The 144,179-nt window shown below is 41.8% G+C and overlaps 5 protein-coding genes across 10 annotated transcripts; all 5 read left to right on the plus strand.

Annotated features, from left to right (window-relative positions):
- Nucleotides 1-39,959: 39,959 nt before the first annotated feature.
- Nucleotides 39,960-88,515, plus strand: LOC128869592 (transcription initiation factor TFIID subunit 3-like). 6 transcript variants are annotated; one of them, XM_054112163.1, is made up of 11 exons: nt 39,987-40,115; nt 40,235-40,308; nt 40,369-40,594; nt 81,300-81,917; nt 81,969-82,157; nt 82,236-84,104; nt 84,247-85,436; nt 87,287-87,632; nt 87,689-88,071; nt 88,133-88,233; nt 88,290-88,515. In XM_054112163.1, exons 3-11 carry the CDS (start codon nt 40,429-40,431, stop codon nt 88,411-88,413), a joined length of 4,986 nt encoding a protein of 1,661 aa, XP_053968138.1. In that variant the 5' UTR covers nt 39,987-40,115; nt 40,235-40,308; nt 40,369-40,428; the 3' UTR covers nt 88,414-88,515. The 6 variants fall into 6 exon arrangements, with proteins under 6 accessions (XP_053968140.1, XP_053968138.1, XP_053968135.1 ...); XM_054112160.1 differs by having other exon boundaries at nt 81,969-84,104; XM_054112162.1 differs by having other exon boundaries at nt 39,988-40,115; nt 81,975-84,104.
- A 103-nt stretch (nt 88,516-88,618) lies between these two features.
- On the plus strand, nt 88,619-90,802 carry LOC128869593 (ATP-dependent DNA helicase pif1-like). Its single transcript, XM_054112166.1, has 2 exons — nt 88,619-88,975; nt 89,051-90,802. Exon 2 carries the CDS (start codon nt 90,063-90,065, stop codon nt 90,774-90,776), a length of 714 nt encoding a protein of 237 aa, XP_053968141.1. The 5' UTR covers nt 88,619-88,975; nt 89,051-90,062; the 3' UTR covers nt 90,777-90,802.
- An 11,551-nt stretch (nt 90,803-102,353) lies between these two features.
- Nucleotides 102,354-112,258, plus strand: LOC128870292 (uncharacterized). Its single transcript, XM_054112896.1, has 4 exons — nt 102,354-102,429; nt 107,302-107,923; nt 108,442-108,620; nt 112,245-112,258. Exons 1-4 carry the CDS (start codon nt 102,354-102,356, stop codon nt 112,256-112,258), a joined length of 891 nt encoding a protein of 296 aa, XP_053968871.1.
- Nucleotides 112,259-118,166: 5,908 nt separating this feature from the next.
- Nucleotides 118,167-119,583, plus strand: LOC128869385 (uncharacterized). Its single transcript, XM_054111934.1, has 2 exons — nt 118,167-119,070; nt 119,147-119,583. The coding sequence occupies exons 1-2, from the start codon at nt 118,740-118,742 to the stop codon at nt 119,305-119,307; spliced, it is 492 nt and encodes a 163-aa protein (XP_053967909.1). The 5' UTR covers nt 118,167-118,739; the 3' UTR covers nt 119,308-119,583.
- A 9,323-nt stretch (nt 119,584-128,906) lies between these two features.
- Nucleotides 128,907-130,583, plus strand: LOC128869566 (uncharacterized). Its single transcript, XM_054112143.1, has one exon. The coding sequence runs from the start codon at nt 129,249-129,251 to the stop codon at nt 130,581-130,583; it is 1,335 nt and encodes a 444-aa protein (XP_053968118.1). The 5' UTR covers nt 128,907-129,248.
- Nucleotides 130,584-144,179: the final 13,596 nt, after the last annotated feature.

Raw genomic sequence — 144,179 nt, forward strand, 5'->3', positions numbered from 1 at the left:
TCTATGGATGGAGGACTTGCCCATAGGGTATTCATTAGTATTGTGCCCCAAAGCCTCAATAGTAGCTTCAATTATAAAGACAGAATCCCTCACGCGTCCTTTCCTCTTTGTTTGATACTTTTTTGTCCACTCCGGCCGGACCGACCTGGTTCTCTTTGGCGCTGCAAGAAGATCTTATCTTCATTTATTTTAATCAATTGAAGAGCATCGGCATGTGCGATGTCAAATAAATTGTTTAAGTCTGAAACAAACTCCTGTCGACGCTGTTCAAACACTTCTTGAGTTTTTTTCGCATTTTTTTGCAATTCTCTCCAAACTTGGTATAAGTTAACTAGTTTCTAAACACAGTTAGGTATCGATCGGGTTGGTATACGTGCCTTTTTTCAATAAATAATACACTCACGAATTGTGAGATTTGCACTTTCATTGACACTTAAATTCAGTACACGAATATTATAGAACAAAATTGCCAGTACTTGCCCGTTAGAGGGAAGTTTAGAACCGGTAATTATGATGTTTTACGTCCCCAATTAAAAATATCTCCTTTTTGGAACCTCGTAACTCCATTGACATGTTGACTACACGAAAAAAACGCGATTACTAATAAAACAAATAAGTAATTACACGCAATCAATCCGACAGTTCGCGCGCGCAGTACTATACAAGTACCGTTAGGTTTCCGCGTAACTCGCGGATTTTTAGATGTTTTGAGACCATTCAAACAAAATAAGAGGGTATGCGTTAAAAAAAAAACACTTTAATTTTTTTGGGACACTCTATTGTATACTCTTACTGTGAACGAAAACACCCCTATCTTATTCATTACCATAAAAGAACTCAAAAGAGAAATAAAGCAATTAAAAGAAAAAAAAGCGCCCAGATTCGATTTAATTATAGCTGAGTTGTTAAAAAAATTACCTTATTTAAGTTTGGTTAATTTAGTAAAGTTATTTAATCATTCAATTCATCTACATTATATTCCAACCCTGTAGAAAGTTGCAGAAATGATAATGATTTTAAAACTGGGAAAAGATTTACATCTTGTTTCCTCATACGGACCAATCTCGTTGCTGCCTGCTAAGCTATTTGAAAATCCCATCCTCAATCGATTGACGCCAATTATCGGGTGTAAAAACTTGTTACCTTCGCATCAATTTGGCTTTCGCAGTAAGCACTCTACCATCGATCAGGTGCACAGAACCAGCTGAAATCGTAAACTTTTTTGAACAGAATAACGTGTGTTCAGCAGTATTCCTGGACGTCGCACAAGGTTTGGCATGTCGGTTTAAATAACAAACTAAATACCTGCATTCCAAATGATTATTACGCCCTCCTAAAGTCGTAGCTGAGCGAACGCTACTTTCGCGTTAAACAAGGAAACGAATACTCTAACCTTGAAGAAATAAATGCTTTTGTGCCGCAAGGAAGCATTCTTGGTCCGCTCTTATACCTTCTATATACCAGCCACTTGCCGATACACCCGAATAGCTTGTTTGCCACTTTTGCCGACAACACTGCCATTTTAGCAATTGGAAAAATCGCTGAAGAAGCTGCAGCCAAACTTCAAATTGCAACAAACGCTATTGAAGAATAGACGAAGATTTAGCGCATAAAATTGAACAATGGCAAGTCAGTTCATGTAAACTTCACCAACAAGAAAGTGAATCAGTATCCAGTAGTACTGCGAAATACCTTGGTATAACGATCGATGCTAATCTTCGATGGAAGGAGCATTAAACGGCTTGAAATCCATTTGAAGATAATAAATATGAAATGGCTTATTGGACGAAGATCAAAGCTATTCATATATAACAAAAAATTCAAATATAAATAAATTATAAAGACTGTGTTGTCCTATGGCGCGCAACTATGTCGCTGAAGAAATAAAAAAAAACAAGCAGAGGCCCACTCTCTCAGGTTTCAAAGGCACGTGAATGAGGAAGCTAACAAACTCCTCAACACCTCAGGCCTAATCCGACGACTCCATCGAATCAAGCCACATCATCTGGCATAATAGGTGTTAACTTAATAAAGGGACTGTGATAATCTCTTCACAAAATTCTCTTTATGTTATCACTGGTTGCAGTGTCAACAACCAGTGTTATATATTTTATATTGTATCTAGGTTTGTATTAAAAAAAACCATATCACACTGCTATTGAAAGAGTGCTTTAGGTATTTTCTACGACCCCCATAAAAAGCATTTAAGCGGTACCCGGATTACCGTTCTTTAAAGACAACATGGAGGACAGTATCTGCAAACTTTACCCAAAGCTCACCCTCGGCACCAATTTGACGCTTCGTACCGCATTCTACTCAGCTACTTCTCGTAACCGCCTTCCGAAATTACAATCGTCTATCTACAAATGCGCCATATTCGCCAATGAAAAATAATTTCCCACTAAAAACTTCTCACTGACGTAAACCTCGTAACCGACCGTAGCTGGTTTTGTAATCGTCATTTATAGATCAGTTATCACTCCTGCCCAAATCCAGCACTCCTAACGCAGTCTACAACGCTATGTTCCGCGAAACCAGTAGGTACATACTACTTACGCAGTCATAAGCGAGAAAAACGAACTAATTTCATACGGCCTACTTTTCCCCTTCTGCTCCATCTTTATGACTGAAGCTACTGTATTATCCACGCTGGCCAAAGCGCTACTAAAAATACAGGAAAATAAATAATTTGTACCGATAGCCAATCCTGTTTTCACTCCATCAATAATTACAATAACACCAATAGTCTCATCAGCTGCATTAGAGATACTGTGGGTACCAAGCCACACCGGTATCGACGGCAATACCTACGCAGACAAAATAGCCAAAGACACCACTTTCATCCCGACAGTCACATCCAGCCTCTTCATCAAAAGACGCACTAAATTGGCCCTTACTTGGAGAGACTACTACCATCATTACTCCAGAATCAACCCTGCAACACATGCTCACACCTCTTATACGGCTCCGAATCGCACACACCATACTCAGACATGCTCATCTTCTAGTTGGTCCGACCAACCTATGCCCCTTTCGGAATGCTGCAACAAGCATTCTTCATCTAGTTGCTTTCTGCCCAGGACTCGATGCCAAAAGACAACAGAATTTCGTTGGAACTGACCCCACCTCACTTCTTATGAACCCATCTGAACATAAGAATAATGTATAGATTCCTATAAGACGTTGATACTTTCCGGACAGCTGATAACCTCCGATGCTAGTGCTGCAAGGCAAAAGTGTATATAATAGTTATTAGCATTGTATAAGCTTAATTAAAATAAAAATTAAATAAAAATAATTTCTTAACTGATATACCAATTTTACTATACTGCTCATGAATCTCCTGTTACTTTTGCTTATTTCAGATATTGGCGAGACAAAAGACAAGCAGCCGAATCTGATTAACAATAAATCCCCAAAAATAATCTAGCCGTTTACATATGGCAGATTAGCTGCAAAATTAAGTCGTCAAGACTGTTTTGAAAGGTTGTTCTTAATGATAATTGGTTTGGTGGAATGTTTTATTGTTTTTAGTTTGTTTAATTACTATTATACTAACGATATGAAGAAAAGGCAAATTGAAGCCACGGTTAATTTAATTGCGCAATTTGCAGACAGTTGGAGGAGAATCCGTAAACGACTTTTACTGAAGTTGCCAAAATTATGGCAGGAATACGCATGACAAATTCGATATTACATTTTATAATTAGCAATAACAGGGCAAAACGTCTATAGACCCACTCTGTTTTTCTATAATTATGATTACAAACCTCTTTTCTTTGCCAGAAACCATTTTTATTAGTTTTTACTTTTACATTTCTCCTTAAATTAAATAAATAATTAATTGGTGTGTACACGAACCTATAGTTTTAAGCCGACTCAGAATAGCAAATTTTTTTCATAAGAAGCTTTTATACTGCAGAAATAAACTCGTTTAAAACTGTTTCATGCACGGAAATTCGAACCTACGCACTCCCGAATGGTAATCATGCACCGAAGCGCTAATAGCCACCGCTGACGCACATTCCCGTGGAGACACAACCCTTAAAAGCGCCACAGAAGTGGTTCGCTTCAAACAAGCGTGTAATAAAGCGATGCCGACTCTGACAAAGAAAAAACATAAAAGCTCTGGTTATTGGTGGGCAGAGGAAATAGCCGAATTGAGACGTGATTGTCTTTGCCTCAGACGGAAATACACTCGAGTAGCTAAAGGCCGCTATTGCAAATAGCAAGAAAGAAAAATGGGAGGAACTTCGAGCAGATTTAAATTAGGGACCCTTGGGGACTTGGGTACGAAATTGTTGTGAAGAAACTGGGAGCCAGAATACCTACACCGGAACTAAGCTCGAGTGCTATGGACTCCATTGTAAAATAACTCTTTCCCAGTCACGAATTCAGAGAAAGAATTAAGCGTCAAATAAACCTTACACAAGAGCCTCCGATATTCACTAATGAACAACTCCAGTCAACCCCAAGCAAGCACAAAAACAACAAGGCACCAGAACCGGATGGAGTACCCGCAGAAGCCCTCAAGGAGATCCCAAAAATGCGACCACAAGTCTTACTAGACATGTATAACGCCTATCTAAGAGAAGGAACTTTCTCAGAAATCTGGAAGAAACCTCTGCTCGAGCTTATAAGTAAGGAGAAAGGCAACCCGAACCTCCCATCAGCATATCGGTCATTATGGATGCTCGACAGAGCAGGAAAGCTCCTTGGAAAAATTATCAAGCCTCGGCTGGCCGCAGCCATATATAACGCCGGAGGACTATCAGCAATACATCACGGCTTTAGACGCGAAAAGTCTACAATAGGGACAATTGAAACTGTCATAAACAGCGTAGAAGCAGCGCAACAGGGCAACATACAATCCAGAGGTATAGTTTTCCTTGCCACCTTAGATGTAAGGAACACTTTCAATAGCGTAAGAGGCGCGGACGTTCTGGACGCCTTAGAGCTAAGGTTCAAAATCCCGGCATACCTACAGCGCATAATGAGGAATTACTTACGAGGCCGCAAACTCGTCCATCAAACCCCAGAGGGTTCTCATTGTGTAGACGTCACATGCGGAGGGGCAAGGATCTATTCTAGGTCCCAACTTGTGGAACATTAGTTATCGCGAAATATTCAACATAGAAATGCCCGACAGTACCTTCCTAATCGGATACGCAAATGATAACTCAGCAGTCATCACAGCACGAAACTTTGAAGAAGCTCGTAGAAAACTTAACCAAGCTATGATACGCATACAAACGTGGATAGATTCACGTGGCTTCAAATTAGCCTCAGGGAAAATGGAGCTCATATTTCTAACCAAGAAACACACCCCGTTAGAAATTAGCATGCAAACTTGCTAAAACACGCTAACCACAAAAAAGTTTCTTAAGTACCTAGGCATAAGACTGGGCTCTAGACTTCTCGACTTAAATAAAGCACGTAGCAAAGAAAGCCGCAAAGATGACATACCTACTCAATAGACTCATGACAAACATATGGGATCCAACCCAAACGAAACGGAAAATTATGATGGCTACCACGCACTCCGTTCTTTATATGGAGCTGAACTGTGGACAAATGCGCTTAAGGTAAAGCACCGATGTAAGCTTTTAACATCGGTACAATGAACGGTAGCCCTGAAAGTTGTGTCCGCCTACCACACAGTATCAGGGCCAGCTGTTTAAGCAATAAGCGGTTTAATACCGATAGACTTACTAGACTTTGAGAGGAAAAAGTTTTGGGCTTTAAAGAAGGAGGAATGGAAAAAAGTGTTAGCAAACCTGTAGCGCGCGAAATAAGAGATGAAACGCTAAGGATATGGCAAGACCGCTGGACTGATGAAACACGCGGCAGATGACCGGCTAGGCTTATAAAAGACGTCGCCACATGGAACAGCAGGAACCTCGGTGAAGTCAATTTTTACACAACCCAAATGCTTTCGTGGCACGGATATTTCCAGAAATACCTGTTCAAAATAGGGAAATGCGAACATCGCACTTGCATATACGGGGAAGCCGCCGAAGATGACGCTGAACACACATTCTCCAAAGCATGCGCTGGGAACAAGACAATATGCTAAGTAGCGAGGAAACGTAGGAGATCATCAGTGGTTTTGCGTAAAGAATTCTCCGGATAAAAAAGCGGGACCTGAACGCAGGCACCTAGACAAAGACCTTTGTAATGATTGCGAAAGCGGTTCCAGAGTGGACGACGGTTCAAAACGAGGGGGAGTTTTTTAGTCTCCGGACATACCATTGCTGCGACGGCAGCTTTGATGATGCATTAATCATTTCCCACCCCCTAACAACCATTCGGCTACGGCGGCCGCCATTCACCTAAAACTTGTAATAATAATTATCTATATCACAGAAAATAATGGGATTACTTTATATCTCTAGATTTCGGGAAGGAAATTTTGAATTGGTAAACTCGCTTTTTAATTACGGATTACGAGTTATAATAGTGCTGAAAAGGCTGCTAACAATTGTTTTCTGGGGTGGGATTGTTGAATAAAGTCCCAAGAGCAGGATCATTAAGTACTGAAAATACGACAGAGTTACAAGTACGGATAATCGACGCTATGGAGGCAGAGGGCATCGACGTAGACGATTACGTGCAGCAGACTTCATTGAGAAGATAAAGTGCCAGGCATTCATAAAAGGTGTAAGAGATCCGGACACGAAAAGGGCAGCATAGTCAACCCCGAAAGGGACGTGGACGGAAACAGTGTCATTTGTGGTGACACAGGAAAAAGCACCACTCTTGAGCAAGCCAGTGCACAAAGTTCATCGGTTTGAGGTGGAAAAGTCTACCTCTCTGGAAGGAACAATAAGGAGAATAATACTCGGTCCTCTTCTCAAATGCCACTACGCAGTAATTCGAGTGTTACAACTGCGTAATTGCAGTATATCACGCAACCAACCGCAGACGAATCCAGGAGTAAAGAAGCGAAGCGCAGATACTGACAATGGCGCACCCGAGACACAGCCGTGGTTAAACTAAAACGAACCAGCTCTAAGGTGTGAGAACTGGTTCCCACAATTGTTCAGAAAAGTAACAACTTGACGATAAGGTGAACTGTAAATGGTCGATTTCAGGTACGTAAATTGGCCACGATAAAGAAATGTGCATGAAGTGCGAAGTTTCCTATGACTGTGCACGTATTACTGCCGCTTTGTTCCAAGATTCACAAATGTTGCCCGGAATCTCCACGATCTCAATAAGAAGAATTACGCGTTTGTGTGGGACAAGAATAGGAGGAAGCGTTCCAGCAATTGAAAGAGCTTGTTTGTACTGCGCCTATGTTCGAGTATCTGGTCGCGGGTGAAAAGCTCGTTTTGGATACGAATGCTAGCGCATACGGAATAGATGGAGTACTCTAACAGATCATCAATGGGCAAGAAAAAGTGATCGCATACCAAAACAGAGTCCTCGGAAAGCCAGAGAAGAATTACCGCGGGACCAGATGAGAATTGTTCGCTTTTGTTGAGTGCGTAAAACATTTCATAAAGACTTGTACAGTCAGCGAGCCCAGTAAGGAACCGCCCATGCGGCATTGAGATTGTTACTCCAGGTCAAGTATCCGGAAGGGCAAACTGCGAAAAGCTGCAAAATTACGACTTCGAGATCGAGCATCGAAAATGGGAACAACATGGAAAGGCTGATGCACAATCTCGGCGACCATGTGCTATAGAGTGTAAGCATTGTTCTAAAGTCGAGAGATCTGAAGGGATAGTTGATATCAGACTAATGCAGTTGCATTGCCCGATGATGTTGCTATGCTAAGCTAAAACTTCTAAAGACGTAAAAAGGCCACACAGAAGTGGCCAAAAACAGTTTTTCTGGGTTCATAGTCACGCCACAGAAGATTGGCTGTCTAAAGAAAGTGTCCAAATCTAAATTTATTGGATATTTAGAGAGTATTAAAGAATCTTTGGTTCGAGCAGCGATGTCAATATCCATGGAAACTGTGCGTGCTGCAATAGCTGCATGGCTTATCGTTTAAAATTTTGTGTAAAAGCAAATGTTGACAATTTCCAATAATTTTTTTTTTTAATATTTACTTGATTAAATAAACTAACTTCTTTAAAAAAGTATTATAATGTCATACCTATACAGAACTTAACTTGTAAAAGATCTAATGGGAGGACTAAGAAATAAGGTAATGAACACGAAAATCTTAAGAATAAATATACACATAAAATATTGCAATTCGTTAATACAACATAAAAAGTGGGTATCAAAAGAAGAAATTTCGAAGCAAATAACAGAATATGTTAAAGCAGATAACCTTTAATTTTTTATAACTTAAAATTAGTTTAGAAAGGTATGTTTGTAACATATCTCAAACTCAAACCTTTTTTTTTTTTTGTAAGGAGGTTGCACTCCAAATGTCAGAAACATCTCAAAGGTGCCGTCAAACCAATGGTATGTGGGGCACGCTCCCACTAATACTATAACAATCCGCCACCTCGGCTATTTCAACCCTGGGACCACAAAAGTTTAACTTCTGGGTAGAGCCGCGTTTATGTCCGAAGACACAACAGGTACCTGCATCCAGGTTCCTCTCCTGTAGGCGTATGAAGGCTATACACCGTCGATAGTCTCAATTACTCCGACTTTATAGGTGGTCCAAAGTAAAGGAGGCATCGGAAAGCTTGCAGTAGTGTTATCTTAATTCACTACCGTCTTGTCTTCTGTATGATACTGTATTGAGTGTTTCACTCAGACGTCTGTGCTTGTTGTCGGTTCGTCAGAGACTGTCCGCCTTCTCTGTTGCTGAAACGCTTTGCGTTTCCAATCAATATGGCGAAGTCGCGTCATAATCTTACCTGCAAACGTTTGCGTTGCCTCCCACTTACCGCTGGTTGCGCACATATCTCGTATGAGGGGGCTGGAGGATGGTTGATGACCCAGGGCTTGCTCCAGTATAGCTCGTTCTTCTCTAAAGCGGTCGCAATAAAACATGACGTGTTCTGCGTTTTCGTCTGTATTCGGGCAGTTTTGACAGAAATGGCTGTCTGCTAGCTTAAAACGGTGCAGGTATTCCTGAAAACAGCCATGTCCGCTGAGCAACTGTGAAAGGTGATAGTTGGTGTCTCCATGTTTTTTTCATTAACCACTCATCAACACGTGGTATGAGCTTGTAGGTCCAACGTCCGCTTTGTGACTCATCCCACCGCTGCTGCCACCGGCCTATTGTCAGCAGTCGCTCCTCTGCTTTTTCTCCAGGTGTGGGCCGCGTTCCCTGTCTGTCATAGAGCCGAAACATTTCATCTGCCAAGAGGTTTAGGTGTATTTTTCTCCCTATTACGCAGATTGATCATCAGACACCGTTCTATACGCGCAAGCTACACGCAGCGCGCCTTGCCTGTATGTCTGGGTGACTTCCCGTAGATTAGACTGTTTGGTCCCCGCCCAGATAAGTGCTACATACGAATTATAGAGTCAGCATCCAATGACAGCAGCCGTCTGCGATTTCCCTGGGGCCCTCCTATATTAGAAGTCGCGTTAGGGCACCATTAATAGAAGCCGCCTTGGAACTTACATTTATTAAATGCTGCCTGAAATAAAGTCTTGTGTCGATCCAGACCCATACGGTGTGTACCTATGTTCAGCTCAAAGGACTTTCGCCCTCCAGCACTTATTAGAACTGCCTTGGTTTTGTTACCGGCTAAATCTAACTTAGCCTCGTTAAGCCATCGTTGCACTCTCGCTGCAGCATCGTTGCACTTTTCCTTTAAGTGGTCAAGTTTCCTATCAACTACCACCAGGGCAATATCATCGGCGTATCCCACAATTTCGGCGTTTGACGGGAGCTTCACCTTCAGGACTGCATCGTACATGAATTTACCACAAAGTTGGTCCCAGCACTGAACCTTGTGGTACACCACCTGAGGCCTTGTACATTTTTTGTCCATTTTCAGTTTCATATCGCGGAATGCGGTCACTTAGATAACTGCTGATAATGCGGACAAGGTAGGCTGGTACATTGAAACCTCTGAGGGCCGTGATGATGCTAGGCCAGTTTGCCGAGTTAAAAGCATTTCTCACATCTAGGGTGAACTTAGAACTTTCTTGCCGATCTTCCCGAACTTATAGCCCTGTGTGTTATTTCCACCACCGTTCTTATTGCATCCACCGTAGATCTATCTTTCCGGAAGCCGAATTGGTTGACTGAGAGACCTGTAGAGCCTTCCAGATGCTCCTGAAGTCGTTCGCAGATAACACTAGCTTACACCAAAGATGGTCCTCGACCAAAAGGCGTTTTTTAAACTAATTTGAGGTCGCTGAAACCTAAAATGAATTTTATTTTTTTTTCAAACAACGGTTTCTGAGATATTCCCAAAAAACCTGCTTTTTTGGGCAATAGTGCAGTTATTACCTGCAATCTCAAAAATTGCAAATTTCAAAAGGCACATACATAACCTACATGGCAATACATAATTCGTGTCAATGGAAGTCGTAGTTTTCGCAAAACAGCTGTTGAACGTTGAAAAAAATTCATTTTTGACGTTTTTTACTAAATTATCAAAGTTTATTAACTTTTTTCTGGAACAAAAAATTTTTTATATCGACATAAGATAGGTTTTCTGAAAGACAATTTTCTTACCTTCATTTGAAGTCTAAGTTTGTCTGAATCGACGAAAATTTGTAGAAGTTATGACCCATAAAGTCAACACGTGTGATTTTGCAGCTTTTGACTTGGCTATGTTTGAGGTCGTTGAGGGCTATGTTTATGTTGCACGGAATCTTCACGAAGCTGCATCCTCATAACGCTTTTCAATCGTAGCAATATCTTGATGAAATCGCTCGCCTTGTTCATCACTTTCAGCCCCCAAATTCGGAGGAAAAAAATCCAAATGACTGTGAAGTAGGTGCATTTTTAACGGCATGCGAGCACCTGTTAACAAAAATAAAGTTAATTGTAAATTTTCCAATAATTTTCCAATCAATTTATATGATAAATATATTTTGGAGTATGTACGTTTTACAATACTAACCAATAGTTTTAAAGTATTTCATTATTGTATGAATCAATTGACGGTCGTTGTTGCTCTTTTTGTTTCCCAAGAATCCATGAACAACTTTTTGGAAAGCTTTCCAAGCTTTAGCTTCGGAACTGTCAAGCCATTGTTGAAATTCTGTGTCCGTAAACAATTTCTTTATCTGTGGACCGACGAATATACCCGCTTTGATTTTGTCTGTTGATAATCTTGGGAACTTGCTTTTCAAGTATTTAAGGGCTGTGTTTTCCGGTTTTTTTGTCAAAGCTTTCACAAAATTCTTCATTAGCCCAAGTTTTATATGCAAAGGGGGGAAAATAACTTTTTTTTTCTCAACAAGTGCTTTTTTGGTAACGTTGTTTTTTCCCACGACATGCTCCATACGCTTCGGCCAAACTTGTTGAGTGAAATGTTTGTCATCCGCTCTGCTATTCCAAAGACACAAAAAACAACTGTATTTGGTATAGCCACCCTGCAGACCAGTCAGTACAGCGACAACTTTCAAGTCACAGCATATTTTCCAGTTATACCAACTGTAGTCAATTAATTGAAGTAGCTCTTTCATTGTCTCATAAGTTTCTTTGACATTCGTAGAATGAGCAACGGGGATCGATGGTTTCTTGTTGCCTTTGTGCAGTAAGACAGCCTTAACACTATACTTGCTACCATCAATGAATAGACGCCACTCATTTGGATCATGAGTTTCTCCAAGTGCCGCAAACAACTTATTAATATTATTGCTGTAGCAAAAATTTTCGGTTTTTAAGAAATACTGTTCGAAATTTTTATTGCGGTTTCGGTAATACGTTACGTTAGTACCTGATTTCAAATAACCGCGTTCCTGTAGACGTGAAGCTTGGAGTTCTGAATTTTCTTTCGATAAGTTGAGATCACGACATAAATCGTTTAATGCGCTCTGATTAATTGGCTCTGCCTTCTGACTCGATGTGCTTGGGGAACTGCCGACACTCGAAATCGAAGCTGTTATTCCTTGAGAACTGAGGGACTCTGCTTTTGGTGTTGGTGGTTCACGTTTTGGATATTGGGTAGAATGTGGTGCGGTTTTTGTCACTGATGACACTTCGGGATACGTAGCTTTGCTATATTTTCCTCCTCGAAGTTTAGTCAGGCAAAAATAGCAATCACTCACATGATCAATAGGATTCCTCCACTCAAATGGCTTACCAAAAGATAAGTATGACCGTGAGCCTTTGGTAAATTCGTTCAAACGTGCAGAACACGTAACGCAGACAGAGTTTGGAGTCCACGTTTTGTCCATATCTTTTGCTCGTAAACCAAAATATTGCTCGTAAGCTGCTAATAAATGCGTGGTCAGCTTTTTTCGAGCACTTTCTTTGAAGATATATAAACCACAAATAAAACAGAATTTATCTGGTGCGTGCTTGCACATTTCAGTGTATTTTCTTATAACACAGATATAAACAAAGAAAAACAAAGTAAGTTCTGCTCTAGTGCAAGGCGCAATCTCAACTGCCCGACCGCCTGACGGACTTACGAAAGGAGCCTGTATAATTTCATCATCTCATTATTCTATTGCTCTCTTTCTTTCACTTATGTATTCCGCGCCTTACGACCTGACCTTACTCGACAACAGAGTCCATCTCTTTTCCTCTGTCGTCGTGCACAAATTTATACTTGCAGCAATATGGCGCCACCGAAAATTGTATACAGACGTACAATGGTCATACCTACAAGGTCATGCCTCTTATTTAGCTAGAATTGGTACAATGGGCAAATAAGCCTATTCTGCGACATATATATATATATCTATTTGTATGAAACAAATATTGTTTTTAATTATAGTGAGCCTAAGAACAGTTATTTTGCGTGACTCAATACGCAGGCTGGCATGATTTACTTTTGTTCGAAACCGTATTGTATACATCAGTGGTCGCTAACCCGTCGATCACGAGCTACCGGTAGCTCGCAAAGGCAATTCTGGTCGCTCGCGCTGCTCACGTTGCAAAAAATCCAAAAGTCTGCAAATCATATCAGTATTAGCAAATTTCAGAAATTTTCATAATAAATAGATAAACAGCGGCAACACTGCGGTAAGCGATTTCGTGCCGACAAACACGATGCGAAGTCGCGTCTCCGTTCTAGGATCGGCTGGAACCGATTAGCGTGTTCGAGAATTTTTTGGCTTTATATATACGCAATGCACGTCGACATTGCGCTCAGTTTAATACCGTAGATGACTAGATGTGAAACTCATTTTCTCGTGAGAGCGCTGAAAAATGTGAATTTTTTATAACATTTTCCAATATTGTCACACCGGTAGAAACATGAATTGGGTATTTTTGAACCAAAGGTCTGGAATTTTTAGTTTCCACACCACCATTGAGGTTTAGTGTGCGGTTGCCCAATAGCTATATCACTCGTAAACACCTACATATACTAAAAATAAGCACAATCCGTATGAAATATGTACATAAATATGCAAAAAATTTAAAAATTCATATGCAAATGAAATTATTTAAAACTGAAATACAAAAGTAATTCAATAATAATTAAGTAATAAACGCTTTTCAACAATAGAATATTTACGTATATACAAATTTACATAAACCAACACACAGTTTTCAATAAAATGACATTATGTACATAAGACTAATTAAAAGTAGAAGTCGAAAAGGATATAACGAGCTTTGGATTCTACAAACTCACTTAAATTCAAATTATTACATTTCAATTTAATTAATTTTAAGACAAATAATTATAAACATTTTAACACGTCATTTCTCCATTAAGCAAAAACGAACTGTTTTCGTCTGTTATTTTTGGTGCGTTTCTTCTGGCAGTCTGCCATTTCGCCTATCAGCTGTTCAAAATCCCATAAGGGGGCGTCCATAAATTACGTGAGATGTCTAAGGAGGGGAGGGGGTCGAGTCAAATCTCATCTAATCTTACGTTGGAGAGAGGGGGGGTCTCGGCAAATATCACGCAATTTTTGAAGTGAAACTTCTTTAGGCGCGTCTGGGGCCCCAAGGCAGATTGAAAATAGGCGAGTGAAACGGTAAGTTCGGAGCGTTACCGAAATCCGTCAAATGGGCGGGGCCAAGGAGCAGCTGCTCCTTCCCACTCTCGCCTATTCGCTCTCTCTGTCGCTCTCTCGCATCGCAAGCGCTGAACGATGTGAGGGAGCCACCGAGACACACCGAAAAGTATATAGCACACAAGTAAGCATTGAAGTAGACTGGCGACATGCAGACAACCGACAATCGACAACCGACAACGGGTATTATAGATAGCCATAGCCCGTGCAAACGAGTGCTGTGTGTGAGTATCAGATAAAGCGCCGATTGAATGTGTGTAAGCGGGAAAGCAATAAGAAACTGCTGTGAAGTAAATAGATGGTAGGTATGGAGGAGACGAAGCGATACAATGAGTGCGTTTGCCAAACGAGTGACGATAGTTGTTTATACTTCAGCGAAATGACAGATACTGATAAACAAAGCCTAGGGATGAGGCTTTGTCATGAATATATATTCAGTATTGCCAACGCGATAAAGTGATAAATAGCGCCATCTGTGTGTCACCTTTAAAACTAATTCAACCTCCCAATAGAAGGTTGTAAAATGACATTTCAACCGTTTCGGTGATCAAAGCAAATTGATTAACGCGCCAAAAGTAGGCAAAAAATACCATTGGAAGTGCAAAGAAATGTCAGCGTCAAGTGCAACACTGCACCCAAGTGTCAAATTTGAAGCTAATAAGGACAAAAATAAATAGTACAAATTTATGTGGAGTGATATAGAAAAAAAAATATGAAAACCTGAATTTAACACGAGAGAGGGGGGAGAGATCTAAACCGGGGATCCCATGCATGGAACAACCAACTTAGATTTTTCACTTCTACCGTGCGTGAGTCTGACAGACCCTAGTTTTTTTTCTGATTGAAAGAAAAAAATTGTACATGCTTAAGATTTAATCTCAAGCGTAATCGTAGTATGATTAAGATCATTCACTAATTCGTTCGAAAGAAAATAATTTCATTCATACTTCGACGTTATACATTACTACTGTCAAACCACCATATTTGTTTTATACCAAATAGCTCAATTTAATCTGAATTTGCGGTACAGTGTAGCCCGTCGGTTGTTTTCGCGCCACTATGAGCCGAACGCCCTATCACTCAGGTTGACGTTTGACAATTCCGGACTTTAAAGAACATGACGGAAAATCATTTGCTCCATTTCTAATACGCGTACCGATTCAACCGCTGAATGCCTTCATCAGCACGCCTATTGATCTCTATTGCCCAAGTATACGTGATGATTTAGAGAAAATATGCTGCAGTACATGCGGTATTTACTTCGCATCTATCACAAGAGCTGCAGAGCACAGGAGAGCAGCTCACATTGCACCAGCTAAGCAAGCGCGTATGTTCCGCAAAGTGCGACCCTCACGGATTGTCACAAGACGAGCTAATGAGTTACTGTGCGCAAGCGTCAACGGCTTAGAGTGGCTAGATTAGAACGAAGTTGAAGGAGCACATGATTTTACTGAAAATCATATGGACATGTTGGTCCCAATAGTCTCTCGTGAAACCGCGCATGATTCTCCATGGACTGAATTAGAGTAGATATTCTTTTTTTAATCGCAGTAGTTACGATTTAAGTCTTCTATTGTTAAATTTTTATTACACTTATAACTCTCAGCAATATTGATTACTAGTCTTAACTAGTCGTAAATAAAAGCACGAAGCAAATTGTTTTTCTTTTTACAATAACAATCCAACGCGTTTACATAAGAAACCCACATTTTGAAAAATCTCACGTGATATTGGGGGATGGGGGAGGGGGTTGAATAAAATCTCACGACATCTCACCAGGGGGGGAGGGAGGGTCAGAAAATTAAAAAAAACACCTCACGTAATTTATGGACGCCCCCTAATGCGTGAGTGCTGCCTAGTTTTGAAACGTCCTCATGGGCGCGCTCTCTCTCAAAATGAATAAGTTTCACATCTAGTTATCTATGTTTAATACTGAACGGCATTATCAACGTTCTGCGTGCAGCGGTTGGGTTAGAGGTCGAAACATTATGGCAAGCAGTAGTAAGAAGACGAAGACATACCATTTCCATTCGCAATGGGAAGAACAATACTTCTTCACAGAAGTTAAAGGCAAAAGTGTTTGTTTGTTATGTAATACATCTGTGTCAGTTCCTAAAAAAGGAAATATTGAGAGGCATCATAAAACTGTATATTCGAATTTTGAGAAGGCATTCCCGTTAAATTCTGCCACCAGAAAAGAAAAACTGAAACATTTAAAAATCCAGTTAATTGGACAACAGTCAATATTTTTGAAAACAATCGACAAAAATAAGGCTGCAACTGAAGCATCTTATCGTGTTTCCCAGATAATTGCACAAAAGAAAAAACCTTATGAAGACGGGGAAATCATAAAACAAGCATTTTTGGAAGCTGCAGATTCTTTATTCGCCAACTTTAGAAATAAAGACGAAATAGTGTCTGCTATAAAATCTATGCAACTTTCTGCTAATACAGTGATGAGGTGAGTAGAAGTAATGATATTTTTTTACAGTTAAGAAGGGACTTAGATAACTGTATTTATTTTTCACTGCAACTGGATGAATCAACAGATGTAGTTGACACCTCACAGATGGCAATATTTGTCAGGATGGCTTTTAGTGATTTTACAATTAAAGAAGATCTTTTGAAGTTTATTCCACTCAAAGGACATACTACTGGGCTAGAGCTGTTTTCTCATTTAAAAAATCTCATCCCTTCTGAGAAAATTCCAATATCAAAAATGGTAGGCCTGACAACTGACGGTGCTCCAGCTATGGTGGGTTGTGATAAGGGGCTCGTGGCGCTATGTCATAAGGATGAAAGTTTTCCACAATTTCTTAGTTACCACTGTATTATACATCAGCAAGCATTATGTGGAAATTTTCTAAACTTGAACAACGTTATGAAACTGGTGGTGAAAATTGTGAACAAGATTAGAGCTCAAGCGTTACAAAGAAGATTATTTAAAACCTTGGCTGATGAAATTGACTGTCAATACGGAGATCTACTTCTTCACTCTGAAGTGCGATGGTTAAGCAGAGGACGAGTGCTCAAACGTTTCAATGATGTCCTGCCTGCTATACTCCAACTTTTCAAAGAACGCGATGAACCGATTCCTGAACTGGAAAATTCGACTTAGCACAGAGATTTTGGTTTTCTTGTGGACATTACAGAGAAATTAAATGAGCTTAACTTGCAGCTTCAAGGCAGGGATAAAAAATTAGCGGAAATGATTTCTGATATAAATGCATTTATTACAAAACTTCAATTTTGGGAACAAACCCTAAAAAACCGCGATACTAAGCATTTTCCTATTCCTTCCGAAAAGATATCCAAAAATCTATTAGAGCCCTATGACAGTAAATATCATATGGAAATAGTTTCTAACTTGAAGGAAAAGTCGTTTCAAGGATTTCAAAAAAATTGCTTTAGTGACGCAATTTGTTGTTTCACCCTTCATGGACATTGATATACAACAGTTTGCAACTTGTGTTATGAACAACTTTGGCGAAGACATTGCTGTGACAGAAATGGAACTGATTGCTTTTCAAAGTGACTTGACTTTAAAATCTTTAGGTTCAAATACAAAATGTATGTGGACTTTAGTAAGTAAAGATAAGTATTCAGTTTTATGTCGTTTTGCGTTGAAAGTGAAAGCGTTATTCAGTTCAACTTATTTGTGTGAATCTTCTTTTTCCAATATGAAATTTATTAAAAATAAATACCGCAATTGGCTTACAGATATACATTTGGATAACTGTATTCGAATGACTGTATCAAATTATACTGCAAATATTAAAAAAATTATCGATGAGTCAGAATGTCAACCTTCTCATTAAATATGCTCTTTTTATCTGCCCATAATTTATTTATATAATAATGTACTATTACTGTTTTGTTGTTTTTTTAAGTCGCTTGTGATCTGCCATTATGACTGCAAAAAATTTTGTTACGATTGATAGGTGTGAACATGGATGTAGTTATGCATAAGTATAAGCACTATAAGTCATAAATTTATTATATAATATATAGAACGTATATTAGTAAAATAAATACATGTATTGTATGTCGAATATAACTGTGTATTATTTAATTTATGTTGGCTTGTGCAAGTAGCTCGCTGTTTATTTCAAAATCTTGAAAGTAGCTCAATACATTGAAAAGGTTGGCGACCACTGGTATACATCAAAAGGATATATTATATGAAAGACGATGAAATTGTCTTCATTCATATAATATGTTATAACTTCTACAATTTTTCGTCGATTCAGACAAACTTAGGCGTCAAATGTAGGTGAGAAAATTGTCTTTCAGAAAACTTATCTTATGTCGATATAAAAAAATTGTTTGTTCCAGAAAAAAGTTAATAAACTTTGATAATTTAGTAAAAAACGACAAAAATGCCTTTTTTTTACTTTCAACAGCAGTTTTGCGAAAACTACGACTTCCATTGACTCGAATTATGTATTGCCATGTAGGTTATGTATGTGCCTTTGCATATTTATGCACTTCAAAGAAATGGCGTGCACTGTTTTCGAGATTGCAGGTAATAACTGCACTATTGCACAGATTTTTTGGGAATATCTCGGAAACCGTTCTTTGAAAAAAAAAATAAAATTCATTTTTGGTTTCAGCGACCTCAAGTTGGTTTAAAAAACGCCTTTTGGTCGAGGACCATTTTTGAAAGTGAAAAATTGTAAACTAGTGTTATGCGTTTCAGTACCTGCAGACATAGGGGTCTGTAGGACAGAGGCAGATCGGTTTATTTACCCGGTTTAAGCAGGAGAAACAGATGTTGGTTTGCTGAAGATGTATGTGTCTGCCCATACTTGTCCAAAAGTCATTGCGTTAAAATCTTTTTGTTTCCATCTTTTCTTGACTGTCTTAGATGCAGTCCTCGGCATTACAGTGCATACGTCCATTACAATGGCCAGGTGGAGCTGGGATCATAGAGAGCCCTCTAGTGCAATCAAATGTATATACCCCGGGAGTGTATACAAGGTATACAATACAAGGTCCATTGCTGCAAACGTTTCTTCTACAATTTTCCCTCTTGCGTTTGTATACGTGCTGCCCGAACCTCTAGACCATGCGTTGAAATCACCTGCAATTAGAATAGGTCGCTTACCCCTAAACTCTAGCTCTAGTGCCGCCATCATCGAAGTAAAGTTTTCAATTGACCATCGTGGAGGTGCATAACAGCTCACAAAGAGAATGTCGTCCAACTTCATCCACGTAAGCCCCTTACAAGGTGTGGACATCCTGCTCTGAGGAACTTTGTCGTTTACCGCCCAGATTACTGCTTGTTCTTCGGTGTCTGCTATCCAGCTGTGAGAGCTCATCATTTGGAAAGGCTCCGAAAGCATTGCGATGTCTACTTTCTTTCCGATGACTGTTTGCCCGAGTAAGTCCTGCGCAGCTCTGCAGTGGTGGGTGTTAAGTTGCAGGATTCTCATCGCTTGATTTTACGTACCGCTTCTTGGTAGCGCGGGCATTTTGTGCTGCCAGCCTTGTGTGCTCCATCGCATAGTGCGCATTTTTCTGCATTTCTACAGCTCGCTGCCATGTGGCCGTCCTCCCCAAAACGACGGCAGAGTTTCGTGCGATCAGATGATTTACATACGGTCGCTACATGATCGTATGACCAGCATCTATAACATCTCTTTGGAGATATGACCTCTGATACCAGGCAGCGTACCCATCCCACCTTAAGGGAACCAAGCGCCAGAACCTTTTTGGCTTCCACAGCGTGCAACGAAATGTGAGCTGATTGGGTACCGCCGTACGTGGCATGCATACTTTTGATGGCGGATTTATCTGAGCTTGCTCTGCTATCGCGTCCAGCAACTCTTCCTCCGTAGCATGCATACTTTTGATGGCGGATTTATCTGGCCTCTTTATCTGAGCTTGCTCTGCTATCGCGTCCAGCAACTCTTCCTCCGAATTCAGTTCCGTTATAAGGCCCTTGCATTGCAGCGTGATGCAATGGGTTTTTAGGTTGACTGTTGCAATACCGACCAGGGCTTTTTTGACAGGAGATTGACAACTAGATGATTCGCTGTCCTTGTTTATTTTCAGCTCTATCAATAGCCCTCCTTTTTGCGTAGGTCTCATTGTCCTAACTTTATCGCCGAATCCGCTTGGCATAGCGTTCGATTTGATAGCGCGAAGCATGTCCGCGTATGTTGTACCTTCCTCCTTTCTTTCGATAATGATCACATCGGAACGTGGGCGAAGTGAGGCGCTGGTCTTCCTATTGTTTGCCGGCTTCTTTTTGCTTTGCACTTTCTGCCATTTTTCTCTATGATCCTTGGGGGGTAAGTTCTGTGGAGATTTCGACCTTCTCCTCTTGGTGTCTGGCGATATTTCTCTTTCGTGGACTGCATTAGGACTAGTTTTAGTTCTATCTCTTTTTGCGGATAGAGTTGCAGTGTTTTCAGCCGTCGTTGTTTTCCTTGTATGCGCTGGTGCAGACCTAGCACCGGTGGTGCGCTCATCGATTTTCTGCTATATTGCTACCTCTGTGTGTACACGTTTTATAATGCTACACATTTTCCTGATGTCACCATGTACATTTCGATGGGATTCAACGTACTGTAAAAGGCCGTCGATATCCTTTCCCATGCGCTCTATCAACTCCGCTAACACCCCTGTTTTGGGCGCAGGGTTACTAATTGTCAGAGTTCGCTGTCCATTGCTCACCTTTGGGGTGAACACTAGCTGCACCGACCGTGGGCAATTGTATGTGCAACCATTTTTGTTTGCCCGTCGTTGGCTGGCCTCCAGGTTTGCTGGACTACTCTCCGCTGTTACTGCCACCGGTGTATTACTTGTGGTTGCTGCTTTTTCTGGGGGTGTCCTGCTTATGCCAGAGCTCCTCCTGAAGGGCGGTGCAACTTCGACCTTGTCCTTGTAATTTATATTACTGCTGTTTTTTTCAATTATTTTTTTATTATTATCCATGCTATAGGGCCCAAACTTACAGCCGCTATCGCCGCGCGTGTATGTAGTACCCGTAAGTCCTATGGTTATCTATGAAAACAGGGAGGCCATACTAGGGTTGACACAGGTCCTTATGGGTACCTGTGTTCAGAGCCAGACTTCGATCCGGGACTAATGGGGAGTTATCTCAACGCAACCTACATAGTCAATTAAGATTACGCGCCTTGAGCGCTCTGTAAGAACTGCCAGGTTTTAATAGGGCGGAAAAGTAGAGAACCCTTCTGTAAGTCGTTTCAGCAAGATTTCACTCCGCTAATTGGATAACAGAGGTTCACTGCTCCAGATTGCCCGTTTGCAATCTGCTTCCACTCCAGTATGCCATAATCAGGATCTTACTGGAATCGGTCCTGATGGCCCTCAGGCCACGCTATTGTTTTGTAATCAGCCGCTCCTAACTTGGAGAACAGACGCCGACCAGGATAACCGCTCATTCTGAGTCCGACGCTCCTGGATTTTTTTTTTTTGGCTTGTTTTGGTCCACGAGTGGTATTTTATTTCCCACCTACCCTGCATATCTGCCGAGCATTCCCCAATCCCCCACCTGGGGACGCACCCGATGGGAGACAAGCAACTCCGCATGGGCTTGTTTGTGTCCGCGAGTGGTATTTTATTTCCCACCTACCCTGCATATCGGCCGAGCATTCCCCGATCCGCCACCTGGGGACGCGTCCGATGGGAGACAAGCAGCTCCACACGGAAAACTCAAGCCTATGCTTCTCAACTATAACATATTTACGGATATAAAAATTTACAAACAGACATGAACCAACAGCCAGATTTTAATAAAATTATTATTATTCGTACACTCACACTTTGTAAACGGATACACCTGAGACCTAGCACGATGTATACAAACGAACAAAATGTTGATATATTCGTAAAGAATAACATATTTAGTCAATATTTCAGGAACAAAAACTTTCAATTTCATTTCTGGAATTAGAGAACTTAAGGTAATAACGAAATAGGGAAGCTATAGATTTGATTGACGTCGCAATATTCTTTCTTTTGTTTTAGTTTCAGAACGAGTTAAGGAATGATTTCATTCACAAATCATCGATAATATAAAAATGAATCGCAAACTGTGTTGGTAAGCCCATAACTCAACAACGCATGGACCAATCCTAACAATTCTTTTTTTAAATGTTCCTTGAAGTCCAAGGATGGTTTTTACGGCGAGAAAAAATCGAATAATTTCCGGGAAAACCCTAAAACAGCCGTTTTCTTTTCCCGATACAAATATTGCGCGTTCATGTGTGTGCGTGTGCTTTTTTTTATGGAGGTGGCTCAAAGCATTGAAAGCCGAAAAGTGTGAGACTTGCCTCTTCATGATGATCTGCGCTGTTGTTCAGCGCGACGCAGTTTGGAGATTACTATTTTTGCCATATTACATACAGCAGACCAATGTTCTTCTGACTCTAACATAATATCCACTAGGTTATCAGCCGAAATTGGCTTCCCCCCCTAGTGCTTAATTCCTCCCTTTCGAACACAAATCTCGGACAGACAAAGAAAACATGTTCTGCGTCTTCTACAGCAGGTGCACAATGAGAACAGTACGGGTCGTCTTCGTGCTTAAACCTATATAAGTAGGACTTAAAGCACCCATGTCCCGTCAGTATTTGGGTCAGATAGTAATCTAACTGTCCATGTTCGCGGTTAACCCATTTAAAAATTGTGAGAATCAAACGGTACGTCCAGCGTCCGTTGGGGGACAAGCTCTATTTCTCCTGCCATGAACGCAGGCTACGCTCTCTTGCTATCTTGCGTATTGTCACCCGTTCTGAAGTAGCTTTTTTTTGTATATTTCAGCATACTCTGTTGCCATTAGGTTGATTGGGAGTAGTCCTCCTATAACCATAATGGCGTCTTCCGATACCGTGCGAGAAGCGCAGCACATTCTGAGGGCACTTAATCGGTGCACTGATTTCATGCACTTCACATATGAGGTGCAGTTTGTGGCTTCCGCCCATGCTGGAGCTGCATACAGCATAATCGATGAGACAACAGAGATGAGTAGTCTCCTACAGTTTTGCCTAGGGCCTCTTATGTTCATCATTATTCGCGTTAGTGCAGTTACTGCTTCTGCTGCCCTGCTGCTCGCGTACGCCAAGTGCTCTTTAAAATTAAGCCTTCGGTCGATTATTACTCCCAGGTACTTAATGAATGGCTTCGATCCTATGCCATGATCGCCCACCATTATGTTGGCCGACTCCACAATCTTCCTGCTGCTAATTAATACTACTTCGGTTTTATGGTCCGCAAGAGTTAGACCACTGTTGCACAACCATTCCTTTACCATGCCAACAGATTAAGTGCACACTTCTTCGGCTTGATGGAGTGATTTAGCCACGACCACAACAGCTATGTCGTCAGCAAATCCTACAATTTGTGACCCTAGAGGTAAATTGAGACGCAGAACTCCATCGTACATAACGTTCTATAACAAAGGACCGAGGAGTGAGCCTTGTGGTACACAGCCAGTTATTTTGTACTCTTTTACACCAGCATCGGTTTTATAACGCAAGGTTCTGTCAGAAAGGTAACTGGCGACCATCCTACGAATGTACATTGGAATGTGGAAACTATCCAGCGCGACTAGAATTTTGCTCCGATTCGCCGTATTGAAGGCATTCTTAACGTCCAGCGTCGCAATTAGGCAGTATTCCGTACTACCGTATAGCCATCGAGTACCTTCAATCGTCTTCTGTGCAATGGTTTTGACTGCAGATACAGCATCTGTGGTTGAACGGGCTTTCCGGAATCCGAATTGTCGGGATGATAGACCGCCTACATCTTCTATAGCAGCCTCTAGACGATTTGCGATCAGGCGTTCCTGGATTTTCCTGCGGTGTCGAGCATGCACAGGGGGCAGTAGCCTGAAGGATCTTCCGCAGGCTTAGATCCTTTTGGAATTAAAACCAGTTTCTGCAGCTTCCACTGGGTTGGAAATGTACCTTCCTTTAGACATGTATTGTAGAGATCTACAAAAATGTCGGTACGACTTTGGATTGCTACTTTTAAGGGCTCGTTGGGGACTCCATCCGGGCCTGGAGCTTTATTATTTTTTAACCGTTTTATGCTCATCAGGAGTTCTTCTTTGTTTGTTAACTACACATTTTGGTCGCCTTCACCGACCGAGTCTTACCAATTCGTAGTCTCGTATAGTCTCTTGCACGGGGAACAGTGTTTCTACTACATGGCGTAGAGTAGGTGGGCATGTTGTTGGAAGTGGCTTAAATACTTTAAGTTTTTTCATAACAAGCCTGTATCCAAGGCCCCAAGGATCATTATCGGAATCGTCGCATAGCTGGAGGAAACACCGGCGTTTACTGTTTTTAATTGCCTTTTTAGCGCTTTTCTTCTTTGCTTATATTGGAGCTGGTTTTCTTGGAAACTGTCCCTACCCCTGGATCTGTGGTAGGCTCGCCTGGCTCTTTTACATTCGCTGCGCAATTCTGCAATGTCTGCTGTCCACCAGTAGACAGGTTCGCTGTTGTCCCTGTTGGGCCTAGCTTCGGAAATGGCTGCATCGCATGCTTCCGTTAAGTGTTTCATGGCTTGCGTAGTCTTTTCAGATGCATCCCCCGTAAGAGTTACATCTGCGAGCATGATTTCAATAACCTCAACCTCCATTGTTTTGACTTTGTACCTCGTCTCGTAGTTATTTGGGAACCTTTCTTCGCCATGCCGCCTTATTTCACAGATTATTGCGAGGTGATCGCTCCGGGTGTAAGGCTGGCTGAGGAGCCATTTCGTGTAGTGAACAAGACTAGAACTCACGAACGTAAGGTCGATTATAGATCCCACTCCCGCTTTTTGGTACGTCTGTTGATTTCCTGTATTCATCAAGACTATATCTAGCATGGAAAACGCTTCTAGAAAGGCTTGACCTCTAGGGTTTGTCCGTGGGCATCCCAAGTTAACAGCCCAAGCGTTGAAATCACGGGCTACGATGACAGGTCTATACTCTCTTACATCCTGGGCGAGATTCTCTAGGATACCTGTTGCTTCCAGCAGGGTTAGGCTGAGAGGTAGATAGCAGCTGTACATGTATGTACCTTCAACGCGCGCACGTACAAATCCGCGGGCTCCCTTCACGCTCATCAGTTTGGATCTATTTGTGCAGATCGCTGATTTGCCTATTGTGTCAGAGGCCCAGCTGTTGCTTTTTTTGTGTTTATAGGGCTCACTAAGTATAGCAACATCTATTTTCTGTTCCAGTATAGTCTGCTCGAGAAGGTTCTGACCGCTTTCGCAATGGTTCAATTTTAGTTGCAAGATCTTCATTTCTGCCGGATTTCTTTAAGAGCTCTCAGATATTGAGGGCACTTGCTGCTGGTCATCGCATGTGCTGTATCACTTGCCTTTACCTTCATGCACATTATATAGCTTGCTGTTTGCGTGCAGTTTTTGGCCTGGTGGTCCTTATTGCCACATTTGAAGCAGGTGTTTGTAAGGTCAGCTGTGCTTTTACAGCTTACTGCCACATGCCCATATTCCATGCATTTAAAGCAGCTCGATCTTCTCCCGCATGCGACAAATTACGAATTTCCACCTGCCTCAGCTCCGTAAGTGCCCGGACATCTACAGTTTCCCCTAGGGTCGCCTTAACAGCTTCATGAGCCTTCGAGGTATTTGGGTCTGATGATTTTTCCAGCAGCAGCAGTAACTCTCCTTTGGCTGTTTTTTTGACTCCTTGTATATTATTACTAAGCTCCTTAAGACTTGGCTCTGTCTTAACGCGCTTCAAGATTTCGGCTTATGAGATGCTACCAGCGCTTTTGACTACGATAGCGGCTTTACGTGGTGGTCTTCTCCGTCTTCGATTGTTTTTGGCGTCGTTATTTTCCGTTTTCTTATCCTCTCGCTTAAGAGTATTCTGCGTAGACCCCTTTTGGTTCTTCTTCGATTTAACCAATTGCCATTTTTCTGTGCTTGTTTGCTCATTCGTTGTAACCGACATATTCCTCAAGACTTCAACCCGGCTAGTTTTACTTCTTTTGGCTGAGCTTGCGGCGGCGTTAACAATTGCCCCCTTTGGCGTGCAATCCGTGGTGCGCTTGATCAGAGGTGATGTTTGGGTACCTTTGTCTTGAATAACAGGATCCGCCTCATTCGTCCCTCTTGGTGCCTGGTTCATCGGAGTAAAGACAGATCTTCCTAGTTTTTTATGGAGATTCGTTATACTCGCTATCAGATCCCTCATTGGCTGATTGATGTTTCGCTTCGGAAGCTCCATCATTTCCGCTAACTCCTTGACTTTATCGCCGATTGCTTGGTGCATTTCTTCAGCCGTCATCGCCTTTACGAAATCGAAGTGCTGCATACACGGTGACGCCGATCTAGTCCTTTCCGTGTCTAGTGGTGAGTGCGTCAGCCTTGAACTCCTTTGGAAAGGGTTTTTAATTAGGTCCCCGCAGCCATTATTGCCATCTGCAATAGCTGTTGTGATTTTTGCTGTTACTTCAGCCTCTTCTGTAGTTTGTAGTTTCGTTCGTGTGTGTGTGTGTTCACACAAAAGCGATAATATCGTGAACCCGACCAAATTGAAAAGTCAAAAAATGTAAGAGCTATAGATTTGATTGGCCTAAGGAATGATTTCATTCTCAAATCTTAAACTGAATCGCAAAATGTGTTGGTTAGCGCATAATTGGTAAGCGAAATCTTAACAATTTTTTTTTTTTAAATGTTCCTTGAAGTCCAAGGATGAATTTTACGACGAGAAAAATTCGAATAATTTGCGGGCAACCCCTTTTCTTTTTCCCATACAAATATTTTCTAACTAAATGTAAAATCAATTTGAACTTTATTGCTATTAAATTACAAGCACTCATTGTTGTCTAAGCAATGTAGGTGTGTTCGAAGAGTCAATTTGAGCTTTATTGTCGCTGCACAAATTCAAATTGAATCAAACGTATGTGTGTGCGCGTTCGTGTGTGTGCGTGTTTGCGTTGGAGGATCTAATGCGTTCACACAAAAGTGATAATATCGTGAACCGGACCAAACTGAAAAGTAAAAAAGGCAAGAGCTATAGATTTGATTGGCCTCGCAATAATCTTTCTTTTGTTTTAGTTTCAGAATGCCACATAAATTACATCAGTTTTCATGTCGCTGCATCTGTCATATAAACCGCGCTAAAAAGCGTTTATTATCTTTAATGTCAATAATAATAATATTAAATAATTAATTATCTCTATGTTTTGTCATTGAAGAACCCACTCTATAAATATTTGTCACCTTTAGGTTCCCACTATCCCTTTACATTATTTTTCAATCAGGTTTGAACCTTAAGTTCCCCTCTTTGTTTGAAGCCCTCTGACAGACATCCCATTCGGAGTTTTTAGTGGGTCCCAAACGGGTGGGCAAAGTTCGTGGAAGCGAAGATACTAAGGTCACCCGAGCTGACCCTTTTCTTTAATTCTCCTGAACAGAACCGTCACCATGATGATAGAGCGGTGTGTGAGGTTCAGCAGAGTAAAAACGTCTTAAGGTCGAAATATAAGCTGCCACATTCAAAATCTATTTGACAGAACGAAGTCTGTTGGTTCCGCTATTAAGCAATATTTTATAAAAAAGAAGTGCGTGTAGCGTAGTACACATAACACAAGTGAAACTTGCAAGGCAGACAAAGAAAGAGGGGGAGACCCGAGAGAGAACGAGAGAGAGAGAGGGAAAGAATATGTATACCTAATTAAATTCACAACATTTTCAGAGAATTCTAATAGACAAAATTTACAAAAAACGGAGAAGGGTCGTCCGGTGTAGGTAAACGCCGGACACAAACCGTATCAAACGGCTCGGAGAGGTCCTTCTCAATTCCGACGGCGCTGCTGGTGTTAAGCAACGTCATCTTACATAGCCGTATTAGTTTTGCGGGGATACCAAATTCAGACATCGCGGCATACAGGTAACTCCTTTCCGTACTGTCGAATCCAGCTTTGAAGTCGACGAAAAGATGGGGTGTGTCGATTCTCCTTTCATGGGTCTTTTCCAAGATTTGACATATTGTGAATATTTGGTCGATGGTAGACTTTCCAGGTCTGAAGCCACACTGATAAGGTCCAATCAGTTGATTGACGGCGGGCTTCAGCCTTTCACACAATACGCTCGCTAGAACCTTATAGGCGATATTTAGAAGACTAATCCCGCGGTAATCAGCACAGGTTGCAGGATCGCCCTTCTTATGGATTGGGCAGAGCACACTTCAATTCCAATCGGCAGGCATGCTTTCATCCGACCATATTTTGCATAGGAGCTGATGCATGCACCTGACCAGCTCCTCACCGCCATGTTTGAATAGCTCAGCCGTCAGTCCGTCGGCGCCCGCGGCTTTGTTTTTCTTTAGCCGCGTTATCGCTATTCTCACCTCGTCATGATCGAGTAGCGGAACGAGGATTCCGTCATCAACGATTGGAGTACCGGGATCTTCACATTCTCGGCGGCATGCGCAGCTGTCACTGTTTAATAGGTTCGAGAAGTGTTCCCTCCATAATTTAAGATTGCTCTGTACGTCAGTCACCAGATCGCCGTCCTTGTTCCCCGGTCTTAAAACCTTCTGTAAGCCGCCGAACTTTCTGGTAGAATTTTCGGGCGTTGTTCCTATTGGCCAGCATCTCAAACTCCTCGCTCTCACGTATTTCGGCCTCTCGTTTCTTCTGTCGGATAATACGCCTCTCTTCCTTTTTCAGCTTTTTCAGCTTCTTCTTCAGCGGCGGTACGTAGGGAACGAGAAATGTTGCTCCATTGTTCGTGCATGCCGGTTTGTTGGTCAGTACTCTCTGAGAGCAGGAGTGAGAGTCGAGTGGCGAATCTTCTGGCTGTATGTTGTGATTGCAGCTTTTCGATGTCGAACATTCTTTGCGTTTTTTGCTGCACAGAGGCGTGTGTGCAGTTTGGCTGCAACAAGGTAGTGATCCGAGTCGATATTGGGTCCTCGGATCGTACGTACATCTAATACACTAGAAGCGTGTCTTCCATCTATCAACACATGATCGATCTGGTTTCGTGTCTTTCGATCAGGAGACAGCCAATCTTCTTATGCTGGAATCTGGTTCTGCAGACTACCATGTTTCGGGCCCCGGCGAAGTCGACCAGCCTCTGTCCGTTACCGGAGGTTTCGTTGTGCAGGCTGAATTTTCCGACTGAGGGACCAAAAATTCCCTCCTTGCCCACCCTGGCGTTGAAGTCGCCAAGCACGATTTTTATGTCGTGGCGGGGGCAGCGCTCATAGGAACGTTCCAGGCGCTCATAGAAGGAATCTTTGGTCGCATCGTCCTTCTCTTCCGTCTGGGCGTGGGCGCAAATTAGCGATATGTTAAAAAAACGGGCTTTGATGCGGATTGTTGCGAGACGCTCGTCCACCGGAGTGAACGACAGTACTTGGCGACGACGTCTCTCTCCCACAACAAATCCAACACCGAATTTACGCTCCTTTACATGACAGCTGTAGTAAACGTCACAAGGTCCTACTCTTTTCTTGCCTTGTCCCGTCCATCGCATCTCTTGAATGGCAGTGATGTCAGCCTTTACTCTCACGAGGACATCAACCAGCCGGGCAGTGACACCTTCCCCATTAAGGGACCGGACATTCCAGGTGCATGCCCTCAAATCGTAATCCTTATTTCATTTGCAGTGGTCGTCATCAGTATAGGGAGGTCTCATCCGAGGCTTTTTTAAACTTTTCATTGGGGGGGATTTTTAAGTGGCGGGTCCCATACCCAACGCACAACCAGCTATCCTGGAATGTTTCGCCTTCTCACGTTAGCTCACTCCCGAACGGGTGTTCGGAAGCTACCCAGAGGATACGTGGGCTAATCCCGGCCGTTGTGAGCTGCTTGAACCATATGCAGAAGAATCGTCCTGGCCACAATTTTTATCACTACCTTGTTCCTACCTTCCACAATTTTTATCACTAGCTTGTTTTCATTGGCTGCAATTTTCTCCCACTCAACACTTAAAGGAATCTTTAATGACGCCTTTGATGTTATTTCTGATTCTCCTTTATAAGAGCTCCTAGACATGCTCAATTGGGTTCAGATCCGGTGATTGAGGTGAATATTTAAGCACGAGATAAGATGCGTGTTTTAGGTCATTGTCATGTTGAAACAAGAGCCCTCTAGCATTCAGTCCAAGTTTAACGGCCCTATCATGCAAATTATTTTCCAAATTTTTAAATACAGATATTTGTCCATTTTGTCATCAATAAAAACCATTTTTCCTACTCCAGATGCAACTATGCACCCCTAAACCATTGCATTTGCTCCTCCATGCTTACCGATAGGAGTTCGATTTTTTTCATTATGATCTGTATTTTCTTTTCACCAAACTTTTGGAGGCCCATCTGATCCGGGAACATCAAATTTCGACTTATTACTCAATATGACGTTTTCCCAAAAAGAATCTGGCTCATTTATATAGCGTTTGGCGAACTTCACTCTTCTTTCTGTTAATATCTGAAATGTGGGGCTTGCGGGTAGCCAGCGTTTTGCATACAACTACGAACTGTTTATAGGCTTACTTTTTGATGCAAAGGCTCTAGAATATTTCTACATAGTTGGAGATTCATTCCTTTTTCTCCGGTTGTTTACAACTGTGACATTATGTGTTGCGAGGGATGCCCGACAGACCCAGAGCCAGTTATGACTGCCGTTAGTCTCCAGGCGACCCCTCGTTTCATGTTTAACAATGTTGATGATTGTTTGAGGTTGTAGGTGGGGCATAACGTTCTGCTAATTTTGCATTTCGTCTGGTCTCTCCATCTACAATCCGCGATTCGGAGGTATTTTAGGGAAATTGTACTCTTGACTGTGGTTAATGGTGTGAATACCGTATGTGCAAGGCGTTATTCATGGCAGATCACCCTCTTGCCAGATGTACAATGTATTCATATATATTTGCAGAAGTAATTAAAACTAGAAACTGAAAGGGACATAAGAGCTTTTGAAAAATCTGAAGGTACACTCGTATTTAAATTATTACGTTTCAATTGAATGTTGTTAAAAACAATTAAATGTAAACATTTAAATCGCTAATTTATCGAATCGCTTATCGAATATTTTCGCCAGTTATTTTGGTGACTTTTACTGGCAACCCTCCATTTCGACTATCAGCGGTTCATCAGCTCTGGAAGTGGCAATGCTGACAAGTACGGACACGAGCTCACACGAAAAGAAAAAGTTTCGCACCTAATTATCCATAATTGAATGCAAAAATTATAGAGAAGAAGGTTGCGTCTTCCGAATTCAGCGTATCGGAATAGACCATTAATAAACAAACCAAAGAATTAGAAAAGATAACAAAGAAAATAACTACTTGTTTGGAAAGAAGAGTAGGCGAAAGCAATGGAAACAGCCAAACACAAGAATTTATATGTACACACAAATAACGGCATTCGGAGACTTTATACTAATTTGTGCTTTAACAATTTAACACGCGGCTCTTCGTTTGCATTAGTTTGTTTAGTTTTAATCTCACAAATCAACATATTACTAAGTCATTCACTGCATTTTTACAAGATGCAATTTCTGTTACTTTTGTTCGTTTGTTTTGTTTTGGGAAGGGAGCTGACGTCAGATTAAAGTAACTGTTGTTTAACGGCTTTACCTTCAGTACTCAATTCGCCTCGGATTGTAGGTATAAAATTCTGCATTATGGACAAGTATGATAGAGAAACACATTACGCCTTTCCAATTCGGCGTGTCGTTAGAGCGGATGAATAAACAGGCAAAAAGAAGAGGAATTACTTTTTTGTGAAGAAGAAGAGTAGGCGACAGCAATTGAAACAACCAGACACAAAAAATTATACGCACACATATACATTCCAGCCATGGCGTTTTCCGCATTAAAAATGCAAACAAACTGGGTTTGGAGGCTTTATTTTAATTTATGCTTTCACAATTTAAAACACCGTACTTCGTTTTCATTAGTTTATATCTCACACATCACAATAATTACAAGCCATTTACTGAATTTTCACAAACAAGTAATTTCTCCTACTTTTGTTTGTTTTGTTCGTTTTTTTTGTATTGCGAAAGGAACTGACGTCAGAACTGTTAGAATCGCCAAAAATAAACTAACTCTGTTTTAATGGCGCCACCTGAGTCATGCTGAAAACAATGAACACCGCACGGAATCCCTTACCGCAGTCCCTTACCGTGCACAAAAACTCACCCCCGAGAACAACTGCGATCTTTTAATTACATATTTACACAATACATCGGTTTGTGAGTGTATGTGTTTGGTTGTATCAACACAATGTTGCCATTGATATTTTTGCTTACACACTTTTTCACACATTCGCGTTATCAGTTACAATTTTTCATTGTTTAATAAACCAAAGCCAGAAACCAAAAAATGCAAATAGTTCATTTATCTATATTTAACACTAGCAAACCCGGCCCGCTTCGCTGGGCACACTAAAATAGAATAGATATGGTTTAGAACAGAAAAGATATGGTTTTCATATTATTTATTTCTTTATGCTTTATTCAAGCGCTTTGGTATAAACATTATTTTTTGTTTTTCTATTTGCTTTTGAGTAAATATATAATGTTGTTGGCTTCCCAACACGTGAACAGCCAACGTATAGTTGACCATGGGTGAATACTGGTTCTTCTAAATTCATCCCGCATATTTCTAAAGTTCACCCTTGTGATTTATTGATAGTTATTGCAAATGCTAAACGAATGGGCAGTTGCAAACGCTTGAATTCAAATGGCAATTCAGGTGGAATCATTGGAATTCTGGGTATTAGAACGTCTTCATTCTTGAATTTGCCAATTAAAATAGTTGCTTGGATAGCATTATTCATCAATCGTTTGACTACTTCATTTTGTTCTTGACGTTCTTCAGATGTCGCGTTATTCCGGGCATTTCTCATGCGCCTATTATTATTTGTCGAACGACCAATATGATTACGTGATTGTCTTTGTACTGTAATAAACATGATTGTAATTATGGTATTCTGAGATTTTAAAACATGTTTTTTTTCAATTTTGTGGATTATATTTTCGATGCATATGTGTTTAAAAGCCCAAGTCCACATGGTCAGGATTATTTTATTTTGTTGTGATTTTCTTAAATCATCTCTTTGCTTCTGAAAATTGGTGACAATTTGCATGATAAGACTATTGATTTTTTCATCAAAGTTACGCTTTTTTCGTGCTCTTCTCTTGCATCCTTTAACAATTTCTTTTGTTTTTTAATTTTTTTTTTCCTTTTTTTCACTCATGGTGTATCGTAGCTTATCGCAAATGAACCGAAAAAATAAATCCACAAAACATAATTTCATTTGAACATTCGGATTTCACATTAAACTCTCAAATTTCGTAAGAAATTATTCACTGTTCCAAAATCCACTCCAAAAAAATTCACAAAAAATGTTTACACTTTGCACTTACGTCTTCTCCTTATGGCGTCCAAATCTGAAAGAAATATTGACACATTGTAACTCACACTGTCAATTTGACAGTTCAGTTCCGCCCCAAGCGTTAAAAAAGTAAACGACATTATGGCTGGTTCAAAGAACGCTGTACGCGTTGCCGGTGTTCCGAATTACAACCAAACTTTACGAAACCCATTTTCAATACTTACTTAACAATGTGCGTAAGTTTGGTTTAATTCGGTGCAAAGACACGGCGGGTCCACGTTTTGGCATATATTTCCAGACCCTAGTCATCAATAGGTATGAAAATTACCCCGTACTAAAGCACTTATCAACAGCTTTCATTCGATACCCATATTGTACATACACAACCAAAGGTTACGCGGGTCCACGTTTTGACCTATATCTCGAGACCCCAGTCACGGAGCGGCATGAAAAATACTCTGTACTAAAGCAATCACCAACAGCTTCAATTTGATACCCATATTGTACATACACGTCCGAAGGTTACCCGGGTCCACGTTTTGACCTATATCTCGAGACAGTATCTACCAATAGGTATCCAAACTATACGGAAACCATCTTCAATACCTCCTTAACAATGTGTGTAAGTTTGGTTTAATTCGGTTCAAAGTCACGGCGGGTCCACGTTTTGGCATATATTTAGAGACCTTAGTGATCAATAGGTATGAAAATGACCCCGTATTAAAGTACTTATCAACAGCTTTCATTTGATACCCATATTGTACATACACAACCAAAGGTTACCCGGGTCCACGTTTTGACCTATATCTCGAGACCCCAGTCACAGAGCGGCATGAAAAATACTCTGTACTAAAGCAATCACCAACAGCTTCAATTTGATACCCATATTGTACATACACGTCCGAAGGTTACCTGAGTCCACGTTTTGACCTATATCTCGAGACCCCTGTCACGGAGCGGCATGAAAAATACTCTGAACTAAAGCATTCACCAACAGCTTCAATTTGATATCCATATTGTACAAACAAATTCTAGGCTCCATGTTTTGGTCTCTATCTCGAGACCCTAGTCACGGAGCGGCATGAAAAGTACTCTGAACTAAAGCATTCACTAACAGCTTCCATTTGATACCCATATTGTACATACACATCCGAAGGTTACCCGGGTCCACGTTTTGACCTATATCTCGAGACCCTAGTCACGGAGCGGCATGAAAAATACACTGCACTAAAGCATTCACCAACAGCTTCCAATTGATATCCATATTGTACAAACACATTCTAGGGTCCACGTGTTGGTCTCTATCTCGAGGCCCTAGTCACGGAGCGGCATGAAAACTACTCTGTACTAAAGCTTTCACCAACAGCTTCCATTTGATACCCATATTGTAAATACACATCCGAAGGTTACCCGGGTCCACGTGTTGGTCTCTATCTCGAGGCCCTAGACACGGAGCGGCACGAAAACTACTCTGTACTAAAGCTTTCACCAACAGCTTCTATTTGATACCCATATTGTATATACACATCCGAAGGTTACCCGGGTCCACGTTTTGACCTATCTCTCGAGACCCTAGTCACGGAGCGGCATGAAAAATACTCTGTACTAAAGCATTCACCAACAGCTTCGAATTGATATCCATATTGTACAAACACATTCTAGGGTCCACGTGTTGGTCTCTATCTCGAGGCCCTAGTCACGGAGCGGCATGAAAAATACTCTGAACTAAAGCATTCACCAACAGCTTCCAATTGATTTCCATATTGTACAAACACATTCTAGGGTCCAAGTGTGGGTCTCTATCTCGAGGCCCTAGTCACGGAGCGGCATGAAAAATACTCTGAACTAAAGCATTCACCAACAGCTTCCAATTGATATCCATATTGTACAAACACATTCTAGGGTCCACGTGTTGGTCTCTATCTCGAGGCCCTAGTCACGGAACGGCATGGAAAGTACTCTGAACTAAAGCATTCACCAACAGCTTCAATTTGATATCCATATTGTACAAACACATTCTAGGCTCCACGTTTTGGTCTCTATCTCGAGGCCCTAGTCACGGAGCGGCATGAAAAATACTCTGAACTAAAGCATTCACCAACAGCTTCCAATTGATATCCATATTGTACAAACACATTCTAGGGTCCAAGTGTTGGTCTCTATCTCGAGGCCCTAGTCACGGAGCGGCATGAAAAATACTCTGAACTAAAGCATTCACCAACAGCTTCCAATTGATATCCATATTGTACAAACACATTCTAGGGTCCACGTGTTGGTCTCTATCTCGAGGTCCTAGTCACGGAGCGGCATGGAAAATACTCTGAACTAAAGCATTCACCAACAGCTTCTATTTGATATCCATATTGTACATACACATTCTAGGCTCCACGTTTTGGTCTCTATCTCGAGGCCCTAGTCACGGAGCGGCATGAAAAATACTCTGAACTAAAGCATTCACCAACAGCTTCCAACTGATATCCATATTGTACAAACACATTCTAGGCTCCACGTTTTGGTCTCTATCTCGAGGCACTAGTCACGGAACGGTATGAAAAATACTCTATACTATAGAAATCATCAACAGCTTCCATTTGCTACCCATATTGTACATATACGTCCGAAGGTTACCCGGGTCCACGTTTTGACCTATATCTCGAGACCCTATTTACCAATAGGTATTCAAACTATACGGAAACCATCTTCAATACCTACTTAACAATGTGTGTAAGTTTGGTTTAATTCGGTTTAAAGACACGGCGGGTCCACGTTTTGGCATATATTTCGAGACCCTAGTCATCAATAGGTATGAAAATTACCCCACATTAAAGCACTTATCGACAGCTTTCATTTGATGCCCATATTGCACATCCACAACCAAAGGTTACCCGGGCCCACGTTTTGACCTATATCTCGAGACCCCAGTCACGGAGCGGCATGAGAAATACTCTGTACTAAAGTATTCACCAACAGCTTTCAATTGATATCCATATTGTACAAACACATTCTAGGGTCCACGTGTTGGTCTCTATCTCGGGACCCTAGTCACGGAGCGGCATGAAAAATACTCTGAACTAAAGCATTCACCAACAGCTTCCATTTGATACCCATATTGTATATACACATCCGAAGGTTACCCGGGTCCACGTTTTGACCTATATCTCGAGACCCCAGTCACGGAGCGGCATGAGAAATACTCTGTACTAAAGCATTCACCAACAGCTTCCAATTGATATCCATATTGTACAAACACATTCTAGGGTCCACGTGTTGGTCTCTATCTCGGGACCCTAGTCACGGAGCCGCATGAAAAATACTCTGAACTAAAGCATTCACCAACAGCTTCCATTTGATACCCATATTGTATATACACATCCGAAGGTTACCCGGGCCCACGTTTTGACCTATATCTCGAGACCCCAGTCTCGGAGCGGCATGAAAAATACTCTGTACTAAAGCATTCACCAACAGCTTCAATTTGATATTCATATTGTACAAACACATTCTAGGGTCCACGTTTTGGTCTCTATCTCGAGACCCTAGTCACGGAGCGGCATGAAAAATACTCTGAAATAAAGCATTCACCAACAGCTTTCATTTGATACCCATATTGTATATACACATCCGAAGGTTACCCGGGTCCACGTTTTGACCATTTTCCCGGCAATTATTCGAATTTTTCTCACCTTTTAAACCTTCCCTAGACCTCCACGAATAATTCAAGACCAAGATAAGATAAATCCGTTCAGCCATTCTCGAGTTATAAGCGAACATAGGGACAGATTTTCACATTTATATATATAGATTATTCAACAGTATTTTTAAGCTATTTTAACAAAAATTATCATTTTTCTAAGTTTATTTTGTAAATGATTTCGAAATGTACTGCTTGGCAACACTGTGTGGTGAGAGAGCAATCAGCTGGGTCGGTATTACGGGATTTTTTTTTAAATCGTGAAATAAAATCTACGGTACTACGATACGGAAGGAAGGAACTTTTTGTTTACATGGGGTTCTCATAAGTTTGATCGAAACAGCTGCGTCGGGATTGCGGTTACGGAATCCCTTATCGCATGCCCTTACCGTGCACAAAAACTCAGCCCCGAGAACAACTGCGTTCTTTTAATTACATATTTACACAATACATCGGTTTGTGGTTGTATGTGTTTGGTTGTATCTACACAATGTTGCCATTGATACCTATATTTGCTTACACACTTTTTCACACATCCGCGTTATCAGCTAAAATTTTTCATTGTTCAATAAACCAAAGCCAAAAACCAACAAATGCAAATAGTTCATTTATCTATAATTGACATTATTCAACAGTATTTTTAAGCTATTTTGATAAAAATTATCATTTTTCTAAGTTTATTTTGTAAATGATTTCGAAATGTACTGCTTGGCAACACTGTGTGGAATTTTTTTAATAATCGTTAAATAAAATCTACGGTACTATGATACGGAAGGAAGGAACTTTTCGTTTACATGGGTTCTCATTAGGGCTGGAATTTAGAACAATGCCGATCTTGGAATTTCTGGCAAACTATAATGTTTTTTTTAATGAAACTTGGTGGAGATGTTAGTGAGGTGTTAAGGAACACTCTTTATAACTTTAAATTAATCGGGAAATAATAATTTTTTAATTATTTACATTCAAAATGCCCTTGGGAACATCAGTATAATTTGCCACATTACACTCTATATTTTTTAACATTTCACTAAAATTCACCAAATATACACTCCCACGCGTGTTTTTACCGATTTGTATGCTAATATTCTAATTATATCTATTAAAATTAAATGCAAATTCATTTGCCTATGCAATCACATTCCAATTTTAAGCGCGAACAAGAAGAAGATTGGAATTACAACAGTATGGTGTTGCCGGATGCCTGCAAATGAAAACAAAAATTAAGTATTTGAGTTTAGTGTTAATGATGGGAATGGGGGTTATTGTGCCTGCTTACTACATACACGCATATGACGTTTTAATTTTGGGTTCAATGGTTTTAACACGGAAAGGAGTTTTACGCAAAAATACTGAGCATTGCGTAGCCGGAGTTGGACTGATGAGGGTAATTTTTTTGAAGCGCGGCCGAAGGCCGCCCACGCGAAAAGGAGTTCTACGCAAAAATACTGTGCATTGCGTAGCCGGAGTTGGACTGATGAGGGTTATTTTTTTGAAGCGCGGCCGAAGGCCGCCCACGCGAAAAGGAGTTCTACGCAAAAATACGGTGGATTGCGTAGCCGGAGTTGGACTGATGAGGGTTATTTTTTTGAAGCGCGGCCGAAGGCCGCCCACGCGAAAAGGAGTTCTACGCAAAAATACGGTGGTTGCGTAGCCGGAGTTGGACTGGTGAGGGTTATTTTTTTGAAGTGCGGCCGAAGGCCGCCCACTCGAAAAGGAGTTGTACGCAAAAATACTGTGGATTGCGTAGCCGGAGTTGGACTGATGAGGGCTATTTTTTTGAAGCGCGGCCGAAGGCCGGCCACGCGAAAAGGAGTTCTACGCAAAAATACTGTGGATTGCGTAGCCGGAGTTGGACTGATGAGGGTTATTTTTTTGAAGCGCGTCCGAAGGCCGCCCACGCGAAAAGGAGTTCTACGCAAAAATACGGTGGTTGCGTAGCCGGAGTTGGACTGATGAGGGTTATTTTTTTGAAGTGCGGCCGAAGGCCGCCCACTCGAAAAGGAGTTCTACGCAAAAATACTGTGGATTGCGTAGCCGGAGTTGGACTGATGAGGGTTATTTTTTTGAAGCGCGGCCGAAGGCCGCCCACGCGAAAAGGAGTTCTACGCAAAAATACGGTGGTTGCGTAGCCGGAGTTGGACTGATGAGGGTTATTTTTTTGAAGTGCGGCCGAAGGCCGCCCACTCGAAAAGGAGTTCTACGCAAAAATACTGTGGATTGCGTAGCCGGAGTTGGACTGATGAGGGTTATTTTTTTGAAGCGCGGCCGAAGGCCGGCCACGCGAAAAGGAGTTCTACGCAAAAATACTGTGGATTGCGTAGCCGGAGTAGGACTGATGAGGGTTATTTTTTTGAAGCGCGGCCGAAGGCCGCCTACGCGATAAAGAGTTCCACGCAAAAATATTGTGTTAATTAATTTAATTTAATTTTAATTACTTTATTATTTTTTGTGATACGCTTAATATCATTGTTTTTAAGTTTAAATGAGTTGTATGTTTTTATTTTCAAATTCATTTCTCAACTTTAAATTACAGCAAAAAATACTGCAGTTTTACAATGAACCTTCCACTGAACATCCCTGCGTGCGAACTTCGTTTTCATTTCAGGTGTATGGCAACACCAACTTTTCGCTAAATTATAGAACTTTAACATTAAATTACTTAAAAACTATAAGCCTCCGGCAGGTTCTGTTTTCAGTTTTAAGATGGGGATACACCCCTCTATCACCCCCCTTTTTACCGTTTTTTTCCAAAGCGATCGGCATTATACTAAATTCTAGCCCTCATTAGTTTGATGGAACAGCTGAGTCGGAATTGCGTTTACGGGCTTCACTGTTTTCAGCATTACTCAATTTGCCATGGAATATGGAAATATTTCTCTTCAAAAGTGCACTTAGTTATCGAGTATTCTTATTATCGATGATCTTTTCCACTATCCGGTAAAAATTGTTGGTTCACATTTTGTGAAGGACGCGGTGTAGGGTTTTTGAAATAAGGTATGTGAACAAGCTATTGGTCGATTGGTTTTGAGCTTTTATGTAATACATCTTGCAAATGTAAGAAATTTCTGTAATTCTGGTGTGTAAATTAAGCCATGATTTGGTTTTTTTGCAAGTGCATTATTTGTAGTTCATTTGTGGTTGGATACTCTGTGGGTGGAAAAGTATTCGTATAATTGACTTGAGCGAGGTAAGTGGAAATTGATATAACATCTTAGTTGTTCGAACTACCTCAAAGTTTCTACCTCAGTATCCACCGAAAGAAGAGATTTATGCAAGAACTATTTGTCGTCAGCAAAAACAAGCAATAATGGCTGATCAATATATGCGTGAACTTTTGCGGATAGCTGTCGCACAAATTTGCCAAACTATTGGCTATCATGTCATACAAGCAACACCGTTGGAGCTCCTTCAAGACACCTTGCATAAATTCCTACACGAATTTTCACGAGAGCTAAGACGTCAGGTAGAGCACTGTAAGTACAGATCTTTTAGTTCATCAGTCAATTTTCAAACTAAAACAAAAAAAGGTTGCGATTTATTATTAATATTTTTCATTTTGTGGTGTTGATTAATTCCTGGAGTTATATATAGGTCAAACCAAACAATTAAGGTTGATTTTCCATTGCTACCACGAAAAAGTTGCTTATAATATCTAAGTGTACGGACCAAATATAAAAATTATAACACACAAATGTTGATAACATATATCAGCCTTTTGTTTTATAGTGCTTTTTATAAACTACCATTAAGACGCGTATGTTACTTAAATACAAACACAGAAAAGTAACAATATTCCCTTTTAAACAGTGTTTATTAATTCAAGATTTGATTTAAAGCTATTTTGACTCAATAATACTATGAATTTTATTAAAATTCTATGTTCTAATCGTTTGTAAGGCAAAACTTTCGCTAGAATTTAGTATAATGTATATCGCTTTGGAAAAAACGGTAAAAAGGGGGTGATAGAGGGGTGTATCCCCATCTTAAAACTGAAAACAGAACCTGCCGGAGGCTTATAGTTTTTAAGTAATTTAATGTTAAAGTTCTATAATTTAGCGAAAAGTTGGTGTTGCCATACACCTGAAATGAAAACGAAGTTCGCACGCAGGGATGTTCAGTGGAAGGTTCATTGTAAAACTGCAGTATTTTTTGCTGTAATTTAAAGTTGAGAAATAATTTTTAAAATAAAAACATACAACTCATTTAAACTTAAAAACAATGATATTAACCGTATCACAAAAAATAATAAAGTAATTAAAATTAAATTAAATTAATTAACACAGTATTTTTGCGTGGAACTCCTTATCGCGTAGGCGGCCTTCGGCCGCGCTTCAAAAAAATAACCCTCATCAGTCCAACTCCGGCTACGCAATCCACCGTATTTTTGCGTAGAACTCCTTTTCGCGTGGGCGGCCTTCGGCCGCGCTTCAAAAAAATAACCCTCATCAGTCCAACTCCGGCTACGCAATCCACCGTATTTTTGCGTAGAACTCCTTTTCGCGTGGGCGGCCTTCGGCCGCGCTTCAAAAAAATAACCCTCATCAGTCCAACTCCGGCTACGCAATCCACAGTATTTTTGCGTAGAACTCCTTTTCGCGTGGCCGGCCTTCGGCCGCGCTTCAAAAAAATAACCCTCATCAGTCCAACTCCGGCTACGCAATCCACCGTATTTTTGCGTACAACTCCTTTTCGCGTGGGCGGCCTTCGGCCGCGCTTCAAAAAAATAACCCTCATCAGTCCAACTCCGGCTACGCAATGCACAGTATTTTTGCGTAGAACTCCTTTTCGCGTGGGCGGCCTTCGGCCGCGCTTCAAAAAAATTACCCTCATCAGTCCAACTCCGGCTACGCAATGCTCAGTATTTTTGCGTAAAACTCCTTTCCGTGTTAAAACCATTGAACCCAAAATTAAAACGTCATATGCGTGTATGTAGTAAGCAGGCACAATAACCCCCATTCCCATCATTAACACTAAACTCAAGTACTTAATTTTTGTTTTCATTTGCAGGCATCCGGCAACACCATACTGTTGTAATTCCAATCTTCTTCTTGTTCGCGCTTAAAATTGGAATGTGATTGCATAGGCAAATGAATTTGCATTTAATTTTAATAGATATAATTAGAATATTAGCATACAAATCGGTAAAAACACGCGTGGGAGTGTATATTTGGTGAATTTTAGTGAAATGTTAAAAAATATAGAGTGTAATGTGGCAAATTATAGTGAAGTTCCCGAGGGCATTTTGAATGTAAATAATTAAAAAATTATTATTTCCCGAATAATTTAAAGTTATAAAGAGTGTTCCTTAACACCTCACTAACATCTCCACTAAGTTTCATTAAAAAAAACATTATAGTTTGCCAGAAATTCCAAAATATACATTGTTCTAAATTCCAGCCAAAACTTTCCATTACTACCAGGATATATCTGTATAGGGGGCGGAGGGGGAGGGGGCGTTTTACCACGCCCATTAGAAAGAGCAGGGTCACACGATTATAACTGTGAAAGTCCTAACCTCCAAGGGGCCCTATAGAACCCCCAGGAGAAGTTTAAAAATGAGGTTTTTTCCGACCGCATGTGCAGTTTGTACAGTTGAAAAGAAGTGTATACAGCAGTCATCAACCCAGCAAGCATTTAACTTTGGTTTTATAATTCATAGCACTTTTATCGTAAAAGTTATGAGTGCCGCCGGCGAAAATTTTGGGCTACAAATTGTCCGATTTTGCACTGTTTCACTATTTATAAAAATTTTTTTGTGTAACACGTATGTATGTATATTTGAAATCAAAAAAGCGCCGCAGTCAAAAATTTGGACTAAAAATTGCGCGATTTTTATTCCAAATTTTCAGTATTTGTAAAAATATTTGTTTCTGTAACATGTTTGTATATTTGAAAGTAGAAAAGCGCCGCAGGCGTAAATTTGGACTAAAAATCGCGCCATTTTTATTCCAAATTTTCAGTATTTGTAAAATATTTGTTTTTGTAACATGTATATATATTTGGAAACAAAAAACCGCCCCTATAAATAATAAAAATAATAAAGGAATGGCTCGCTTTTGGTTCACTGGGTTTTTCTTATTTCGCTTTGTTCTTCTCTCTCTCATCGTTCGTTTGACAGTTCGCTCCTCACATTTATTCTGCACGGTATTAAAAACGTTTAGAAGAACATTTGTAATAATAGAATTTTAATAGACTTTGGAGTATTGTTTAGTAATAATAGCTTTAAGTCGAATATTCATTTAATAAATAATGTTTATAAGTGAATATTGTTACTTTTCTGTGTTTGTATTTAAGTGAAATAAGCGTCTGAAATAGGTAATTTTTTGAAGCTTATGCAAAAAAGAAGTATAATATTTCTAACGCTAAATATTCCTATTAATTCTTAATTGGGCTGGAATTTAGAATAATGTCTATTGGGCAATTTTGGCAAACTACAGTGCACTCGCGATAACTCGAACTAATTAAAACAGGCGCTGTTCGATTTATCGAATTTGTTCGACTTATCAATTGAGTGTGCTATGTTAAAAAAACAGTCATCGATATCGATTTTTCGATCGATTGTTGAAAATGGAAGCCAGTAGAAAATTTCTGTGGTATAGTTTCGTTATACGAATTACATTTTGGTCCATTGGCTGGATCAATGGTGTCACATTCGGCGGCATAAACATAGTTAAAATTAAACCATCCTCGGACTTTAATTCGATTTCGTTGGGATGTGATGGGGCATTATCAATTAGAAGAAGAGCCTTCTCAGGTAATCCCCATCTTTCAAATTTTTTCTTACCTAAATATTAAAGTCATTTAACTTGGTTAAAAAAATTGTTTTAATGAATCTGGATTTTACCTGCGGCACGAACGAATTATGAAACCAGTCTTTGAAAATCGCCGAAGTCATCCAGGCTGATTTGGAATTTTCGTACTCCACCGGACAGTTAAAATTTTTGAAAACACGAGGATTTCTTGCTTTGTCAATAACGAGAAGTTTAAGCTTATGGTTGCCGGTAGCGTTAGTGCAAGCCATAAATTGCCTTATCTTTCTTTTTTATAAGACTTATGGTGGACTTGGCTACCCCATATTCCTTCGCTAGAGAAGTAACACTACGTCCACGTTTAATTTTGTTAAGGACTTCAGCCCTCTCTTTTAATGTTAAACACTTCAACCTTTTACGATCAATTACTCACGTGCACTGATATACTACAAATGACAAATTTAAAGCAATTTGGTCAATGCAAAATGTTGTTCCCAGAAAACTAACGGGATATTAACGCCGAAATATTCATATGGACAATACACTAGTATACATATAATTTATATACATATACTAATATATTACATATGTATCTATGTACAAAATGTACATGTTTGAAAAGAATGTGTGTACAAATAAATTTGTTTTTTTGTTCGAGTTATAGCACTTTTTTATTGTTCGAGTTACAAAGAAGTCAATAGGGGAAAAAATGTGTTCGAGTTAGCACGTCGTTCGACTTAGCGGCTATTCGAGTTACCGCGAGTGCACTGTATAATGTCTTTATTAATGAAACGTGGGGGAGATGCTAGTGAGGTGTTAAGAAACACTCTTTATAACTCCAAATTATTCGGGAAATAATATTGTAATTTCGTAATTATTTGTCTTCAAAATGCCCTCGGGAACTTCACTATAATTTGCCACATTACACTATATATTTTTTAACACTTCACTAAAATTCACCAAATATACACTCACACGCCTGTTTTTACTTCTTTTTATCCTTATATTCGAATTATTTTTATTAAAATTAAATGCAAATGCATTTGTCTATACAATCACTTTCCAATTTTAAACGCGAATAAGAAGAAGATTGGAATGACAACAGTATGGTGTAAGCAATCGAGTTCTTTAATAAAGATAACTACGACCACCCCATTTGGTTTGCAGACATGATAATCGAATTTTTGTGGAGAAAATCTGTTTATAAAAGGCATTAGGACCCCTTTGTAAAACTGATCGAAGCAATACAATACACTTATAAACCGTAATTTTTGGCTTTTAATTACTTTATTATCTTTTTTGATACGCTTAATATAATTGTTTTAAGTTTCGTTGAGTTGTATGTTTTAATTTTCAAAAATATTTCTCAATTTTAAATTACAGCAAAAAATACTGCAGTTTTACAATGAACCTTCCACTGAACATCCCTGCATATGAACTTCGTTTTTATTTCAGGTGTATGGCAACACCAATTTTTCTTTAACATTAAATTACTTTAAAACTTAAGCCTCCGGCACGTTCGGTTTTCAGTTTTAAGATGGGGATACACCCCTCTATAAACCCCCCCTGCGTTGCAGCAGGAAATTTAAAATAAAAACAATGCTATTGTCTGTATTATGTTATGCAAGTATCAGGTCAGTCCATAAGTTCGTGCGAATATTACCCATAGTTTCACTTCTGTACGATTTTTGCATACAAAAAATTATTCGCGGAATGTAACGGAACTATTTATATTTTCTTTGATATATTGTTTATTCAACAAGTGATTTTAATCGCGGATAGAAGCACGAATAGAAGGATGAAAGTGGTAAAAATGCAACAACTGCTGCTGCAGAAATAAACGCTGTTCACGGAGAGGATACCGTGAATGTAAGACTGCGCAAAAATGGTTTTCAAAATTCCGAAGTGGTAACTGCGACGTGGAGGATGCCCCGCGCGCTGGTCGTCCTGAAGTCTTAAACTCCAACGCCTTGCTCGAACTCGTGGAAGCTGAGCCAAATTTGACAGTCGATATGATAGCTCAGAGGTTAAATCCTTAACAATAATCCTGTACGCAAACCCCAATGGTTAGATAAAGATGAAACACCAGAACCGACCCCTAGAGATGGCCTTCACCCCAAGAAGATTCTCCTGTCTATTTGGTGGGATATGACCGGTATTGTTTAATATGCCTTTCTGGAACCAAACCAGACGTATATATACCCCCTGTCACCGGCTGCCCGGCAGGATATCACCCTGATATAGGTGCGCTCATCAGAGGTGAAAACCGATTGGTTGTAGGTGACTTCAATGCGTATCACGATCTTTGGCATTCAAGCCTGCCAAATGATCGTAGGGGACAGCAACTGGCAGAGCAGATAGACGATTCGACATTCAGCACAGTGAACGACGACGCCCCCACCAGGGTAGTGGGCAATTGTAGCATCTCGCCTGACCTAACTATAGCTAGCGCGGGTCTGATAAATAGCATAACGTGGCAAACTATGCTATCGCTTGCATCAGACCATTTGCCCATTATCGTCTCGATTGAGAGACCTGCCGACTTTGTTTCCGCGAATCACCGGTCCTATTTTATTTTTAGAAAAGCTAATTGGGCCGGCTTCACGGGTAGGCGAACGCGCATTCCGCAAGGTGCTCACAGCTGCTGCGGCTCGCTTCATTCCAGCTGGAAACTATAAGGACATCCGTCCTCATTTCCTAACCGAAGCAGCCAGTTTAGCAAACGAGCGTGACCACCTACGCCAGGCCGATCCCGGGGATCCCCGCATAAGGGATCGCAATTCGGAGATCCGGCAACTGGTAAACCAGCATAAGCGGACTAAATGGGTTGAGCACCTGAAGACCTGCAACCTCGCCTCTGGGGTGAGTGAGATCTGGTCCACCGTTAGGTCCCTGTCAAACCCGACGAAGCACAACGACAAGGTGGCTATCACCTTCAACGGTTGTACTTCGTCGGACCCGAAGAGATGCGCGAGCTATTTCAGCCGGCTTTTCATATTGCATCCTCCGTGCGACAGAACCAAACGTCGTGCTACCAGAAGGCTGCACAAAGTGACGAACGACAGTGCGCCACTTACTTTCTCCGGTGATGAGGTTCAGGGGGCCATCAACAAGTCGAAATCATCGAAAGCCATTGGCCCTGACGGATTAAACGCGCTGATGCTGAAGCATCTGGGACCCCTGGGAGTAGGATTCCTCACAAGGGTCTTCAATTTGTCCCTGACCACTCTCATCATCCCTGACAAGTGGAAAGCAGGGAGAGTGGTCCCACTACTGAAGCCTGGGAAACCCAATAACCTAGGGGAGTCTTATCGGCCTCCTTTCCCCAGTAGTGAAGACACTTGAAGCCCTCCTACTCCCTCTCTACACGAAACACCTGGCCTCAGCCCCACATCAGCACGGTTTCCGACGAGTGCACAGCACCACCACTGCACTCACCGCCATAAACGCCCGGGTAAATCGCGGGCAACCAAAACCGCCCCTGCGAGAGGACTGTCCTAGTAGCGTTGGACTTGAAGAAGGCTTTCGATACAGTCAGCCACTCCACGCTACTAGATGACATTTATCAGTCGACACTCCCGCCAGGACTGAAGAGGTGGTCCGCGAACTATCTGAGCGGTCGGCACTCGTCAGTGATATTTCGCGATCAAACGTCAAAGCAGAGAAAGATTAAGCAAGGTGTACCGCAGGGTGGTGTCCTTTCTCCCTTGCTGTTCAACTCCTACATCTCGAAGCTCCCCTAACCACCAGAGGGAGTCTCCCTGGTCTCCTACGCCGACGACTGCACGATAATGGCGTCGGGCAATGACATCGATGGCCTGTGTTCCAAAGTGAACAACTACCTCACCGACCTTTCTCGCTTTTTCACTGCGAGGAATCTCCAACTTTCCCCCACCAAGTCCACGGCGACCCTTTTCACCACCTGGACAAAGGAGGTCAAGCTATCCCTTAAGGTAAAAGTCGATGATACACCAATTCCGACGGTAAATAACCCCAAAATTTCGGGTGTAACCTTTGACAGCTTGCTCTCCTTCTCTGCGCATACAACCGCAATTGCCACAAAAGTCCAAAATCGCAACAAGGTCCTCAAATCGCTGGCCGGCAGAACTTGGGGCAAAGACAAAGAACTGTTGCTTTCGACATTTAAGGCAATTGGTCGGCCGGTTCTAAACTATGCAGCGCCTGTCTGGTCGCCTGGAACTAGTGATTCTCATTGGACAAAGCTTCAGACTTGTCAAAATACCGCTATTCGGACAGCGACCGGTTGCCTCCTGATGTCACCCATCCAATACCTACATAACGAGGCACAAATGCTCCCAGTAGTGGAACACAACAAACTGCTCAGCAAGCAGTTCCTGCTTGGATGTTACCGTAGGTTTCATCCCTGCAGACACTTGCTTGAGCCTGAGCCGCCTCCCAAGCACGTCAGGAGACATCTCCTAGACTACGCTGACGAAATCCAGGACAAAACTGACCGCAACCTACTGGACCGGACAATATTTAGACAGTCAAAAACAACAACGGGAGACCATTACCACCTTCATGAACTCCCGTCCTGTGAATGCCGTAATCGGAGTCCAACCACCACCTATTGCAGATGAAGAGCTCCAGCTTCCCCGTGAGACTCGTGTAACACTGGCACAACGACGTTCTGGATACTGTAGCAGGTTAAACTCCTACATATCGAGAGTCGACCCCGACATAGCGAACACATGTCCGGCATGTGAAGGTACCCCGCACGACACTAACCACCTCTTCACATGCCCCCTTAAACCGACTCATCTAACCCCCCTCTCCCTCTGGACCCAACCTGTCGAAACAGCATGTTTCCTAGGCCTACCCCTAGATGAGCTAGACGAAGACGAACGATGATATGCCTACACTGACAGGGCTACCTATGCTGTTAAAACAACAACAACAACATAACTGCTGATTATTACTCCCATCAGCCCTCAAACCTGAATGAGGCACTTAAAAAAATCGACCGTCTTTAGTGAATAGACGCAAAGTTTTGTTTCACCGCGACAACGCAAGATCTCGTACCGCAAGGCAAACATTAGGCAAGATGAACGAGCTCCTACTGGAGCTTATGCCTCATCCACCATACTCTCCGGATATTGCACCTTGTGATTATCACCTTTTCCGTGGACTTCAAAACCATATGAGTAACAAGAACTACTCCTCAAAAGAAGCTATACAAAGGGATATCGAAGCGTATTTTGGTTCCAACGACAAAAAATTTTTTGAGCAGGGAATTAAAAATTTGCCTAAACGTTGGGAAGACATTGTAAATAATGAAGGAAAATATATTATTAATTAATAAATACTTTAAACATCTTTTTTTTAAATTTTAAAACCACCTTTAAAAGACCCTCGAACTTATGGACTGACCTGATACTTCATTGTTGTTCATATTTTTGTGTTCATTTGCAGGCATCCGGCAACACTATACTGTTGGCAGCCGGTTCTACGTTACCGGACTGACTCGGGCTTTTCCTGACCAAGGGCTGCCGCCCCAGTAAACTAGCCCTGTCTAGTGTACCTTATCCCACCCCTAATCTTTCGTCACAGGAGCAACTCATTGCAGCAAGTTTTCTCCCCGTACCAGAAGTATTTTGCTGCTGCATTTGCCACAAACGGCCCCACCCGAACTCCACCTCGGTTAGGTGTAATAGGAGCAACGGGTGGGCCACGTTTTGCTCCCGCTCACAGGCGGCCCCTCAGTGCCGACACGTCACACTGCCGCCACCAACAACACCTCAACGGTAAGGAGCCCCCACGAGCAACACAACTCCCCCTCTGACCCACAACCCTCCTGCTCCTACCCCAGTGCGGGGACAAACCAGCAGCTCTTGGTCCCCCGCACAGTCTGTTCCGTGTGTCAGACCGTAGTTCCTCGGAACTTGACAACTGTCCAGTGCAATTCTTGCAGTGACTGGTGCCATTTTCGGAGGTGCTCCGGCCTGCGCACCTCCCGTGAGTGGACACGCGACTTCGTTGCCCCCTGCTGCAGAGCTCTGCACCCGCAAGGAAAAATTGAAGGACAAAGAGGAATTGGTATGAAGAAAATGGCGTGGCTAGACAATATCAAAGAGGGGACAGGTCTCAAAACAATCGGTGAACTAACAGGGACAGCGAGAAACAGACAAAAATATAATGACATCATTAATAATATGACCTGACAACCGGACGACTAAGATCAGAATGATGTTATGTAATCGCGAACAACCAGTATGGATACGCCGATTAAGAAGAATGATTTATTTAATGAAACTTGGTGGAGATGTTAAGGAGTAGTTCAGAAACAATCTTTATAACTCATAATATTCTGAAAATAATAGTTTTGCAATTATTTGCGTTCAAAGTGCCTTCGGGAACTTCACTATAGTTCACATTATAATATATATTTTTCTAAACTTCAATTCATAAAATATATCGTCACTTGGATTTTTTATTTGTTTTCATTTCAAATATTTCAATGAAACTTAAATGCAAACGCATCAACTGCTAGTAATAAACAGTTGGAGGAAATCCGTAAACGACGTTTACTGAGGTTTCAAAAAACTATGGTAGCAATAAGCATGCGAATTTCGGTATTATATTTTATAATAAGTAAAAAGAGGACAAAGCGTTTATGAACACACGTTTTTGTTTTTAATATGAATGCATAATTAATAATATTTAACAAAAATTGTATTAGAATTATGTCTACAAACCTGTTTTCTTTACCGGCGTCCATTTTATATAGTTTTTACTTTGACGTTTCACTTTACATTCGTTTTTCCAGCGACGCTTTTTTCCATAAAAAACTAAAGCAAAACAAACTGCAGATTTACAAACATCCGTGCAGTGATCGTCTCTGCATACGGACTTTGTTCTTATTTGAAGTGTATGGCAACATCATCTTTTCGCTAAATTGCACAATTTTAACAGAAAAATACTTAAAAACTAAAAGCCCCTGAGGGTGCTCTACATGCCGCTTTCCATACTTTTTTCAAAGCGTGTTGCATTATACTAATTATTTCCCTAATTGCCTACAAATCTATTGATATACCATTTAATTGCTAATTTCTTCGCCCTTGTCTCTTCGTAGCTTAGTTGTTGTTGTTGTTAACAGCATAGGTAGCCCTGTCAGTGTAGGCATATCATCGTTCGTCTTCGTCTAGCTCATATAAGGGTAGGCCCAGGAAACATGCTGACATGTGAAGAGGTGGTTAGTGCCGTGCGGGGTACCTTCACATGCCGGACATGTGTTTGGTATGTTGGGGTCGATTCTGGATATGTAGGAGTTTAACCTGCTACAGTATCCAGAACGTCGTTGTGCCAGTGTTACACGAGTCTCACGGGGAAGCTGGAGCTCTTCATCTGCAATAGGTGGTGGTTGGACTCCGATTACGGCATTCACAGGACGGGAGTTCAAGAAGGTGGTAACGGTCTCCCGGTGAATGTCGTTTATTGACTGTCTAAATATTGTCCGGTCCAGTAGGTTACGGTCAGTTTTGTCCTGGATTTCGTCAGCGTAGTCTAGGAGATGTCTCCTGACGTGCCTGGAGGCGGCTCAGGCTCAAGCAGGTGTCTGCAGGGATGAGACCTGCGGTAGCATCCAAGCAGGAACTGCTTGCTGAGCAATTTGTTGTGCTCCAGTACTGGGAGCATTTGTGCCTCGTTATGAAGGTGTTGGGTGGGTGACATCAGGAGGCCCCCGGTCGCTGTCCGAATAGCGGTATTTTGACAAGTCTGTAGCTTAGTCCACTGCGAATCACTAGTTCCAGGCGACCAGACAGGCGCAGCATAGTTAAGAACCGGCCGACCAATTCCCTTAAATGTCGAAAGCAACAATTCTTTGTCTTTGCCTCAAGTGCTGCCGGCCAGCGATTTGAGGACCTTGTTGCGATTTTGGACTTTTGTGGCAATTGCGGTTGTATGCGCAGAGAAGGAGAGCAAGCTGTCAAAGGTTACACCCGAAATTTTGGGTTTATTTACCGTCGGAATTGGTGTATCATCGACTTTTACCTTAAGGGATAGCTTGACCTCCTTTGTCCAGGTGGTGAAAAGGGTCGCCGTGGACTTGGTGGGGGAAAGTTGGAGATTCCTCGCAGTAAAAGAGCGAGAAAGGTCGGTGAGGTAGTTGTTCACTTTGGAACACAGGCCATCGATGTCATTGCCCGACGCCTTTATCGTGCAGTCGTCAGCGTATGAGATCAGGGAAACTACCGCTGGTGCTTGGGGGAGCTTCGAGAGGTAGAAATTGAACAGCAAGGGAGAAAGGACACCACCCTGCGGTACGCCTTGCTTAATCTTTCTCTGCTTTGAACTTTGATGGTGAGTGCTGTTTATGGCGGTGAGTGCAGTGGTGGTGCTGTGTACTAGTCGGAAACCGTGCTGATGTGGGGCTGGGGCCAGGTGTTTCGTGTAGAGTGGGAGTAGGAGGGCTTCAACTGTCTTCACTACTGGGGAAAGGAGAGTTATCGGCCGATAAGACTCCCCTTGGTTGGCGGGTTTCCCGGGATTCAGTAGTGGGACCACTCTCCCTGCTTTCCACTTGTCAGGGATGATGAGAGTGGTCAGGGACAAATTGAAGACCCTTGTGAGGAATCCTACTCCCAGGGGTCCCAGATGCTTCAGCATCAGCGCGTTTAATCCGTCAGGGCCAATGGCTTTCGATGATTTCGACTTGTTGATGGCCCCCTGAACCTCATCACCGGAGAAAGTAAGTGGCGCACTGTCGTTCGTCAGTTTGTGCAGCCTTCTGGTAACACGACGTTTGGTTCTGTCGCCCGGAGGATGCAATATGAAAAGCCGGCTAAAATAGCTCGCGCATCTCTTCGGGTCCGACGAAGTGCAACCCATTTAGTCCGCTTATGCTGGTTTACCAGTTGCCGGATCTCCAAATTGCGATCCCTTATGCGGGGATCCCCGGGATCGGCCTGGCGTAGGTGGTCACGCTCGTTTGCTAAACTGGCTGCTTCGGCTGGGAAATGAGGACGGATGTCCTTATAACTTCCAGCTGGAATGAAGCGAGCCGCAGCAGCTTTGAGCCCCTTGCGGAATGCGCGTTCGCCTACGCGCACATCAGTGGGGATGGGAAGATCGGCGAAGGTGTCCTCGGTGAATTCCGTGAAGCCGGCCCAATTAGCTTTTTTAAAGTTAAAGTAGGACCGGTGATTCGCGGAAACAAAGTCCGCAGGTCTCTCAATCGAGACGATAATGGGCAGATGGTCTGATGCAAGCGATAGCATAGGTCGCCACGTTATGCTATTTATCAGACCCGCGCTAGCTAAAGTTAGGTGAGGCGAGCTGCTGCAATTGCCCACTACCCTGGTGGGGGCGTCGTCGTTCACTGTGCCGAATGTCGAATGGTCTATCTGCTCTGCCAGTTGCTGTCCCCTACCATCATATTTCAGGTTTGAATGCCAAAGATCGTGATACGCATTGAAGTCACCTACAACCAATCGGTTTTCACCTCTGATGAGCGCACCTATATCAGGGTGACATCCTGCCGGGCAGCAGGTGACAGGGGGTATATATATGTTAAATATTTCGAGCTCGGAATCGCCTGACCGGACAGCTATGCCTTGACATTCTAAGGTGCTGTCCCTGCGGTCGATTCCTTCATCGATAAGACGATACTGCACAGTGTGGCGGACTATAAACGCTAGGCCACCACCATTGTCTCGCTCGCGATCGTGTCTGTGCACGTTATAGCCATCCCTGGTGATCAGAGATGACCTAGCGTGCAGCTTTGTTTCTTGGACCGCAGCTATCTTGATACTGTGCCGGCTCATAAAGTCGACTATCTCGTAGACCTTACTCGTAAGTCCGTTAGAGTTGAATTGGCTTCTACAATGCAACTGTAACGGATTCACGAGTAAGGTCGACGAGATAGTTGACTTCATGAGCCGGCACAGTATCAAAATAGCTGCGGTCAAGGAAACCAAGCTGCACGCTAGGTCCTCTCTGATCACCAGGCATAGGTCGCCAGGTTATGTTATTTATCCAACCGGCGCTAGCAATTGTGATGTCAGGCGAGCTGCTGCAATTGCCCACTACCCTAGTGGGGGCATCGAATCGTCTATCTGCTCTGCCACTTGATGTCCCCTACGATTATTGGGTAGGCTTGAATGGCAAAGGACGTGATGCTCCTTGAAGTCACCTACTACCAATCCGTTTTCACTCTGATATGTATTAAAAATTTCGAACTCGGCATCGCCTGACCGGACAGCTATACCTTGACATTCTAAGGTGCTGTCCCTGCGGTCCCTGCGGATGTGCTTCGCCCACAGAAAGTGGCCAGGTGTTTCGTGTAGAGTGGGAGTAGGAGGGCTTCAACTGTCTTCACTACTGGGGAAAGGAGAGTTATCGGCCGATAAGACTCCCCTTGGTTGGCGGGTTTCCCGGGATTCAGTAGTGGGACCACTCTCCCTGCTTTCCACTTGTCAGGGATGATGAGAGTGGTCAGGGACAAATTGAAGACCCTTGTGAGGAATCCTACTCCCAGGGGTCCCAGATGCTTCAGCATCAGCGCGTTTAATCCGTCAGGGCCAATGGCTTTCGATGATTTCGACTTGTTGATGGCCCCCTGAACCTCATCACCGGAGAAAGTAAGTGGCGCACTGTCGTTCGTCAGTTTGTGCAGCCTTCTGGTAACACGACGTTTGGTTCTGTCGCCCGGAGGATGCAATATGAAAAGCCGGCTAAAATAGCTCGCGCATCTCTTCGGGTCCGACGAAGTGCAACCCATTTAGTCCGCTTATGCTGGTTTACCAGTTGCCGGATCTCCAAATTGCGATCCCTTATGCGGGGATCCCCGGGATCGGCCTGGCGTAGGTGGTCACGCTCGTTTGCTAAACTGGCTGCTTCGGCTGGGAAATGAGGACGGATGTCCTTATAACTTCCAGCTGGAATGAAGCGAGCCGCAGCAGCTTTGAGCCCCTTGCGGAATGCGCGTTCGCCTACGCGCACATCAGTGGGGATGGGAAGATCGGCGAAGGTGTCCTCGGTGAATTCCGTGAAGCCGGCCCAATTAGCTTTTTTAAAGTTAAAGTAGGACCGGTGATTCGCGGAAACAAAGTCCGCAGGTCTCTCAATCGAGACGATAATGGGCAGATGGTCTGATGCAAGCGATAGCATAGGTCGCCACGTTATGCTATTTATCAGACCCGCGCTAGCTAAAGTTAGGTGAGGCGAGCTGCTGCAATTGCCCACTACCCTGGTGGGGGCGTCGTCGTTCACTGTGCCGAATGTCGAATGGTCTATCTGCTCTGCCAGTTGCTGTCCCCTACCATCATATTTCAGGTTTGAATGCCAAAGATCGTGATACGCATTGAAGTCACCTACAACCAATCGGTTTTCACCTCTGATGAGCGCACCTATATCAGGGTGACATCCTGCCGGGCAGCAGGTGACAGGGGGTATATATATGTTAAATATTTCGAGCTCGGAATCGCCTGACCGGACAGCTATGCCTTGACATTCTAAGGTGCTGTCCCTGCGGTCGATTCCTTCATCGATAAGACGATACTGCACAGTGTGGCGGACTATAAACGCTAGGCCACCACCATTGTCTCGCTCGCGATCGTGTCTGTGCACGTTATAGCCATCCCTGGTGATCAGAGATGACCTAGCGTGCAGCTTTGTTTCTTGGACCGCAGCTATCTTGATACTGTGCCGGCTCATAAAGTCGACTATCTCGTAGACCTTACTCGTAAGTCCGTTAGAGTTGAATTGGAGAAGCTTGAAGCTTCTCGGTGAGGTCAGTGTAATTCGGGGGGTGAGGGACGCGTGGTGTTGTCTACGTTGGACCTGCTGCGCAATCCACTGTGGTTGTTGCGGCCTGATGGTGGTGGGTGGTCGCGCCTCCGGGGGCGGTAGTGGGTTCAGAGCTCTGCAGCAGGGGGCAACGTAGGCAGTTGTCCACTCACGGGTGGTGCGCAGGCCGGAACATCTCCGAAAGTGGCACGAGCCATTGCAAGAATTGCACTGGACTGATACCAGATTCCGACGTATTACGGCCTGGCACACGGAACAGACTGTGCGGGGGACCAGGAGCTGCTGGTTTGTCCACGCACTGGGGTTGGAGCAGGAAGGAAGGGGAGGGGTTGAAGGGGAGTTGTATTGCTCCGATAGGCTCCTCACCGTGGAGGTGTGGGTAGTGGTGGCGGTTGGTAGTGCTGGCCTATCAGGGGGTGTATTAGCCGTGGAGGCATCAGACGCCTGCTGGCGGGAGCAACACGTGGCCACATACCGTGTGGACCACTCCCTATGTGACTTAAGACCCGAGCAGGTCTTAAGGTGGCTCCACCCGTTGCACTTGTTTTACCTAACCGAGGTGGAGTTCGGGTGAAGCCGTTTGTGGCAGACGCAGCAGTAGAATACTTCTGGCCCAGGGTTGGATTCGATTCCAGCTCTGAGGAGAAGTATTTGGAGCAGGATTGCTGCGAGAGTTTGCTCCTGTGACGTAAGGGGTGGGATGATATGGGTTTCACTAGACAGGGCTAATATACTGGGGCGGCAGCCCTTGATCGGGAAAAACCCGAGTCATTCCGGTACGTAGAACCGGCTGCCATGGGAATGCATTCGTAGCTTAGTATTGTTGGATGGTTTTTTAGTTATTGATACATAAGCATTACTTATAAAATTTTGGAGAAATCTGCGTAGTGATATTTTTACTACCTTGAGAACTTAGACTGGTTGTTGTTATTATATTATTGTATTTACTTATTGCATCCCAAAAAGGGGGTAATTTACATAACTGGGCGGCAGCTTACCTGCAAGCTCTGTACAAAATATTACAACTAGAAATGTAAAATAATTAACAACTTTACAAACAATAAAACGTTTACTGTAAAAAGCTTCGAACTATAGACAAGAATTAAGTAAAGCTGCTTTATGTATATCGAAAAATGAGAGATTGTGGGTGTTCAATTGTTTTAACGTTGTCTGCAAAATGTATATGCAGTAGTCCATGAGCTGAGATGATAATTGGCAATAGCTTCCGCTTTCGTTTCACATCGACATCTAGTTTAGAATATTTAGATATCTTTTCTGCATATGTTTTTTGCATGTTCTTGTTAAGGTGAACCGCAACATCAATTATATAAGCAATATTATTAGATTTATCAATCAGAAATATGACTGGCCCATTATGGGCTCTGTTGTTCTAGCAGTATACTTAAGCCTGTCAGTGTAGTGTAGATTATCGGTCGTCTTCGGCTAGGTTATCTAACCGTAGGCCCAGGAGACTTGCTGTTTCGACAGGTTGAGCCCAGAGAGAGAGGGGTGTTAGATGCGCAGGTTTGATGGGGATATATGTTGAGTATGTCGAGGTCAATTCTGGATAGGTAGCTATAGTATCCGGAACGTAATTGTGCCAAGGTTACGCAGGTCTCTCGGGGTAGCTAGAGCTCTTCATCTGCTATGGCTGGTGGTTGGGCTCCGGTTACGGCATTCGGGTTGCTAAGTGTTTTCCGGTTAATGTCGTTGATTGTCTATATACTGTCTGGTCCAGTAGTGGTCGAACTGTTGTGTCGTGGATCTCGTCGGACATTCGTATTTAAACAAGTGTGTCTGCACGTGCCTGGGTGGCTGCTCTGGTTCAAGCAGGTGTGTACATGGGTGAAACCTACGGCAGCACCCTAGTAGTAACTTTTTGCTGAATAACTGTTGTGCTTCTTCATAGGGTCATCTGTGCCTCGTTATGTAGGTGTTGTAGTGGGGGCATAGTCGTGTTTTGGCATGTCTGAAGTTTTGTCCACTGTGTATCACTAGTTCCAGGTTACCAGACAGGCGCAGCGTAGTTTAGAACCGGCCGGCCTTAAATTTCGCCAGCAACATTTCTTTGTCTTTGCCCCATATACGGCCGGCTAACGCTTTTAGGAACTTGTTGCGATTTTGGACTTGCGGAAAGTTGCGGTTGTATGCGCAGAGAAGGGAGCAAACTGTCGAAGGTTACTCCACAAATTTTGAGATCGTTTACAGTAGATATCGGCGGAGACTTCCTCTGGTGGAAGGGGGAGCTTCGATATATAGAAGTTGACGAGTGCCGACCACTCAGACAGTTCGCGGACCACTTCTTCAGCCCTGGCGGGAGTGTCGACGGTTAAATGTCATGTACAGGGTGAACTATATAAACTATTCCAAACACCATAACTTTTTTGTGTGAAATTAGTTTTTACAGATTTCAAAGACAAAATTGTTCAAAAATGATTACAATTTTAACATATATTCACTTTAGCTCGATATGACACCCTTTTGCCTTGACGGTCAAAAAATTAGTTGCATGCTGCACGAATGTGATCTTGAGGTATTTTGGCCCATTCTCGTATAATCGCTGTTTTCAGCGCATCCATACTGGCATATTTTTTAGTCCTCACCTTGCTATCCGAAATGGACCAGATGGAATAGGATTTGCGTCTGACGAATACGAAAGCCATTGTGTGGACGAAATGAAGTGTGGAACACGATTTTTTAAATATTCTTGGTTACAGGAGCTTTATGAGACGGTGCCGAGTCCTGTTGGAACGTCCATGGTCTACGACCGAAATGTTTGCGTGTCCACGGCTCTAAAGCAACTTCTAAAACATTTTCCCGATTATAAGTCGCATTCACTTTGACACCAGGCTCGATAAAAACGATTGGAGAGAGTCCATCAGCGGTCACTCCGGCCCAAACTATTACTTGCGATGGAAAATTGCTTCATTCCCATGGCAGGCGGTTCTACGTTACCGGAATGACTCGGGTTTTTCCCGACCAAGGGCTGCCGCCCCAGTAAACTATCCCTGTCTAGTGAACAGCACATCACCCCACCCCTTACGTCACACAAGTAACTCCTCGCAGCAACCTTGCTCCAAATGCTTTTCCTCAGGGCTGGAATTGAATCCAACCCTTTGCCAGAAGTGTTCTTTGGCTGCGTCTGCCATAAACGGCTTCATCCAAACTCCACCTCGGTTAGGTGTAACAAGTGCAACGGGTGGAGCCACCTTAAGCCCTGTTCAGGCCTTAAGACCCATAGGGAGTGGTCCACACGGTATGTGGCCAGGTATTGCTCCCGCCAGCAGGCGTCCAATGTCTCCACGGCTACTACTCCCCCTGGAATGTTCCGGCCTGCGCACCACCCGTGAGAGGACAACTGACTACGTTGCCCCCCTGCTGCAGAGCTCTGAACCCACTACCGCCCCCGGAGGCGCGGCCGCCCACCACCATCAGGCCGCAACAACCACAGTGGATTGCGCAGCAGGCCCAACGTAGGCAACCCCACGCGACCCTCGGCCCCCGTGTACAACGACCATACCTAGAAGCTTCAAGCTTCTACAATGCAACTGTAACGGATTCACGAGTAAGGTCGACGAGATAGTTGACTTCATGAGCCGGCACAGTATCAAAATAGCTGCGGTCCAGGAAACCAAGCTGCACGCTAGGTCCTCTCTGATCACCAGGCATAGGTCGCCAGGTTATGTTATTTATCCAACCGGCGCTAGCAATTGTGATGTCAGGCGAGCTGCTGCAATTGCCCACTACCCTAGTGGGGGCATCGAATCGTCTATCTGCTCTGCCACTTGATGTCCCCTACGATTATTGGGTAGGCTTGAATGGCAAAGGACGTGATGCTCCTTGAAGTCACCTACTACCAATCCGTTTTCACTCTGATATGTATTAAAAATTTCGAACTCGGCATCGCCTGACCGGACAGCTATACCTTGACATTCTAAGGTGCTGTCCCTGCGGTCCCTGCGGATGTGCTTCGCCCACAGAAAGTGGCCCGTCATCAGTCCAACCAGCTGTCTGCACTTCCTTCTGCTCAATGACGGAGGGTTTGCTACAGTCGATTGGACATGACAGGTAACATCAGTTAAGGCCATCTGCAGCCTCTCTCAGCCTACCAAGCTCGCTTGTGGGTTGTAGTAACCCATTTGCTAACCTTGACTTTGATGGCCGCAGAAGGGAGTGGCAAAAGAGGCTCCGGGCCAAAGAACTTATCCTCAGAGCCCATCTTAGCTAAGGAGTCAGAGGTCTCGTATCCCACGATACCCACGTATCACGGAACCCATGTTACCATCGGGCTGTTATGTCTACCGACATAGTTCCGCCTAGATTTACAAGACTCGACTACTCCTGATGTGGTTGGGGGGCGGTCTATGGCCATGAGCGCAGCTTGGCTGTCGCTGCAGACACATATAAATCTGCCTCTCCATCCGTTTTCCACAACAAAGTTCATCCCTTCTTCAAGCGCATACACCTCCGCTTGAAACACAGATGCATGCATTCCAAGAGCAAAGAGCAGTTTTGTCCTGCTGGATTCCACGGAGTCCATGGATTCAAGAATGGAGAAAATCGTTGGATCGAAGTCCATGCCTTCTCTGTTTTGCAATGCCAAACAGGGGCCATACCAGTTCCCATTGTGTTCCAGCCTGCAGATGGTCTTCCAGGCCTCTCCTTGGATGAAAGCATCAAGTGGTGGAAAACCAATCAGAGCATCTACTGCTGGGCCTGAAGTAGTCGGAAAAGCTCCGGTGCAACAGATGGCCACAGTACGTTGTAGTCTCGATAAAGTCCTCCTGACTCCCACGAGAGAGTCCAGACCACTGATGCATCGTTCATAATAGGTCTTATCATAGCCGTGTAGATCCATAGAACCTTGCTAAGAGAAAGACCCCACGTTTTCCCAAAGACACGTTTGCACTGCCAAAAAGCTGTCAGTGCTTTGGATGTCTTTGTTTCAACGTGTGACTTCCAAAGAAGTTTACTATCGAGGATTACTCCAAGATATTTGAATGCTTTGGATAGCTGGATTGTGACTCCTTTTAGCTTAGGCAAAACGAGTCCATCAAGTTTTGGTGGGGTTTGCCGATAGCCCTTGCGCACAGCACCAAGTGTCAATCATATCCAGAGTTTTCTGTACTTTTGTACTGATGTTCATAAGAGCAATGGAGACAGCACACCACCTTGGGCACAGCCTCTATTAACCCCGGACGACACTAGCAGATCCTCCTCCGCCGGCACCGTGACGATTCTTTGGGCTAGCATGGAATGAATCCAATTCACCCGCACCCGGTCTACACCATGTCTGCTGGCAGAGCTGCACATATTGTCGAAAGTGGCATTATCAAAAGCCCCCTCTATATCCAAAAAGATGCCCAAAGCGTAGTCTCTTCTGTCGATGGCCCGCTCTGCCCTAGCAACAAGGTTTTGCAGTGCCGACTCGCAGGATTTACCGCTTTGATAGGCATGCTGAAATGGAGGGAGCGGGTGAACCTTCAGCGACTTCTGACGCATGTGCAACTCCACTAGCCGTTCGAGACTTTTCAGCATGAAAGAGGTCATGCGTTAAAGCCCCGCAACGCCCCCCAAACTTCTATGAGTTTGTTTTTCTGGGGTTTCTAGAGGGCAATGGCATTGGTGCCTCCTCGCCACACTGAAACTCAATATACCTTTGGTCTGAGCACGAATCTTTGGCAAGGATTCTCCAGCTCTTGATTGACCATTCAAGTTTTTAAATTGATAGGGTAAGATCAATCACCTCCTACCTTCCAACAGTAACAAACATAGGCTGTCTGCCGTTGTTGTGTATATCTAGGCAAGAGGAAGCGATAGACTCGAACAGCCGAGAGCCCCGTCCATTGCACTTGCTGCTGCCCCAGATTGTATGCTGGGCATTAGCATCGCAACATAGGATGAGGCCCAAATTGCGCCGATCACAGAATCTCACGAGACTAGTGGCCTTCCCGGGTGGTGGCCCTTGCAGAGCTTCGTAAGGAAAATAAGCAGATGCAATCACACACTTCGTCCATCCGCGTCTACCTCTGTAACACACCTCAGCCGCTACCAGGTTTTGGCAACAGAATTGCTCAAGTCCCGTCACAGTGAGATGAGATGATACTATAAGACCGGTCCTAGGTCTACTTGAACTCCTGTCACATAATAACGTGGCCCCTTTCAACGCGCTTAAGCCACAGAGGCGGTCCCTAAAGACCCAGAGCTCTTGCACTGTTATATGGGGTAATGGGTGCAGCTAGGTAGGCCTTCTACCGTGAGGTCAACACTGACCTCATCCAGTCGCACCACAAGAAACTACTCTTGGTGTGCGAGAGGGTCGCCAAAGCCTCGTATTTATGCCCGGATTCTGGTCACGCAGGATTCAGGGCAGGATATCCGCTGTGGACAGATCGGAATCCGAAATCCAGCAGATGGCTTTCCTGAAGGATACACTCTCCTCGCTGTAGACCGCGAAGCGTGTGGTCCCCATAGGGGGCACGTTATTGACAGCGGTCCTGATCCTCTCAAAGTTGGCCAGAGACGCGCACGTCACCCTTATGGTGCCGTCCTTTGTTTCATAGCCCTTCGCGTTGGCTTTAGGACCGGAGGCAACAACCCAACGCTCCAGCCGGCTTTTGCAGAATTTAATTTCTGCATCAGTCAGCTGTTGGTCATGCCCCAGTTTTCCGATCACAGCCACAGGTCGTGGGCCAGCAGCCTTCTCGCTATAAGATGGCTTGGCCACACCCTTGGATGTGCTCGGGCGAAGATCCAGTTCGCCATCCTCCGCTGACGAAATTTTCGCCGGGCAGACAGCTGGGTTGGACTTGTTGTCGAGGCGGCGGTTAGACCGCGTCCCAGCAGAAGCATCGCCCGCCACACACGCTCATACCTGGGGGTTTCGTGGCGCGGATATCAGCCTCAGGGCAGGGAGGTGTGCTGCTTTCAGCCACCGTCTTCCTCCGCTTACGTATAGAGCAAAACAATTTATGAGCGCCAGTGCCCACCGAGGACCCGTTGGCCTCTGTTGGTGTGACTTCCGCCGATCGAGGCCTTTTGGAGGACACAGGCGCCGAAGGGCCGACAGAGCCGCATGAGGATTTCTCCCGCATGAGCCTTGCCCGCCGCTCTCTCCTTTCCCCTCTTGCCACGCTCTTCGATTTCCCGGTATCTTTGGGAGGTCAAGCCGCCACCGAAGCCGCCTCGCAACTCAGGCCCTCCGAAACCGGGAAGTGTTTTTCCGTCTCTGAAGAAGAGGGCATTGCGATAGCAATCCCCGTCTCCTCCAGGATGCGCTTTCGCTGATAGAGCTGAGAGACTTGGGTAATGGTTGGGGCCTCCAGAGCCCATTCCCCTGCCGCCGAAGCGGGTGGATCGCCACTTGTGTGAATTCCACCTGGAGTAATTAATCCATCGTTTTCCATTACCTTTTCGGACTCCTCCCTAGCCAGTTTGGTTCGTGGATGGCGCCCTGATTCTATGCCAACTTTGAGTCATCACACGAGTGGTGGAACCTAACCCAGCTGGGAAGGCCACTATTATTATGCCAGGGCTTCCCTATCCACCACCTCTGTCGCGCCCGATGGGAAATCAGGCAACTCCACACGGGCATGAGCTCGTTACAGTTGAGTTGGAGGAGCTTGAAACTCCTCGGGGAGTATAGTCGTTACACGGGCGGTGCGCAGGCCAGAGCACCTCTAAAAGTGGCACCAGCCATTGCAAGAACTGCATTTGACTGTTGTCAAGGGGTTGGAGCAGGAGGGAAAGGGAGCAATAGAATACCTCTGGCCCAGGGTTGGATTCATTCAGCCTGTGCGATTTGTGAAACTTTTAAACGCACTAAGGAATGTTGACGCTAATAGGTCGCCAACAAATTCGACGTGCATCGCGACAGTTTAAACGAGCAGATGTAACCCTTGTTGGCCTTAGTTTCTCTTTCTTGGGTGAACTTGTACAGGTGAGGTCCCGCGAAATTGATAGCGGTACGAGTAAAGCATCGTGCGTAGGTTGCGCGAGTCACAGGTGGTTCAAATAAGCGCACTTCTCTCTAACTCGAAGGTTGGTAAAAAAATGTAGTACGTAGGAGATGGCTCGGAATACGATGAGAATTTCATCATCATAGACCAGTGATCGCTAGAATTAGTCACATGGGCACGAATGATACTTTGAATGCCCAGCTCTGTCGCATGTTCCTTTGATGACTTCTGCTTCTACAATTTTTCAGTGCTTCTCAAGAAAATAGGACCAAGAAAATAGACTACAGTTGATAACGTAATAATTCGGGAGGGGTTATACCTCTTGAAACGCAGTCTGCAGGATTCTGTTCAGAACGTACGTGGTTCCAACACTCGGAGGGCATTTCTTCCTGAATGTCAACGACGTGGTGGTCATCCATCTGCTGGGTGAGCTTGAAGCCATGCCAATATTCTAGTAGAGTCAGTCCAAGCGTAAAGCGAGTAGCGGAGATCAGACAAGCAGTGCAGCACGATTCGCTTATCGGCATGATGCGCGGCGCACAGTTTAAGACGTGACAACCTTGTTGATTTAAGCGCTGCCACCTTGGTCTTCGATGAAATTAGCAACATACTAATGTTACCTTCGCTTTGCGTATAGAACTGTGCCGTAAGCGCACTTGGGCGCGTCAGTGAACACGTGCAATTGTGTAAATGACCTAGCTACCTCCACACCAAGCTAACCATTCACCTTCAAGTGTGCCAGCTGCTACAGTTCTTTGAGCTGTTCAAACCACTGCGTTGGAGTATACTCAGGGATGATATCATCCCAACCTCCTTTAGTGCGCAATACGTCTTGTAACCACATCCTTAAGTTTATAGTTTTTTTTTTTATTATTCCTACATTAATCATACATCTGTCATACAGACATCTAGTACATTTTTTAGCAATTAGTTAGGAAAATTATTAAATATATTTCATCATGGCCAGTGCCAAGACGAATACAGCGATTACTTTTTAGGAAAAGAATTACATTTTATATAGAACAGTTATTTTAGCATACGAGAATTAATATTTAATTTAATAGGTCAATTGGTCGGTTTCTCTTCAGACGTCGTAAAGTTCTTCTTTCAAGTTGTGAGAGCGTATTGACTTCTCTATTTTTGTGCTGGTTTATTTCGTTAAAATACCTTGTTGATATCGCTTTTATTTCTTCGTCGATTAATGGTATATTGAACGTAATATGGATGTCATCATTTTTTGTGTACCTGTCGGACATTGTTATTATACGGAAGATTTTTTATTGTTGTCACTGTACTTTGTTTATGTGAGTTCTTTTTTCAGTTCCCCACACTTGAAATCCGTAGGTCCAGATTGGTTTAATGACCGCCTTGTATACTAAAAGTTTGTTGGAAATATTGAGCTTAGAATTTTTGCCTATTAGCCAATGCAATTGTCGAAATTTTTCCTTTATTTGTTTTATTTTCTTTTTGATATGATCTTTCCAAGTTAGTTTTGAGTCCAGATGGATTCCAAGATATTTTGCAGATGTTTCAATTTGTATATTTTTATTGTTGAGCTTAATCGGCATAGCAGCATTCTCTGTTCTTGTCGTAAATATTACTTGTACAGATTTGTCCTCGTTTACTTTTAAACTCCATTTGCCAAACCACTTCTTTACATTGTTGGTGTACATCTGTAATTTTGTTGTTGCGGTTGAGCGGTTTTTGTCAGATGACAATAAAATTGTGTCGTCTGCGAATGTTGCTACAGTAGAATTAGTTTCGTCTGGTAGTGGTATGTCAGAGGTGAATAAGACATATAACAGTGGTCCTAGAACGCTGCCTTGAGGAACTCCTGCTGTTATTGGATGTATATGTGAGTATTTGTCATTGTATTTAATGTAGAAGCATCGGTCAGTAAGGTAGCTCTTGATAATTAAATAATAGTCGAGTGATAATACTGTCCTAATTTTATACAAGAGGCCTTTGTGCCAAACTTGGTCAAAAGCTTTTGCGACGTCCAAAAATACAGCAACGCAGTTTCGTTTATTTTCCATGTCTGAAATTATTTTTTGTGTAACTCGATGTATTTGTTGGATAGTTGAGTGTTTTTTTCGAAAACCGAATTGATGATTTGGAATGATGTTGTTCGTGTCAAGTATTGGGGTAATTCTGTCATGTAAAAGTTTTTCTGCAATTTTAGATATAATCGGAAGTAGACTTATAGGTCGATATGAAGTTAAGGCTGTTGGGTTTTTACCCGGTTTTGGTAGCGCAATGACTTCATACTTTTGGGAAGTATTGTAAGCGAAACATTGCATTAAATACATTTCTAAGAAATAGGTAAGCCTCAATTGGTAGCTCCGTAAGTGCTTTGCCTGTCAGCATATCATATCCGGGTGCTTTTTTATGTTTAATTCGAGTTTTGATGCATACTATCACTTCTTGTGTGCTTGTTTTTCTTATTTTTGTGATGGTATCAGTATTAACATTACTAATCGTGTCAATTTGTTTATGTTCATCGTTCGATAGGACATTTTCAAAATAATCTCCCAATGTCGCTGCTTTTTCATCATTTGTAAAAGCCCATGTGTTGTCATCTTTTCTTAGTGGGGGTTGATGCTTTATCTGGTTTTTAAGTTTTTTTGTATATTTCCACAAGAAATAATTTGTGTCATGTGTAGGAGTTAAATTTTTTAGATATTTTTCAATTTCCTTATTTTTATGTCACATAAACAAGCCTTCAAATGTTTTGTAGCTAAGTTTAACCTCTGTTTGTCTGCAGGAGATCTGGTTGTTTGCCATCTTTTGCTCAATTTTCTTTTTTCCTTGATTTGCTTCTTAATAGAAATGTCATTTGAAGTGTTTTGTGCGCTATATTTTTGCTGCGGTGTGAATCTGAATCCTGCGTCAATAACTATGTCGTTAAAATGTATGATGCTACGCTCAAGGTCAAGTGGTGTTTTCAAAGGTGTACTTAGAATGAGTTTTTGGGAGATGAGTTTTCGATACTCATCCCAGTCAGTCCTCTTTGTAAATATTTGGGGTGTTATCTCTATAGGGTCAATTTTTGATGTATATTAAGTATTATCGGCGAATGGTCAGAAGATAGTTCATAACTTGGTTTAAGCTTGAGAAGTCAATTAAATCTTATAAACCTGCAATTTTTTTTATGGATTGCGTAAATTAAATATATACCTTTTTTATTAGTCAACCTTGAACCCCAGTCAGGAATCTGTTGTCTAATGTGTTAAAGTAATCATTATATTGATCAGTCTTTATCAAGTGTCGTGGTGGACAGTAGATAGAAGATATTGATATGGGCCCATTGTTGTCAACAATTTGTATAGACGTTGCTTGGATGTGAGGTGACACATAGGGCAGTCGTTCAGTATGCTTTATGTTTGTTTTGATGATAATGGCTGTTCCTCCATAAGCTTTTCCATCGGGATGATTAGTTGCATATAATTTGTATCCGGGAAATGTTAAATAACTTTTGTCTGTGAAATGTGTTTCTGCAATTAACGCAATATCAATTTTTCTGTCAATTAAAAACCGCTTCAGCTCTAAATATTGCCGAGTTAGTCCATTTGCATTCCAGATAAGAATTTTTGTGTTATCATTTTCGTCCATTCGAGCTATTTATTACCATTGTAATTATGTTCATCATATTAGTCATTTGGGTGATTAAAGTTTTTATCATGTCTTTGAGTTCATCAATATCTTTGTTGTTTTGAGGTTTAATAGTTAGTTCTGGTTCTATTACCTGTGGATTTGGTGAGGCTATTGCATCAGCAAAACTTATACCTGGTATTACTGTGGATTTTGTGATGTTTGTGTTTTGGTTTCTTATGACTCTCTTTTTGCGTAATGGGAATCGTTGAATTTTTATGGCTCGAATTTCGCAGCCTTTGTAATTGGCGGTATGATTACCTCCACACAGTGCGCATTTCACTTGAATGGTTGGATTGTTGCATTCACTTGTTAAATGTTTTCCTGTACATTTTACACATACTGAGTCTCTTGTGCAATAATTCTTTGTATGCCCATACTTCTGACATTTCGTGCATTGTGCAATTATCCGTTTATGATGTGGCGCCTCAAACGATACGATGCAGTGCATTAATTTGTCTATGTTGTAAATGTCTTTGTTATTAGTATTTGTTTCCAGTTGAATAAAAAATAGTGGTAATGGTTTTTTTGTTGTTCTTTGTGTTATATTAAATATATTTGTGACTTTATGACCTTTTTCTCTTAATTCACTCTTTATTTCTTCCTGGTCCACAGAAGGATGTATGTTGCGTAATAATACTTTAAACCCCCTCTCATTTTTTGGTTTGAAAGTATGCAGTTTTGTTCCTTTTTGTTTTAGCATTTGATGTATTTGAGTGTACGTTCCTAAGTCATTTGCTTGTACTCGTACTTCATTATTTCTTAGGATTTTTAGGACAAAATTGCTGTTTGCTATTGCACTTAAATCTTTTTTTATGGTCTTGATGCATTCCACACCTTGCACATATTGTATATTGGTGGTGGTTTATTATTAATATTTTTATTTTTATCACTATTTAAATTTTGAGCATTAGAAACAGAGTTCTGGCCACTGTTCGCTTGTGTATTTGTTTCGCTGTTTTCATTTTCGTCCTCAATAGCAAGAGTTGCAAATTTGTTTGTGGTCTTTGTATCGCCGCTCAGCCAGTAGTTTGGTAATTTGCTTTTTCTTAAGTTCGTTGTTATTTTTTGTTTATTGTTGGTGGTTGACAAAGTTGAGGACTTTATAGGTGAGTTTCGTGATCTCTTTATGGGAGGCTGCTCATTTAAAGCGTGAGGTTGTACATAAGAAGGTGGGGAGATGGCAAGCAATGGTTTGTTTGATACGGTTGTTGTTGCAGTACTAGTGTACAGAATTGATGTCGTTGTTGATGATGAGTTAGTTGTGGTTGTTGTTGGCATTCCGTTTGTGCTCACGCACGTTGTGAAGCTGCCATTAAACGGCTGAGCTTGAAGGTTGACGCTCCCTACGCTTTGCGGTAATCCTGCAGCGTTAATAGAGAGGGCTGTTTCTATTTCGTTTGTTTTCTTTTGCATTGAGTTCGCGCGCGTAATTGCCGGAGTACTCACAGTTTCAAAAGTTATTGTTTTTGTTACAGGCTCACTCGCGGGTTGCTTTCCTCTCCGCGTGGGAGAGTGCCGCACACTCATCTTGCCTTCTGATAATTTGCTTGTACACTTTGTTTTTATTTATTTTTTTTATTTTTATTTCTTAGTTTGTTTATTAGCAAGAAATAGTTTGTAGTTATGTTTGTAACACTTGCAATTGCTATGGGTGAGTCTCTGTCTCTTTTAAGCAGTATTGCATACAAAACACAGTAGAAAAGCTATTATTAATACGGATCGAAATTAAAACACGTCCGAATCAACGCACAGCTGGTACTACAAGTTTATAGTTGCGGTAGTAAGGAGCCCCAGAGGATAGAAGAGCGTACTTGCGTTCGATAGAAATGTGAGCTTGGTCAAATGTACATGTAGTTTCCTCACATTAATGGGGAGCGTGAAATAGTCTTTCTCTCTGTTTCAGGAAAGACCTAAAGCATGAACATCCTTATCGTCGATAATATTATGTTGTTGTAACAGTTGATATTATATAATGCACTTTTGAAGTTGAAACTCCGATTTCCTCACTATTTCGGAGACCATTTGCTGCACCAATCGAAGTTCTTTACTATATACAATAGTAAGCAGATGATCCATGTAGAAGTCCTGGAACGTGCCATTAACGCTCCTAGTTCAACCTTTCAACAAATGTCTTGCGTTCCCACTATAGTCACTTCTACGTAATCGGAACGACCCGGATTTATATTCGGCCAAGGACAGTCACTTCACCAACATTTCCCTCATATGTATGGCAAATGTTTATGTTGCTACAACGAATACCTTGCCGTCTGTTGAAGCAATCGGACAGCCAGATGAGATGCAGCTGCCACTCCGTACGTCACGCAAACCATGCGAAAATCTTGGATCTGTTGGAGTTCGGCATGCTTTGAGGATACGCAGACGAAGCAAGCTTGTGTAAAAGTCTTGCTGCAGTTGAGGTCCTACAGATAATATGTCATTCAGCGAGTAACGCGTACGCGTTGCATACTACCCTCAGTTTGGTCGTGAAACTATTCTGCTTAAAAATGGGATTGTGGGGCAAGTTACGTTTAATTCACAGAGTGCATATGGTTCATGTCTAAGAGTTCATTCATGAATTCGTTGTAGTGTAAGCGTAGTCGTAGTCGTAGCGTTGTAGTCCTGGGGCTACATCGGCCAGCGGCAACTCGACGAAGAACCGTCCATTAGGTTCCCTTCGGTTCGTTGTTTCAAAGTGGCGCTTCCTCTAACTCCTACAACCTTATCAACGGTCGATCTAGTTGAATATCATAGTACAGCGACTGTAAGCGTGGCATAGCAGGCTCAGATCCATTCACGCTTCGAAACAGAGTCCACTTATGTCCACGGTCATGTGGGTGTCAAATGGACACTTGCGAAATTTTGTACAGATAAGTTGATCCAAACCAACCACTATGTCGATACGCCCAGGTTCCATAAACCGTGAATCATCTAAAAGCAAGCCTTGGATTTGCGACAAAGTATCGTCTTGACAGTGAAGTATTGATTGATCTCGTCCTCCTTGCGCTGCCCCATTCCAGTGATATGCGAAGTGTACATCATCGTACACTTCGGATGATATTCGCGGCAGGCCCAAGCGGTACACACGCGCCTCGGTCATAAAATAGCGTGCGATCATATCGCAGCAATCGATTGCCTTCACTAATGCGGTAGATAACAGCACAACTTCTACTGAGACGGGTGGATTGGAGCTGGAGTTTAATCATGAAGATACGCGTGCAGTGGCGGCGCTCGCTCGAGATTCAAAGACGTTTGCGTTAACCTGACGTGCTATGTCAGCAGCGAAGAACGGACGGAACGCTTTCCTGACGTAATGACTCACTGTGGTAACAGTCGTTACAGGCACAGTACCGTGCAAAGGCTGTGATGACATTGTTTGCACACGCGGCAAGTCTAAGTACTGTTACACCGGTCTTTAGGTATAGTGAACTGAGCTTCATCAGTTTAAACATATACGTGCCTGTCTCACGAACTGCGATTTTGCTGCGTATAAGTCCTCTTCTTCTGTATTACTCATTCGTTTACGAATGTACAGCGATCATACAGTGTTTTATTGCTTTTTGCTTCTTAACTATCTTAACATTATTCAAAACTTATTAATTTATATTATTTACAAATTTTTTATAAATATCTCTATTTTTAGCTGCATCCCATTATTCTGCAATATTGTATATGCCCGTCCATTGCCTTGTACTTCGTAACCATGATAACTGCTTCCGGCCAACGCATCGTTTCCCTTCAATTTTTCTTTCGAGTATTAATTGCAACATGTGGTATTTGGTGTTTGTCATGATATGTTCAAGATAAGCTGTCTTCCGACGTTTTATTGTTTGTAGAAGGTCACGTTCTCCATTAATTCGTCGTAGAACCTCTAAGTTAGAAACCAGATCGGTCCACATTTCGAAGGCCCCGAGTCTGTTCATGTCAGAAACCTTGAGTGTCCAACATTACGTGCCATATAAGAGCACAGACCACACATAACACTTCACAAAACGAATTTTAAGATTCATATTAAAGTCATGGCAGCTTAGGTTAGGTTAGGTTAGTCTGGTTGGCAATAAGCCACGCATAGACCTTTTGGTCCCAGCGATACCAGATGGACACCGACCTCTATGAATACCTAAAGTAGATATCATGTAGGATGTCAGCGCTTTTGGCGAATCTAAGTAGGGCTGGGAGCTCCGCTTTTGAGACGTCTTCCAGACCCTCAAACAGTGGGGCTCTCAGGCATCTTAGTCCCCTTTTTAATAATGCCGGACAAACGCACATAAGGTGTTCTAAAGTCTCCTCAACATCCTCTCTGCATTTTCTGCATTTGTCCGTGTTAGCAATCCCTATCTTGTACGCGTGTGCAGCCAATAGATTGTGACCTGTTAGCATACCTATGATAGTTCTGCATTTCTTTCGCGAGAGCTAAGTACGAATCTAGTAAGTTTTTTGTCGTTAGTTCTACACATGACTTTTGCTGTTTTGCATGTGGTCAAGTTAGTCCACCTAGCTTCCACTTGCCTTTTCATGTGGTCGTCCATTTCGTTGTATATTGTGTTTAGCGGTTTTGGTATGTCGTTCTCTTGTTCAAATTGTAGTCTCACAGCACTTTTTGCTATCTCATCTATTATTTCGTTCCCCATAATGCCTTTGTGACCAGGTACCCAATAGATATGCCGCCTACTGTTTCCGGCTAGCCTTTCTATGGCCTCCCTGCTCCGTCGAACATTTTTGGACTTAATACAATATGAGCTTATTGCTCTTATTGCTGCTTGACTATCCACGTATATATTAATTGTTGAGTTCTTTCTTGTTCTAGTGTAGGCTAGCTCCGCGGCCTTCCCCACAGCAAAAACTTCCACTTGGAAAATACTGCTGTGGTCTGGCAGCTTGATAGGCTGCCTTATTCCTAGTTTTGAGCAGTAAATACCCGCTCCCACTCCGTCTGGAGTTTTCGAGCCGTCTGTATAGATGTGAAAAGTTCTATGGCCAGGCTTCATGCCTTTGTACCATCCCTCCTCTTCGATTGTAGTGCGAAACCTTCTTTCCCAATTGAAGTACGGAGTCATGTAGTCCGTGCCACCTGAGCTCCACTTTCCTATTGAGCTGTGACCAAAGGTTCTGCAGGTGAATACCCCCGCAACCATTAGCCTCCTCGCGGATTTCGCAGCCAGGATTTCCGCCATGAGGTCAATAGGTGGCATGCTGAGTATCATTTCCAGCGCCGCCGTTGGAGTGGTCTTCATCGCTCCTGTTATGCACAGAGCAGCGAGTCGTTGAATCCTTTCCAGTGGCATTGAGTATGTCCGTTTTCTTGTCGCAGTCCACCATACTAAGGTTCCATTCAGCAATATCGGTCTGACCACTGCTGTGTAGCACCAATGCATCAGAGAGGGTGATAGACCCCAAGTAACGCCCAGCATTCTTTTACATGCGTACAACGCATTACTGGCCTTTTTCACCCTCTCCTCAACGTTGTGCTTCCACAGCAATTTGCTGTCCAGTATTACTCCGAGGTACCTCGCATAATCTTTGAGAAGTAGTTCGTTGTTGCCTAGCTTCGGGAGGTTCCACGCCGGAACTTTGTACTTCCTGGTAAAAAGTACCATGTCCGTTTTTCCCGCGTTTATCCCTAGCCCTGCGCGAGATGCCCATTGGTGTATCGTTTTGAGAGTGCTGTTCATCACATTACTGATGGTGTCCAGGTACTTTCCCGTAACTACTATAGCTATGTCATCGGCATATGCCACTAGTTTAGGTGCCCCTCTGTCAAGTTTCTTAAGAATTTCATTTGCTACTAGTAACCATAATAGCGGCGATAGTACCCCACCTTGCGGAGTACCTCTGCATGCATATTTGGTGACGCTCGCATCGTTCCACTCCGCTCTTATCTTTCTGCTAGTTAATAGCTGCCTTATCCATAGATGAACCGCGGGTTGCACATTAAGTGACTCTATGCTATTTAAAATAGCATCTTTTGTCACGTTGTTAAAGGCCCCTGATATACCTAGAAATACTCCTGGAGCATACTCCTTATACTCTAACGCCTTTTCTATGTTTAGTACAAGTGAGTGAAGTGCAGTTTCAGTAGATCTGCCTTTAGTGTAAGCATGCTGCGCCTTGGATAATTCATCCGGCGCAATTGTGTCTCTAATGTATGTATCTAGAATCTTCTCTAACGTTTTCAGGAGAAATGAGGTCAGACTAATGGGCCTGTATTCCTTTGAGTATAGAGGGTTGCTTTTTCCTGCTTTTGGAATAAACACAACTCTCGCTTCTCTCCACAATACAGGAACGTAGCTGAACCTCAGGCATCCCCTGAATATCGTTCATAACCATAGTACCACAAGATGGTTTACCTTTTGGAGCATGGCTGGGAAGATTCCATCCAGTCATGGCAGCTTAAGATCTTTTTAAATTTGCAAAATGTAGATCTATTCAAGTCTAGATCGCATAAGTCCAACTCTCGAAATTTTCTTCTTCTTCTTAATTGGCGCTATAACCGCTTACGCGATTTTGGCCGAGTTTAACAAAGCGCGCCAGTCGTTTCTTTCTCGTGCTAAGAGGCACCACTGCTACCACCAGTTGGTACCGCATCAAATACTTTCAAAGCCGGAGCGCTTATATCCATTAGGACAGCATGACCCAGCCAACGTAGCCGCTGGATCCTTATTCGCTGCGCTATGTCTATGTCGTCGTAAAGCTCATACAGCTCATCGTTCCATCGTCTGCGATATTCGCCATTGCCAACGTGCAAAGGTCCAAAAATCTTACGCAGAATCTTTCTCTCGAACACTCCAAGCGTCGCTTCATCGGATGTTGTCATCGTCCACGCTTCTGCGCCATACGTTAGGACGGGCATGATGAGAGTCTTGTTGAGTGTTAGTTTTGTTCGTCGAGAGAGGACTTTACTGCTCAGTTGCCTACTTAGTCCAAAGTAGCACTTGTTGGCAAGAGAGATTCTACGTTGGATTTCAAGGCTGACATTGTTATCGGTGTTAATGCTGGTTCCTAAATAGACGAAGTCTTTTACAACCTCGAAATTATAACTGTCTACAGTGACGTGGGTGCCGATACGCGAGTGCGCCGACTGTTTGTTTGAAGACAGGAGGTACTTCGTTTTGTCCTCGTTCACCACCAGACCCATTCGCTTTGCCTCTTTGTCCAGTTTGGAGAAGGCAGAACTAACAGCGCGGTTGTTAAGGCCGATCATGTCAATATCATCGGCATACGCCAACAATTGTACGCTCTTATAAAAAATTGTGCCTGAGCGATTAAGTTCTGCGGCTCGTACGATGCTCTCCAACATCAGGTTAAAGAAGTCACACGACAGCGAGTCACCCTGTCTGAAACCTCGTTTGGTATCAAACAGCTCGGAGAGGTCCTTCCCAATTCTGACGGCGCTGCTGGTGTTGAGCAACGTCATCTTACATAGCCGTATTAGTTTTGCGGGGATACCAAATTCAGACATCGCGGCATACAGGTAACTCCTTTCCGTACTGTCGAATGCAGCTTTGAAGTCGACGAAAAGATGGTGTGTGTCGATTCTCCTTTCATGGGTCTTTTCCAAGATTTGGCGTATTGAGAATATTTGGTCGATGGTAGACCTTCCAGGTCTGAAGCCACACTGATAAGGCCCAATCAGTTGGTTGACGGTGGGCTTCAGCCTTTCACACAATACGCTCGCTAGAACCTTATAGGCGATATTTAGAAGACTAATCCCGCGGTAATTGGCACAAATTGCAGGATCGCCCTTCTTATGGATTGGGCAGAGTACACTTAAATTCCAATCGACAGGCATGCTTTCATCCGACCATATTTTGCATAGAAGCTGATGCATGCACCTTACCAGCTCCTCGCCGCCATGTTTGAATAGCTCTCCCGGCAGTCCGTCGGCGCCCGCGGCTTTGTTGTTCTTTAGCCGCGTTATCGCTATTCTCACCTCGTCATGATCGGGCAGCGGAACGACAATTCCGTCGTCAACGATTGGGGTATCGGGATCTTCACTTTCTCGGTGACATGCGCAGCTGTCACTGTTTAATAAGTTCGAGAAGTGTTCCCTCCATAATTTAAGATTGCTCTGTACGTCAGTCACCAGTTCGCCGTCTTTGTTCTTACAGGAAAACGCCCCGATCTTAAAACCTTCTGTAAGCCGCCAAACTTTCTGGTAGAATTTTCGGGCGTTGTTCCTGTTGGCCAGCATCTCAAGCTCTTCGCACTCACGTATTTCGGCCTCTCGTTTCTTCTTTCGGATAATACGTCTCTCTTCCTTTTTCAGCTCTCTGTAGCGATCCCACATGGCTCGCGTTGCACCCGATCGCAGCGTGGCTCTATAGGCGGCATCCTTTCTTTCTGCGGCAGCATGACATTCCTCGTCGTACCAATTGTTTTTTCGGGCTCGCCGGAATCCGATTTCTTCTTCGGCGGCGGTACGTAGGGAACGAGAGATGTTGCTCCATTGCTCGCGCATGCCGGTTTGTTGGGCAGTGCTCTCCGAGAGCAGGAGTGAGAGTCGAGTGGCGAATCTTCTGGCTGTCTGTTGTGATTGCAGCTTTTCGATGTCGAACATTCTTTGCGTAGGTAGATGCACGTTTTTTGCTGCACAGAGGCGTGTGCGCAGTTTGGCTGCAACAAGGTAGTGATCCGAGTCGATGTTGGGTCCTCGGATCGTACGTACATCTAATACAGACAGCCAGGTGGCTTGGTGAATCTTCTTATGCTGGAATCTGATGCTGCAGACTACCATGTTTCGGGCCCCGGCGAAGTCGATCAGCCTCTGTCCGTTACCGGATGTTTCGTTGTGCAGGCTGAATTTTCCGACTGTGGGACCAAAAATTCCCTCCTTGCCCACCCTGGCGTTGAAGTCGCCAAGCACGATTTTTATGTCGTGGCGGGGGCAGCGCTCATAGGAGCGTTCCAGGCGCTCATAGAAAGAATCTTTGGTCGCATCGTCCTTCTCTTCCGTCGGGGCGTGGGCGCAAATTAGCGATATGTTAAAAAAACGGGCTTTGATGCGGATTGTTGCGAGACGCTCGTCCACCGGAGTGAACGACAGTACTTGGCGACGAAGTCTCTCTCCCACAACAAATCCGACACCGAATTTGCGCTCCTTTACATGGCAGCTGTAGTAGACGTCGCAAGGTCCTATGGTTTTCTTACCTTGCCCCGTCCATCGCATCTCTTGGATGGCAGTGATGTCAGCCTTTACTCTCACGAGGACATCAACCAGCCGGGCAGAGGCACCTTCCCCATTAAGGGACCGGACATTCCAGGTGCATGCCCTCAAATCATATTCCTTATTTCGTTTGCAGGGGTCGTCATCAGTATAGGGAGGTCTCATCCGAGGCTTTTTCAAACTTTTCATTGGGGGGGGATTTTTAAGTGGCGGGTCCCAAACCCAACGCACAACCAGCTATCCTGGAATGTTTCGCCTTCTCACGTTAGCTCACTCCCGAACGGGTGTTCGGAAGCTAACCAGAGGATACGTGGGCTAATCCCGGCCGTTGTGAGCTGCTTGAACCATATGCAGAAGAATCGTCCTGGCCATTCCCAAGTGAATGGCGATCAGTAACTTTCCCCCACTTGCGTGGACTTCTACACATGGAACCATCCTCCAATCCTCTCGAAATTTTCACTACCGTAAATTTTGTACCTATGGAACACAATTGTCAAGCAAGTCGACTGATGTAGTTTTGACCTTAATTGTTTCGGATAGAAGAATGCATCGATAGCAACCTACATTTTATATCTAAAAATGTGGTTCACAGTTCAAAGGATGGAAGTTCATCACTAACGAGGGAAGAGTCCCTATGCTTACGCGTTTCGAATGCCAATTTACTGACCACCTCATGCACCAACCAATCGTCTTAGTGGTGCTTGAGCTTCCACAATTACGCGAATAACCTTATACCGTAAACTGTAGGAACGGCTGTACAAATACACGCGCGATTTAATGCACCAATTGCAGGTTACTGGTAATTGTAACCTTATTGAAATCAAGTACGAGTTTCAACCTTTTGCAGTTGGTTCCACGTTACCAGGACAGTCCCTTCTACCTTACCGGAAGGACGCGGGTTTATATTCGGCCAAAGGCTGTCACTCCAGCAGCATTACCCCAAATGTATGGGTAATGTTTATGCTGCTAAAACAGCAACAACATCCACTGATATATTCCTTCCCTAACCGGCTGGGCTAACATGCACAGAAGCGAAACCGCAAACGGACTGCAGACACGGACATTATTATAATCAGTGAGCAATATAAATATATATAGATTTATATTTATAAAAAAACAAAGATAAACATAAAGGAACACCCGGTGCGAATACAAGTGAAGGTGGTATCTGCAAGTGGAACGTGTCAATGCTCAACCGCGAAGTGCTAATAGCTACCGTTGATGCATATTGGCTTCGGAAACACAACCCGAAAAAGCGGCGCAGAAGTGGTGAGAGCAGAAACGCTTTGCATTAAACAAGCCTGCAGTGAAGCATTGCCGACTCCGAGAAACACCGAGAAGAGGTAAACAAGGACCTCTCGAGACCGGGATACGGGATTGTGAGGAAGAAACTGGGTGCAAGAGTATCTACACGGGAATTTATTTCGAGCACGATGGATTATATCGTAAAAGAGCATTTTTCAAGCCACGGAATCGAAAAAGGCACTTAAGATCAAAAAACGTGGCCAAGAGCCTCCACTATTCACCAGAGAAGAACTTTAAGCTGCCATCACACTTAATAACAATAACGGACCAGGACCGAGTATAGTACCTATAGAAGTCCTCAAGGAAATCGCAAAAATGCGACTACAGACTGATTAAACCTCGACTGGCCGCTGATAATTCTGAAGGACTATCCACAAGAGAGTATGACTTTAGTCGCAAAGAGTCTACAACAATTGAAACCGACAAAACCAACATAGGAGCAGCGCAACAGGGCAGCATTCAATCCAGAAGCATAGTGCTGCATGCCACTTTACATGTAAGAAACGCTTTCAACATATGATATATATAATATATGTATGAGTTCCGAATTGCGGGATATTTACATCACATCATGAGGAATTACTTGCGAGATCGCAAACTCGTTTATCAAACCCCAGACGGCTTTTGATGTACAGCCGTCTCATCCGAAGCGGCACAAGATTGAATTCTCGGTCCCGACTTTTGGAACATTAAAGCGCCTTATATTCGAAACTTCTCTGCTCGCTATCTCTATACTCAATTAACTTGACAAAAAATTTGCATGTGAAAGCAACAAAAAAGTTCTCGAGTAAGATTCGCCGCTAGCGAGTACGGTTACACCTCATTAAACTGGTATAACTCATTATCTTACAAACACATGTAATTTAAGGCAACGGAAACGCTTGTCGAAAAAAAGAGGTCTTTAGTTATAACGAGATACTCAGTGTAGAAAAGCCCAGCAGTACTTTTCTAATCGGATATGCAAACGATATCGCCGCAGTCATCACAGTACCAAACACTGATGATAATCGCAGAAAACTTAACAAAGTTGTGATATGGACAAAAAACGTGGCTAGATTCACGTGGCCTCAAATTGGCCACAGAGAAAACGGAGCTAATACTCTTAACTAAGAAGAGCATCCCACAAGAAATTGGTATGGTAACCTGTTCAAATATATATATATATAATTGGCGCGTACACCCTCTTTGGGTATTTGGCCGAGCTCCCTCTCCTATTTGTGGTGTGCATCTTGATGTTGTTCCACAAATGGAGGGACCTACGGTTTTAAGCCGACTCCGAACGGCAGATATTTTTTATGATGAGCATTTTCATGGCAGAAATACAGTCGGAGGTTTGCCACTGCCTGCCGAGGGGCGACAGCTATTAGAAAAATATTTTTCTTAATTTTGGGGTTTCACCGAGATTCGAACCTACGTTCTCTCTGTGAATTCCGAAAGGTATTCACTCACCAACCCATTCGGCTACGGCGGCGGCAAATACAAATACGCTTTGTTTCTATTCGGACAGTATGGCCAAGCCAACGAAGCCGCTGGATCTTTATTCGCTACGCTGTATCTATGTTGTCGTAAAACTCATGCAGCTTATTGTCTCATTGTGTACGATACTCGCCATCCCGTTCGGACGGTCATGATGGGAGCCTTATACAGTTTTAGTTTTGTTCGTCGAGAGATTACTTTACTACCCAATGGCCTAGCGTTTGCTTTTTGAACCACATATTTTTTTGAGAATGGTAACACAAATGACATGTCAAATGTGTTCATAATTTACTTAAAGGTTTGACATTTACGAAATGGGACACTATACGCTTGAACGAAATTGGGAAATATTGAAAACTATTTCCAAAGTGGTGAGTCTTCTACTCAAACTGTGAGAAATTTGAAAAAAAAAATCCATTTCACATCGGTGGCTACGTCAATAAGCAAAATTGTCGGATTTGGGGCTCAGAAAATCTACACGTTACTGTAGAGAAGCAAATGCAGCCACAACGAATCACTGTTTGGTGCGGTTTTTGGTCTGGCGGCATCATCGGGCCATTTTTTTCGAAAATGAGCGAGGAGCTGCGGTTACAGTAAATAACGAGCGTTACCATGACATGCCCAACGAGTTGTTTTCAAAAATTGAAGAGGATGACATGGACGACATTTGGTTTCAACAGGACGGTGCAACTTGTCTCACTGCCAAAGTTACACTCGAACTTTTGGCTACCGTTTTTGAAAACCGAATAATCAGCCGAAATTCCGATACCAATTGGCCACCTCGGAGCTGTGATTTAAGCCCGTTGGATTATTTTTTGTGGGGGCCATTAAGGACAAATGATATTAGAACCATCCAGAGACGAATGTTTTAAAACACGAAATCGAAGTTGCCATTCATGCAATTGGAGCCCAAACAATCGAAAATGTGCTTAAAAATTGGGTTGATCGAATGGCCTACTGTAAAGCCAGTCGTGGCAGTCATTTGAACGATATTATTTTTCATTCATAAATGACAATGTTCAATCTCTAAAATAAAAAAAAAGTTTGAAAAAATATTGATTAGTTTTTTTTTATAGCCGATTCAAAAAGCAAATTTTATATGGCCCACCCTATAGTACTTTGAAAGAAGCCAGAATCTCCGTTGCACTTCAAGGCTGACATTGTTAACGGCGTATTGTGAATATCTGGTGGATATTGTAAGCAGCGAGGAAATGTGTGAAAGCGGTTTGGGGAAAATATACTTCCGATGAAAAAACAGAAAATTTGATCGCCACTCTGAAGTAATCCGCAATCGGTTTCAAGGAGTCTATGCAAGCTGGTATGTACAGTATGTACTGCAGCGACAGCTGCAAAAAAAATTGTTATTATTATTGTTGTCATTACTGTTATCATTATTATTATTATTATCAATGTTATCATTTTTATTATTGTTGTGGCAGTTCGTCTTCTGTAGGTAGGCCCAGCAAACCTGCTATTTCAACGAGCTGTGTCCAAAGGGAGAGAGGTATTAGATTAGTGGTTTTAAGAGGGTACCATGCGGAGTACCTTCCCATGCCGGACATATATTGAGTGTGTCGGGGTCAATTCTGGATAAACAGGATTTCATCCTGGTACAATATCCAGAATATAATTGAGCCAAAGGTACGCGTGTCTCACGAGGCAGCTGAAGCTTTTCAGTAGCGAAGGGTAACGGCGCATCATGCAAATTAGAAGCCGTTGCGGCTAGGTGAGCGTGATGGTAATCTGTACAAACCGCGTGGTCCACTCCATGCCCTCCTAATGCAAACGCAGCAGAAATAAACTTCGAGTACAGGGTGGGGCTCAATGCCAGCCTTAAAAGCAGTATTAGGAGAAGACTAACGCTCCTACTCGGAGCTGCTATAATTACGATAGAGGAGGGATGAGGTTCAGTCAATTTAGGCAGCCCTTGATCGGGAAAACCCCGAATCATTCCGTATCGTTGGAACAGGCTGCTATAGAAAAATATTAAGAGAAGAGGAAATTATAATAGACTGTGTGTGTAAAATTGTGGCTTATTTTATGTGCTTCTAAAACATAAAAAAAGTTTTTGTATTGTGATTTATCAGATTGCGTATTTATTTTTCAGATAATCGGACTGAAGCAAATTTTAGTGACATATATCTCGCATTAAACAATTTAAATATTAATGTGCACGAGTTATTAGATTATGTTAATTGTGTTCAGCCAGTGTCTTTAGCTGTAGAAATTCCAAAATTTCCAGCCCATAAAAACACAAATTTGAATTTTTTAAAACCTGGAAGTACAGAAGTTCTTACTCGCCCGGTGCATATATATGAATATCTTCCACCCATGTTACCTTCAGATTCTGGCAGTCTGCTATCTGCACATTATATGCAATCATACTCTTCATTTTCCTATCGTCACGATAAATATTGGGAAAATGCTGGAACAATTACGGACATTAATCAAAAAGTTTACACTAAACCTGATCAGTATCTAACTGGCTGTGGGTATACGGTAGCAACTGCTTCTGGTTCAATAAAACGGCTTGGTGAGCTTAAAGAGAGTGTGCCTTCTGAGCCCTCGCCAATCTGCTTGAAGACAACAATAAGTTCATGTCATTCATATGACGAGGAAGGACGTCCCACTAGAGAAATTAGCAGTGTCGTTATGACCACAGGTGGCTTTATATCTCCTGCTATTGAAGGAAAACTTCCCGATACAATAGTTCCAAAATTTATCGGTACGTTTACGTATATGTTTTTTTACTGTATATGTTGTTAACTTCATTCAGTTGCAGAAAAACTACTTGGTTTAGATGCTCCGCCTCCGCCTCCACCTTCTCCACCTCCGGCTCCAGTTGCCGATGAAAATCTGATAATAGAACATAAACCCCGTAATAATAGTACAAGTGCTTCTATAGATCTGAGTAGTATCGGCGTCTCGTTTTCTGCCCAGCCTACAAAAGTACCCATCAATGCTGGTAAACCACCAATTCCCGGTGTCTCTAATAGCAACACATTCCTAACAAAGTACCCCCTTGTTAATAAAAATGTTGCAGCATCCGAGGTAGTGAACCCAACTGCACCAAAGAAGGCTGTGCCAAATCATTTAACCCAACATACCTTACAAGCGCCGACACTTGCATCAAAATTGCTTAAAAAGGCTAAAAAGAAGAATACACAAAACCTGTCAAATCCTTTGGCAGCCAAATTTAATCGCCCAGATCTTCAAGCTTCTGAACCTGGCTTGATTTCAGCCGGCATGCATAGTTCCGAAAAAACCCAACGGAGAAATAAGAAAATCTTACAAAAAATGCTTAAGACAGGAATGGACTCCGCACCTGACTATTGTGACGCCATTTTTCAGCGGCTAAAAATGGAAAAGTTTCTTAAAAAACAGTCAAAGTATCAGAAAAAATTATTGAATAGACACAAAAACAACGTCCAGTCAAATAAGCCAGAGGGCTTAGCAAAGCTGGATGAAAAGAAGCTATGTTTACCTTTATTATCGACTACTAAAAGCAACAGTGCTACTCCATCTATGAAAGAATGTTTACCTCCGCCACTAGTTACAAATTCCACAGCTCAAACTTGTGTATCAAAACCAGAATTGGCACTTATCTCATCAGTGGCCCTTCCGAAAACTTTGATGAAAGATAACCGTTTTGATGCTGTTTCCAATCTCATCCATGATGGCGTTCTTGATAATGTGCAAATACCTGTAAATGTGTCTCTGGGTCATGATAAGAAAGCATTTCCAGGAATGAAATTGTCAGCAGAACTAGATAAAAATAAACTAAATATCTTTAAGAAAATTTCTAAGCAGAAACCTCAAAAACCATTATCTCCAAATACGAATTGCATGGCTTCGGCCCAGATTTATGGTGGGAATGAGGGCCAATTTATCAATTTGCCTTGCGGAACCACTATAACGCCATCTCCAACATTATTGAATCGCTTGACGTCTGGCGATACGAATTCGGTTTCTCCTGAGGGATTGGAAAAATCTCCAAACATGCCTATTAACTGTGATCATGGTAGTGCTATAGATTTGGCAAGTAATATTAATAGTAGTAGCTTCTCAGAGGTTATGATGCCTTGTGTATTGAATAATTCACCACCGCAGCTTGACGAAGTTAATAAACCTAAAAAGCGAGGTCGTAAGCCAGGAAGCAAAAATTCGCTGAGACAAGCGGTGGTATCACCTAATAACCCAAGTCAAATGGCGCAGTTAAAGAAAATTAAAAGGCTAAAATCTGCCAAACACGCATATCCATTTCCGCTTGGGAATTTAGAAACTGCGAATTTTATGTCTAACAGAATGGAACTCTGCACTAGAAAAGAGGATAATATTCTAAATTTACCACATGTAGAAGGCATAGTTCCCAGAAATTTGTCCACAAATGTCAAAGAATACCGAAAAGAGCGCAAAAAAAATAAAGTGAAAAATCAACCCTTGAATATGTCGACGAGTGAAAAAAACATATTAAAAGAAGAAGCTGGAGTTCCAACAAAGGAAGAAGTTAACACTATAAATAAGAAACTGATGCGCATGGATACTGTTTTACAACCGCTAGAAGCGTTTAATGAAACCTTGATGGAAACGGATAAAGAAGTTGGTAAAGTAATTCCTGCTAAACTTGCACCTACATACAAATCGCCTACTAGCAAAAAGCGATCAGCTCACCAGATGCCTCCTGCCAATCAAACTAATTCAAGTTTAATTTCTGGTTTGCATCCAAATATGTTTATGCCTACGTCTGGAATAGGAAGAGTACCTAGTTTGCTTAAGCTTTGCCCCTTCCCAACGGGGCCTGGTTTGATACCCACTACTGCACAAAATTTACTCTTTCCACGTTTGCCAGCAGCATTTCATTTACCTATTCCGAGTTTTAAGCATCACTGCGTCGATAAAGTAACAAATGCAGGTAAGTGTATCTTTTGAGTTCAGCAAATAAGAGTATGTCTATTTCAAAATGGAAGTCGGGCTTATTACAAAACAACCTTTTAATTTCTAATTGAATTTATATTGTTTTATTTATCAAACGAATTTAATCTTGCATTCCATAGAGTCAGAAAGCACCAGAAAATCACTAGATTTGCTTCTGTCGCAACCAAGCGGAGAACGTAGCTACTGCAATGTACCTCCTTTTGTGCCAGAATCAATGAAACTAATGTCGCATGAGTCTAAAGCCAGTATCACAAAACTTGAAAGAGATAGTCCAAATATTTTTAAACCTCAGCAACCATCTGCAATCGGTGATAGGATATTAAAGAATTTTGATAACTGGAGCACACCTGATATGCATTCGTCGTTGAACCCAGGCGAAGGTCAGAAATCAAATGAAAGAAATAGTATTAAATCTCCTAAACCAAAAACTGAAAACTCATCTTTGGTCGGCGACATATATTTTCAAAATGCATCACCTAATAAAACTTTAGCAGCATCTTCTGCTTCTGTACGTATACTAAATAATGATGACCCAATTGAACTCTCTGACGACTCCGTCGAGTATCCACTACGATCGGTGTTTAATACTTCGAGTGAACTACTTTCCAAAAAGTTAAATCAAAACCAACATCAGTTAACAACTCCTCCATTAAATTTTCCCCATGTGGAGGACTTATTTTTGCCAGTGTGTAATGACACTGCGAAAGATTCAACAAGCGATCTAAATTTTAATTCGCAGGATCCGAAAAAATCAAAAAAGGCCACTAAATACTCGAAAAGCACTAAAGACATTTATCCAAATCCAACAGCGGACTTATCTTCAATTGAGCTTTTTAACGCTGAAAAAGGGGGAGTCGGTAAATTGGCAGGTGGGGCCGATTTAATACCGTTAATATCAACTGGATCAGCGTATTCTTCAAAAACTATACCTTCAACTAGTTTAACAGCGACAGTAGCGACACCTTTCGCTTTACTCAAGAAAGATTTTCCGCCTCCAAAAACATTTGAAAATTCATTGTCAGCAAATATAGATGGAAATGGAATTTTATGTACGAATACAGAACTTCACAAAAAGAAAAAAGAGCATAAGAGGTTAAAAAAACTTAAAGACGATAAGGTAAAAAAGAAAAAGGATAAGAAGTCAAAGAATAAAGAACGTGTAGAATGCCCAGAGAAATTTCTGCTTAAAAATGACACGGTATATAAAGACAAATTGAAGGAAGCTTTGCTAGGCGGTGAAGAGCAACGACTGATGAATAAAGATTTGTTAAAAAAATTAAAAAAAGAAAAGAAGAAAAAATATAAACAGGTACGCAATTTGCTTAAATAAATAATTTTTTATGCAAATACCAATCGCTCTTCACAGAATTTTTGTATATTCCTATTAAAACAATACTGTACATAATATGTTATTGTATATAAACCAGTGAATAAGAATTATTAATATTAGTTGTTAGCTTAGCAACAGTTACTGGATGACGTTCTTGATAAGGATTACTTTAAAATTTTGAGTTTTTGCGTTGCCTTATTAAACGTTAGGGTAAGGGTAAACTATTTTTTACATTGATTTAATTTGTTCATGTGAATTCATATTATTAGGCAGGATAGGTGGCCCACGAACCAGAAATTTGCTTACAAAACTCATTGTTTCACTGCGAAAAACCAAAATATATGGCTTTCACATCAACCTTAACTGTACAAATACTTGGAATGAGGGTGGACTATATAGCGTTTTTTTTATACTTATATGTTATTTTGGCAACGGCCACCGTAGCCGAATGGGTTGGAGCGTCACAGACAATGACAAACCTCCGAATGTATTTGTGCCATGAAAAAGCTCCTCATTAAAAAACTGTAGGTCCCTCCATTTGTGAAACAACATTAAGCCGCAGACCACAAATGGGAGGAAGAGCTAAGCTAACACCCAAAAAAGGCGTAAGCGTCGATTATATATATATTGACAGTGAACGCTGGAAATATTGCAAAGTTATTTGGTGGTTTCAACAGTCAGTGATGGTCTCAAGAAGAAGGTCGATATGTGGGTGCAACACAAATTTTCCCAAAATACCCTTTTGGACTGAACTGACGACTGTAATTCTCTGACGGACGGAGACGAGAACATCAACCGAATAATATATTGGGCAAATTGCGGTTCGGCAATAGCGAATTAACTGCCACGAAGGCTTAGTGGCATTGAAAGCGAATTATCCGCCACAACCTACTTCCTATCGGGCGCTGTTAGATGTTTGGGGACATTAGAAAAAAAAGTAGCCCCTCAACCTACTTCCATTGGGCGGAAAATTAACTCCTACAACCGATTTCCAACGTGTCAGAAGCTTCAAGAGCTTAATGAGAGGTTCTATGGCATCTGCTGTATAGTCCAGACGACTCACTAAACGTTTATAATATTAGGTTGGGGAATAAGTTCGTAGCGTTTTACCGATTACTTTTATTTAAACCAAAAACAATAATTATTTCAATAACTGAATCGATTATATATTCGCTGTTGCTACTTACAACCTCTCGCCATCTCTCGACCAATTTGTTGATGCCGTTAGTTAAAAAAATTTTGTTAATCTTTTTGAAGCAATGTGAAAAGTATTCGTTGGTAAATAATAAAAACCACTTACATGTTTTATAAGACAACATGAAAAATAAAAATTGGGAAATAATTTATTAACAACGCAAAAAATATTTCGCTCTCATAGGAAAGTAAAAATTGGAAAAAAATTTATTAGGGGTCCATGACTGAATATAATCCACGTTGTTGCGGAATTGCTCCTAGAAATGAGTAATATTTCAGTTTACCAATTATTTTAATAAAATAATATAAACGTAATAAATAAATTTAAGGAAAGTGTTTTATTCGAGCTATATTACAGCTAGCTACAAAAAATATATGAATTAAGTGCTCAATTTCAATTCCATATTAGTTTTATAGTTTCGTACTGCCCGTTCGCTGATACTTTTTTTTGTTTTAATAATAAAGTGGAAATTCGTGATATTATAAGTATAATATTTCTTGAAACTGTTACATAGATAAAAGCCCTGGTAACTAGTGCTTTGATATTAATTTTGTAATTTAGTTTTAATGATTAATAAATAATAATAATAATAAGATTGTGATGTATTAATAGATATAAAAAAAATCTTATTTAGCTACTCACTGATGCCGTTGAGCAAGCGGCTATAACTCCGGTTATTGATGCTTCTGATATCTGCAGAGTTGAGAAACCAAATACCATTTTTTCCATAGGAAGTACTTTGCCAAATTTAACGCCGACAACAAGTGTAGCAAGTTCAGCGACATCATTCGTACCTAAATTAACTCTTAAACTTGGTAGCGTACCATCACCTTCTCAGTTTAATGACACTGTACAAAGGAATTTGTCTAGTGCAACTACTGTTGCTTCAAAAGAGCTTGGTAAAAAGAGGGAGCCATCGCCGGAATTGGCAAGAATTTCACCACTTGTTACTCGACCGCCGAAGCAAAAGTTTAATATTTGTTAGTATTACCTCTAAATTTGTAAAGTCACTTTTAATTACTTTTTTTTCCAACAGCTGAAACTGTAACAACATCCTTATTAAATTCTAATCAACTCGACTCAATACCTCCCAGTGGTAGTAATCCTAATAACACTTTAGACCCTCTTACCGAGATTAATGTCAGCACAGTAATTTCACCAATTAATCCGACCATACGTTCCATTGTACCTCCACCTAGTCCATGGTCATCTGGTGGAACAATATCTGCCAGTTCCGTCTTACTTCCGCAGCAACTATTACAGTCTGCGACGGCTCAAGAACACTTAGGATTCAGTAGTAAAGCAGATGGAGGGTTGTTGGCAAATACAATTGCTGGCACAACACGATCATTGTCCTCTACCGAGTCTCAAAATCCAGTGCCGTTAATTTCAGAAACAAGCCGTCCATCATCTTATATTGTAAGTAAATAAAGTAAAATCGATATCAGTAGAAAAGTTGTTGAATAACATTAATTATAAGGATGCTGAGGGTAATCGTGTGTGGATCTGCCCGGCATGTGGCAAAGTAGATGATGGTTCTCCTATGATTGGCTGTGACGGTTGCGATGCATGGTACCATTGGTATGTGCTGTATGTTTTGTAGATATCAATTAATATATTTCTATCGCACATTTCAGGATATGTGTGGGAATATCCATTGCGCCAAAAGATAACGAGGACTGGTTTTGTCGCGTTTGCATAACACGAAAGAAGGGTATTCATGCTACTGACAAAAAGCGTAAGCGGAACAAAAAGAAGTAGTTTTAAAACGATATAAAAAATGCAAATAGCAAACAAAAAAATGATACTTATATTGTTCCTGATAAAGACGCAATTTTTTGGGCCGAAACGAGGCCAATTTTATTCGTTCTTTTTTCATATTATAGGGATCCACTAGGGGAAGGTTTTTAACAAAAAAAAAAATTTTTTTTTAATATTTTCTTCATATAAAAAAAGAAAAAATCAAAATATTGTACAAAACAAAACTTGCTCGATTCTTAGATTATAGTAAGTTTCGAATCGACATTCATTTTATGTGTACAACTTTTTTTGAATTTTTCGTTATTGTGAAACGATTTGTGTCGTGTTGTAATTGAAGAGTCGAATACAGAAATTTCAAATGATTCGAATGAAAATAATGTTTCAATTCAATTGAGCAATGCTTTCCTTGACCAATTCTATATGGAAATGAATGCGTTTGCAAACGATGTTTTCGGCTATGAACAAATGTTGGAATGGAATGAAAAGGGAAAGAAACGCGAAATGACAAAAAAAATTCTTGGAAAATTTAAAATGAATGGTGCTTCATTGGAAAAGCTCAAAGGTAATAAGAACATACACAAGATAAAGTTAGAATTTGAATTTTTAGATTTATTTTGTTTATTTCTCATTTTTTCAGAAGTATACCACACAACAGCTCATTCCAACTCTGATTTTGAAATCCTGTTGGAATTGGTGATCGATAATTTTGTCACTATAATGGTCAATGGAAATTTGCGTGTATCAGACCCTGCATATTATTTACCATATCAACTTTTTATGGAACATATGGACCAAATGAACACAAAAAAATAATTTAGTTTTGTTTTGATTTTTTGCAACATTTTGGTTTTCAGTTAATACAATAAAAACAAAACTGTTTTTTCGTGAACACAAAATTCTAAATTTATTACGTTGTTTGTTTAGAATTTTTTTAGAAAAAAAGTAAATTTTTTGGTTTTGAGGAAATTTGTTTATTGTTGCTATTTGTGAAAGCGTAGATATTTGTAAGTATTTGACTATAATCCTAAAAGTTAATGGAATACCACTATGACACATAGAAAACATTTTTTCAAAGGGGTGTTTTTCGAAAATTATAAAAAAAATTGTTTTAAAAAATTTTGAAGAAATAAAGTAAAATAAAAAAATTTCGAAAGCATGAAATTTTTTCAAAACCAAATTTTCCTCAAAAAGATAAAAGAAATTTCTTCGAAGAGGTGTTTTTCTAAAATTACAAAAAAAAAAATTTCAAAAATTTTAAACAAATAAAATAAAATAAAACTTTTTCAAGGGTATGAAATTTTGTCAAAACAAAATTTTCTGAAAACCAAACAAAATTTAAAAAAAAAATGGTGTTTTCAAAGCATTTCATATTCCACTATTAATAGAGAATACATTTTTTCGAGGGGGTGTTTTTCAAAGCGGACAAAAATCTTTTTTAACAAATCAATTTAAACTTTTACAAAAGTATGAAATTTTTTCAAGAACAAAATTTTCTCAAAAACGTTAAATTAAAAAAAAAATTGTTTTTTCAAAATATTTAATTTTCAGCAATTAACTGAGAAGAAATTTGTTAGAGCGAAGTGTTTTTCAAAACTTCAAAAAACACTTTTTAACCAAAAAAAATAAACCTTTTTTCAAAAACAACAGGAATGATAACATTGCTTAACAATTTCTGCACTTTTGCACAGTCTAAAGAGGCATTGATACAGAGTGTATTTCCAAACATAGTTCAACATTACAAAAACCATGATTGGCTCAGCGAAAGAGCAATTTTAGCTGGGAAAAATAAGCACGTCAATGATATAAATTCAGCAATTTTAGATCAAATATCTGGTGACATAGTTGCGTATAAGTCAATGGACACTATTACTGATCAAGATGATGTCGTAAATTATCCAACTGAATTCTTAAACTCACTCGATTTGCCAGGTCTACCACCTCATAATTTACGATTAAAAATTGGAGCACCGATTATTATGCTGCGCAAGATTAATGTGCCCCGACTTTGCAACGGTACCAGACTCGCTGTGAAGAAGCTAATGGGTAACGTTATCGAAGCAACAATTTTGAAAGGGAAGTACAAAGGAGAAGACGTTTTGATACCCAGAATTCTACTGATTCAGACGGATTTACCATTCGATTTCAAACGTTTGCAGTTCCCTATTCGCCTTGCCTTCGCTATGACAATTAATAAGGCGCAAGGACAGTTTCTACAAATATGCGGTATTAATTTAGAATACCCAATTTTTTCTGATGGACAATTGTATGTAGCTTGCTCACGAGTAGGCAAACCATCGTCATTATTCATTTATGCGAAAGATGGAAAAACCAAAAACGTTGTCTACCAAAAAGTGTTACAATAAAGTTCGAATGAAATTGTATCAAAGAATTTGCTTTGTTTCGTATTAATTTTATTCTCTTTCAGCAAATCATTGAATTTTTCGCCTAGCGAAGCCCGCGAGGGTACGCTAGTGCTTTATAAAAGGCCATAGCTCGAAATTACACCAGAGAACTCCATCACATTTAATTATTGAGTATATGTATGTTCGTTTTACACAGATTGGTTGAATACAAGAACGATGTTTAATTTAAATTCGAATTAATTTTTACATACAAAAATATATGTTTTATTCCGCCTAATTTTGTGTTAAACTAATCATTACATTAAGGTATGCCAACTGATTTAACTCTGATTGCGTTGGTAAGCAAAATTTTGGTAAGAGGAAACTTTGATTATGCGATTAAGCGTCAAAAAACTAACGAAACTCAATTAAGAAGAATTCGGATATTATCAGACTTTAAGGAAATATGAATGGTTACAACACGACTAAAGAACAATCTCACGACAGCTATCTACCTCTCTTTATATCAATAAACACAGTTTTTCACAATTTATTGGAGCAAAACACTTGTGATCCAGGGAGGGCATGCGGCAATGTATGTTGTGTCAGGTTGCCAACTAAGAGTATTTCACGGCCACATAGTGATCAACAGCAATTACTCAACTTCTCGTTCACGAACTCCAAAGTAAGTATACATGAGCATGTTCTATTCTCAAAATAAAGCTGAATGCAAATACCCTTAGTTGTAGTTTGACACGGATTCATCGTACGTAAGAATACATATTTAATTATAAACAATAAAAATTAGATAGATTTGATTTGAGGTTTCCACTTCGACCTCATGGCCGTTTGTGCCCTCTACTCATCACAGTACCTCCGAGGATTGATTACGCAAACCACAAGAGCAGATGACTAAGTAATCTGTAGTGGCCTGTGAAAATGTCCGGGAGCATTCTCAGTTTATCCTTAGAGAGGGTTATGAATTTCATAAGCCTATTAATTGTATCCCCCAGTAAGGATTTCGCCTGGCGTATCCTCATAGTTTGGTGCCAGTTAACCTCCCTTTGCCCTATTACAGTGCGCGGCACTCGCAGTGTAACTAACTTCAGACCGCTCGCGCAGCTGATGCACGGGCATCAGCTGTCTGTTAGTTGGCTAAATGACCGCCCAGACCATTTTTTACAAACGCGCAGAAGCATTTTGCCGAAAGAAAACGCGAAAAAAGGAAATCACTAATGGATTTCAAACGTAATAGTGTGATTGCATCCTATTTAGTTGGAAAATCACAACCAGCTATTGTTCATGAGCTCGAAGTTTTTGTCTATCGCACCATTACTCGTTACAATGATAGGGTATATTCATATAGATAGATTGGCAGTATTAAAATTTTTCCTGCAAATAATGCGCGACGTTTGATACAAAAATGGCGTTTTGGAACGCGATGCATTTGCAGTACTGCCATATTTGCATTTCTGAACGCATTGCCAACACTGCAAAAGTACGTATACTGGTAGCATCGCGAAACGTTATGTGGTCACCAAAGGACTGCAACATAACGTGAAATGGTTCAAAAAGTGAAGAAACAACTTGAGCGAAATCCCCGACAAATTGCAAAAGAAGTGGCGAAACAACTGCAAATATACGACCGTAGCATCCGCCGCATACTGAAAAAGGGTCTCCAAGTCAAGCCTTACAAAACCCAAAAGCGCATGATCTCACACCAAAGCAGAAATAAGTCAGACTTGAGGGATTGAAGGAGTTGTTTCGCTTGGCCGAAATCGGTCAATTTTCGAGCATTGTGTTTTCTGACGAGAAAATTTTTCAAATTGTGTAATTCGTTAACTCCAAAACGATAGGGTTTATTCGACCGACCGTTCATATGAGAATGTGAGTCAATTTGATTGGCTACCACGAGGCAGCACCCGCCGCAGGTAATGGTTCGAGCCACTGTAACCGCAGATGGGCGCTCTCCAGCGGTTTCATCGAGCCTGGCGTCAAGGTAAATGCGAAATATTATCGGGAAAGAATTCTGGAGGTTGCTTTGAAGACGTAGGTAGACAAACATTTCGGTGGCAGACCATGGACGTTTCAACAAGACTCGGCACCGTCTCTCAAAGCTCGAGTGCACCAAGAATGGTTAAAAAATTACGTTCCGAACTTCATAACGTCCACATAATGGCTCTCAAATTCACCAGACGCGGGGTGATTTTGAAGAGCAACGTCTGAACTAAACGTTTCAGCAGTCTCGAAGCGCTGAAAAAAGCCATTGTCCGCGAGTGCAATTCGTTCCTGTACCGTCTCAAGGCCAAAGTTGGTCATATCGAAAAAAAGTAAATTGGTTCTTAATTATGTATTATTTTGACAAATTTTTTAATTTGAATTGAATAAAAGTAATTTTCCAAACTAAATTCGAGTACCGGACCCTGTAGTAACGATTTTGCATCCATTCAAGGACCAGTGAGGATTTAACCTCAGAGGATGACAGTGCTTTGAGTAATGCGACAGTCAAATCGCTCATTCCGAAAATTCCTGTCTAAATAGATCTCCAATTGGAAGGTGCTTGGAAAACTACCCATTGGTACTGAATGCTTAGTTCTGGGACCATTTAGTTTAGCGCCTATGCTTTCCTTGTCGTCCAGTTCAATACTGAACTTCTTTTCAAATTTAATTACTTCAGTGATATCATCCTTGGGTAGTTGGGCAAGTGTGAGTTACAGGCTCAGCAATTCCATGTTCTTAGATGGCATTACTTTTCCAGGCAGAGTGGAAGCTAAGCCGAAGACGAAAAGCAGTTTTTTTTCTACTACAACAACAACAACGAAAAACGGTGCGTTCCTACGACAGTCGGTTCTAGTAACCGGAACGAAACGGATTTATATCCGACCAAGGAATCGCTACAAGTACTAGTTTCCCCGTATATGTAGTGAATTGTTCACATATTTAATTGTTTGCATCTGTTGGGCAGATAACAGCAGCAGTAATTACCTTATTATTTGTGAAAACCAAGCATTTTTTGGGGTTTTTCCAGTATCGCTAGCTTATATTTTCAAGAGTTTTTTGTCAACAATGAAGTTTGTAGTTGTGGAATTAAAACTCGCCCACCTGCTAAAATTAACACATGAAAAATTTTGAAATTTTTAATAACAATTCGTCTCCAAATTAGCAATGTTTCTATATGTTTTTAAAGGTAAAACTAAAAGAAAAAAGCAATTCACGAAATAAATTTAAATAGGAAAGCTTTTGGAGAATTTCACCACTTGTATGAAGAGTTATGGCAAGATGAACGGAAATTTAGAGAATCTTCTAGTATGTTAATACGTTTGATTAAGGTAATGTAAATATCCAATTGGAAAATTATTATTTATTTGCTCACTTCTTTTGTGGTTGTTAGTGGAGGGGGAAGATATGTAACACCTTAAACCACAATCCAAACTTTAAGAAAAGTAACAACCCCTATATGACCCTCTTGGAACCATTTGAAAATGAGGCAGAAACCCATTCGCAGTATTTTTTTTAATCCAAGATAGTTTATTTTAATCAACTATAATAAATAGTCATTAATACATTGTTCATGGAAAAAGAAAGCTGTATCCCCATCATCAGTTTGTATCTTCTGTTTTGATTTTTGTTCCAATAGCTCAAGTTTTCTTTTTGGGATTTTAATTATTTCCTTATTCATTTCATCATTTCGCTTACTCTTTTAGGTTCGTTCTATGAAGTGCAGGGAGTCTACTTCAAAAGTACTAGTGCTGTTTTCAACGCTATAATTCCTCTTTCTACCTTGATCGTTCGGTGCTTTGTAAATGTGCAGAAAAAGTGCGAAACAGGTTTTTACTCAAAAATTCAAAAAAGTTAAAAAAAAAATAAAAATATACTTTTCGAAATATTGAATTTCGAAAAAATTTCGATTTTTCTTTTGTTTTGCAAAATAAAAAATTTTCAACTACTTTTTTGCAACTGTTTCTACATGAAGTCGCTCGTGCAAGTAATGACGATCATTTTGAACCCGAAATTATTAAAATCGGTTAATTTTTGACTAAGTTATGAGCATTTAAAAAAAATTGTTCTTATATAATTAAAAACAATCGATTTTGAGCCGAAAAACAAAATTGCCGATAAATCTTTAAAAAAATTTTTTTTGGGCGAACAAAAAAATATGTGTCTCATTATTTTGACCAGAAAGCAACATATTTGAGTTACATCGAAATCGAAGAACATGACCCGAATAGCCCGGTTGAATTGAAATGGAAAGCATCTATAATAATAATTTAAACCATTTTTTAATAATACTTACTTACTTGATTCAAATTTGCAATTTTGTTCACCAGCACGTCTGGCTCATCTAAAGGTAGGCCCAGGAAACATGCTGTTTCGACAATTTGGGTCCAGAGGCAGAGGGGTGTTAGATGAGTAGGTTTTAGGGGGCATGTTAAAAGGTTGTTAGTGTAGTGCGGGGTACCTTCACATCCCGGACATATGTTTGGTATGTCGGGGTCGATTCTGGATAGGTAGGAGTTTAATCTGCTACAGTATCCAGAACGTAATTGTGCCAGTGTTACTCGGGTCTCGCGGGGAAGCTGAAGTTGTTGTTGTTGTAGCAGCATAAACATTCCCCCTACCTACATACGGGGAATGCTGCTGGAGTGACAGTCCTTGGCCGGATAAAAATCCGGGTCGTTTCGGTAACGTAGAACCGACTGTCGTGGAAACGCTGAAGCTCTTCATCTGCTATAGGTGGTGGTTGGACTCCGATTACGGCATTCAGTGGACGGGAGCTTAAGAAGGTGGTGACGGTCTCCCGATGAATGTCGTTTAATGTCTCTCTAAACACTGTCTGGCCGCCGCCGTAGCCGAATGGGTTGGTGCGTGATTACCAATCGGAATTCATAGAGAGAGCGTTGGTTCGAACCTCGGTGAAACCAAAATTACAATAATAAAAACATTTTTCTAATAGCGGTCGCCCCTCGGCAGGCAATGGCAAACCTCCGACTGTATTTCTGCCATGAAAAAGCTCCTCATAAAAAAAATATCTGCCGTTCGGAATCGGCTTAGAACTGTAGGTCCCTCCATTTGCGGAACAACATCAAGACGCACACCACAAGAAGGAGGAGGAGCTCGGCCAAACACCCAAAACAACAGGGTGTACGCGCCAATTATATATTGTATATATATATAAACACTGTCTGGTCTAGTAGATTTCTGTTAGTTTTGCCCTGGATCTCGTCGGCGTAGTTTAAAAGGTGTCTCCTGACGGGACGAAATTTGTGTGTCATCGACTTTTACCTTGAAAGGCAGTTTGACCTCCTTTGTCCAGGTGGTCGCCGTGGACTTAGTGGGAGATAGTTGGAGATTCCTCGCAGTGAAAAAGCGAGAAAGGTCGGTGAAGTAGTTGTTTACTTTGAGCACAGGCCATCGATGTCATTGCCCCACGCCATTATCGTGCAGTCGTCAGCGTATGAGACCAGGAAGACCTCTGGTGGTTGGGAGAGTTTCGAGATATAGAAGTTGAACAGCAAGGGTGAAAGGTCACCACCCTGCGGTACACCTTGCTTAATCTTCCTCTGTTTTGATGTTTGGTCTCGAAGGATCACTGACGAATGACGACCGCTCACATAGTGTGCGGAAGACCTCTTCAGCCCTGGCGGGAGTGTCGACTGATAAATATCAACTAGTAGCGTGGAATTGTTGACTGGTTCGAAAGCCTTCTTTAGGTCCAATGCTACTAGGACAGTCTTCTGGCAGGGACGGTTTGTGCTAAGTCCGCGATTCATCTGGGGGTTTATGGCGGTGAGTGCAGTGGTGGTGCTATTCACTCGTCGGAAACCATGCAGATGTTGGGTTGGGGCCAGATGTTTCGTGAAGAGTGGGAGTAGAAGGGCTTCAAGTGTTTTTACTACTGAAGAAAGGAGAGTTATCGGACGATAAGATTTCCCTTGGTCGGCTGGTTTCTCAGGTTTCATTAGCGGGACCACTCTCCCTACTTTCCACTTGTCAGGGATGATGACATAGACTTCCGTAAGGAATACCGTCCCCATCTGTCCTGTGGCATAGGAGTACTTAGTGTCATCGTCTAAGTACCATCCAGGTCCGCTTCCCTCGCTGGTTTTGGATCCGTCGGTGTAGAAAGTGTGCTGGTATCCCGTTATTAGGTTCTCTAGACTTAACCATTGATCTCTCTCTGGAATCAAAACATCATACTTCCTACCGAAGCTAACGATGGGCACCCGATTGTCCACCGGCATCGAGAACAGTGTGCACCGCTCCGACAACTGGTGGTATATCTGACAGTGGTCAGTGCTTACTTCATTTCTCCAGACTCCGTTTAACTTGAGCCTGTACGCCGCCTTCATTGCTTCCTTTCGAATTTGAAGATCTAGAGGTTGCAAGTTCAGAATGGCATTAAGGGCATCGCCCGATGTTGTGCTCATGGCACCTGTGATACCCAGGCACACACTTCTCTGTAGCCGGTTTAGGGGTTTAACGCTGGAATTAACCAATGTGGCTTTCCACCATACTACAGAGGCGTATGCATTAATGGGTCTAATCAGGGTGATGTACAGCCAGTGTACTATCGCCGGTCTTGCCAAATGTTCTCTTTCACTGCCAGAAGACTTTTAGTGTTCCAGAGACCTTCTGCTCGACGTGCTTCTTCCAGGTAAGTTTACTATCTAGGATTACTCCTAGATATTTAACCTCAGAGGACATTTGCAATGTTACACCTTTCAATGTGGGTAGTAACAGGCCTTCCATATTGCGTTTCCTAGTGAAAAGCACTAAGGTACTTTTTGTAGGATTCACCGAAAGACCATGCAATTCGCACCAATACTCAATTTTATTTAGAGCTAACTGCATTTTATTGCATATAACTTCAAGTGACCGTCCTGAGAATAATACGCACACATCGTCTGCGTAGGCTTGGATGTGTCCAATTTCCTGCAGATCATTAAGAAGAGAGTCCACTACGAAGCACCAGAGAAGGGGAGAGAGTACACCGCCTTGTGGGCAGCCCTTCTTAACCTCAACCTTGACTCCTTCATGGCTTTCTCTATCCATGGTAAGCAGTACCTGTACTATTTGGATAGCAAAGAGTGGATCCATCAGACAATGATTTCTTCTACTCCATGACTTCTGATAGAAGAGCACATAGAGTCAAAGGTAGCATTGTCGAAAGCTTCTTCAATGTCCACACCTCTCTTGTTTCCAGCCCTTTTTCGATTATGCTAACGCACTCGTGCAGAGCCGATTCGGAAGAATTCCCACTTTGATAGGCATGTTGTCTGACGTTGAAAGGGGTTCGACTTAGAACCCTCGTCCTAATGTGCGTCTCCACCATACGTTCCAGACCCTTAAGCATAAACGATGTCAGGCTTATAGGTCCGAAACTTTTTGGTTAAGCGTAGCTGTCCTTGCCTGGCTTTGATACAAATACAACTTTCACCAAACGCCACAATTGTGGAACATATGCGTGCGCAAGACATTCCGTAAAGATTATTTTCAAAGCCTTTATTAGTTGTTCTCCGCCTCGCTTGAACATGATTGGGTAAATGCCATCTGGTCCTGGGGACTTAAAGCTTTCGAATGACGAGAAGGCGAACCTTATCGTTTCCTCGTTAACTATCCTGGATGCAATAAACCAATCAAGTCTGCTGGTAATTATATTGGCATAATCAGATTGATCGATATAGCTTTGACCAATGGCTCCCTTGGAGGCCCAGGAATCAGCATGCTCACCCTCACCAGTTTTTGAATTTTGTTCGTTTGCCGAATGACAAACTTACATCCTTCAAACGCTGGCATCGCAGCCACTGTTTTGGTCAGCCATTCGAGCGATTGAGTGTTTGAGCATTGCACCTTCAAGATACCTTGCTCAACTCTCATTCGCTTGAATCTAGGTACATCTTTCGACTTCCCTATCGTCTCCCAGACTTGACTGTCGACAAAACCCAATCGTTTTTGGCACAATTGGATATGCCCATCGCCACAGATCTCCAACATCATGCCGCTGGCTGCTGCCGTCACTGGCGGACCCGGTTCCGCGCTCGCCACTGCGCTCTTAGCCCCCGCGGCACTCGTTCCACTGGATTCGTTGGTACTACAACCAGGTACTTGATTGCTGCAAGAGGCTCCTCCTGCAGTCACTACAACCTCTTGTCTAAGGTCGCTTACTACGGATTCCGGTTTAATACCCTTTCGCCTTTTCTTCTCCCTCGTGCCAACTGGTGCGCTCACCGTCGCTTCATCTGTCAAGGTGGCCAGATCAGATGGGTCATCATCAGATCTGTTCGTCTTGCCAGATTCGGCTACAGGAGTGGACGAAGGCAGATGAGCCGCAACTCCGGCTCGAGTGGCAGCTGGCATAGCTACGTTAGCCGTAGTCATACCTACTGTTTCTCTTGCCTTCTGCACGTTCCTCTGCCTTTGCCGCTTCTTCTGTCTATTAGACAGATTTTCTCCTGAAGCTGGCATCTGTTCCGTGGCCATTGGTGCGCTGGTACTTTCTGAGCGTGAACTCTGATTAACCATAGCCCCAACAGTCGCCGAAACTGATGCCAGGACAGAAACCAATTTGGTTTTCTCCGTCATGACATGACTGGCAGGGGTTAACAGCGTCATAACCATGTCTGCGTCCTCCAAATTGCCTCCCGAATCAGACGCTTTCTTTGTAGCCGTTAGTAGAGTGGTACTTTTGGGACTTGCATCCAAATTAACCACATTACTTCCGTCCGCAGACGAAAGCGTCAGAGCACCGAGACGTAAATGAGTAAGCGCAGCCTCCCCAGGATCAGCTAAAGGGTTTGTAGGGGTCACCTGCATCCCCGTTGCTTTCACTGGTTCCACTGAGCCAAACTCATTTTCGCCCAGTAACAGGCTCTCTATAGAGCTACGTATGACGAGGATGCACCGTCCAATAGGTGTCCATCCTCAACCGGTAGCTTGCTTCCTCCAGGGCCCTGATTTTCAGTCCTGGTCGTCTTGGCGGTGAATGAGTTTTGGGCCTGCACATCCGATGCCCAAGCCGCTGGAGAACCAGCGGGAGGATTGCCACAAGTGTGGGTACCCCGTGCAGAGTAGTCCTTGTTTGACCTCATTTCCGTTTGTGGCAATATTAATACTCTTCAGGGGAGCCACTCGTTGGTTGCCAGCAAGTCACCAACTATTAGGCTTTACAGGAGGGTTGATACGGGTGCCTTTTATATGCCGCGATTTGGCAACCCTGGTGTTGCAATCTGGCAACTGACAGCTGTATCGCAAAGTTTGACATTTTTCGGCTTTTACGTACTCAGAACGTTTTGAAATACCAGCGCTATTTGTGTTGTTTACAGTAACTTAAAGATTCATCTCGGTCCAAAAATGGAATTAAATCGTGAACATTTTCGTGCGATTATTTTTTACAACTTTCGACGTGGATTAACTCAGCAACATGGCATGGATGAACTTAATTCATTTTTTGGCGATGAAGCTCCATTAAGGACCAGTGTTAATCGATGGTATGGTGAATTCAATCGTGGTCGTAGTTCACTCCAAGACGAATTTCGTGAAGGTCGTCCAAAATCAGTTGTTGTTCCGAAAACCATTGATGCTGTGCGCGAACTGATATTGCACGATCGTCATGTGACCTATCGTGAGATTGAGACAATCTTAGGCATTAGTGGGACCAGCATACATTCAATATTGCATAAACATTTGACTGTCAAAAAAATTTGTTCACGTTGGATCCCACACAATTTGTCAATCGCTTAAAAACAGGCTCGTGTCGATTGGGCGAAGGAAATGCTCAAAAAATACGATCGCGGGGCTTCGAAACACGTATGAGCCCGAAAGTAAACAGCAGTCGACTGTATGGGTGTTTCAAGATGAGCCATTCCAACAAAAGTTGTGCGCACTAAGCACTTCCAAGCAAATGGTCGCCTGTTTTTTCGGAAATACTGGACATGTCGCAACCGTACCACTAGAACAACGCAGAACAGTAAATTCTGAGTGGTACACAACCATTTGTTTGCCAGTTGTCTTCCAAGAAATTAGGAAAACCAATCGCCAAAGACAGATCACTCTTCACCAGGACAATGCGAGCTCTCACACATCGGCTCAAACAACTGCATTTTTGAGCACCCAAAACATCGAATTAATGGGTCATCCGCCGTATAGTCCTGACTTGGCACCGAATGACTTCTTTTTATTCCCGTACGTAAAAAACAAACTGAGAGGTCAACGTTTTTGGACACCTGAAGAAGCGGTTGCGGCATTCAGAATGCATGTTTTGAAGGTACCTCATTCAGAGTGGCAAAAGTGCTTCGACAATTGGTTCAAACGCATGCAAAAGTGTATAGATCTTCATGGAGAACATTTTGGAAAACAATAAAGTGATTTTCGATGATTAAAATTTGTTTTTGTTCTCTAATCCCGACATATAAAAGGCACCCCTCGTAGGACTCGTTCCCGCGCGAGTTAAGGAATGTTTACTACGCCGCTGCTAACGTCAGAATTGGAGAGGACCTCTCCGAGCTGTTTGATACCAAACGAGGTTTCCGACAGGGTGACTCGCTGTCGTGTGACTTTTTTAATCTGATGTTGGAGAGCATCGTACGAGCCGCAGAACTTAATCGCTCAGGCACAATATTTCATAAGAGTGTACAATTGCTGGCGTATGCCGATGATATTGACGTCATCGGCCTTAACAACCGCGCTGTTAGTTCTGCCTTCTCCAAACTGGATAAATAGGCAAAGCGAATGGGTCTGGTGGTGAACGAGGACGAAATGAAGTATCTCCTGTCTGCAAACAAACAGTCGGCGCCCTCGCGTATCGGCACCCACGTCACTGTTGACAGTTATAATTTCGAGGTAGTAAAAGACTTCGTTTACTTAGGAACCAGCATTAACTCCGATAACAATGTCAGCCTTGAAATCCAACGTAGAATCTCTCTTGCCAACAAGTGCTATTTTGGACTAAGTAGGCAACTGAGCAGTAAAGTCCTCTCTCGACGAACAAAACTAACACACACAAGACTCTCATCATGCCCGTCCTAATGTATGGCGCAGAAGCTTGGACGATGACAACATCCGATGAAGCGACGCTTGGAGTGTTTGAGAGAAAGATTCTGCGTAAGATTTTTGGACCTTTGCACGTTTGCAACGGCGAATATCGCAGACGAAAGAACGATGAGCTGTATAAGCTTTACGAGGATATAAACATAGCGCAGCGAATAAAGATCCAGCGGCTACGTTGGCTGGGTCATGTCGTCCGAATGGATACAAACGCTCCGGCTTTGAAGGTATTCGATGCGGTTGTGGTTGTTGTTGTAGCAGCATAAACATTCCCCATACTTACATACGGGGAATGCTGCTGGAGTGACAGTCCTTGGCCGGATATAAATCCGGGTCGTTTCGGTAACGTAGAACCGACTGTCTTGCCTTCGATGCGGTACAAGCTGGAAGGGAAGGCTTCCTCTGCGATGGAAAGATCAGGTGGAGAAGGGCTTGGCTTCACTTGGTGTGTCCAATTGGGGCCGGTTAGCACAAGAAAGAAACGACTGGCGCGCTTTGTTAAACTCGGCTAAAATCGCGTAAGCCGTTATCGCGCCAATTAAGAAGGAGAAGAGAATGCATTATCGATACAAACCGTATCAGGCAGCAACCGAAACGGAATTTTCCACAAACGAACAACAGATAAGTATTAGTAAATAACATAAGCAATGCATAAGGACTGATAAACAAACGTACCAATATTATAACAATATATATTAGTAAATAACATTAGCACTGCGACCATATTGATCTATTGTGCAACCTATGTCTATTGACTGTTAAGTATGCTTATGAATTGTACCAGCTCCTTCTGAGGGAGTGATTGAAGGTCTTCATCTGTAAGCATGAACTTGTTTAAAAACCTTTTCCGTCTATGCGTCAACCCCGGACATTCTATGATGAGATGTTCTATAGACTCCTCATCTTCGCAGCAAAATCTGCAGGTGCTGGTGTTAGTTATGCCTAATTTATGTAAGCGTTTGTTGCAGGTGAAGTGACTCTTGAGGGCGCCTGTGAGAGTGCGAACGCTATTTTTGTTTAACGTAAGGGCCATGTCAGCTCTTTTAGCATTGAAGCTTAAGAACTTTTTGGAGTGTCTAAGACCTTCTACGTTGTTCCAATACTGATTTATTAAAGTTTTGGCCCAGTATTTTACTTTTTGTTTTAGGCTGTTTTTGTTAAATCCAAACATGGGACTAGGTCCGATGAGATTTACACCTGCCCCTTTTTTGGCTTGAAAGTCTGCCTTTTCGTTGCCGTCATATCTCTCATGTCCCGGTACCCAAATTAATGAAACATTGTTTTTGGATGCCAGATTATTGAGTGCCTTGTGGCATTCTAAGAGGGTTTTTGAGTTGTAGGTATAGCTATCTAAAGCTTTTAGAACTGATTGGCTGTCCGAGAGTATTTTAATCTTTACTCTCTTGTGGTTTCTACGTTGCATGATGTTTGCTGCTTCCATTATTGCGTATAGTTCCGCTTGGAAGATAGTGGTGTCCCTGGTGAGAGTGTATGATTTGTGGATTCTGGACCCCACTACTCCTGCTCCTACACCATAAGGTGTTTTTGATCCATCAGTGTACCATTTTTGTGAATCATCATTCATCCATTTTGGGTTTGTTTTCCACTCGATCCTCTCAGGAAAGGTAACTGTGTATCCTTTTGTGAAACAGAGGGTTGGGTCAATGTGGTCTGAGACTTGAGCCATGCTTATGGTGTTCTTGATTTTATTTAGGATACTTAGGTGACCGGTGAGGTTGCCTAATTTGAAATTTTCTTTCATGTATAGCATGAGTGCTTGCGTAGCTGCTTCCTCTGCTATATGAAGTGGTGGGAGATTAAGGAGTGCTTCCATGCCAGCTGTTGGGGTAGTTCTCATAGCCCCTGTGATGCATAGGCAAGCAAGCCTTTGTACTTTTCCCAGTTTGGTTATCGCTGTTTGTTGGATAGATTTGCTCCACCATACTAGTGCCCCATACAGTATGATTGGTTTAACTATTTGGGTGTATATCCAGAGGGCCATACTAGGGCTGAGGCACCAGGATCTCCCTAGTAATTTTTTGGTTGTGCACAAGGATTTCGGGGCTTTTTGTGTTATATTATTTACATGTGATTCCCAAGTGAGTTTTTTATCTAAGGTTAAACCTAGATACTTGACCTCTTCCTTTAGTTCTATCACTGTTTCATTTATTTTCAATATAGGAAACTCCAACTTTCTTTTTCTTGTGAAGGGGATTCTTGTGGTTTTGTAAGGGTTGATCGACAGCCCCTCCTTTTTACACCATTCGCATGTTGCGTTCAAGGCATTTTGCATTAAGTCTGTTAGTGTCCTTTCATGGTTGCCTTTTATTATAACGGATATGTCATCTGCATAACCAATGGTTATAAATCCCTTATTGTTTAGGTGCTGCACCAAGTCATCAAAAAGTAGGGACCATAGCAGTGGAGAAAGAACTCCTCCTTGCGGACATCCCTTTACTGTTGTGACATTAAGTTCATCTTGGCCTAACGAGGCTTTAATAATCCTCTGATTAAGCATTTGGCTTATCCAATGTGTTAATATTGGGTTTGCACCTCTTTTCTCGAGTGCTGTTTCCATGAATTTGTAATTTGCGTTGTCGAAGGCTCCCTCTATGTCCATAAAGGAACAAAGGGCTATTTCTTTTTGATTTAGAGCCTTTTCTATATTGACAACGAGTGTGTGCAGTGCTGTGACTGTGGATTTCCCTTTCTGGTAAGCAAATTGCAGCTTATGGAGGGATTTTTTGAAGATTACTTCTTCTCTTAGATGGTATTCAAGTAGTTTTTCCATTGTCTTTAACATGAAGGACGATAGACTGATTGGTCTGTACGATTTTGGAAAATCAGGGGGTTTGTTACCTCCCTTAGAAATAAATATTACCTTCACTTTCCTCCATATCTTTGGAATGTATTCCAATATTAGACTAGCTCTGAAGATTTTCACCATGACTCGGATCAGTTCCACAGTGCCTTTGGATAGAAGTGCTGGGAATATTCCATCCGAGCCTGGTGATTTAAAGGGTTTAAAGGAGTTAATTGCCCACTATACCCTTTCAAAATTTATGATTTTATTGACAAATGAGACCGTCGATCTCCGTTGATGGTGAGTTACCATGTCTAGGCTATTGTCGATTGATAGGTCAAGACTTTTACAATCTGGGAAGTGAGTTTTTAGAAGAAGCTCTAGTGTTTCTACGAATGTGTTAGTAATAGTTCCGTTTGAACCTTTTAGTGTGCCTATGGGACTTGTGTCACCTTTGGAGCGTGATTTTTGGATTCTAGTTGTTGCTGGAGTATCTTTTAGATCCTCGCAGAAGATTTCCAAGAGTTTCGTTTGGATTTCCTTAGTTCTTTGTTATAGTTAGTTAGGGATTTCCTATATTTGTCCCATTTATTTGTTTTCTTTGCAGTGTTCAATAGTTTCCTCGTTGCTTTCCGAAGTTTGTCAAGTTCGTTGTTCCACCAGGGAACCCTCTTCGTGGAGGATTTTATTTATTTATTTATTTAGGAGTCTAAAACATAATCAGGTTTTTACAGACTACTTTGAACTAGTGTAAGCTTAAATTAATACAAATACTTAATTTAATAAATCAAAAAAAAGAGTTTAGGAACTCATACAATTCATTCTTTGACATCGAAAAGTCAAGCGGAATAGTCTAAAACATAATCAGGTTTTTACAGACTACTTTGAACTAGTGTAAGCTTAAATTAATACAAATACTTAATTTAATAAATCAAAAAAAAGAGTTTAGGAACTCATACAATTCATTCTTTGACATCGAAAAGTCAAGCGGAATAGAGCTCGAGATCTCATTGAATTCTGTTAAAGTGCGGGCAAGAAGGCCATTACGTGCATAATTCGTGTAAAGTAATTTAAGGTGAAAGGGGTAAGTGATTCGGAGAGATCTAGTAGGAATATGAAAAGGAATATTGTTTAATAAGGATGAACAATCAATATCACCTTTAATTTAACTAAAAACAAAAGACAGCGAGAGTACAGATCTTCTATTTTCTAGCGATTTTAAGTTAATTAACATCAAACGGGAGTTATATGAAGGGATGGGATGTGAGTATTTTAACGACCTGAGAGCAAACTTAAGGAACACCTTCTTCTGTACTCGTTCAAGTCTCTCAATTGCAAATTGGTGGCAAAGCCTCCAGATAAATGTTGCATACTCTACTCTAGAGCGAACAAAGGAAGTAAAAAGTAATTTGAGAGTGTAAGGGTCCGAGAATTTCAAGCTATTACGCCGTATAAAGCTTAGAATTGAGTAAGAGGAGGATACAACAAGATTAATGTGACTATTAAATGAAAATTGGGAGTCAAAGATCACACCTAGATCTTTGAATTCATGAACCGGTTGAAGAAGAGTATCAGCAATGTTATAGGATGATTTTAGAATATTTTGAGTTTTGGTAAAAGTGACATGAAAACATTTCTTCATGTTTAGGGAGATCCCAGAGTTACTGCACCAGCGAACTCATACCCATGGCAGCCGGCTCTACGTTACCGGAATGACCCGACCAAGGGCTGCCGCCCCAGTATATTAGCCCTGTCTAGTGTACCGTATTTTACCCCCAATCTTACGTCACCGGAGCAACTCATAGCAGCTAGTTTGCTCCAAATACTTCTCTTCCGGGCTGGCGTCGAACCCAACCCCGGACCTGAAGTATTCTACTGCTGCATTTGCCACAAACGGCTCCACCCGAACTCCACCTCGGTTAGGTGTAACCAGTGCAACGGGTGGTGCCATCTTAAGACCTGCTCAGACCTAAAGACACACAGGGAGTGGTCCACAAGGTATGTAGCCATGTGTTGCTGCCGCTCACAAGCGGCCCCTGCCTCTACGGCTACACTGCCCTCAGTGCCGGCACATCACACTGCCGCCACAAACAACACTTCAACGGTAAGGAGCCCCCACGAGCAACACAACTCCCTTTCAAATTCACAACCCTCCTGCTCCTACCCCAGTGCAGGGACAAACCAGCAGCTCTTGGTCCCACGCACAGTCTGCTCCGTGTGTCAGACCGTAGTTCCTCGGAACTTGACAACTGTCCAATGCAATTTTTGCAGTGGCTGGTGCCATTTTCGGAGGTGCTCCGGCCTGCACACCACCCGTGAGTGGACACGCGACTACGTTGCCCCCTGCTGCAGAGCCCCTGATCACCAGGGACGGCTACAATGTGCACAGGAAGGACCGCGAGCGAGATAACGGTGGTGGCCGAGAGTTTATAGTCCACCATTCAGTGCAGTATCGTCTTATCGATGAAGGCATCGACCGCAGGGACAGCACCTTAGAACGTCAAGGTATAGCTGTCCGGTCAGGCGATGCCGAGCTCGAAATATATAATATTTACATACCGCCTGTCACCTGCTGCCCGGCAGGATATCTCCCTGATATTGGTGCGCTTATCACGGGAGAAAACCGATTGGTAGTAGGTGACTTTAACGCGCATCACGATCTTTGGCATTCAAGCCTGCCAAATGATCGTAGGGGACAGCTATTGGCAGAGCAGATAGACGATTCGACGTTCACCAGGGTAGTGGGCAACTGCAGCAGCTCGCCTGACATAACAATTGCTAGCGCTGGTCTGATAAATAGCATAACCTGGCGACCTATGCTATCGCTTGCATCAGACCACTTGCCCATTATCATCTCGATCGAGAAACCTGTCGACTTTGTTTCCGCGGATCACCGGTCATACATCAACTTTAACAAAGCTGATTGGACCAGATTCGCGGAATTTACTGGGGACATCTTCGCAGCCCTACCCACTCCCACCGATGTGCGCGCAGGCGAACGCGCATTCCGCAAGGCGATCACAGCCGCCGCGGCTCGCTTCATACCCGCTGGACGGATCCGGGACATACGTCCCAATTTCCCAGCTGAAGCAGCTGTTCTGGCGAACGAGCGTGACCGCCTACGCCAGGCTGATCCCAGGGACCCTCGTATAAAGGACCTCTATTTGGAGATCCGGCAACTGGTCACCCAACACAAGCGGACCAAATGGGTAGAGCATCTGAAGTCCTGTAACCTCACTTCTGATGTGAGCAAGCTCTGGTCCACCGTAAGATCCCTGTCGAACCCGACGAAGCACAACGACAAGGTGGATATCGCCTTCAACGGTCGTACTTCGTCGGATCCGAAGAGATGCGCGAGCTATTTTAGCCGGCAATTTATACTGCATCCTCCGGTCGACAGATCCAAACGTTGTGCCACCAGACGGTTGCACAAACTGCCATACAACAGTGCACCGCTTACTTTCACCAAGGACGAGGTTCAGGGGGCCATCAAACCCATGAAACCATCTAAAGCCATTGGCCCTGCGGATTAAACATGCTGATGCTGAAGAAGCTGAGTCCTTTGGGAGTAGAATTCCTCACAAGGGTCTTCAACCTGTCTATGGCCACTCTCATCATCCCTGATAAGTGGAAATTAGGGAGAGTGGTCCCACTACTGAAACCTGGGAAGCCCGCCAACTAAGGGGAGTCTTATCGGCCGATAACTCTCCTTTCCCCAGTAGTGAAGACACGTGAAGCCCTCCTACTCCCACTCTACACGAAACACCTGGCCCCAGCCCCACATCAGCACGGTTTCCGACGAGTGCACAGCACCACCACGGCACTCACCGCCATAAACGCCCAGATAAATCGCGGGCTTAACCAAAACCGCCCCTGCGAGAGGACTGTCCTAGTAGCGTTGGACCTAAAGAAGGCTTTCGATACAGTCAGCCATTCCACGCTAGTAGATGACATTTATCAGCTCTCTCCCACTAAATCTACGGCGACCCTTTTTACCACCCGGACAAAGGAGGTCAAGCTGCAACTTCAGGTGCACGTCGATTATACCCCAATACCGACGGTAAATAACCCCAGAATATTGGGAGTCAGCTTTGACAGCTTGCTCTCCTTCTCAGCGCACACAACCGCTATTGCAACGAGAGTACAGAATCGCAACAAGTTCCTCAAATCGCTTGCCGGCAGCACTTGGGGCAAAGACAAAGAAGTGTTGCTGTCGACTTTCAAAGCAATAGGCTGACCGGTTCTTAACTATGCTGCGCCTGTCTGGTCGCCCGGAACTAGTGATACGTAGTGGACGAAGCTCCAGACCTGCCAAAATACTGCTATCAGGACCGCGACAGGATGTCTCCTGATGTCCCCAATTCAACACCTGCACGACGAGGCTCACATGCTCCCTGTAAAGGAGCACAACAAAATGCTTGGCAAGCAGTTTCTGCTAGGTTGTTATCGCAGGCCTCACAAATGCAGACACCAGCTTGTGCCTGAGCCACCTTCCAGGCACATCAGAAGACATCTTAAGTACGTGGACGAGATCCAGGAAAAACTGACAGACCACTCCAGGATCAGACAGTGTACAGACAGGCCATAAACGACATTCATCGGGAGACCCATACCACCTCCTTAAGCTCCCGACCCCCGAATGCCGTTATCGGAGTCCAACCACCACCTATCGCAGACGAAGGGCTCCAGCTTCCCTGAGAGTCCCGCGTATCTTTGGCACAATTACGTTCTGGATACTGTAGCAGGTTAAACTCCTGCCTATCCAGAATCGACCCCGACATACCAAACATATGTCCGGCATGTGAAGGCACCCCGCACGACACTAACCACCTCTTCACATGCCCTATAAAACCCACTCATCTAACACCTCTCTCCCTCTGGACCCAACCAGTCGAAACAGCTAGTTTCCTGGGCCTACCGTTAGATGAGCTAGACGAAGACGACCGGTAACTACACTACACTGACAGGGGGAAGATACTGCTACACCAACAACAACATTAATATCCGCTTGCAACGTAGGAATATCCTCAGTTTTCCTAATAGCAGAAAATATTTTCAGGTCATCAGCGTATAAAAGAAAATTTGCAAAAGTAAAACAGTTACTAATGTCGTTAATAAACAGAACGAAGAGAAGAGGACCTAAAATATTGCCTTGTGGCACGCGTGAAGAAGCAATGAAAGGTACCGAGCATTCACCCTCAATCATTACCACACATCGTCTATTGGATAAATAAGCTTTCAGAAATTGATAGAATATAGAATGAAAACCAAATGAGGCTAATTTGTGCAATAGAATTGCATGAGAAACTCTATCGAAATCCTTAGAAAAGTCCGTGTAAACACAGTCCACTTGAGAACCTACCCATTACAAAACCATGCTGATTGATCGAGATTAAACTCTTAGTCGCGAAGTACATCTTATATTTTACAATTTATTCGAAAAGTTTTGATATAATAGAAAGCTTCGAGATTGGTCTGTAATTGCACACATCATTCTTTTTACCACTTTTGAAAATTGGGGTAATAGTTGTGATTTTCCAATCATTAATAAAAACTCCCGAGGATAAGGATTTATTGATAATAAATTTGAGAGGAATAATGATAGCCGGACAATTTTTAAGAAAGATTGCGGAAAGCCCATCCTTATCAGTCTTAGTAAAAGTTTTTAAACCTGAGATCCCATTCTCAATGTCACGAGAAACAAGTTTTAACTCTCCGAAATTCAAGGATGAAGGAAGATTAGTATGACACGAAGAAAACAAGTCTGGATCATCCTGACTGAAATTAGATTTGAAAAAATCGGCAAACAAGTTAGCTGCACCCGCAGGTGTAGTAGCATATTTACCATTGAAATGAACGGCAGAGGGGACTCCGGTACTTGACTTTTTAGATTTAACAAATCTCCAAAAGGCTTTTGGATTGGATTTAATATTCTCTTCAATCCTAAGAATGTAGTTCCTGTACAGAAAATTATTTAAACAGTTGCATTTTTTCAAGCATTGCTGGTAAATTAATAAGATAGTTTGATTCTTAGATTCTAAAAATTTTTTATGAAGCTTATTCCGCTTGTTTTTAAGTTTATTAAGTTAATTAGTATACCATGGAAGCTTGAAGGGACGTTTTTTAAATTGTGGTACATATATCATACAAATTTCAAGCAACTAAGCTTTAAAGGCAGAATAGCACTCAACAACATCTAACCCTAAAAGCTAATCTTCCCAGTTGACATCATGTAAAATGCAGTTCAACCTCGAAAAGTCACAAGAAGAGAAATTGAAACAAAGTGTCTCGTCTTGTTAACTACCCGTAAATTCATAAAACTCAACATTAAGCAACAAAGGGACGTGATGCTTATCAGCAGGCGAGAGGGATGAGAAGCATTCAGAGATAGAAGAATTAATATTAGCACTGACGAATATGAGATCAAGAGTACGATTGAGCTTATTTCAAAAAGAATTAGTTTGTAATAGGTCTAATCCTAACAAATTATCAATAACATATGATTCGAGAGAAGATGTCACATTAGTTGGTAAAATACCATGTTTGCAGAAGTTAGAAGACCAAACAATATTCGGAAAATTAAAATCTCCTAAAACAATAATATAGCTATCATCGACCTTATTTAAAACAAGGGAGACAATGTTATCAGTATGTGATTTGTAAAGATCGTAATTACTATTGGGCGGGATGTAAGAGACCAATAAAAATAAAGACCCATAGCGAGATGATCCCTTTACACAAACACACAATTGATCTAGGATGGGGTCCTCATTTAAGAGCGAAATATGGAATGCTTTTAGCTTACGGTGTACTGCAATGAGAACTCCACCCCCTAAAGAGCAACCCGTACGTTCAACATTTCGGTCTTTTCGAAAAACGTTGTATAAATTTGAATCAAAGTATTCTTCATCAAAGAAATTATCATTCAGCCAGGTTTCAACAAAAATTATAATGTCAAAATCTGAATGAGCACTACGAGTACGAATTGTCTCCGACTTAGTTCGAATGTCACCAATATTTTGAAAATTAACATTTAATGAAGAAGTAGTTCTTCTAAAAGTGGCTAAATTTTCTTGTCTGTAAGCTCGTCCCTTTGAAAAAATTTAAAAGGACGGACCTTAACATCAGCAAGCCAAACCGACGGTTTGAGAATTTGATCATATAATAATGGTGGAACCCCTAGCTTAAAATTAATTTTTTTTAAACTATGGATATCAGTATCCTTTTTTATAAGTTTGAAACATAAGATAAGATTTCTATCAATGTTAGAATTTTTAGCAACATAGGTGATAATATTGTCCTCAGTAACAGATGGTTTAAAGGACGCTAGATGTAACCACTTATTCGTAGCTACTACATCTAACTCAGTAGTCGCATTAAGACCAACAACGACATTCCGTGATCTTTTACTATTTAAACGCCTACGTCCTTGTATTTTGATCATTTGTACTATCATGTAGTATTGGAACAGAGCTTAAATTAACTTCCGCAGTCGACATGTGAGAAGCAGCAGCATCAGCAAAGAGAGTGGGCGCAGTCGACGTGTTGATGTTAGCAGCGGCAGCAGAAGCAAAGCTGATAGAAGCAGTGGAAGCAGAAGTCGGCGTTGTTATACTAGTTGATGTTCTTCTCTCTTGGCATAGCAGCAGCAGCTTGAGTATTCGAGCAGTTAGAAACAATAGAAGCAGCAGGAGCATTGCCCGAACTCAAGGTGGGAGAAGAATGAGGAAGATGGGAAGTGACGACAGATGAAAAAAGAGCGGCATCCGTTGTATGTGACGATGACAGGCGAGTAGCTGCACTAAATTTTTTTATGCGTATGTTATCATTGCTCGATTTGTCTAATGATGATTTAACAACGGTATGTAGGTCTTTGACCTCCGCAGAGAGAAGCGCAATCGCTTCATCTTTTTTTAAGAGACTTTGTTTTAAAACGATAACAGCTTCATACATTGTATCCATTTTTTTCTGCAGGCTTAAGTTATCACCATGCAAGGTGGATAGCAAATTTAACAAGCGGGAATTCTCAGCCCGAAGGGAATCAATCGAAACACACATAGATTCCAAAGATAAGTCATGTTTTTTGCTGTCATCAGATGTAGTTGCAGTAGTCTTCACAATAGTAGGAGGTTTTGTACTCAAAGAAGTTGGCTTAGCAGTGGTCACAAATTCTACTGGATGCACATTGTCCACAGCAGCAGATGGGGGAGGTTAGCGGATTGAATTCCGACGAGCAGTAGTGCCGAGTTTACAGAAAAAATTCTTGTTTTCGCTAAGCATAAACTCCAAGTCTGCTGGAAGTATGTCAACACACACGGTGTGGGAAAAAATATTGCACTTTGAACTTTTGGTTGCGCGCGGTCAACCTTATTACACACACACGGCATTATTCAACTTTTTGAATTAAACAAATTAAAAAGAGTCACTGTCTCAGAAGATTAAATTTGCACCTTTGCAAATTAATTATAATAAACTTGTATAGTCACTGACTCAAATAGTTGTTTAATAGCATTTGCATTATTACAATTATAGCAAAATAAATTGAAATATAGCGGAGTGAATAAAAACACGTTTAACACCATTGGCTGCACTTGTCGAATTAGTGGACAACAGTCTTGGTATGAGGCTATAATTGAGTCAGTCATGTCTGTTAGTGCCTCTTCTAGCTCCTCTGTTGATATTATTTTGCTTACGCTGTTATTAAGCTTAGCTGAAAGACATTCATTGTATCTTTTCCAGTTTGCTGTTTTTGGGCTTCTGTAAAATGTGGAAAACTTTACCACCCCATTTAAGTCAAAGAGTATGTGTTTGTGGTCAGACATTGAGTCCTCATCCGAGACTCTCCAGTTACTGATCATATTCAAGGATTTGTCAGTAATTAGAGTTAAATCGAGTACCTCTTTTCATATTGCGCTTACAAAAGTGGGTTTATTACCCCTGTTTACTACTGTTATGTTACTAAGTAATAGCAACTCAAGGAGTGACTCACCTCTGATGTTTGTATTCGTGCTACCCCATGCCACATTGTGGGAGTTAGGGTTTGATTGTGGGTTTGGCTATACTCCACTAGGCCTCTGATTTTCTCTGGTGGTACTATGTCGGCGTCTCCGGGGAAATAAGCTGAGGCGATTACGACCTCTCTCTTGCTTCCACCAAACTCCGTTTCGACCAGTATTGATGATATGTCGCCATCCAGGAATTCTGTGAATGGCAAAAATTTAATGTTGGTATCTATGATTATCGCAGCGCTAGGTTTGACAGCGCTTTTGTCATAAATTACCTGTGTGTTTTGGACGTTGAGGCCTTGAGGACGGCCTCTGTAGATCCAGGGCTCTTGGATCAGCCCTATGTTGATACCTCCGGCAAGTGTTCTGCTAAGCTCAGTGGTAGCAGCCTTAGCATGGTGAAGATTTGCCTGGAGGCACCTCATCTTGTTGGTTGGTTTTCGGAGTCGTTGGGAGGACTTTCATCCTCTTCTTGTAACTCCACTGCCTCCATTTGGTCAACTAACCCTTCCGTCGTTATGTTTTCAGCTTTCAGCCTGAGGGTCACTTGGATGAAACGGTAGGTAGGTAGGTAAGATGGCAAGAGTACCCCAGGTACACTACAAGTAGCCCTTACGTGCCGTTTTGATACCATAATGTGGACCACTACCTGTGATAGGATTTAGGGAGGAGATAAAACCGTCTACAGCCATCCAGTGCTGTTGATGTAGCAGAGGAGAGAAAAGGGATCTAGGCTGGAGAATTTCATCAAGTCATCCCCAAAGGGGACGCTGAGGAATCTCAAGCGCCTAGCCGCCAAAGCCGGACATCTGCAGAGAAAGTGTTCCACAGTCTCTTTCTCTGTAGGATCCCCACAGCTTTTGCAATGGGGGTTGTACGGAATTCCAAGCTTCTCCGCGTGAGTGCCGATCACCCAGTGGCCAGTGATCACCGCAATGAGTTTGGAAATTGAATGGCGGGAGATTACCATCACCTTAAGCGTTCTGTTTATATCGTATTGAGACCATAGTGCTTTTGAAATGGCACACGATAAGACAGACCTCCATCTGTCTTGCGCTTTTCTTAGAAAGAAGTTGTGTAGTTTCCCTTTAACGACGGCCAAGGGGATACCGATGTCTGAAAGGAGGGCAGCTGGATTCGGTTCTGCCGCCCCCTTCCTGGCAAGCTCATCGGCAATTTCATTTCCCTCTATATTCCTGTGCCCAGGAACCCAGATGAGGGAAATGTTTCCTGCACGTTCGAGGCGTTTAAGTTCCTCCTTACAGGAGTTCACGAGAAGAGAGCTGCAATACGGCGACGACAGTGCCTTGATTGTAGCTTGGCTATTGGAAAAAATATTAATGTCTCCCTCCCAACAGCGATCCCGAAGCATTTTGCATGCCTGCAGGATCGCGAAGACCTCTGCTTGAAAGACGCTGCTTGTCTCCGGCAGTTTATAGGAGACCGAAATCTGGCTGATTTGGAGTAGACCCCCGCTCCCACTCCAGACTCCATTTCGGATCCGTCAGTGAAAACAGAGGCATCTATATCCGCAACAACTCTCCCCTCTTTCCAATCTTGCCTGCTCGGAAAGGCAGCCCTAGCACAACCCTCAAAGCACAGTTTGCAGATGGAGAGGTCGGTGGGAATATCAGAGAAGGAAGGGGAGATCTGCTTCAGGGAGTTGTCTCCAAAGGCCAAACTCCTTCAGTCTAATAGCACTCTGAGCAGCAATGGATTTAACCTGCAGATCCACAGAAATTAAGTGCAGAATAACGTTGAGCGTAGCGGTGGGACATGTTCTACAGGCACCAGTGATGCCCACACATGCAGTTCTCTGCACTCTCTCTAATTTAGTGAAGTTGTAGCCCTTCTGAAGAGCTAACCACCAAACTAGGCAACCGTATGTCAAAATTGGTAGAACCACGAAGTTGTACATCCAAAGTACGACACGTGGCTTGAGACCCCATTTTTTGCCGAACATAGATTTACAGGCGTAGAAGGCTTATTAGCCTTCTTAACTCGATTTTCTATGTGCAGTTTCCAGTGTAGCTTGGGGTCAAGTATTACACCAAGATACTTGACTTCCGATGAAAGTGTAAGACACTGGTTGTTAAGTCTAGGAAGCTTAAAAGGTGGAGGCTTATATTTTCTGGTGAATAGCATCAACTCCGTTTTGTCAGAGTTGACTCTGAGGCCGCAACTGGCGGCCCATCTGCTGAGTGTAGCCAGTGCACCTTCCAAAATTTCAGACATTACTGATGGGAAGGGACCTGAGACCATTAGGACCAAGTCATCGGCATATGCTACCACCTTTACCCCACCCCTGTTTAAGCGAATTAAGGCTTCATCTACAGCTACTAGCCAAAGGAGAGCCGAGAGGACGCCGCCCTGCGGTGTGCCCCTATGTACGAATCTGGTGATTCTAGCCCCTCCTGCCACCGCATTTATTTCCCTACCACCAAGCAGGGGCGAGATCCAGAGGTAGATAGGTCTTTCCACCCCTAGCCTATTTAGGGCCGTGACAATTGACTCCGCCGTAATATTATTAAAGGCGCCCTCTATGTCCATAAAGGCCGCCAAAGTGAATTGTTTTCCCTCCAGAGATTTCTCTACAGTCCTACTCACTACCTCATGTAAGGCTGACTCGGTAGATTTCCCTTTCAGGTAAGCGTGTTGGGCTGGAGAAAGTCTGGTTTCACAGAGCTCTCGGACGTTACAGTCGATCACTCTTTCAAACATTTTGAGAATAAAGGAGGTAAGACTTATAGGTCTGAAGTCCTTGGCCAGGACGTGGCCCCTCCTTCCTGCCTTAGGAATGAAAGCCACCTTGGTTTTCTTCCAGCTTGCAGGAACGGGGTTTAGCGAGATACACGATCTTTTGAAGGACGGCAACCATCAGCTTTAGTCTTCTGAGATATCACTGGCATGATACCTTCGATACCTGGAGACGTGAAAGGAGAAAAGCTATCAGTTGCCCAGTTTATTCTGTTGACGGACCGGACAGATGTCAAGGACATAGCAAGTAACCCCTCCTGCCGATACGCGCCTTCGTCACAGACTGGAGCAATATAATTATACGGGAAATGGGCATCAACAAGGATTTTTAAAGATTCGGCTGCAGATTCAGCCCACTCCCCATTCCCTCTTTTGACAAGGGTGCTACAAGAATGGTTCTTGGAGAGAACCCCACTGCGTCTGGCCGAGTCTTTTGCGGATTCAATGGATTCGCAGTACTCTTTCCAAGGTTGCGCTTCGCATCTCTAATGGCTTCCTTATACTCTTTCAAAATTACTCAGTAGTCTTGAAATTTCCTTATTTGATAACATTTATTGAACACTCTCCTAACTTTCAATTTCAAGTCGGTAAGCGTCTTACTCCTCCAGGAAGGAAAGTCTTTGTTGCTTAAGTATACTAGACAGACCACTTGAAAGGCAGTCTGATAGGACCTCTCTAAGTGTCTAACTTGCATGTCCAGTTGTTCCCTAGTGGTAGTCAAAAACTTACTCTTGTTCAACTTCTTGCTGAAATCCCTATGAAAAAGAGACCAATCAGTTCTTTTAGGATTCCTACTTGGTATCAAGGTTTCCCGAACGAAACCGATTTCGAAAAGGATTAGCCTGTGGTCCGAAAAAGAGTTCTTCCGTTAAAACGTCCTATTTTCAACCTTAACAGCAGAAGAGTTTCTCGAAAGAGAAATGTCAAGAACTTCCTCCCAACCTCTTGATGTTTCCGATGCCGGGAAAACAAAAGTTGGGTGTTGCTCTTGATTCAGATGAATAAATTACGGCTAAATATCAAATCAAATAGAGACTCCCCTTGTTGTTGTTGTAGCAGTAACTTCGCCCCGTCAGGGTAGTCTAATCAGCGGTCGTCTTCGTCTAGCTCATCTAACGGTAGGCCCTGGACCACTTGTGGACCACTCCCTGTGTGTCTTAAGGACTGAACAGGTCTTAAGATGGCACCACCCGTTGAACTTACTGCACCTAACCAAGGTGGAGCCGTTTGTAGCAGATGCAGCAGTAAAATACCTCTGGTCCAGGGTTGGGTTCAACGCCAGCCCTGAAGAGAAGTTTTTGGAGCAAACGTCCTGGAAGAGATCTGTCACAGGACATGTAGGCAGACACCAAGCAGAAGCAACTACCGCTAGATGGTTCCACCCTGACCACCGTCACATCCGCTGAACTGAAATTTGATAGCAATAGTGCATTAACTAGTATGTAACCCCCGAAAATCGGGTGGGCTTTTTTGCCACAGAAAGCAAACAGCATATGTTACACTTTTATATACTAAATGTTATGATGATTAGAAAAGTGTATATTTTTATTCATCTATATATATAAAAAGAAGTTACATTTCCTTGGTAATCTTATAACTCAAGAACGGGCTCACCTATCTAAACCAAATTTTTAGGCTTTGTTTGGACTATTCAGTAGATGGTTTGTGTTTTGAAATTTTAAGAATCGGATACCAGGGTCTCGAGAAATAGGCCAAAACGTGAACCCGGGTAACCCTAGGATGTGTTTGTACAGTATGGGTAGCAAATGGACGCTGCTGATGATTCTATAGTATAGAGTATTTTTGATGCCGCTCCGTGACTGGGGTCTCGAGATATCGGCCAAAATGTGGACCCCGATAACTTAAGGATGTGTTCGTACAATACGGGTAGCAAATGCGAGCTGTTGATGATTGCTATAGTATAGAGTATTTTTAATGCCACTCCGTAACTAGGGTCTCGAGATATAGACCAAAACGTGGACCTGGATAACCCTAGGATGTGTTTGAACCACATGAGTATCCATTGTAAGTTGTTGATAAATGCTAATGAAAGAGGACTTTTCTTTTCGCTGGGTAACTAAGGACTCCAGATATAGACCAATTGGGAACTCGCCTTCAGGTTAAGAGATTGCATTCTTATGTACTACAACCAGTTAAAATGTTTTTAAAAATTCAGATCCGTTATCTACATATATTTCTCGAACTTTACGGATTCAAGGTCAAATATACCATAGAGCTGGGTCTTTGCTACCATTCCCAGATGGTGACCATCAATTTTTGCAAATATATTTTATTGGTGATGAGAATCGTGAATTAGATCAGCGCTGTGCAATTTCGACGAATACGAGAAGATCAATCGTGAATGAATTGCAAACAATGTTCCATCAACACAATGAATTGGTGAAATTGTTCAAAGTGGCACTCGATCTGATGCCCACCGATGGCCACAAAATCATAATAAAAGCCGATAAAACACCAATTGGGGAGCACGCCAGACGATTCAATGTACCAACGATTGATGAAGTAGCCATTGTTGTGGTTGGTGAACAGTTTCGGTCACGAGAAATTGTTTTGTATCGTAGAAATGAGCAATTACAACGTATTTCAGAACTCCATCGCTGTTATGATGCATTGCAATACCCCATTTTGTTTTGGAGAGGGGACGATGGCTATCATATCAACATACCAATGATAAATCCAACAACTGGTACATACACATTTTATTTTTGTTTAAATATGATTTTTAAATAATTTTCATACGCTAATTAATTTTTGCATTGCAGGTCAAAAATCAACGAAAACCGTCAGTGCGATGAATTTTTATTCGTATCGATTAATGATTCGCCCTCAAGAAAACAATTTTATTTTGCGATGCAATCAACTTTCGCATAAATTTTTTATCGAATTGCAAGTGATTTTGGACGCAAATATAATAAAAAATTGAATGCTCCAGGAGGAACTGGAAAAGCATTTTTAACTTTATTTATTTTAGCATAATTTATTTAGCGTAAAAAATTGAAATGGAAATTAAAGAATCAAAGTTTAATTAAAAGTTTTTATCGGCTCTTTCACCTTACCTGTATATATGTAGGTGACCACCACAATCAAATTTTAAAAAAGTACAGAAAAGGCTATTGTGACATCTTTAGAAACTATGTTGAATGAAAAAAATCAACTAATTCAACTGTTTAAACATTTTACGAGTTCTATAAAGAAAACTTAATATGAAAAATTTCTTGCTATATAAAAAAACATTTTATGTATGGTGGTGCGAAGCCCACTGGGAAATGCTAGTATGTAATATGTAAGACCTTTTGCATATAACATTTTAAAAATTTTTTTCAGTTAAATCAGTCATTTTTTTTTTAATTACTTCATTTTGCTCTTCGCCGTGTCCTATGCGCAAAAGAAAATTACAATAGTCGGGTTCTTGACTACGCATATTGATTGTGAACTTAAATGATTTAAAAAATTTCTACAAAGAGCAACGCTTTAAACAATTACCAACTATGCCAGTTCGCGTACTTCTCGCTATCACAGACAAAACTTGCCTAAAGTCTCCACCCAGAATAATAATTTTCCCACCAAAATGGTGAGTATCGCGCAAAAGACGATCTAAACACAACAAAGCTCTGACAGGTACCATGCTAGCTTCATCCCAAATAATAGCTTTTGCTACCTTTAATGCCTGACCAGCTTTAGTGTTTGGTTTAACCAAAGAAACTTACGATTCAGTCAACGGTATGGGAAATTTATAATGGTATGGGAAATGTGAGCAGTTCGCCCGCCTGGCAACAAAAATTGCAATATCTCATTAAAAAATGAACCAATTTAATTTTTATGATTTTTTTCAAACACACTCGTCAAATCTTTTCTTTTAATACAATATATATTTCATATCTGTACATATTGTAGTTTAGTCAGAATAAGTGCCATGTTTTAAAATAATACTATAGATAGAAGAAGATAATGGAGCAAAGTGCATGTTTTGGCCAAAAACAAATTAAAGAGTTCTTTGCCCATACAATGCTGTGCTCATTAGAAAGAGAGCTAAACAAAGCAAACGTACTCATATATATGCGTATATTTGTGTGTCATCCCGCTTTGCATAGACATTAGAAAGAGAGCTAAACAAAGCAAACGTACTCATATATATGCGTATATTTGTGTGTCATCTCGCTTTGCATAGACATCGCTGTTATCAATATGAAAATTTTGATAACTTTATACGCAAATATTTCATGAACAAATTAACCAATTTTAATTTTTATAATTTTCCGGAAATATGCTCATCAAAACCTTTCTTTTGATATATATTTCATATCTGTACATATTGTAGTTTAGTCAGAATAAGCGCCATGTTTTAAAATAATACTATAGAAGAAGATTGTGTTCCTAACTAGGATATAGGCCCTAGGCTTACTATCAGTTTGGACATAAAAAATGTCATAGGATCTATCCCTCAGTTCAATGATTTTTTGCTGCCAGATCCAAAGGTTCTTGTATCAAGCAGACATCGATGTCCTCCTCACGTAGGGGGACTCATAGGTTCTCGGTGGCTAGCTTAGAGGGACGAGGGTTAATTTAATCTACTTTTAACAAACTGATCAAAAGTGTTGCTTATTTTTACAACTACTCCCTTTGTTCAGAATCTGCTTCCATCTCAGACAACCGCAGATCGTGGAGCAGTTTCATTGTGTCACCCCCTAATTTCTCCAAGTCGTCATCCAGGGCACCAGAGGCGGGGAAGACCTTCACTTTGGCCACCCCGAGGCCAAAGCGAAGTTTAAACTGCTGTTTTCCGAGTGCTTTCGGGGACTCGTTGCTAATACGCTTAGCTGATCTCCGTGCCGATTTAAGCTGTTGGTGTGGGTATTGTTGTGACTGGTTAAGTTTAGCTACGGCGCGGCCTCATACTCTCGCACTTAGCACGATCCTCGATGTACTGCTCGTGTGCTTCGCAGTGGACTACGGGACATCATTGCCAGGAGTCGCCTTGGCAGCATAACCAGAGGCCCCCATGGAAACATTTCCAGAGGCCGTCTTGGGGGCTGACTGAAGTCGGCCTGGCCTGAGAAGCGGGGTGCTGTATCGTGCACCGCTCGTCATACTTGGCCCAGCACCCGCTCAGTTTTATCTTTTACTCCTTCTTTTTCTTTCTTTGTATTAAAATTCACTTACTTTCTGGTTAAAGACTGCTTATTTAGGCACTACCATCCATGCAGGTCTTGGCACGGGTACCTCGACACCTTAGCTTAAAGTGCTGACAAGGTTATACCGCCTTGTCATCGGTCGACAGACTCTTGTTAGCGAAAAAACGGAGTACCAGGACATCAAGTCTTTTGGACAGTGGTTTAAAGTTGCCATTTGGAGAGGAGAAGCTATATTGTTCGCATCACTTTCCCATCTAAACCCCCAAAGGAGAAAACTAATATTCTGATCACATTTTTATTATTTTAATCTTTCAATTTGAGCTGCAAACCTTTCGTTTTGCGGACCTATAAGTCTTCAATATTTCTGCAGTCGTTTTTGCACGGTGCAAAAACAAAAAAATGGCCCCTATTATGAGTTGTATTCGATCTTCGATATTCGTTCGTTGTCGAAGATCGAAAATCGAATGTCAATTTGGTATTATGAGCGGTGCATGCCTGTCGAAATTTTCGTTGTATACCGAATTTAGAGTCGAATGCAATTTTGCTTTCGATTGTGGAGCGTATTGTGGGAAAACTTGTTAAAATGTAAGTTGTTTGCGATTATTTATTGTTTTATAGTAACCAAATAATAAATATATACTAATTTTGTTAATATTATGCAGGAATATGTTAATATATGTTAATATTTTTGGAGGAATTTACAACGGAGCTGAATTGCTTGGGACCACCAGTTAGAACGGCAGCAAAATGGATTAAGGTTAATAATGTTTTTTTTTGTGATGTTTATAGAAATACATTTTTATTTTCCCTTGGCAGGTATGGGCTGAAATACGTAGAGGAACTAAAATAGATATTTTTTTCAAATGACGAATAATTGAATAAAGAAAATTTATAACAAAAATAAAACAGAAACTGTGGCGTAAAGGTTTCTATTTAATACTTTTTAGATTTTTCTATAATATTCTAAGAATTTCATTTCTTATGTTTTCTGCTTCTCCGTTATTTGGCTCCACTTCAATATCTTCAGCATCATCGTTGAGGGTCTCATCGGATAACTCTTCATCCGGAAGTTGAACATTATAAAACAAGCAAATGTTGTGCAAAGCTGCACACACATTTATAATTTGTGTTGCTTTTTTTGGAGAATAGTGAAGAGCTCTTGGCTCGGGTGCACTGCTGCAACTGGTTTTTTGTACTGGACAGTAGGTTCATAAACGGCTCTTTAGATAATCTAAAGTTCTTTAAAAAACTGTAAGGAAATTTCTGTAATATTATGTACGTCAACACATTTTGAAAATGCTAAACTTGCTCAGTGGAAGCCATTTCAAGGGGGTTGGATGCGCCCCTCAGCTGTTTTCTACATCTAGCTAGTTCCACTAATCTTTCATCGTCCGATGAATCGTCGAACCACAACTCCGTTGTACTCATTTTCACAAAAAATACTTTTTTTACCTTTTAAAAATAATGTTAGCAAAGAATTTCAACACAATCGGTTTTTCTTTTATTTTGATTTGCTGTATCAGCTGAGAAAAAATTATCTATTGTAAATGCGTCGAGCGATCGAAATTCACAATAGTCCTATTCTTCAACGAATGAGCACCATAATACCAAATGAAAATTCGTTCGATCAGCACTTTCGACTACAGTCGAAGATCGAATGTTGCTCATAATAGGGGCCAATGTCTCAATGACAGAAATCTAGATAGTGATCTAAAAATTTATTTCTGACAGCATTCATGTTTGAATCTGAGGCTCTAATTTTTAGTTCAGGCGTGAAAAATCCAACAATTTTTTTTTCTTTCGGAACACAAAATTCAATTTTCGGGTAAATTTATGTCACATCAAAAATTTTTATACAAATCATTAGATAGCAAGTATACTAAATAGCCTCTCCGTTTGTTGATTATGTTGCGACAACGCGTTCAATTGACATGTAGTACAAAAGCAGTGGGATGCCTCAATGAAATTATTGCCGTATACTAGTGTTCTATTGTGCTATACAAATCCGGGCAATACTTTAGAGAGAATTTTACAATATCAAGTTATTCAAAAACTGAACGGTTTCGTCTTTTTGTGTTAAGAGCAGATAATGACTACTCATACCAAATCAAATCACTTCATAACCACTTCTTTGGGTGTGAGTCCAACAGTCACAGTTTGAGTAAAGGTGAGAGCTCGGCACCAACACAAAGAGGAGAGGTTTTAATATGCCTACTGAGCAATTTCTGCATCTTAAAAATAGAACGGTTCTTACAATCTAGATCATTTTTCGAATGCGGAAAACTAACAATGTTCCTATTATTGTCAAGTTTACCTCTCCTAAGGAAAATTAAGTATTTCTCAGGACGATTTGCTCTACAACAATGGTAACTGCGCTTAATTTGCTCTACAACAAGAATAAACTGCCAGCATGCAAATTTATGCCAACGAGTGCTCGACCAAAGCAAGACCCGCGTTGCTAAAAACTGCATTGTGATTGAAGAAGTGCAAGAAAATATCTTCAGCCTTGACCTGGTACGGACAAATTTTTATAAAGCGCTCTCTTAGCGATGCACCTGTTTGTGTGCCATTCATGCAAATGCTGAGAAATTTAGACGGAGCCGACGAGGAGATTTTTCTTTTTCGAAGCGATACTTAGTGACTGTTTGTTTCCTTGTTTTTAATTCCTGACTTTTTTAAACGTAAATATCTCATAATCAGACGATTTTCATGTTGATTTTAGATCTCTTAGTGATTTGACATTTCATTTAAATGATACCTTGGACTGAGTCCGTCATCAGAGAACGTAAATTCACAGAGAAGGCTCAGGAACGAATGAGCAGGTTAAATGTCAAATGCTAAAAAAAATGCGGCTAAGAAATTTTTGTTATGTATTTTACCACGGCCTTGGAAAAGTTAACATAAGAGAGTTAACATAGCGGAGCGTAGTCAACAGAATTAAATATAGCGTTTGCATTGAAATGTAAAATGCCAAGATTTGGTGTTAGGCAATCACAGCAGACTTGTACATTTTTCTTTCATGCTTATTTGCCGTCGGCATTTTACATGCGCGAATGGATTATTTCTAGTGAGATGAATAAATTAATTCTAAGTATCAGGTCAGTCCATAAGTTCATGCGTTTTTTAAAGGTGGTTTTAAAATTAATAAAAAAGATGTGTAAACTATTTATTAATCAATAATATATTTTCCTTCATTATTTACAATGTCTTCCCAACGTTTAAGCAAATTTTTATTTCCCTGCTCAAAAAATTGTTTGTCCTTGGGGCCCAAATACGCTTCGATATTCCTTTTATAGCTTCTTTTGAGGAGTAGTTCTTGTTACTAATATTGGATGTAAGTCCACGGAAAAGGTGATAATCACAAGGTGCAATATCCGGAGAGTATGGTGGATGCGGTATTAGTTCCGAGCTCGTTCAGCTTGCCTAATTTTTGCCTTGCGGTATGAGGTCTCGCATGGTCGTGGTGAAACAAAACTTTGCGTCTATTCACTTAAGACGGTCGAACAGGATTATTGTAAAGGACACATTTTTCATCACCAGTAACGATACGGTTCAAAAAACTTTCATTTTCAAGCCTTTGTAGCAGCTGTGAACACACATTCACTCCCTGCTGAAAGTTGGCGACGGAAAGTCTATGCGGAACCTATTTTCCCAGCTTTGAAACCTTTCCCAACTGAACCAGGTTCCTACAGTTCCATGCGATGAATTTAACCTCTGAGCTATCATATCGACTGTCAAATTTGGCTCAGCTTCCACGAGTTCGAGCAAGGCGTCGGAGTTAAAGACTTCAGGACGACCAGCGCGCGGGGTATCATCCACGTCGCAGTCACCATTTCGGAATTTTGAAAACCACTTTTGCGCAGTCCTTACAATCACGGTGTCCTCTCCGTGAACAGTGTTTATTTCTGCAGCAGCAGTTGTTGCATTTTTACCACTTTTATAAACAAAATACAAAATATGCCTCTTATATGCATTCGAAGATTCCATTTTATTTTTTAACAACACGTTCTTCTATCCGCGATTCAAGTCAGCACAATATTTCAAAGAAAAAAAATAGAAATAGTACCGTTACATTCCGCGAATAATTTTTTGCATGCAAAAATCGTGCAAAAGTGAAATTATGGGTAAAATATGCACGAACTTATGGACTGACCTGATATATATGTACATGCATGAATGTGAAATTTTAAATATCTAATTAGCTAAATTATATTGATATTAAGTGTGTTATCAAAATTATTTCACAATATCCACATAAAAAATTGTCTTTGTAAGCCATTCATTTAGATCAGGGTTAGTATTTAGCAATATGCCGTACTATTTAACTTATTATGTAAGTATATTCATATACTATGGAACAAATTGTTGAATACATATAATATCTACCATTCATATTATTATGTAGGCAGAAGAAAATCTTTGTCTGCCTCATAACACAGCTCATATGCATATCTACATATAAAAAATTCAAGAGCAAATAGAGAAACATATGCAAACAAATTCCTATCATATGCAAAAAAAACGGATCTAAATCGGATGCGTGCATACACGAATACATATGTTGGAACATTGTATGTACGTAGACGTTTCTATTCTGAGCAAAACAATACATATTCGTATATACATGTGTAGGTATATACTTATGCCTCTACATGCGTATGTTTACAAAACTAAAATTCTAAGCCTAGCGACTACAAGAACAAAATGCACTCATAGGCGCAGCTGTAGCGAACATGATTATTTACCCGCGACGGCGCTGAACAGTTTAAAATATTAAAAAGCACAACAAAAACAAATCCATTGATAAGTTCAATCTCATATTTCTACGAGCAAAGTACTTCCATTCATAAAACGAGCCGGCCATATGCTAATTTTCTCGACCATTCGAAAATAGTCAATATTGGAATATTTCGCGTCCAATTATTTGCCAATATTTGGTCGCGGCTCCATACATATGCAGGTATGCATCAACATATGGATGTAAATATGTCTTCCAAATGCTCGACAACCGCAGCTGCTGTGCGTTAAGTGCGCGAGTTAAAACAATACACTTTGATACATAATAAAAAAATATATTTAAGTCGTATCAAATCGGTATTTGTACAAGTGAGCTTAAGTGTAATATTAAGATTGACTTACAAATATTAATATTCATCTATTTATAACTTTTCCTTTGTATATACAAATAGTGCTGATAGAGTTTATTTGGAATGTTGCACACGATACCATTGTTATGTATGCGGCATGTATGTATTTCTTATCGATACCATTATTTTGCACACGGCACCACATTTGTGTACAGTATGTATTTCTTACAGTATGTATTTCTAAAACTAGGTTTTTTGATGAGTCATAAGTACAGTAGGGTGCTTGGATAATGTACTAACTCTCCTCTCTGTTAAAAAATAAATGTCCTCACTTATACTCCTGAGTCTATCATTCTTTGTCTTGTTTCATTATATTCTTTTTGACATTGTATCCTGCTCTTTCATATATAATTTTCCTTCTTTTTTGCCTGAACTGTATATATGTAGATAAAATCTTACAACGATTGTGATTATTATGGACATCAATATTGTAATAAATGTTATTTTAAGAGAATTTTGTTCTATAGGTATAAATATTTCTTCAATATTATTAAATTTATACTCAGTTTGTGATTCTAAGTATTCAGGGATATCGAGTTTTTCTCTATGTTTTTGATGTAATGCTAAAGACATTTGTTCTTTCATATTTAAATATTTTTCGTTGTTTAGTGTTATACTATTTTTGAACTGTATCAAATAATTTCCTGCTAGAGTCTCGTTGTTCAGTACATTTAGACCATCAATTACAAAATTTCCATTTCCATAATTGACAATGGGCTGATTTCTTTCTTTTAATATATTACATTGTGCGTCATTTCTTTTTAAAATTTCTATTGTAAAATTATCCTTAATATTTTGTTTACATATAGTTTGTTCAATAGAATCTTTACAATTAGAGATCCTTACGTATTCTTTATTGTTACATAAAGCTATGTTTTTGTCGATTATGATTTTACCTCTTTTTGAAGATATTGAGTGAATATGTAATTGTTCGAATTTCCTTTCTATCCTAGGACGGATATTTATACATAATAATAAAACTTTGTTCGTATTAGCTATTTTTATTTCTGAGTATTCTAAAATACTTTTTATTAAAATATCTGTTTGTTCATGCGATATAATTCTCGTAATTTCCTTTAAGTCTACTGAAGTCGATAAGGAATTGTTATTTTTTGCTAAGTTAATAGTTGTCATGAGGTTATTAAGTTCATAAAGTACTTCGGTTAAAATTTTTTTTATATAAAAGCTTTAGGGTTAATTTTTTCTAGTATTTTTTCAAATTGGGTGTTTATTATTTTCTGTTTATTGGTATTTTCTATTAATTGATTAATTTTTGCCTGTAGTTCGATTTCATCATCATGATCGGGTGTTCTTGTTATCCATTTAAACGCAAGTTTATTCCTCTTTTATTCCAATTTCTTGGATTTATTTGTCTTTTTAGTACCTCAGTTTTCTCATGTCCTATCCTAACTTCAGGTTCTGAATTTAAGTTATATTTAGATCGTAATATTTTTCATAGGGTGTTAATATTTTAGTCAAATTTGTAATGTAATATATGTATATAGTCATATTCTCTGAATATATATACTGGGTTGTTTTGTTTTTATGAAAAAGTGAAATCTTTGTCCTTTAGATTAGTGATATTTACTTCTGCGTTGGCTATAATTCCTATTAATAGAGAGATTATTAATTGTATCATTTTCATTTGTTGGAATATTATCCAATTCTGTTTTCAGTAGAAGTTACTGTTCTACCGTTATCAATTTTAATTATTTTTTGTACAAATTTATCCACGTTTTTATTTCTTCGTTTCGTTTTAATATACATTTTTTCTCCTGGTTGATAGGTTATTTCTTTATTTAGGGCTTTCTGTTGGTATATATTCCTTTGTTGTGTAGCACAAAATCTTATCCTCAATGTCCTTGTATCTTTCCTCCTCTCTGTTGAAAAACACGTCCTCGGGTTTATGTCCTGTGACCGAGTGTATGGTTTTGTTATACTGTCTTACTGCTTCAAAAATAGTTTCACTATGTGTCGTTTTTTGCTCCTTTGCTAATAAATTTGTCAGTTCTATAACTTTACTGTCCGTGCGTTCAACTTGACCGTTCGAAGTCGAATGGTACGATGGTGTAGCTACATGTTCTATTTGTAGTCGTTGATATATTGCTTTTGCCTCATCATGTTGGTCTTCTTGACGCGGGGATGAGGCTTAAGTGGTGGTCTGACCCCCATAGCATGGGGGCCAACCCAACACGAACTAAGATGGAAGCTCCACATGGGGATTGGCTAGCTATCCACTCGCTTTACGGCGTACTTGGTGGCCACCCAATCACCATGCGAAGATCACCGTACCGACGAAGATCCCTTTGTCATCCCCAAACCCCCTACATCCCGTTATTTCCTCTCCTAGCCCACCCCCTAATCCAGGGTGTTATGCGACACCGTGCCCATTGGATGGTTTGCAGCCAGGGGGTTCACCAGACCGGCTGTATTTCAACGGCGCCTTCCTAACACCGGGCCACCTTAGGAAGTAACTGTGGCCTTGCCGCGGCATAGGGCGCTGCCGTGGTGGACCGTGTTGAATTCCCCATTATAAAAATAGACCACTGCGCTCGCCTCGTCGAGCAGGTGGTCGTAAGAAAAAGATGAATACCAACAAAAATTTAAGTAACAAAACTTCCACTGCAGCGGGAGCAGGCTACAGTGGTCGTAATTCTACTGCCAAACACACGAATAACGCTCTTCAGCGCGGAGGTGCCGTTGTCGACGAAGACTCGGACCGCGAAAGCGTCGGGAGCACTAACACAGCTGAGGAAGAGGCTCTTCTGCGTTCTCCGGCTGGGCCCAATGGTGCTGCTTCGGATAGCAAGATCAGACCAAGGATCAAGCCTGATAAAGAGAAGCTGAAGGCCAAAGCCCGATACAAGGCCGCGGTCAAAGTTTGTGACCGATTTGGCAGCAAGCCCAACCTGACGAAGCAAGAGGAGGAACGGTTGGCTTGGGCCAGAGAGGAGATCAAAAATGGCCGGGCCTTCTACGCAACAAAGCCAATGTTCGCGGGTTCCAATCCGAAATATGCGAACAAAATCGAAGAAGAGCTAGCCATCAAGAGGCAGCGTTCTGCGGATAGTGAGGCCTCAGGGCCATCAAAAAAGCAGAAGCACAGGCACGAGACGGCTAAACCGAAAAACGGTGACGAAAGACCTACGACGTCGAAAGCAGCGGCAGCGGCCAGTGAAATTGCCAAGAGACACCTCATAGTGGCACTCACTGACCGTAGCGACCAGCTGGGGCGAATGTCGCAGGAACGGTGGAAGGTAGTGGAAATGAAGCTACTGGAAACCTTGTTTACAAAAATGGACGCAGAGCCGGAAGCACCCATGCCAGCATTCGACGGAGCAGGGTGGTTCAGCGGCGTCAAAATCATAAAATGCAAGGATGACCCCACGCTCACATGGCTAAAGGAAGCGGTAAATACGCTTCACGGCCTGTGGGAGGGGGCATCACTGGAAATTGTTGATCGCAGCTGCATTCCCTCAATACCGAAGGCAAAGGTTTTCATTCCGCGAGTGGTAAAACCGGAATATGCGCTGCGACTACTACAACGACAAAACACGGACGTGCCGACAGACGATTGGAAAGTGTTGAGTGTGGCAAAACCAGCAACTGATGATGGTGGCCAGGACTACATCATCCAAATCAAAAAGCCGGCAGAGGACCTGCTTTACGCGCGATTCGGGAGGATGGCTTGGGGAGTTGGTAGCGTGCACCTTCGCCTCAAAAAGCGCAACCCGACAGATGACAACCACAACACGCTCGCTGCGGGGGAGGTGGAAAAGGATCTCGGTATAGAAGAGATCCTGGAAGCCTCCCTCAATATACAGGAAGTGGAGAAGGGTGACTTGGAGGTAGTATCCAACCCCGAGAAGGTACTGAGGCCAGATGCTGGAAGTCCTTCAGATAAACCTCCACAAAAGTAAGAACGCCTCAGCCGAGCTCCTGCTCAACATAGAGCGAGTCGGCTACGATGTGGCTCTAGTCCAGGAACCATGGATAGCATCGGGCAACATAGTCTCCGGTCTAAAGTCACACAACTACAACACATACATCCCGATTGTAAAAAATAAGGTAAGAACAGTGATAATGGTCAAAAAAAGTATATGTTCTTATATTGATAATAATCTCTCTTCAGACGATCTGACCGTGGTGGCGCTGGAGGGCTGCAAGGATGAGACGCTACTCTTTGGGTCCTGCTATATGCCACATGATGAAGAAGCACCACAGACGGAACTTCGGAAGCTGGTAGAAACAGCTGCCAGAAAGAAGCATGCTCTGGTGGTAGGAACGGACGCAAACGCACATCACACGGTCTGAGGAAGTGCAGATATAAACGACCGAGGTGAGCCACTATTTACCTATATTCTTCAGAGTAGCCTAGAAATAGCTAATAGAGGTGAAGAACCAACATATGTGGGACCAACCTCGAAGAATGTACTCGATTTAACACTCTACACAAGCAAGCATGTTATGGTTCAGGAATGGGAAGTGTTGAGTAGGCCCTCATTCTCTGATCACAGATACATAAGCTTTCAGGTTATATTCCGCTCAAAAAACAAGCTTACATCCTTTAGAAATCCTAAGAATACGAACTGGGACCTGTATAGGGATATACTATCAAAAACACCAATGATACCCAGGAAATACAAGTCACACGTCGCACTTGAGAAAGGGGTTGAATTGTTTGCAACTACTCTTGTCAAAGCCTTTAAAAGATCCTGCCCTCCCACACGTAATAGACGCAAGGTGAAGCCTCCCTGGTGGAACAGGGAATTAGGAGCACAAAGACGTAGAGTACATGAATTCTATAGGTTAGCCAAAGTTGCTGACAATGAGTTCTGTTGGAAAGAGTATAAGGATCTACTAAAAGTATACAAGAAAGAGATACGTAAAGCCAAGAGAGAATCTTGGAAAGACTTCTGTAGCAGTATGGAAGACACTAACGATGTGGCTAGACTCAGGAAACTGCTATCCAAGAATCCGTCTATGCCAAGAATAATACGAAAAATTAACGGGGAGTGGGCTGACAGCTGTGAGGACTCTCTAGAAGACCTAGTCAGTACACATTTTCCAGGGTGTGCGGACATTGCAGATCTCGAACCTAGAGGAGATATTGTGCACGAAATCCCGACGAACGTAATTACAACCAACAAAATAGAATGGGCTATACAAAGTTTCGACCCATATAAATCGCCAGGACTGGATGGAATCTTCCCAGCCATGCTCCAAAAGGTAAGCCACCTTGTGGTACCATGGTTAAGAACGATATTCAGGGGATGCCTGAGGTTCAGCTACGTTCCTGTATTGTGGAGAGAAGCGAGGGTTGTGTTTATTCCAAAAGCGGGAAAAAGCAACCATCTATACTCAAAAGAATACAGGCCCATTAGTTTGACATCATTTCTCCTGAAAACGTTAGAGAAGATTCTAGATACATACATTAGAGACACAATTGCGCCGGACGAATTATCCAAGGCGCAGCATGCTTACGCTAAAGGCAGATCCACTGAAACTGCACTTCACTCACTTGTACTAAACATAGAAAAGGCGTTAGAATATAAGGAGTATGCTCTAGGAGTATTTCTAGATATATCAGGGGCCTTTAACAACGTGACAAAAGATGCTATTTTAAATAGCATAGAGTCACTTAATGTGCAACCCGTGGTTTATCTATGGATAAGGCAGCTATAAGCTAGCAGAAAGATAAGAGCGGAGTGGAACGATGCGAGCGTCACCAAATATGCATGCAGAGGTACTCCGCAAGGTGGGGTACTATCGCCGCTATTATGGTTACTAGTAGCAACTGAAATTCTTAAGAAACTTGACAGAGGGGCACCAAAACTAGTGGCATATGCCGATTACATAGCTATAGTAGTTACGGGAAAGTACCTGTACACCATCAGTAATGTGATGAACAGCACTCTCAAAACGATACACCAATGGGCATCTCGCGCAGGGCTAGGGATAAACGCGGGAAAAACGGACATGGTACTTTTTACCAGGAAGTACAAGTTTCCGGCGTGGAACCTCCCGAAGCTAGGCAACAACGAACTACTTCTCAAAGATTATGCGAGGTACCTCGGAATAATATTGGACAGCAAATTGCTGTGGAAGCACAACGTTGAGGAGAGGGTGAAAAAGGCCAGTAATGCGTTGTACGCATGTAAAAGAATGCTGGGCGTTACTTGGGGTCTATCACCTTCCCTGATGCATTGGTGCTACACAGCAGTAGTCAGACCGATATTGCTGTACGGAACCTTAGTATGGTGGACTGCGACAAAAAAACTGACATACTTAATGCCGCTGGAAAGGATTCAACGACTCGCTGCTCTGTGCATAACAGGAGCGATGAAGACCACTCCAACGGCGGCGCTGGAAATTATACTCAGCATGCCACCTATTGACCTCATGGCAGAAAACCTGGCAGCGAAATCTGCGAGGAGGCTAATGGCTGCGGGGGTATTCACCTGCAGAACCTTCGGTCACAGCTCAATAGGAAAGTGGAGCTCAGGTGGCACGGACTAAATGACTCCGTACTTTAATTGAAAGAGAAGGTTCCGCACTACAATTGAAGAGGAGGGATGGCACAAAGGCATGAAGCCTGGCCATAGAACCTTTCACATCTATACAGACGGCTCGAAAACTCCAGACGGAGTGGGAGCGGGTATTTACTGCTAAAAACTAGGAATAAGGCAGTCTATCAAGCTGCCAGACCACAGCAGTATTTTCCAAGCGGAAGTTTTTGCTGTGGGGAAGGCCGCGGAGCTAGCCTACACTAGAACAAGAAAGAACTCAACAATTAATATATACGTGGATAGTCAAGCAGCAATAAGAGCAATAAGCTCATATTGTATTAAGTCCAAAAATGTTCGACGGAGCAGGGAGGCCATAGAAAGGCTAGCCGGAAACAGTAGGCTGCATATCTACTGGGTACCTGGTCACAAAGGCATTATAGGGAACGAAATAGTAGATGAGATAGCAAAAAGTGCTGTGAGACTACCATTTGAACAAGAGAACGACATACCGAGACCGCTAAACACAATATACAATGAAATGGACGACCACATGAAAGGCAAGTGAAAGCTAGGTGGACTAACCTGACCACATGCAAAACAGCAAAAGTCATGTGTAGAACTAACGACAAAAAACTTACTCAATTCGTACTTACGCTCTCGCGAAAGGAATGCAGAACTATCATAGGTATGCTAATATTGGCTGCACATGCGTACAAGATAGGGATTGCTAACACGGACAAATGCAGAAAATGCAGAGAGGATGTTGAGGAGACTTTAGAACACCTTCTGTGCGTTTGTCCGGCATTATCAAAAACGCGTCTAAGATGCCTGGGAGCCCCACTGTTTGAGGGTCTGGAAGACGTCTCAAAAGCGGAGCTCCCAGCCCTACTTAGATTCGCCAAAAGCGCTGACATCCTACATGATGTCTACTTTAGGTATTCATCGAGGTCGGTCTCCATCTGGTATCGCTAGGGACCAAAAGGTCTATGCGTGGCTTATTGCCAACCAGGCTAACCTAACCTAACCTATTTTGCTTTTGCCTCTGCTCTAACGTACGCTGGGTCGTTGTCTGTCATTAGATTGATGGCATGAGGAAATATTTAAGAAAGTATTTCATTTATGTACATGTATACTGATCTCTTATCCGGTATTTCTCGTATATAGCAGTATTTTGAGTATTTGTCTACTGTTGTAATATACATATTTCTATCCATGAATAGTGTGCCCATGTGTAAGTGTGTACCTACTTTACTTGATATTGGAGTTTCTCCATAGTATAGTTTATTCGGTCGTCTATCATATTTACATTTTTACATATTTCATATTTCTTGCATTTTTGGCCAATATTTCTCTCAAAGTCCCCTCGTATTGTTTCTAAAGTTTCTGTGTGCTCTTCTATATGTCTGTTCGAGTAATTGATTTTGTTCATTTTCATCTGTAACGTCTTTAACTACTGAGTTAGCGATTATAAGTTTAGTAATATCAAAGGTTTGTACTAGTGCGGGTTGTATTCTGTAAAGTATTTCTTCGGTTGTAATTGATGCATTTATCCTATTGGGATTGATTACCGTTTTTATGTTAGTGAGTAATTGTTCAACTGACGTGAAATAGATAGTCTGTCTAAAATTTCCAAATATATTTTGGCTTTCGATTCTAACCAATCCGTTACTCGCTTGGATTATAATTTGGTTTCTAAAGTGATTAATACTCCTATCTACTCTTCGAATTGTCTCTGATGGTGAACTTAATTGTGCATGTACAGATTCATCATTCGAACTTGTTAATTGATTAATGTGTTGTCTACCGTAGCAGATGCATTAGGTATTTTGCGTGCCTGGTTTGTAGATTGATTTAGCTCCATATTCTTCTATCTGGTTTTTCCATCTTTTCAATTTATTATTAGGATTTTTCTCCGATATAGAGTACGTTAAAGATTGGAGGTCTGTGTAAATTGTTAGCTCGGATTTTCCGTACAAATAGTTTCTTATTTTTTGTAGTGCCCACACAATTGCTGCTTTTTCATTTGTGCTATATTTTTGTTCAGTTTCACTTAGAGTTCTGAAAATAAAGCACATGGGATTTCTTCCTTGTGATAATACGGCTCCTATGGCAAAGTTACTTGCATTCGTGGTTAAGTTAAAAGGTTTATTGAAATCTGGCTGAAAATGTTCTACTTGTTCTTGTAGTGCGTTCTTTATAATTTGCTTCAATTACTTCTTTATCTAAATTAATAGTCATTTTCTCACTTTAGTTCTTTTTTACCATTCCTTTATCTCCTTTTAAGAATAACGTTAAGGGTTTTGTTGAATTTCTGTAGTATCTTGCTAGTCCTAAAAATGATCTTAATTCTTTCAAATTCTTTGGAATAGGATAGTTCTTTATTGTTTCCACCTTCTGGGGATCTACTGTTATTCTGTGGTATTTAATTATGTGTCGTAGATATTCTGTACTCTCTTGAAGAAATGGGATTTCTCATATGAAATTTTCATGTTTGCTGATCTGAGTGCATTTATAACAATTCTTATTTGTTGTATATGTTCATCGTGTGATGATGAATATATCAAAACATCATATCTATCTGTAATAGTTTCATTATTTAGCTTCTGGAAATCTATGACCATTCTTCTCTTTGGATTGCCTAACTATCAGTGCCTTTCTTGAGTACTGCCCATATGGGTGAGTTATAAGGACTTTTACTAGGTTTAATTATTCCGTTCTCTAACATTTTATTTATTTCTTTATTTATAAAGGTATTATCTGAGACGGCCGCCGTAGCCGAATGGGTTGGTGCGTGACTACCATTCGGAATTCACAGAGAGAACGTAGGTTCAAAATTAAGAAAATCATTTTTCTAATAGCGGTCGCCCCTCGGCAGGCAATGGGAAACCTCCGAGTGTATTTCTGCCAAAAAAAAAAGACGCGCACCACAAATAGGAGGAGGAGCTCGGCCAAACACCCAAAAAGAGTGTACCCGCCAATCTTATATATAAAAATGGAGACGTTTTTTGGTGTTCGTTAGTCGCCGATTCACGCCTAAACGCATTCACCGATTTCAATCAAACTTTCACAGATCATTGGTATTGGTCCATAGATGGTTTATGTGAAGTTTTAAAGAAATCGGTAAAAGTATGCGTGCGTTGTTTAAGTGTGAAAAATACAATATTTGCGTGTTTCCCTTATACGGACATTACGTATACGGAATGAGAATATACGCAAATGAATAGAATATACACAGATATGAATATTGTTCTGATGTCGAGTGACGTATGCGACTGTATTATTCGTAACGCAATAGTTGTCATCTCTTTTCTTTCCTTTTTATGCATGCGTGATACGACATCAAAGCACATTGCTTTTTTTTAAACTGGAAAAATATTTTGAGCTTCATTTGAACGTTTTATGATTTAGATAAAATAAAAATTCGTTATATGTATTTGATTCCATTAATAACCATAAGCCTGTATTTTTCGGCCAATCGCAGCGAAAAATAGCAGAAATAGTTAACATTAACGCCCCTACAGTACCTACAAAAAATCATCGAGCGCTTCGTCCATGAAAATCGTGTACATAATAAGGGCAGGGAACCACCAAACAAAATTTTCAGTGACACTGATGAGCGAACTATTGTAAGAAGGATAAAAGCTAATCCACGACTCTCGGCTCCGAAACTGACCTCTGCAGTTCAATCTGACCTCGGTAAACAATGTAGTGTGGAAACTGTTCGCCGTATTCTGCGCAAACACGATTTTCATGGCCGAGTAGCACGTAAAAGACCTTTTATCAGCCCAAAAAATAGACTTTGCCGACTTAGATTTGCCAATGAGCATGTTTCAGAGACGTCAGAGTACTGGAATTCTGTTATTTTCGCAGATGAATCGAAATTCAACATTTTCGGCTCGGATGGGATGTCCTATGTTTGGCGAAAACCAAATAAGGAACTCAATAAAGAAAATTTGAAACCGACAATGAAACATGGCGGTGGCAGCGTCATGGTTTGGGCCTGCATGTCGGCTGCTGGTACTGGGAGGTTGACATTTATTGAGACAACAATGGACAAATTTAAATACCTACAGATTCTGAAGGGTAATTTGTTGCAGAGTGCCGAGGATCTGGGTATAAAATCAGATTTTCGATTTTATCAGGATAACGATCCAAAGCATAAAGCGGGTATTGTACAAAGCTGGCTAATATATAACTGTCCTCACTTGATGACGCCGCCGCCACAGTCGCCAGACTTGAATGTCATTGAAAACTTGTGGTCTATACTAGAAACTAATATCCGGAAACATAAGATTTCTAACAAAAACGACCTAAAGGAGGCGCTGAAAACGGAGTGGACGAATATTTCGCCAGATATTACAAAAAAACTGGTGACATCAATGCAAAATCGCCTTAAATCTGTTATAGACAACAAGGGTTATCATACCAAATATTAAAAATACTTCAAATTATGATTAATATTAAGTTTTTTATAATTATAAGTAACTGCATAAAATAAGCTGTGACCTGAAATTAACCAGTATTTTTGGTTTTCGTAGTTTAAAGTTATTGAAATATATATTTTCACAATAAATGAAGTTATTTTGTTAAATTTGAGTTTTTTATCTTTTTAATGGTACCAATTTCTTTTTCAAATTCTTCTTAGTTTTGTAGTTATAAAGCTTGGGATTTGAGACTATGCACTGCATAAAATAAGCTGTGAGCCATATATATTCTCGAAAAAGTTATGCTAACACTTTTTTCATGCATTTAGGTAGACAATTTTATATGGGCATACGTACGTTTACGAGATAAATGCCTAAAAGCAGGTATAACTAGAATAGCGCTCTCAGGGATTTCTGTTACAATACTTCTGTAAATTTCATGCTCCAAGTGATCGAGCATTGGTATAGCGCTGAAGACAAATGTTAATACAAAAATGCATATTTACTTGATTTCACATAGTAATATTATCATTGTTAAAAGAGAACAAGTTTGTATTAGGTAATAATTAGTTTCAAAGCCAAAGAATAGTTGCAAGATTAAAAAATACCTGAAACACATTTTCATTTAACAACTAAAATAGCAAATATGAGCAAAATATGTACTTTCTTCAATTTTCTTCTGTTGCCAACTTTCTGAAAAACGTGAATTCACCGCGATGCGATACAGAAACAAAAAGACAGCGACAGCGCGCAGAGGGTTTTGAGCAATAATATTGTATAAATTTGTATCAAACAACGCATTAAATAGTCATTTTAGTATACTTTTGGTGTTTACTTATTCAAGTAAATGCATGTATTAGTTTTTCTTTAAGAAATTTCTCTAAAATTTGCAACTTTTTTTTATGATTTCTAAAGATTACTTTATTTTTGCCAAAGAGCAACCGTGCGTACAGAAAATTGTGTTGTACTTAAAACTTCACCACTATAAACTTGGTCCTTATAAAGGACTTTCACTACAGTTTGTTTACTGGATATACTGAGGTCAACATAATCAGCTGTATCAAAACCATTTGGTGAGTGGTCAACAATTTTAAAGTGCGTTTTTCATTGTTATTTTTTTTTTTGGGAAAAAATTTATAAAAATAAAATATATTGTGCGTAAAATTTGAATAATCAGTGAAAATAAAAAAACGGTGGTTTCGTTGTTGTTGTTAGCAATTTTAATGCACATTGTGAGTTTTTCATGTTTTTTTGATTAAATTCATTACTTTTCAATTATTTTCTCTTAACTTATTTGAAATCAACGTATGCGGCCAAAAGAATTAGAAATTTAATTTCAACAATGGAAAAAAGAAAATTTTATTATTTATATTTTTATCGCTTTATTTTAGAAATGCCACGCCCGCGAAGAAATGATATTGATCGTCGGTCGCGTAGAACGCGAAATAGATCAAATGGAAGGCAAAATCAATCACAAAAAGAGCGAGAAATTCAAAACCAAAATCAAAGGGAACGTATGGCCAGATCACGTTCAGGCCATTCACCTGAAGAACGTATACAACGTAATGAGCAAGATAGATTAAAACAAACACATAAGCAAAACACAAGGACAATCGCTGGAATTATGCGGAATTGACTTAGAATATCCATGCTTCTCCCACGGACAATTATACGAGTATGTATCATGTTCACGTGTAGGAAAGACATCAGTTCTGTTTATTTATACCACAACTCAGGGCAAAACAAAAAATGTAGTTTACGAAAAGACTTTGCGTTAGTTTAAGTTTAAAATTAACATTAATTTTATATTGTAAAAGAAGAATAAATACTCATAGAGTGAATTTAAATCGATTGTTCATTATTCATTTCTAATTTTGATATGCCTAGCGAAGCAGGCAGAGGGTCCATTAGTTATATATATACATATATATTATCTGAGAAAGGATATGGGTATTGTTTTGCCCATATAGGTTCTTCAGTGTTTGTTCTAATCGTGGCTTCTATTGTAGTGGTAAATGGTAGAGTGGGGTCTGATTCTTCATTAATGTTCATTAGTTCTTCTATTTCCTTTTTATACTTGTTATCATCAATTGTAAATTTCACCTGATCTTTGAATGTATCCTCATTACTTTTCTTTTTAGTATATATTAATTTATAGTTAACCAAATCTATGTTATCATTCATTTCTTTTAAGGATTCTTCCCTTAATGTCATATAAAATTCTTTTATTTTTTCAATTTCATAGAACATTAATTTCCTTCCTAACACAAATAATTTCTTTGCTTTCTATTTATTGTATTTGAACCACTCAGAGTTCTACTAACAAATTCTTTTACTGGAATTATTTTTCCTTCACTAATATACTTTCTAATATAATTTAACGTTGAGCCTTTGTCTATTAAAATTTTTAACTTTTTATCATTATTCAAAAAAAATTGAAGACACGGCAGATTATTTATTCGCCTAAAATAATAGCTCTTGTTTCAAATTCTTTTTGGTCTATATTTACCCTTGTCGAATCTTCGCTACCGGCATCAATTATTTGATTGATCCTTTGTATTTTCTGAGGTGCCAAATTGTTCCTAGAAGATGATGGTTGATAATCTCTCTTAAAGGGTTCCCCCCTATAAGGATCCATCGGTGGGTATCCTGCTCGTTGTGTTGTTGTTGTTGTTGTTTTAACAGCATAGGTAGCCCTGTCAGTGTAGGCATATCATCGTTCGTCTTCGTCTAGCTATCTAGGGGTAGGCCCAGGAAACATGCTGTTCCGACAGGTTGGGTCCAGAGGGAGAGGGGGGTTAGATGAGTCGGTTTAAGGGGGCATGTGAAGAGGTGGTTAGTGTCTTGCGGGGTACCTTCACATGCTTGACATGTGTTTGGTATGTCGGGGTCGATTCTGGATATGTAGGAGTTTAACCTGCTACAGTATCCAGAACGTAGTTGTGCCAGTGTTACACGAATCTCACGGGGAAGCTGGAGCTCTTCGTCTGCAATAGGTGGTGGTTGGACTCCGATTACGGCATTCACAGGACGAGAGTTCATGAAGGTGGTAACGGTCTTCCGGTGAATGTCGTTAATTGACTGTCTAAATACTGTCCGGTCCAGTAGGTTGCCGTCAGTTTTGTCCTGGATTTCGTCAGCGTAGTCTAGGAGGTGTCTCCTGACGTGCTTGGGAGGCGGCTCAGGCTCAAGCAGGTGTCTGCAGGGGTGAAACCTACGGTAACATCCAAGCAGGAACTGTTTGCTGAGCAGTTTGTTGTGTTCCACTACTGGGAGCATTTGTGCCTCGTTATGTAGGTATTGGATGGGTGACATCAGGAGGCAACCGGTCGCTGTCCGAATAGCGGTATTTTGACAAGTCTGAAGCTTTGTCCAATGAAAATCACTAGTTCCAGGCGACCAGACAGGCGCAGCATAGTTTAGACCCGGCCGGCCAATTGCCTTAAATGTCGAAAGCAACAGTTCTTTGTCCTTGCCCCAAGTGCTGCCGGCCAGCGATTTGAGGACCTTGTTGCGATTTTGGACTTTAGTGGCAATTGCGGTTGTGTGCGCAGAGAAGGAGAGCAAGCTGTCAAAGGTTACACCCAAAATTTTGGGGTTATTCACAGTCGGAATTGGTGTGTCGTCGACTTTTACCTTAAGGGACAGCTTGACCTCCTTTGTCCAGGTGGTGAAAAGGGTCGCCGTGGACTTAGTGGGGGAAAGTTGGAGATTCCTCGCAGTGAAAAAGCGAGAAAGGTCGGTGAGGTAGTTGTTCACTTTGGAACACAGGCCATCGATGTCATTGCCCGACGCCATTATCGTGCAGTCGTCAGCGTATGAGATCAGGGAAACTCCCGCTGGTGGTTGGGGGAGCTTCGAGATGTAGAAGTTAAAAAGCAAGGGTGAAAGGACACCACCCTGCGGTACGCCTTGCTTAATCTTCCTCTGCTTTGACATTTGATCTCGAAAAATCACTGACGAGTGCCGACCGCTCAGGTAGTTCGCGGACCACCTCTTCAGCCCTGGCGGGAGTGTCGACTGATAAATATCATCTAGTAGCGTGGAATGGCTGACTGTATCGAAAGCCTTCTTTAGGTCCAGCGCTACTAGGACAGTCCTCTCGCAGGGGCGGTTTTGGTTAAGCCCGCGATTTATCTGGGCGTTTATGGCGGTGAGTGCCGTGGTGGTGCTGTGCACTCGTCGGAATCCGTGCTGATGTGGGGCTGGGGCCAGGTGTTTCGTGTAGAGTGGGAGTAGGAGGGCTTCAAGTGTCTTCACTACTGGGGAAAGGAGAGTTATCGGCCGATAAGACTCCCCTTGGTTGGCGGGTTTCCCAGGTTTCAATAGTGGGACCACTCTCCCTGCTTTCCACTTGTCAGGGATGATGAGAGTGGCCAGAGACAAATTGAAGACCCTTGTGAGGTATCCTACTCCCAGGGGTCCCAGATGCTTCAGCATCAGCGCGTTAAGTCCGTCAGGGCCAATGGCTTTCGATGATTTCGACTTGTTGATGGCCCTCTGAACCTCATCACCGGAGAAAGTAAGTGGCGCACTGTCGTTCGTCAGTTTGTGCAGCCTTCTGGTAACACGACGTTTGGTTCTGTCGCCCGGAGGATGCAGTGTAAACAGCCGGCTAAAATAGCTCGCGCATCTCTTCGGGTCCGACGAAGTACAACCGTTGAAGGTGATAGCCACCTTGTCGTTGTGTTTCGTCGGGTTCGACAGGGACCTAACGGTGGACCAGAGCTTACTCACTCCGGAGGTGAGGTTACAAGTCTTCAGGTGCTCAACCCATTTAGTCCGCTTATGTTGATTTACCAGTTGCCGGATCTCCAAATTGAGATCCCTTATGCGGGGATCCCCGGGATCGGCCTGGCGTAGGTGGTCACGCTCGTTTGCTAAACTGGCTGCTTCTGCTGGGAAGTGGGGACGGATGTCCTTATAACATCCAGCTGGGATGAAACGAGCCGCAGCAGCTGTGAGCACCTTGCGGAATGCGCGTTCGCCGACGCGCACATCAGTGGGGATGGGAAGAGCGGCGAAGGTGTCCTCGGTGAATTCCGTGAAGCCGGCCCAATTAGCTTTTATAAAGTTAAAATAGGACCGGTGATTCGCGGAAACGAAATCGGCAGGTCTCTCGATCGAGACGATAATGGGCAAGTGGTCTGATGCAAGCGATAGCATAGGTCGCCACGTTATGCTATTTATCAGACCCGCGCTAGCTATTGTTAGGTCAGGCGAGCTGCTACAATTGCCCACTACCCTGGTGGGGGCGTCGTCGTTCACTGTGCTGAATGTCGAGTCGTCTATCTGCTCTGCCAATTGCTGTCCCCTACGATCATTTGGCAGGCTTGAATGCCAAAGATCGTGATGCGCATTGAAGTCACCTACAACCAATCGGTTTTCACCTCTGATGAGCGCACCTATATCAGGGTGATATCCTGCCGGGCAGCAGGTGACAGGGGGTATGTATATATTAAAAATTTCGAGCTCGGAATCGCCTGACCGGACAGCTATGCCTTGACATTCTAAGGTGCTGTCCCTGGGGTCGATTCCTTCATCGATAAGACGATACTGCACAGTGTGGTGGACTATAAACGCTAGGCCACCACCGTTGTCTCGCTCGCGATCATGTCTGTGCACGTTATAGCCATCCCTGGTGATCAGAGATGAACTAGCGTGCAACTTTGTTTCTTGGACCGCAGCTATCTTGATACTGTGCCGGTTCATAAAGTCGACTATCTCGTCGACCTTACTCGTAAGTCCGTTGCAGTTAAACTGGAGAAGCTTGAAGCTTCTCGGTGAGGTCAGTGTAATCCGGGGGGTGAGGGACGCGTGGGGTTGTCTACGTTGGACCTGCTGTGCAATCCACTGTGGTTGTTGCGTCCTGATGGTGGTGGGCGGCCGCTCCTCCGGGGGAGGTAGTGGGTGCAGAGCTCTGCAGCAGGGGGCAACGTAGGCAGTTGTCCACTCACGGGTGGTGCGCAGGCCGGAACATCTCCGAAAATGGCACCAGCCATTGCAGGAATTGCACTGGACTGATACCAGATTCCGAGGTATTACGGTCTGACACACGGAACAGACTGTACGGGGGACCAGGAGCTGCTGGTTTGTCCCCGCACTGGGGTTGGAGCAGGAAGGGATGGGAGGGGTTAAAGGGGAGTTGTGTTGCTCCGATAGGCTCCTCACCGTGGAGGTGTGGGTTGTGGTGGCGGTTGGTAGTGCCGGCCTATCAGGGGGTGTGGTAGCCGTGGAGGCATCAGACGCCTGTTGGCGGGAGCAACACGTGGCCACATACCGTGTGGACCACTCCCTGTGCGACTTAAGGCCTGAGCAGGTCTTAAGGTGGCTCCACCCGTTGCACTTATTGCACCTAACCGAGGTGGAGTTCGGGTGGAGCCGTTGATGGCAGACGCAGCAGTAGAATACCTCTGGCCCAGGGTTGGATTCGACTCCAGCCCTGAGGAGAAGTATTTGGAGCAGGTTAGCTGCGGGAGTTTGCTCCTGTGACGTAAGGGGTGGGGTGATATACGATACACTAGACAGGGCTAGTGTACTGGGGCGGCAGCCCTTGATCGGGAAAAACCCGAGTCATTCCGGT

This window comes from Anastrepha ludens, chromosome X, assembly GCF_028408465.1.
Source record: "Anastrepha ludens isolate Willacy chromosome X, idAnaLude1.1, whole genome shotgun sequence".
Classification (NCBI taxonomy): Eukaryota; Metazoa; Arthropoda; class Insecta; order Diptera; family Tephritidae; genus Anastrepha; species Anastrepha ludens.

Excerpts from the sequence above, each read along its gene's own strand:
- LOC128869592 (XM_054112160.1), top strand. The coding sequence starts at position 40,429 with ATGGCTGATCAATATATGCGTGAACTTTTGCGGATAGCTGTCGCACAA. Across the intron at positions 81,918-81,968 it reads AATAGTTCCAAAATTTATCG|TTGCAGAAAAACTACTTGGT; the intron begins GTACGTTTACGT and ends AACTTCATTCAG. Across the intron at positions 84,105-84,246 it reads CGATAAAGTAACAAATGCAG|AGTCAGAAAGCACCAGAAAA; the intron begins GTAAGTGTATCT and ends TGCATTCCATAG.
- LOC128869593 (XM_054112166.1), top strand. The coding sequence starts at position 90,063 with ATGATAACATTGCTTAACAATTTCTGCACTTTTGCACAGTCTAAAGAG.
- LOC128870292 (XM_054112896.1), top strand. The coding sequence starts at position 102,354 with ATGCATTATCGATACAAACCGTATCAGGCAGCAACCGAAACGGAATTT. Across the intron at positions 102,430-107,301 it reads CGAACAACAGATAAGTATTA|TATTGGCAGAGCAGATAGAC; the intron begins GTAAATAACATA and ends GTAGGGGACAGC. Across the intron at positions 107,924-108,441 it reads AAGGTGGATATCGCCTTCAA|CCAGATAAATCGCGGGCTTA; the intron begins CGGTCGTACTTC and ends CGCCATAAACGC.
- LOC128869385 (XM_054111934.1), top strand. The coding sequence starts at position 118,740 with ATGTTCCATCAACACAATGAATTGGTGAAATTGTTCAAAGTGGCACTC. Across the intron at positions 119,071-119,146 it reads AATGATAAATCCAACAACTG|GTCAAAAATCAACGAAAACC; the intron begins GTACATACACAT and ends TTTGCATTGCAG.
- LOC128869566 (XM_054112143.1), top strand. The coding sequence starts at position 129,249 with ATGAATACCAACAAAAATTTAAGTAACAAAACTTCCACTGCAGCGGGA.